The following is a 127,382-nucleotide window of genomic DNA, read 5'->3' as shown; positions in this document are numbered from 1 at the left end:
GGAATATTACTGCGCCATACCGGGAAAATTCATTTTTATAACAAATACAACAAAATCACCTGAAAAAAGGGACTATATGCAGATCGCTAGCGACGACACTATTGTTGATCTTCCCATAGACTAGGATCATGAGGAAGTAACAGAGAAGTACCTACGGCGAGAAATGCAATTGCCATCAAGTAGTAATATATCAACCATGCGTCATGGCCTTCTTGTAGCGAATAAGAGAAGACCGAAGCTGCAGATGCTGGGCCAATGATCTTTGCACCTGTTACAACCAGCTGGATAATTCCATTGGTTGCTCCAAGCGATGCGCGATTGGGAGCGGCGGCTCTGATAAACAATGTCAAGCATGCTACGACTTCTCAGTAAATCAAAAGATGCCAGAAGTGGTTGGTTGACATACGATAGCACATGACCAAACTAGTTAACAGAGAAAGTTGAACACCAACGGACAGCCACACCGTCCAACCCATACCATGGACCCGAGCGAGCCCATTGGTCACTGGGAATAAAATGGTGATAGGTACGCCGGAGACAACGCCAGCAATATTCATGGCTCTTGCGCCGAGGCGCTCGTGTAGCTGCGCATAGAAAAGTAGCTGGAATACGCCATGGGCAACACCTGATATCGCAAGTATAGCACCGATTTGGGGAGGGTCGAGCGAAAGACCACCTAGTTCGATCGGCGTCGAGAAAAAAATAGGTAGGACCAAATTAAATGCCGCATAGAATAATGACATAGTGACATAACTTGCTGTCACAGTCAGGACCTTTGGAGTCAGCAAGGCGCACAGTGGCAACGGCTTTGATGGTACTATTTCAGAGTTTGCAGAAATGGCCAAACCATTTCTTGATGGCGGAAAAGGTTTTGCGTATGATTTTCGCAGGAGCCATCCTTTAATCAGCTCCCAAAGTGGCGCCCTTGTTGAAACACTCTCGTTACCGTACTTAGTGTTATCCAGACATGGTCTTAAGAAAATCTTTCTCACCTCTTTGAAACGGGAATACGTGACCAACCAAGCCACCAGGGCAAATATAGCTGGAATAGCACATGGTAAGAGGTATGGGTAGATCTTCAGGAGTTTCGATCGCCCAAAAATCTCAGGGAACCTATCTGCGGGTCGGGAGAGCGATCCACCAATGAGTGGTCTAAGCTATTGTGAATCCCGTTTCAAAAGCAAAAAGTACTTTATATTCCTACCCAACTAAGGTTCCCAACATCCATGGGAGCGGCATATAGCCGTACGCCTTCGGCAAGTTGGTTGTGTCAGTGATGTCCATTACCATGCTTTTGATGACCCCATTGCTCCCATTGAAGGCCCCACAGAAAGCACGGCTGATCAGTAAGTCAGTACTTGACGATTATGGTGAATATTAAATACCCGAACCTGATCACCAGACCGACAAAATTTTTCGACAGCCCAAAGGAGAACAACGAAATTGATATCGCGAATAGAGCGGTCAGTATCACAGGCTTCCGCCCAATGTGATCAGATAATTGGCTCCAATGGAGGATAGTCAATGCTTGAGCCGTATAATACGATGATTGCTTGAAACGATATAAGGAAGGAACACATGACAACGAAGGATTGTGAGATGCTCACCAGGATGCCAACATAGTGTCCAACCCGGGATTCGTCTCCGTTTGTCACGCCGATGTCCCTGATCAGCTTGATAAAATTCCGGTTGTGGTTAGATTCAAGTCCAAAAAAAAGAGGGAATATACTCACTTGAGGGGCAAATGGGGCAAGGGTCTGAAAAACAAGCGAATCGGAAAACTGTAAGAATAATATGATCCAGAACTGATCCCAAGGCAGAGGGGAAGTTCGGGAAATCCTCTGGTCTGGCCGTTGGAGAAGAAGAGTCTCTTCATCTTGACGCGCTACCATGATGGTACGAGAGAAAGATGGACGATGGGCGCAGCCTATTAAATTCGTATATGAGCCGGCAATTAAAAGGCCCATCGATCAGTCGACCGATAAGTAGTCCAAGTGTAGCATCATCCATAAGGACATGCTTCTGGAATCTGGTGAAAGCCCACTTGGACGTAAAGGAAGTTGAACCTCCTAAGTACTATTATGGTCCGAAAGCACGGGCAGGTCTGCATTTGGTTAGGCCGGTACGTTACATACGTACCCAAGCTGCGGCGAAGTGCAAACATTTATATGAGGGCAATAATTTCAAGTAGGCATGACCGTCGAAAAGCAAAATGATTTGTAGAGCATGTTCTCTGTTATGAAACATGAGGAAGTCATGATGATTCCACAGCATAAGTCATGGCGCATACGATGAAAGTCGCGTGATGCTAGTTGGCCTCGTGGTTCCTCCACGATTTGAGGATATGCATGTTGGTACTGTACTCAACTGGTCAGTGCCGTAATTGCCTAGACTTGAGAGTTTTCGTGCAATCCGCATCCCTGTGTGGCAAATCGACAGCTGGCGGTCATTTTTGCAATGATGGGCCATCCAGAAAACACGACAAGATTCTTGATTACTGAGGTCTTATTCCGAGTCGCTGAGGAGAGCTGCTGCCATCAGGAATCGAAATAGCGTGGGAGGAACATGACGAATTACGTCCAAGTCTCCAACTTTCCTTCAAGGAAAGCGACCAGGGTCAAGAGCTCCCAGGAAGGAAGATATCTTCCTAGTGTAAATTGCAAATAATAAGGGATATATCCGGAAGATGCACCGACGTGGTTGTAGACAAATAACACGCGGTCATCGTGTTGTTGGCAGAACGCGGTAGTTTTGCCAACCGGTCTAGCGAAACTGGGACCAGCCTGGTTCATGGCAGAACTCACGCGAAGTAGAGTGCACATTATCTCGGTACAATACAATCAATCCATGCAATGGTGTAATCTCGGTCGACACATTTCAAACACTGCGCAAAAATTATGCAGACTTTCGGCTACACTGTGAGCACCATGAAAGCCACGGAGTTAAGAAGTTCACGCACCATGCTGCCATCGACATGCTCACATGCGGACTTGTGAAGAGGTTGGCAAATATTGCTCTCGAGACTGCACAGCATCCTTCGTGTGAACACCTCTCTCGACCAAGCCTCGTGATGCAGATGACGTTCTTACTATGTCTATATCTCGCCTGATGTCACTGAACTTGCAGCTCTCAAAGATTTGAGAAGGACTGAAAAAGTTCAGAGTATTAATGAAGTTGAAGTGCTCGAGGGAAATGAGTTTGATTTTGATGAGGTGGATCGGATCGAAGAAGGTACAACGCCACATGCTCAGGTTACCAGTCATGATTATGCAATCAAAGCTTAAACGATGATGCATGGTGGAAGGGACGAGGCAGCATTGACTGATGCATTCATTCATTCGGAATATTGTTGTACATATAACCTACATAGCCTAGAGTGTTGCCAGTCCAGTCCCTACGCTGGGTCATTCGCGATAGCGATCTTCCCATACACTAGGATCACGGGGAAGCAATAGAGCAGTACCCACTGCGAGAAATGCAATTGCGATCAAGAAGTAATATATCAACCACGCATCATGCCCTTCCTGCAATGAATAAGAGAAGACCGAAGCTGCAGACGCCGGGCTAAGCATTCTTGCTACTCCGACAACCATCTGGGTAATTCCATTGGTTGCTCCGATCGAGGCGCGATTGGGAGCAGCTGCTCTAACGAATAATGTTATGCAGGCTACAAGTTGTCCTCAGTTTAGCAGAATGCATGAAGTGCTGAATTGACATACGGTAGCACATGACCAGGCTAGTCGTTAGCATAAGCTGGACAGAAACGCACAGCCACACCGCCATACCTATCCCATAGGCTCGAGCTAGAGCATTGATCACTGGAAATAAAATGACGATGGGTATGCCGGAGCTAACGCCGGTGAAATGTATAGCTCCTGCGCCGAAGCGATCATATAAACGATCGAAGAAAAGTAGCTGAAATATGCCATGTACGGCGCCTTGTGCCGCAAGTAAAGCGCCGATGCGAGGAGGGTCGAGGGAAAGACCGCCAAGTTCAATCGATGTCGCATAGAAAACAGGTAGGACCGCAGTAAGCGCCATTTGAAGCAGGCCTGTAGTGGCATAACTTGCTGTTATGCTCAACACTTTCGGGGTCAGCAAGTCACGCAGCGGAAGCGGCTTTGCTTGGACTTCTCCGGAATCCGCTTCCCCAGGATCAACAATAATACTGTTCGATGTCTGGTGAGGTTTTGAATATGACTGTCGCAGGAATCTTCCTTTGATTAGCTCCCATAGCGGCGTCCTTGTAGAAGCGCTCTGGTGACCACGCTTAGTGTGATCCAGAGATGGGTTTACAGCATCACGCTCACCTCTTTGAGACAGAAATACGTGACTAGCCAAGCTATCAATATGAAAGAAGCCGAAATAGAGCACGGCAGAAGATATGGGTAGGTTTTGAGGAGTTCTGATCGCCCGAAGATGTCAGGGAATCTGTCCGCTGGTCGGGAGAGCGATCCCCCAATGAGTGGTCTAGATGCCGTCAACCTCAGTGCGCGAGAAAATGTACTGTATCCCTACCCAAGTGTGCTTGCGATCATCCACGGAATTGGCATATAATTGAATGCCTTGGGCATATTGGTTGCGTCGGTGATGTCGATAAGCACGCTCTTCATGACACTATTGCTAGCATCAAATGTTCCACAGATAACACGACTGGTCAAGAGTATCAGCAATCGATGGCCAATAACTACCATCTGATATTTGAATGAACACGCTCACCTAACAACCAGACCAAGGAATGTCTTCGACAGCCCAAACGAAAACATCGAAACAGATAGTGCTGACAATGCTATCAGCATTACAGGCTTCCGCCCAATATGATCAGACAGTTGGCTCAAATTAAAAACAGTTAGTGCGTGAGCTGCATAGTATGATGATTGCTTGAGATAATATCAGGAACGAATACAAGGGCAAGAACGATGAAGACATGCTCACAAGGATGCCGACATAGTGACCAACTTGGGATTCGTCTCCGTTCGTCACTCCAATATCTTTAATAAGCTTGGCAAAGTTCCAATTCAAGCTTTAGTCACATATAAGTCCAAGCAAAGGAAATGTACTCACTTGGGGAATAAACGGGGCAAGGGTATAAGAAGAAACAGGATCTGGCATGTCCAATAACAGTACGATCCAAAATTGATTCCAGGGCAGAGGTGTCTTGGTCGTTGGCTGCTCCGCTCGATGCAGAAAAGGTGTCTCCTCGTCATCCTGCGGCGCAATCATGGTGGTACGAGGGAACGACTTGAATGAAAGATGCACTTCATCATACTAATATGTGAACTCGTTCCGATAAGGCGGTTCCTGAGCGGCTTGTTGGCTAGTAGGATAAGGCATGAGGCTGCAATAAGCGCGCTTCTTCTGGTCAGTTGACTTGGCATGATTAAAGATCATACCGGCACATCCCATCAGGCTGTGACACCCCACCAGTATGGCCAGGCACTACACTGTAACCTAGCTGGCTAATTTGAACCCTCATGGCCTAAGGTCGGGACCCGTGCAAGGTGAGATTAGACATAGAAAGACGACGCTAGATGAGGATGGTGTTATAGACGCACATGAATTGGAATTCTACCCGGAAATGAAGTAGGATGCAACGGCTGTGCAGGGCGTGGCCTTACCAATACTTTACCACATAACTAACACCGGTGAGCTCAGGGACATGGCCAAAACGGCTAAAATAGCTGATATCGAGTAATCTTCAACGACACTCATCGCATGGTAAAAACATTACATGTTGTCGACTTGATACATTGCATTGGTCAAGTTGATCGCACTTTTGTCGAGAGCTAATTTAGCTCCATCACACCGATTTCAAAGATTCAACTTCGCAATAGTGTACAATGATATGTGGTAGGGCAGAATACGATTCGAAGCAGAGTTGAGTGAGATATTACAAAGTATGTATCCGAACCAGCGGTCGTACGAAGTCGTGATAGCCGATAGTAGCCTACAGTTTTGCCAGTTCCCTCCCTACGCTGGGTCATTCGCAATGATATGCTCGGTGATCTTCCCATACACTAGGATCACGGGGAAGCAATAGAGCAGCACCGACTGCGAGAAATGCGATTGCGATCAAGAAGTAATATATCAACCACGTATTATGCCCTTCCTGCAATGAATAAGAGAAGACCGAAGCTGCAGACGCCGGGCCAAAGATTTTGGCTAGTGCAGCAACTGTCTGGATAATTCCACTGGTAGCTCCGACCGAGGCGCGATTGGGTGCAGCTGTTCTGACGAATAATGCCAGACAAGCTTTGGGATGTTTTCAGTTCAGCAGAATGCAGGAAGTGCTGTATCGACATACAGTAGCACATGAACAGGCTAGTCTTCAGTATAAACTGGACGGCGACGCACAGCCACACCGCCATACCTATCCCATAGGCTCGAGCTAGAGCATTGATCACTGGAAATAAAATGACGATGGGTATGCCGAAGCTAACGCCGGTGAAATATACAGCTCCTGCGCCGAAGCGATCATGTAAACGGGTGAAGAAAAGTAGCTGACATATACCATGTGCGACGCTTTGTGCCGCAAGTAAAGCGCCGATGCGAGGAGGGTCGAGGGAAAGACCGCCAAGTTCAATCGATGTCGCAAAAAAAAGAGGTTGGACCAAAGCAAACGCTGCTTGAAGCAGGCCTGTAGTGGCGTAATTTGCTGTTATGCTCAACACTCTCGAGGTTAGCAAGTCACGCAGCGGAAGCGGCTTTGATTGAACTTCTCCGGAATTCGCTTCCCCAGGATCAACTATAATACTGCTCGATGTCCGGTGAGGCTTTGAATATGACTGTCGCAGGAATCTTCTTTTTATTAGCTTCCAAAGCGGCGTCCTTGTAGAAACGCTCTTGTGACCACGCTTAGTATGGTCCAGAGATGGGTTTACAGCATCACACTCACCTCCTTGAGGCAGAAATACGTGGCTAGCCAAGCTATCAGTGTGAAAAATGCCGAAACAGAGCATGGCAGAAGATATGGGTAGGTTTTCAGGAGTTCTGATCGCCCGAAGATGTCAGGAAATCTGTCTGCTGGTCGGGAGAGCGAGCCCCCAATGAGTGGTCTAAATGCCGTCAACCTCGGTGCGAGAGAACATGTACTGTATCCCTACCCAACTGCGTTTGCAGTCATCCACGTAAGTGGCATGTAGTTGTATGCGTTGGGCATATTGGTTGCGTCGGTAATGTCCATCAGCACGCTCTTGATGACACCAATGCTCGGATCAAATGCTCCACAGACAACACGACTAGTCAAGAATATCAGTAATCAATGGTCACAACTACCGTCTGATGAACACGCTCACCTAACCACCAGACCAAGGAATGTCTTCGACAACCCAAACGAAAACATCGAAACAGATAGTGCTGACAATGCTATCAGCATTACAGGCTTCCGCCCGATATGATCAGACAGCTGACTCCAATGGAAAACAGTCAGTGCGTGAGCTACATAGTATGATGATTGCTCGAGATGTTATCAGGAACGAATACAATGGCAAAAACGACGAAGACATGCTCACAAGGATGCCGACATAGTGACCAACTTGGGATTCGTCTCCGTTCGTCACTCCAATATCTCTAATGAGCTTGACAAAGTTCCAATTCAAATTTTGGTCACATATAATTCCAAGCAAAGGAAATGTACTCACTTGGGGAATAAACGGGGTAAGGGTATGAGAAGAAACAAGATCTGGCATTTCCAATAACAGTACGATCCAAAATTGATCCCAGGGCAGGGGTGTCTTGGTCGTTGGCTGCTCCGCTCGATGCAGAAAAGGTATCTCCTCGTCATCCTGCCGCGCAATCATGGTGGTATGAGGGAACGAGTTGAATGAAAGACGTAACACATAATACTACGTGAAATCCTGTTGATAAGGTGGCTTGTTGACTAGTAGGATAAGGCATGAGGCTACAATGAGAGCGCTTCTTCTGGTTGATTTGGTATTAAAGATCATACCAGCGCATCATTAGCTAAGGCTGTGGCACCCCGCCAGTATGGCGCCGCCCTGAGATAGGTACCACCACACTATAACCTAGCTGGCTAACTTGAACCCTCATGGCCTTAAGGTCTGAGCCCGGGCGAGGTGAGATTGAATAGACATAGAAAGACGACGCTAGATGAGGATGGTGTTACAGACGAATTCTACCCGGAAACCAAGTACGACGCAGCGGCTGTGCGGTTCTCTCTTACTACATGACTCTCAGACTTACACTCCGGCAAGTTCCGCCTTCCAATTCTTTTCTGCTACAAACACCGGTAAGCTCTGATGGGTCTAGATCCATGGCATCCGCATGCAATGACAGCAAGTTCGGCAGGGACTCTAAGGTGCTATGGTACTGTTTTACGTGTAGGAAGTTCACCCTCGTGATGAACTCTCGTTGGTCGTTGGGCTTCTTACCCGGGCCAGAGAACCTGATAAGGAGGAGATCCATGACACCTTGTGCCTGTGGCGAATGAGACTCAACACTTGCCGCCTTGCGTACGTGGATTCCTGCACTTTTGTGAACCCAAATGGGCCTGCATGGACGCAGACGCTCACACTGACACTCACCCCTGCATTGACAGTGACACGATGCTTGCACTTGTGCTCATGGGGATGCCTCGCGGCTCCTATGGGGATCTGACTTCGCTGCGTCGCATTTACTTTTACTAAGGTGGGAATCACAGCTCACCTTAGCTCACTTTTACACAGATTGGGTCACTATTTTTTCCTTCGTTCTCACTACTTACACAACTGCACAAGAGCGCCCACAAATTTACGTCTACGGAGACGAATGTCGACTATTTTCGTAGCGCCGCTGATGGGCCCCAGGTCTGAATTTTCCCTTTGCGTTTTTTTTGTCATTTTTCAACATTTGTTTGCACTCATGTCAAGACCTGCAGCATTTGTTCGAGGGGTCAACCCACCGCCCAGACTGCTCTGTGAAAACGTCTCGCTTGGCACTTCACTCTGACTGTGACACCAATTTTTCCAACTTGCATGGTTCCCGTCTGCCTGCTTTGTCGCTTTATGTCTCTTCCATGTGTGGATAGCGGAATTCTGTGGTTCATTCTTATGTAGTATTGATGTCCGGGCCCGCTACCCGCAAAGGATTTCTATTGACATGTTATCTCAGGCTATGGAACGTTCACCTGCACATACAGACGTACATGAAGTTGTATTCTATCCGGAAGCGAAGTAAGACGCAACCCTGGCGTGGCCTTTCTCCTTATACCACATAACTAGATACTCCGGCTCCGGTGCCTTCTTTCAGATTTTCTTTTTTGCTACACTACTACGGCTACCAACTGCCAGTCCCAAAAGTAGGTCCACGAAACATTGCATTACTGGCGGATAGTAGATACAGTATCATACTGGCAAGATTAATACGGTTTAGAAAATATCGATTTATCTAAATATGCGGAAGCCAGAGTATGAACGAGCGTTTTAGGTGTGGTTCCAATTTGCAGAGGAGTTGGTTCTGAATAGTCGAGACTGTTAATTGCTACTGGGGGCGGTTGGTGGAGAGAAACGCTGGAACTTTGGTATTTCCAGGGAAATCAGAAAGATCGTGTTGTAGATACTGGACAAGGATGCTACCCAATAATCAGTGACAAAGCGCAAGGTATGATAACAAGAAACCTACTTGCTATATGCTTTCTCATATGCTAGACCACCTGCTCCTTCGCAGCCTTACGAGCGCTTGCAAGTGAGGAGTCTACAAAATTCCAAAATCTTCCTGCTGTATAAAGGTCACACATAGGCTTTCCTTTTTCTGCACCAACCGAACCGTCCCCGTCAATGTCCCCTGGTATTTTTAAATAATTTAAGGTACAAAAAAGGCACTCGATGATTTGCTGATGAGGCTACCACAGTCGGTTCAAAAGAAGCGCTGCGCTACGCGTTGCTACAAGTCACTTGGCCCAGCAGTGGGTTTCCTGATGCGCAGACTGCATTTAGCAGATAAGTGAGAACTAGTAAGTGATGTCGTCAATCTCGGCGTTCAGACTTTTGTCTGAAGGTAGATGAACGAACGCAAAAAATTAAAAACGCTACAAGAGTATGAGAGCAATTACAGGCTTTATATGGACCTGCGAAAGTTCAAGAGTTCCGATATGTTACGCCGTACTGTCAACGGTATTGGCAGGGGTAGGTACTGGCTTTGTCGACTGGTAGTAAGATGAGTAAGTGAGTCATGGAACAGAACACGATATCACGCACAACGACACAGACAGCACAAGACACAATGATAGCGGCCCCGATAACTGACAGTAAAGACGGCACAACTCCGAAGATTAGGCGTTCAAGCACTACAGCAAAAATTATCTGGATATACACCCCAGTAGAACCGCGTGATACAGTTTCTCGCCGCAACCCCAATGTCAAGAGAGCCTGGAAAGGTAGTGAATTACATGCAGACAATGGAGGATCACTAGTGACTGACCTGTGCTAGGAAGCCAAAGACACCAATCATGAGCAAAAGAAGTGACCATCTCCATGATCTAGGATATACAACAGGAATCTCGAAGACGACCATCCTGTTACATGAGCGAATGATCAATGCAACAGTTAAATATGCATGGATGTATGTGCGAACCCCAAATATGCGATGATGGTGCACCACAAGGAAAAGAATGTCATTACATGCATCGGATGAGCTCGCTTCCCAATTGCGCGAATCGATGTATCTTTTAAAACCGTTTTAGTAGTCCTTACCATGACAAGGTCAATCACAATACATACATGCCCCAGTGGCTCCAACAACACCGATCATACCTGCGCTATAGAACATCGAATGGTAAAATGGGGGAACGGTGTACAAACAACAATATTCACCCAATGCCAGCAAGCCTTTGCACCGGAGTTGTATCCGAGAAGTAGGATCCGTCGGGATTAGCGCCTGGCACGAACTTGAATAGAAATGGGGGGCGAGCGATGAGGACAACACCAAGTAAGCTGAAAACTAGTAACATCTCTCTAAGTATCCATAGACAAGAGGAGTCAGAGCATAACTCTCACCTCCCGCGACAGCTTGAATGACGGAGTAGCCCTCCCTAAGGAGGAGGCACCCAGTGATCGCCGTTGTAAGAGGTGTCAAGAAAGTCAGGACTGTCGCATCTGCAACAGATAGATACTGAAGCGACATATACAGTCCACATAATCCAAAAAACCTGAGCAATGAAACGATCACCAAAAATTGAGGTTATGCGTGCAGATAAATGCCCACCCGGTGATCCCACGGATTATCAATAGCATTCGAACACCTCTGGGGCCAAAGATTGGATCAGGGACCTTTGTGACAACCCTTCATGTCGTCAATCGCAGGGTATTATTATCTGAAAAGCAACGACATACATGTATATCACACAGCACGTGAATGTGATACCCTGAGGACGAATCGATATTCAAATGAGAGCAGTGCATCAAAATACTTTGACGCACCATCCTGACTACAATAACCTGTTGTGTTGACATTCATTCCATTCGGGGAATAGAGATAAAGAAACAAAGCTAACTTCAAATGCGTGCACCGGAGGCTCCAAGCTGTTCAACATCTTCACCGACAGATTCATGAGAGCGAAAAAAAACTGGGAAGCTATAATGTATAGCATCCCGGCATTATTGGCGATGAACCCTTGGACCTTGAGTCGTCTATTGATTGCTCCATCATCTTGGGACGTGCTGGCAGAAGTGTATGGTGTAGAACCATAGTCATGAACTACAGTGGTGTGAACGAGAGGAGACTTGCTGTTGATCATTTTTGAGCTTCGTCTTCGCCGAGTTCAGCCTGTGAACGTCGCACTACTAGTAAATGTAATGCTTATATATGTGTAACCGCTCGAGTCAAGTGATATTAAAATCGTACCGGGATATTTGGCAACAAAAAGTTGGCAATCCAAATTTAGCTACCGGCCTTCCGAGCACTATTTTTAGTTCAAGGGACGGAGTAGAATCGGACCACCCTCGAATTTAGCACTAGACAGGAGTCCATCAACTCAGAAAACGGTATTCCTGGTGGTGCACATTCATGTTTTGTAAATTGCAGATAGTGAAACTTGAATGAGAAACATGACAATGGTCGTGGTATGTACAACTGCTGAAGTATTTTTTGAAGAGTGCAAGACATCAATGGTGGGCAAGGGCACACAAATTTATATTGCAGTATTGTCAGCGGCACTGTCTTGATGATGCTTCTGTTTTTTTTTTTCATCTGGTGGGTGAAATCTACATTAGCACAGAAATTTGATAACAACAAGCATAGTGACCACACCCACGATGACATAGAGAAGAAGACATGATGACAGCGGCACCAAGAACTGACAGTAAAAACGATATAACTCCGAAGAATAGGCGTTCGAGCACCACAGCAAAAACCAACTGAGCATACATTCCAGTGACACCACGTGACAAAGTTTCTCGCCGTAGTCCCATCGTCAAAAGAGTCTAAAATTACCAGTAAGCAAATGTAGCGTCGTTCAAGTTGGTATGCGCACCTGCGCTGCAAAGCCGAAGACATTAACCATGAGCAGAAGAGGCATCCACATTCATGATGTAGGATATACAACGGGAATATCGAAGACAACCATCCTGTTACAGATGATAAATTGACACGTAAAATGCAGCGATACATTGACACACCCCAAAGATGATATAATTGTGCACCATGATGAAAAGTATCTCATTACATGCATCGGGTGAGCGCGTTTCCCGAATCCCAATTGCACGAATCAAGGTATCTATCAAAACCATTAAAGCGGTCATTACCACGAGAGCTCAGAGACTTCATAACAATACGTACATGCTCCAGTAATTCCAAGCACGCAAACCATACGCGCTCTGCCGGAAATAGATAAATTGTAAGTTAAGCGGGACAGGATGGAGTGCCCACCCAACACCCGCCAGCCTTTGCGCAAATGCCACGTCTGGGAGTCCTTGAGGAATAGCATTCAGGGGGCCAAATAGGAATGCGGGCCTGCCTATGAGGACAACACCGAGTAGGCTGAAAATTAATCATAACCTATAAAAGGCAAATCATAACTCTCACCTCCCGTCACAGCTTGCTTGACGGAGTAGCTCTCCTTCAAAAATACAGATCCAGCCACCGCTGCCGTGAGAGGTGTTAAAAACACCAAGACCGTCGCATCTGCAACAGACAAGTACTAGAGTGACCAGTACATGCCAGCTAACCCGAAAAACCTGGGCACAGATCATTAACAAGTTCGAGGCCGTACAAGTATATCAGCACGCACCCAATGATACTACGAATGAAAAGCATCATTCGAACACCTTTAGGTCCAGCTAACGGATCAGGGATCGCCGCAACAATCCTTCATATCATCAGCTTTAAATCGTCGTCTGGAAAAGCAACTTGTCGCAGCATACAAAAGTGATGCTCTGAGACAAATCAATAAACATTCGAGTCGACGGCTGTGACGCACCATCCTGATCACAATAATCTGTTTACATTTGTTCCACTTCATATCTGAACACCAAAGGTAGAAAAGCTAACCTGAATGCATGCGTGTTGTTATGCTCGTACTAACACACATAGACCTTATTCGTATCACGTGCTCGTGCCTCGTACCTAATCCAATTGGTGACAGCCAGACGTGATTTTTGGCTCCATCACATCTCAACAAGGATCTCAATCATTCCTTGACTAATTTCAAAGATTCAACTTCGCAATAGTATATTACAAGTGTACAATGATATGTGGTAGACCGTAGAGCAGAATATGATTCGAAGCAGAGTTGAGCGAGATATTGCAAACTAAGTATCCGAACCAGCGGCCGTACGAAGTTGTGATAACCGATAGTAGCCTAGAGTTTTGCCAGTTCCCTCCCTACGCTGGGTCATTCGCGATAGCGATCTTCCCATACACTAGGATCACGGGGAATCAATAGAGCAGTACCCACTGCGAGAAATGCAATTGCGATCAAGAAGTAATATAACAACCACGCATCATGCCGTTCCTGCAATGAATAAGAGAAGACCGAAGCTGCAGACGCCGGGCCAAAGATTCTTGCTAGTGCGACAACCGTCTGGGTAATTCCATTGGTAGCTCCGACCGAGGCGCGATTGGGCGCAGCTGCTCTGATGAATAATGCCATACAAGCTTTGAGTTGCTTTCAGTTCAGCGGAATGCAAGAAGTGCTGGATCGACATACAGTAGCACATGAACAGGCTAGCCGTTAGCATAAGCTGGATGGCGACGCACAGCCACACCGCCATACCTATCCCATAGGCTCGAGCTAGAGCATTAATCACTGGAAATAAAATGACGATGGGTATGCCGAGGCTAACACCGGTTAAATGCACAGCTCCTGCGCCGAAGCGATGATGTAAACGGGCGAAGAAAAGTAGCTGACATATCCCATGTGCGACGCTTTGTACCGCAAGTAAAGCGCCGATGCGAGGAGGGTCGAGGGAAAGACCGCCAAGTTCAATCGATGTCGCAAAAAAAAGAGGTTGGACCAAAATAAACGATGTTTGAAGCAGGCCTGTAGTGGCATAACTTGCCGTTATGCTCAACACTCTCGAGGTCAGCAAGTCACGCAGCGGAAGCGGCTTTGCTTGGACTTCTCCGGAATTCGTTTCCCCAGGATCAACTATAATACTGCTCGATGTCTGATGAGGCTTTGAATATGACTGTCGCAGGAATCCTCCTTTGATTAGCTCCCAAAGCGGGGTCCTTGTAGAAACGCTCTTGGGACCACGCTTAGTGTGATCCAGAGATGGGTTTACAGATTCACGCTCACCTCTTTGAGACAGAAGTATGTGACTAGCCAAGCTATCAATATGAAAAAAGCCGAAATAGAGCATGGCAGAAGATATGGGTGGGTTTTCAGGAGCTCTGATCGCCCGAAGATGTCAGGGAATCTGTCCGCTGGTCGGGAGAGCGATCCCCCAATGAGTGGTCTAGATGCCGTCAACCTCAGTACGAGAGAAAATGTACTGTATCCCTACCCAACTGCGTTTGCGATCATCCACGAAAGTGGCACATAATTGTATGCGTTGGGCATATTGGTTGCGTCGGTAATGTCCATCAGCACGCTCTTGACGACACTCATGCTCGGATCAAATGCTCCACAGACAACACGACTGGTCAACAATATCAGTAATCAATGGTCACAACTACCATCTGATGAACACACTCACCTAACTACCAGACCAAGGAATGTCTTCGACAGCCCAAACGAAAACATCGAAACAGATAGTGCTGACAATGCTATCAGCATTACAGGCTTCCGCCCGATATGATCAGACAGTTGACTCCAATGAAAAACAGTCAGTGCGTGGGCTACATAGTATGATGATTGCTCGAGATAATATCAGGAACGAATACAATGGCAAGAACGATGAAGACATGCTCACAAGAATGCCGGCATAGTGACCAACCTGGGATTCGTCTCCGTTTGTCACTCCAATATCTCTAATGAGCTTGACAAAGTTCCAACTCAAATTTTAGTCACATATAATTCCAAGCAAAGGAAATGTACTCACTTGGGGAATAAACGGGGCAAGGGTATGAGAAGTAACAAGATCTGGCATTTCCAATAACAGTACGATCCAAAATTGATCCCAGGGCAGGGGTGTCTTGGTCGTTGGCTGCTCCGCTCGATGCAGGAGAGGTGTCTCCTCGTCATCCTGCCGCGCAATCATAGTGGTATGAGGGAACAAGTGGAATGAAAGACGCAACACATAATACTATGTGAAATCCTGTTGATAAGGTGGCTTGTTGGCTAGTAGGATAAGGCATGAGGCTACAATAAGAGCGCTTCTTCTGGTTGATTTGGCATAAAGATCATACCGGCGCATCTCGTTAGCTAAGGCTGTGGCACCCCGCCAGTATGGCGCCGCCCTGAGATAGGTACCACCATACTGTAACCTAGCTGGCTAACTTGAACCCTCATAGCCTTAAGGTCCGAGGTGAAATTGAATAGGCATCGAACGACGACACTAGATGAAGATGGTGTTACAGACGAATTCTACTCGGAAACCAAGTACGACGCAGCAGCTGTGGCGGCGGCACGTGGCTTCTCTCCTTACTAATACCGCATAATGTTCAGACTACACTCCGTCAAGTTCCGCCTTTCGGATTTCTTTTCTGCTACAAACACCGATGAGCTCTGATGGGTTTAGATTCATGCATCTGCATGCAATGACAGCAAGATCGGCAGGGAAGCTAGATAGCACTCTAAGGTGCTATGGCACTGTTTTACGTGTAGGAAGTTCACCGTTATGATGAACTTTTGTTGGGCTTCAGTCTTCTTACCAGAGAACCTGATAAGGGGGAGATCCACCATGACACCTTGTGCCTGTGGCGAACGAGAGTACTACCCTAACACTCACCGCCTTGCGTACGTGGACGCAGACGCTCACACTGACACTCACCCCTGCATTGACACGATTCAGATGCTCGCACTTGTGCTCATGGGGATGCGTTGCCTCGCGGCTCTTACAATTTGGGGATCTGACTTCGCTACGTCGCATTTACTTTTACTAATGTGGGAATCACAGCTCACCTCAGCTCACTTTTACACAGATTGGGTCACTATTTTTTCCCTTGTTCTCACTACTTACACAACTGCTCAAGAGCGCCCACAAATTTACGTCTACGGATGTGACTCATGTCGACTAATATTATCGTAGCGCTTCTGACGCCCCAGGTCTGAATGTTCCATTTGCATTTTTTTTGTCATTTTTTAACACTCGTTTGCACTCATGTCAAGACCTGCAGCATTTATTCGAGGGGTTAACCCACCGCCCAGACTGAAAGCCTCGCTTGTGCACTTCACTCTGACCGTGACACCAATTTTTCCAACTTGCATGGTTCCCGTCTGCCTGCTCTGTCACCTTATGTCTCTTCCATGTGTGGATAGCGAAATTCTGTGGTTCATTCTTATGTAGTCTTGATGTCCGAGCCCGCTGCCCACATAGCATTTCTATTAACATGTTATCTCAGCTATGGAACGTTTACTTGCACAAGGTTGTCCCGTTGTCTATTCTCGTTCTCTTACTAGTCCGCTAATGGATTGCAGTTTCACATTCGAGAACGTCTTTTGTTTCTATAGTCGGTCACCTCCCAAATCATCGTTGACTACTTCCAAGCGAAGACAGAATCACGGCAGAATAAAAGGAGCCCGCTATACATGTACATGTACAGTTTTGAAACCACATGACGGCCTGTTTCTTACAGATGGATTTGTAGAGAATCGGAACCCTCCTTAGTGAGTCGAGAATGTCCTACACATGTTCTACATAGCCTACAGTTTTGCCAGTACTGCCCTTTACACTAGATCATACGTAGTCATTTGCGATAACACTATCAGCGATCTTCCCATACACTAGGATCACGGGGAAGCAATAGAACCGCACCTACTGCGAGAAATGCAATTGCGAACAAGAAGTAGTAGATCAACCACGCATCATGCCCTTTCTGCGATGAATAAGAGAAAACCGAAGCTGCAGACGCCGGGCCAAAGATTCTTGCTACTGCGGCAACCATCTGGGTGAGTCCATTGGTTGCACCAAGCGAAGCGCGGTTGGGAGCAGCTGCTCTGACGAATAATGCCATACAAGCTGTGAGTTGTTCTCAGTTCAGCAGAATGCAGGAAGTGCTGGATCTACATACGGTAGCACATGACCAGGCTAGTCTTCAGCATAAGCTGGACGGCAACGCACAGCCATACCACCATACCTATCCCATAAGCTCGAGCCAGAGCATTACTTACCGGAAATAAAATGATGATAGGTATGCTAGAGCTAACACCGGTGAAATGTAGAGCTCCTGCACCGAAGCGATCGTGTAAACGAGCGTAGAACAGTAGTTGAAACATGCCGTGTGTGACACCTGATGCCGCAAGTAAAGCGCCGATGCGAGGAGGGTCGAGGGAAAGACCGCCAAGTTCAATCGACGTCGCATAGAAAATAGGTAGGATTGAACTCAACGCCATTTGAAGCAGGCCTGTGGTGGCATAACTTGCCGTTATGCTCAACACTCTCGAGGTCAGCAAGTCACGTAGCGGGAGTGGCTTTGATTGGGCTTCTCCAGGATTCACTTCCCCAGGATCAACTATAACATCGCTCGATGGCCGGCGAGGTTTTGAATATGACTGTCGCGATAATCTTCCTTTAATTAACTCCCAAATCGGCGTCCTTGTAGAAACGCTCTGGTGGCCACGCTTTAGTGTGATCCAGAAATGGATTTTCAGCATCACACTCACCTCTTTAAGACAGAAACACGCAACTAGCCAAGCTATCGATATAAAGAATGCCGAGGTAAAGCATGGCAGAAGATATGGGTGGGTTTTCAGGAATTCCGATCGCCCGAAGGTGTCAGGGAATCTGTCTGCTGGTCGGGAGAGCGATCCCCCAATGAGTGGTCTAGATGTCGTCAACCTCAGTGCGAGAGAAAATGTACTGTATACCTACCCGACTGTGCCTGCGATCATCAATGGAATTGGCATATAATTGTATGCGTTAGGCATATTGGTTGCATCGGTGATGTCCATCAGCAAGCTCTTGACGACACCAACGCTCGGATCAAATGCTCCGCAGACAACACGACTGATCAGGAATATCAGTAATCGATTGTCACAACTGCTATTTGATATTTGAATGAACACGCTCACCTAACCACCAGACCAAGGAAGGTCTTCGACAGCCCAAACCAAAATATCGAAACAATAAGTGCTAATAAAGCTGTCAGGATTACAGGCTTCCGCCCGATGTGGTCGGACAGTTGGCTCCAATGAAAGATAGTCAGTGCGTGAGCTGCATAGTATGATGATTCCTCCGGAGAATATCAGGAACGAATGAAGGGGAAGTGACGATTAAGACGTGCTTACAAGGATGCCGACATAGTGACCAACCTGGGATTCGTCTCCACGAGTCACTCCGATGTCTCTGATGAGCTTGATAAAGTTCCAGTTGCGGTCAGATATAAGTTCGAGCAACGGGAATATACGCACTTGGGGAATAAACGGGGCAAGGGTCCTAGAAGAAAGAAGATCTGGCATCTCCAACAACAGTACAATCCAAAACTGATCCCAGGGCAGAGGTGTCTTAGCGGTTAGCTGCTCTGGTCGTTGCAAAAGAAGTGTCTCTTCGTCATCCTGCAGCGCAATCATGACGGTAGTAGGAGCGAACAACTCGGATGAAAGATCCAGCTCATTGTGCTACGTCACGGTGAGCTCGTTCCGATGAGGCGGTTTCCGACCAGTAGGTGATCCAGAAGAGTTATCATCGGCAGGCGTGACGCTTTTGATGAGTCGAAAAAGGAATAACTATACCACATCATGAGTTTGAGGCTAGTAGCTGATCTCCCTCAGGCTTCGACTGGAGAGATATTTCGAATCCCGCTCGGTAACACTCAGCAGCACTCCGCAGGATTAGCGAGTCGTCTGAGCTCTGTGCAGCACACTCGTACCGCTCAAAAAGCATCGGCATCTCAACGAAGCCACGCCTTCGACAGCTTTACCTACTCCGACAGTCCCGATAATTTTCCATCGTCGTCCCAGATCGCACTAGTTTGACCGTCCTCGCCTGCCAAAACACACATCCTCCGCTTCTGGGCAGGTGATCAGCTCGTGACGGATCTAAGAAAGGAAAATACTTTCGCCCGCAAGTCCAACGAATCTAGATCTAGACCAGTGACCAGCCCGTCTATGTGTGAGGTATCGATAGACGGACTGCCAAGTTTAACTAGGTTCGAATCTGGATCAGAAATAATGCTCAACGCTACAAGATAAAACATCCACCCGAGTATTGATATCCCCTCCTACACACTAATTTTTCATACCTCTTTCTTTAACCTCTCCTTCATTTATTTACTTCATGTTTGTACTTCAAGTTAGTCGAAAGGAAATAGAATCATCGTGCAGCCCTAAACTGTTTTGCGAGTGCAATCCCATCAAGATCAAATAACATCAATGTTGTTTATGGGTATGACGTGGGGGAGTGATAAAGGAAATGCGGCGTGTAGAGTACAAGTGCAAGATCGTAAAAAGGAAATGAAAGGAATATACCTGCGCGTCTCAAAGCTCTTCGCATAAATGAGACACGTGGACTACTTCGAGTGTTTTCGTCTGAAGTCGTGGTCAGTGCGTAAAGGGATATGCTATCCTTACAACATCATGGCTATGCGCTGGAGTATCGCAAACCAGCTACCCGCTGGGGTAGCCCCGCCAAATAACCACCTTTGCAACCATGCGACAAGAGATCCTAAAATGATTATATCAATGGGCTGCTCAGCGCCTCAACCACATAAAAACATACCTTTGATTGGTCCCAATCGCCCAAAACCAATTGTGCGGAGGGCTGCGCCAAGAAGAAACCCCTGCGCAAATAGCGAACCAATCACCAAGCAAAAGAGGGTCCACGCAAGCTTGGGGTGCTGTTCGTAGAGGTCACCTGTATCATTCAATATTTAATCATGAACGTTTCAGAGTGATCCAATACTCGTGACGGACCAATGATCGCCAGAATACGTCGAACACCGGACATGAGAGAACTGGTGTGATTTTTCAGGACTTCCTCACTTGCTCCATACTTGACCGCAACCTGTAGAAAACTCTCCTCCGCGCGATCAAGAACTGTGTTGATTATGAGAGTACGATTCTCGTGACCGGGAGCCTCCTCGGGTGGCGGGAACAGCTCTTTAAGCTCTTCGAATAGGCCGTGCAAGGTACTTCGAAGTTCTTCTAATACTGAATCGAAAGGAATATTACGTTGTTCTGCGGCGTTTTTGACGACTTGGTGCAGCGATTTAGCTGTGCTGGAAACGCTATCCACAGACTCCTTGAACTCCAACATCTTTGAGGGATAGAATTCATTGGCGTGTAGGAGGAGTTCATCTACATTCCCTCGGATATTTGAACCGAGCTCCATGACTTTCCCCCAAGACTCCCCCGCACTTGGAAAGTGCAAACCATCATACAGCATGTGCGCTGAAGCAGACAAAGATTCAAGTGTTTCTGTGAGCCTGTCGGCGCCTTTATGATTGAAGCGATTAAATCGACCGCCCGACGTTTCTGCAGCGTGTAACGACTTGTCATTGTTGTCAAACAATGCTGCTGTTGATAATAATCGACATTAATAAATGATTGAAGAACAGTAGCTATGGGTGTATTCATATAGAACAAGAGGGTGACATACCTCCCTCAGTGGAGGCCTCTAATCTTTCATTGTCGTAGGAACGAATACCTTCTTCAACGTTGCTGGAAGCGACAGGTCGCAGCACTAACGCGATAAATGCTAGAGTAGAGAACCGCATTGCAGTAAGTAGTAAAACCAATTACATATGCCTAACGCTGGTTGAAACGTTGACCCACATGATTCACACGCCCACGCTCCCACGAGGCACGAATGTACCCGAAGATCCAATGTCGCAACCATGCAGCAATTCCACCTACAACATCCAAGTGACATGCTGCTCACCACTGCAATAATACACAAAAAACGTACCTTTGAATGACCCTTGTGGTCCAAATCCAAGCAAGCGGAGAAGTTGGGGAAGAGACTATCCGCCGATTTCAATCTGAAGTAAGAATAAGGAGTTAAACAACCGTGCCATCATAACGAGCGGAGCAGAACCGAACGAACGAAGTGCAAGATGGTGAACATAGATTGTGTAAAATCTGTAGGAAGTGAAGTCGATTAACAAAAGTACATGCCCAAAGTCCAACTGACAGATACAATCGCGAAGACAATTCAAGCTCCTACTATCCGCGACACTTGTGCCATGATGCGCCATGGGCGAGACGACTCAAGTCTAGCTCTCTGTCTCGGAGGTTGAGGATGGGGATGGGGCTAAGGTATTTTCGAAAAAGGAGGAGGCGGAATGAAGGGCATGAGTCAGGTCGGATGAAAAACATATTGTAGGTGCTTCAAATGTTTGATACTGCTGGATTAAATATTCCAGATCCCACACCCGGATCGTCTTGTCGGACGACCCAAACACGATGCGTTTGCTATCTTGCGAGATCGCGACAGACAACATGTCCGGTGTGCCCTCGAGAAGGGGGACCCACTGCCTGGCCAGTCTTCATATCCCACACCCGGCTGTTGTGAGCACACTTAGTGCGATCCAGAGATGGGTTTACAGCATCACGCTCACCTCCCTAGCTAAGCTATCAACACACAAGATTGCCGAAGTAGAGCATGGCGGAAGATATGGGTAGGTTTTCAGGACTCAGGAGCCCTGATCGCCCAAACATGCCAGGAATCTGTCTGCTGGTCGGGAAAGCAAATGAGCGGTCTAGATGCCGTCAACCTCAGTGCGAGAGAAAACGTTCTGTATCCCTACCCAACTGTGCATGCGATCATGAACGGAATTGGAGTATAACCGCATGCGTTGGGTATGTTGTCCATTAACATTCATGGTCTTGATTACACTATCGCAGGGATCAAATGCTCCGCAGACAATACGACTGGTCGAGAATATCAGTAATTGACGTATACAACTACTATTTGGTATGTAAATGAAGTTCGATGAACACACTGACCTAACCATCAGACCAAACAAAAACATCGAAACAGAAATTGTTAATAATACCTCGTGAACTCGTTCGAATGAGGTAGTCGCTGACCGGCTCGTTGGCTAGCTGACAGTGGATAAGAAGGACAGCGGTAGTCCTGCTTTTTCTGATCAGAAGTTTACTTGGAATGGTTCACGCGGTACCTCATCATGATTACGCCCGGGAATAGCCGCCTGTCAATGACGGGGTACGGTACCCGCACTGTCGCCTAGAGGATCTCAGACAAGTTCTCATCTTTGGAAGATCTGGAAGATATTATTATGCCTAAACCTCCCGCGTACGGTCTGCGCATGCGAGACTGGATGAAATTAGAGCAGACATAGCAAAATGTCAGACGTGAATCAGATAAATTATACGTGTTCCAGTTGCAGAGCTGAGCGCTGCATATTGAACGTGTAATGAAAAGTCCACTGCTACTTTGTGATATGACGACTCCACTCAACTGTTCTTTTGGGCACACACCTATACCCGACAACGTAGATTTCCGCCCACGATCGCTATCGTGGCACCAAGACACCATCCAAGTTCTGTGCCTTCAATACGCTTCCCAAGCTGCACCTCCCGATCATCACTAAACTCGTAGCCAAGGACCAGCAAGGCGTGCTGGAAACTGAGATCAAGGCACCACTCTGGTCGACCTTCGAGTTCCTCCATGATATCGGGATATGCACCCCAGTACTGTTCCCAGCTGGTAGGTCCTGCGCAGACCCGTTTAGCAAGCGTAGCGAATGTTGAGATTGACATGGGGGGTTGGGGGTGGTCTGGTGACGAGCCTGCTAAAAGCAATGGAGTGACCCGATCGAAGAAATACGAGAGAAGAAGGATTTTTCCGTTAGGGAAGGCGTCCAGGAGTGATGGCTGGTAAACACCGTTGAAAGAGCAAGGTTTGAGTTCACAAACGCTAGTATAAGCAATCAACAAACACGAAGGAGATCGATAGAAAATAAAAAGGACTTACTCATCCTTTGCCATGACAAGCTCCAAGACACGATTACAAGCCTCAAAACTGCCAATATCCGATCCCGTCATCGTCACTGTCATGGCATCGCCGTCCCCCGCAGGAAGCTTCACCTCTTTCACCGACCCCTGAGCCAAGCATGGATTGTGAATCATTTTTATCCGATCGTTACCGCCATTCTTGCTAGACCTCAGAGAATCCATGAATTGGACGACGCGATGTACGCTCTCTCGAGCGCTCTTGAGGCCATATCCAAGATACGAGTGCTGGTACAACACTCGCTTAGCCCCACCGAACTCAAGCTCATACTTGTGCTCGCCCTCCTTAAGACTCTCATCGCCTTTCTCATCGCCAAACTGGGGTTCGAACACAATCTGCGTGGAACCTCCACCCAAATCGAGTACAGCATAGGGCGGCTCGTCCTCGGGCGAATCACCTCTAATAGTATTGAGAAGATAGTTCGCAGTGATCCACGCATAAACGCCCTCGTCTTTGCCATCCATGATAACCACACCATCCTTATCGGGGAACGGGAAGGGATATTTGGAGAAGATGTGGTCATGCACTGCTTTGAGAATGTCTTCGCTTTGGCGGGCGCCGAGAAGTCGAAGCCCAGCGGTGGCTTTAACAGCGACGGGCGTGCAACCACGCAGGGATTCTGGTACCACGTTCATGGCTTCGTCAAGGAGAGGATCAAGACTTTCTGCCGCTACTGTTGGAAGTCCTGCATACGAAGAGAGCCCTGGTTGAGTCATGCGGAAAACCTCGTACTCAAATGTTGGCGAGGGCCCGCAGTTGTGGAATTTGTAGATGTGAATGCGCGAGCCAGTAGAACCAGCATCAATCATGAGGGCATACTGCACAAGAGGGAGGGAAGGAGAATGCGGGGAAGTACAGTGCACAGTTTTGAGGAGGTCTGGGTCTGTTTCAGGGGAGGTAGGGAAGGAGGTTTTGGAGGGTGGCGAGGTAGTAGTAGTCTTGTGAATGTCAATTTTATCCTCTGATGGATTCGAAGGAGCTGTTGTTGTCGGTATATGTGAAGCTGGGGGATAAGCATCGTCTATTCCGGGCATCGGCGAGTCTTTGTTTCATTATATGTAAATGCATTCCTTGACGACAACCATCGCAAGACGCACCAGGTATCAATTCTATGCTTGATCTCGGTCCAAAAAACCAGACCACGGAAATGAGCACTGCAGCGCCAATTGCGAACTTTTTCCATGCTAGCATCTTAGTCGTACGACCTGGACCAAAGCCGCCCTCAAGACGCTCATAGTTGCTGCTCGTTGACGTGGTAAACATATCAGTTGTCGAGAGCCTGCGAGCACGGGCCTCGTGCCTGAGGTCGACGGACGTAGAGTGACCTGAAGGATGTAATGGTGTAATGGCGAGTCGGCAGCCGAGTTGGTCTGGTGTAAGTATTTACTCAAACCTGACGGTAAGTAGTACTAGAATGACTCGTGGTTGTTCAATGACAAGATCACTTTGGTACAACTTTGGCATAGCCTCAATATTCACATGACGACGCAGAAACCGATACTTTTGATTTCATATGTAATCAACCTTAGGCACATAGGGGAACGTGAATACTACTAGATGGTGACGCGTAATGAAGATAAGAGGGTAAAAATCAAGAAAACGACGAAGGTGGGGTCAAATAGGATCAAGAGCGATCCTGAACATATGGGAAGGGGATACGACGATGCTCTTCGCCAGTGGATGGGGGATGGGAATGGGAATGATGAACATAATAAGAATACACAGAGCATCGAAGTCCAGAACTATCGGTATCAAAAGAACGACGAAGAGAATGACGAAGTGGTATTCATGGGTCTGGAAACTCGGGATACTCGACATTATGACTCCGCAGTAGGGCCTGGTAAGTCATGGCCCTCGATTTCCAGATCTCACTCTCACGCTTGTACTGCTCAATACTCTCCTCCAACTCGCGTTGGTACTCCAGTTTGCGCTTGCGACTTCGTCGTGCAGCGATTGTGTTTTGGCGCCTTTTTGCTTCAATCTGCTCCTGCTCAGTCATGGAAGGGACGATGCGCACATCCTCAGTGAGCTCGTCTTGCTCGTCACCGAAAGCGGTTACACGCGCCCGCTTCCGAGCGAAGACAGCAGGAACTTCCTTGCGAGAGGTCGCTGACGGGGTAAGGTATTTACGCTGCTGCGTGGGAGCGTCGATAGGGACAAGGGCCTCCGGCGTAAGGTTCTTGCGCGTGCCAGTGACAGACACCTTCCGCTGCGGTGGACGACGGTTGGCAGGCGAGTCGAGGGGTGATTCGAGTGGAGTGTTGAGCATTGGAGTGTCGGGGGACATTTGATACAATTCATCGAAATTGGGTTGGGGGATGTGATGGAATTCAGCGGGCTTGCATGGGGGATAAATAGTACTGAAATCATCAAAGAGAGATGGGAGTTCGCCGAACGAGTCACCACCGAAATCATCCAAAAGCGGACTCGTGAGGATGTCCGCATTGTTGTCCGCGGAGCCACATGCGGGCGTGGTGAGCAGCTCATCATCGAAGGGAGAGTCGATTAGGGGCGAAGTGAGAAACTCATTCAAGTCATTCGACATGGTGAGTTCCGGTGTGGCTAGGAGGGATTGTGTAAGCCACGTGAGTGTGGCGGAAGTGAATGACTTACCACTGAAGACATCCAAGAGTGTCTGGATGGCTTCTGCGTCAGACGGCGTAGCCGTCGAGTGCGCCATGTCCTCTAACTGGACACCGGTCGCGTCGTTGTCTGGGTTTTGTGACAACATCATCAGGTAATTCGAGCACAAATTGGTGAAATCGGGTGAGTTTGTAGATGGGAAATGTTCAACAGACAGTGTTGAAGATAATGGTTCTCCTGGTTCTTGTCTACTAGGAGTTGTACGAGGTGCACTGGGCAAAAATTGAGGTATCCCATAGTGGGCAGCAAGATCTGAAATGTTATTGAAGACCGGAGTGGACGTCGTTAGACGTGTTGAGTTACTGTTTATCGCGACATGGCGAGTGGACGAGGAACTTGAAAGTTGGGAACTTTCAAGGAAATTATGCGGGACATGGTAACCAGGTGAGTGCGATGGACCAGGTTGGTGCGAGAACGGCGAGCGATTTACAAGCTGAGGGTCGCGGACATGTTGACTAATGTAATGGGTCGATTTGTGTGAAATTGCGGGAAAGGGTAACGTGTTAAAGGTCAAGTCTGACGCAGGCGGCAACGTCGGCTGCCTGGAAGCTATGGACGATGATGCAATCAGTTTCCCGTTCATAATACGTTGTGTATTGTATTGAGGTAAGAGCGGTGAGTGTGCGTTGCATTGCGCTGACTCGTCTGACCCCAAAGGGTGCACTGAATATGTTCGTGAAGGCCCTGGGAGGGGCAATGTACGAGACAGATCAGGTGACCTCGAGGTCGATGGATGATTATACGTCGACATCGTTTAGCCACGCGCACCCTTGATTTCAATCGATTTGATAGAAATCGGTAATATGATCGTGGTGTGATTGCGGCGCAGCACAAAAGCACACGTAGAACACAATGGGATGAATCAGATAGGACTGAGTCACTCACTGGTAAATTTGACTACGTTAAGACTCTCTGGACACCTGAGCACTGCAAAAGCTGCTCGTGGATGTCACTTGGTGGTTTGAGGGGAAAGAGATCTGGGACGAAATTTGTGACTCGTGTGTGCTTATATGAGAGTTTTTTCACCGCTTTTCAATCTCAGAGCCGCGCATTTCCCAAATTAGTGTGACAGGTACAGCAAATCCGGTGATTCATAAGGCACCGATAAATATATTGTGGAAAAAAAAACAGAACATATGTTACTGGTATTCGGTGGACAACAACTGCCTTCACACTCCTTACAAGCCAGAAGAAATGGCGGTTTAAACATTGGAGAACATCCCAAAGCCGTGGTCAACTGCCTGAGTCAGTCCGGTAGCCTCGGGACTCCATTAATGGGTAAGCCGTTGTTACCGCATCCTGACTCACATTTAGGCGCCCCCACACAAAATAGGGCGTGGCATGCCAGGATGGCGGCCCGTTGACCATCACAAGTGCCAATCGGATAGCTGCCGTCCAACCAGTCGCATAGCCTTGCTGTATAGTAGACACATCACCGCCAGGAAAAACACGTCGCACAATGTGTTAGCGAGTAATGCGTGGGAGCCAAGGGACTGCGCGATCGCAGCTAGTACTGCGATACCTGCGAGCTTGCGTATACCTGTGCCGTCGGCGATTGCAAGAGCCACTGTCATTAATCCGCAGTCGAAGCCCAATAGTAGTTGCTTCTGGAACAATAACAGACACGGAAGAATCGACGTTCCGACATCGTTTGATGGCCGCAAGCTGGGGTGAATACCGAAGGCTTCTGGACGAGAGGTGATTGTTCTCCAAGAAAGTCGCAGACTTTTGTGCGCTTGATTAGGCGATTACCATCACCTTGATTACGACCAACTTAATCGAGGAACATGATCAACCTGTTTTTGAAGAAAATATCTGTTTTGTGACACGAAAAAGAATCTGAGGTGACGGAAAAATTTTAAGCCAGCGATTCCACCGGTACCTGGGATCCCAACTTGAAGCGAGCATGGCCAAGTGGTCTGAAACATGGTTAGTAAGCCATTCATCTTTGATGTGACAAAGCGTTGTGAAATCCTAGTCGGAACTTGCCTTGCGCCATGATTCTGCGGTCGCCGTAAATGCGGGGGCGGTGAAAATGGTTCGCATATTCGCTTCCTCGGCAATGCTTGTCTTGGAGGAGTCCCCTTTCACAAGCGAATAGTGCAGTGTACCAGGATTCGGGAGCAGTGTCTGCTTGGACTGCGGGGTGATATACGGCAAGGCGACGCCACAATTTTAGAGAGAATGTAATTCCCCCAAAGAAAGGTTGTAGACATGAGAGCAAGTGATTCGCAGGAAAAGTCAGGCAGAGATGACATTATATAGTCTCCCGTAGGCAGTCCAAATCCTAGACGGAAGATTGACTCGCATTGACGCAGTGGAATGGAACATGACTCAACTAAAATGTATTACGTAATTTTGTCGGATGCACTTATACCTTCCTAATGGGATAAGATAAGATCATGCTATGGTGTTGAGTTACGACGCATAGCCAAAAACATCAACAAGATCCCCAGAAATGTAGCACCTGTGCTAAAGTTGTCCAGCCAACGTAATGCAAACAGTATATAAGCACCTTATCTTCTGAGCATTAATCTTCACTCAATCACCTACACCGTGACCTATCATCATCTCATCACCATGCCTCACCATCATCATGATCACAACAGACACGAAGACCTTTCCAATGCATACGCACAGGTACTAGTTTATGCCACTTGTTCAATACACATCTCATCTAATCGTGAACATCGCAGGTCACTAATGCGCCCCACAAGGCGAAGCTCTCTCATGAGCTGATCGCTGCCGCAGCTTCTTACGAGGTGGGTCATCCTTCCTCCTGCTTATGATCGATCTTCTCAAAATATCATTGTAGGCAATGAAAGCTTACAACGAGCACTGCGAGAGGAACGGCAAGCCTGCAAGCCACGACAAGGCCAAGGAACTCATGTAAGTCTCTCGGTCGGGAGACATATATCGTGACTGACATCGACTACAGGGCTGGATTTGCCGGAGCCTTCATCGACCACATGGTTGAGACGAAGGGTGTACGTTTTATCTTACTCGATTATTAGTGCAACCCATAACGTGGATTACTTTTCTAGTTGGACCTCATGGACAGGCAAAGGGCCAAGCATCATGGTAAGCATTATAGATCTACTCCTGACGCTCGAATTAATTGTTCTGCAGCTAAGGAAACCGCCTACGAAAGGTCTGGTTATTAGTCGTCAGCAGCAACCTCATGCAACCCAATACCCACCAATGTCATCGTTGATAGCCATGTAACATGAAATAAGTGTGACGATAATATATACAACCATAAGGACTTTATGATATGGATATGCATCATCTGATATAAAAGACATATAAATACAATCCGTGAAAGCGAGCATGTCTAGGTTGCAGAAGTTATGGTCTGAGCACTGAACTTATAAGTGCAGGAAGCATACCAGATATGTACATATGAGTATCGACCAGCTGGTGAGATCAGAGATGAAAATATCCTATGCAGAAATATAGCTCCAGGCAGGGTTTAGGAATAAAGATCGTGGTCCATGAACTAGTCCGAGGTAATATCGTGCAGTGTAATCACTGTTCGAGGATATCTATAATCAATCTAGAGCGACGACACGAGTATCGCGCATCCCATTGCAAGCAGTGTCCACAAAAGTCCTTTGGGACGATATATCCCTTCCGCACTAGGTATTGCAAGACGTTAGCACGAACGGACATGCATCGTAACCGAGATAGAGACCCACCCGCTTGAACTACTACTACTACCGGGCTGGTTGACCATCTTAACGGTTAATATCGCCACTAATCCATCGATCGCATTTAGTCCATTGACAGCGACACTCTGGTAGTGGTTGATACCATCGCTAGTGTTCTGTAGCAGCCCAGAGACGTACGTTGCAGTGGTTGCATAGGTATAATTATTAAAGGAAGTTTGCCCAGAGTACGTTGACGTATCGGTCATGTTTGCTGTTGGAAGAATTGTCGATTGAGAAGTGGCATTCCCCACGAGCCAGTCGCGACCTAGGTTATAGCTGCGCGATATCAGTCAAAGGCAATTGAAAAACAAAATCACACCTACCCATTAACTATGATATTATGCGAGTCTGCGACACGGTCATTTAAAGTTTTGGTGAAAGTCACTTCCCGGACGCACCAGCGATTGGCATTTCATATGAAGTTGCCATAAATATTGCGCCTGAGTCGGCGCTTTGCCCATTTTGTATCCAATAGCGAAAGTGGTTCCCTCCTTCAACTGTCTCCTGACAAGTCCCAAGGTTGGCATCACCATAGTCCCACCGAATGACAGCAGTCTCGTTTACTGAAACACTCAGCTACGGGAAAAGCCAGTTTATGATTGCACAGAAAACTCACAGTAACCATTCCCGTCGCCGAGGTTAGCCATTTGCTCGCTACTGTCAGTCTGTCCCAAACACTCGGTCGAAAACCCGAATGATCTGCCTGCACGTAAGAACAACTCCACAAAAACAGACGACCGTGCTCACTGAAAATAATTGATAAGACCACCGTTGTCCAAAGTGTTCTGCAGCACCTGAGAATCAGAGTACGCAGAAATGATGACGTTTATGGGTTCTCCAAGGCCTGCCGGATAGGTATCTTGGACTTCCTACGGCGCTTATTTTTTACACCAACAAGACTTCCTTGTGACATAAAGGACTTACGGTAAGCATACTCCACCACCATCCATCGGGATGTAGTACCCATAATTTGTTGATCGTTTGTGCGGAGGAGGCGCAGGCGCTGGTGGGCTCGTTGATGGACCTCTAGCAGCAACCATTGCAGGCATCGGCGATGATGCAGTCAGAACGCTGAAGTATAATTGTGTGCGTGTGAGTACGAAGTTAATAAGTATAATTGAATCGTACGTCTTTCAAATTTTATGTGCCTGGACCTGAAGGTGGAGCCGTCTATCACGTTCTTGGGAGTAGAAGCCTAGGTGGGCCGGCCAACGATAGGGAAATATAGGAAAAAGAGTGTTGTGAAAGCCGAAAACGTGTTAGCCATGCATTTTGGTTACGATTTCCTTGAAAGCGGTTATTTGTGTTTACATAATCATTGATGTTCGGAACAATAAACTTCAACTCTCTTGTTTTCTGATGTTCCCCTGTACATCGCCGATTGAATCCTTGTCCCTTTTCTCAAGATAAAGTTTTCCTTACCTGCAGGTCCCAGGTGCAAATCTAGGTCTCATAACTAAACGCAGATTAACGTTCGGCGCCACTTCGTGAACGTTCTAAAGCTCCCGAATTCGCGGTGAACTCGTTTCCGCGCCTTGGCACTTGAGCTATATATGTTGTGGTTCACGATGAAATTAATCTCCTCCGCACCTAATACTACTTTTGCTAATCAAAAGTTTAAGGCAGGTTCATGCTGCACCATGTTCAGCTGTTGCAGAGAAGTTTGGGCTTTTACTTGCGGTCGTTCAATTCCCCCAGTCTGGTACAACCAAGATGCGCAGGTCCTGTAGTAATAAAACGCTCCCATTGGTGCTGGCGCGACGGCAGGAAGGGGCAGAGAGAATATCGAAAAAGCCTGTCGAGGACATAGACTATACCTCCCCGCGGACGGAGAGCAATGAATTAAATAACCAATTCAGGTGCGCAGCAACAACTGTACTCACCTTATGTCCCACTTAGCCGATTAGTAGCAAATTGGAACTGGTCTATATCTGGTCGCTATCACGGGCGTGTCCATCCATGGACGGGCAAGCTTCATTCATCACTTCCGAATGCAACATTTTTAAGGCATCGGCGCGCTAACTTTTCGCCACCGGGTTAGAAGTCTCAAGTTCAAGTTCTCAAATTCTCGAGTCCAACTTTGATCCGCATCGACGTCTCGAACTTTACCTTTACTAAATTTCCGCTTCGAGCCTCAGTCTAAATCTCGCTGTCACATAATTATATGTACCGCGCATTCGTTAGCCGGCTAAGCTTTTATTGTGAGTACATAAATACATACTGGATTATTACTTCAAGCTACCCACGCCTGGCTTTTTCTGGCACGTAGCTCGTCGCACGATATGACTGCCAAAGCCAGATATTTGGTAGAAGGTCTGTCGTTCACCAGCGTTCTGGCCATGAAGAACGCTGGGAGGCTTTGATCAATCAGGCTTGAACCAGCCGTTTTTGCGCGCTGGCAAGGACGCCTTTCAACCTCCACCTCTAAAAATGGCAGCAACCTACTGGTAACGAGTCTATTTTTTTCGATTGGAGAATATATGGATCTGTGAACCCATCAGGCAGTCGTTCCACCGGATACTGACAGATCTAGAGATGGACGTATGAACCCAAGAACAATTTGGTGATACCATGCGTCCCGATATCTCGATTTCGCCGCACTGCGTGTCAGATGCTGTGAGCGGTGCATCTACGTTTCATCATGATGATCTTTCGTGTCGTTGTTCCCTCTCTGTCGCCGTGCCGCATTCAGCCCCATTGCGGTACGTACCACGCGCTTTGCTACCAAGGCAACGCAGGGGGAGTTCCAAAAGGAGGGCTCTATGAGCTGTAGCTCTCTGTCCCTCCTGACTCAGCACGGACAAGTGCGATATACCACATCAGCATACTCAGTACTCGAAGCTGAGGCATAGCGGCGAAATGCGTGTCAGGTGTTGCAGACATGGCAACGCTTCTTTGTATCCGCTTAGAAGTCTAGGATGTTGACCACGCTGCTGCCACCCCAACATCACGTACTCCGAGATGACCGCTCAACCATCCAGACGAGATTTCGTCAGACCAAGGACGCAATACAGTAGTTTTACTCACCAGCTTCTGCCGTGTAATATTTGCAATTATTGCCAAAGTATGCATACCGAAAGCACGAAAGTCTTCAACGGTATATATAGGGGATGACTGACCACAGCCTCTGCAGTGCTGTCACCACCAATCACCCCTAATCCGCTAGTGTCAAGTAATTGATGCCGGAATCAAACAGTGCCCCGAGTAAAAATGGTGTACACACACTCAGGGAGGACGGGTACAAGTGATCACTTCCACATCGAAAATAATTTCTATTGATTTTTAGTAAGTTGCTCGATTCAGAGCGTGCTACCCACACGACCCGCCGATAGTGAAAGAATTTTTTCGAGTGTTTATTGAACCATATCATCCGCTACATTCCCTAAAAACTCTTCCTTCCCCAACCCAGTCGAACGGCCCCTCCAGCATATAAAAGACTCACCCCTGGTCGTCCTTGACGTCCTCTCACCAACCTCGTCTTGACGCAGTCCAATGGTTTCTGACTCTGCTCGTATAGCCGACCTGCCGCTTGAAGTATTAGAGCGCATCCTATTGATTTTGGACCCTCTTGATGTTGCGAGTACAGCGCAAGTGTGTCGGCTCTTCCGCGGGCTCGTCTACTCTGTCAGTGATGAGCATTTCTGGCGAGCTCTTTACTTGGCACAATCATTTGATGACCCCCGCGAGGCGGTGACCTACCTCGGCGATCGCCGGACCAATATCAAATGGAGGGAGGAACTACAGCGGATCATCCGCGCGAGGACAGTCGTAAAAGATGTTACTGTCTGTCGACCAGATGAAAGATGTCAAGTACTACGAACCTTGCTTGACATGGTGACGAACGTACCACCTCTGCCTTTCCCTGAGAGCGAGCCGACCTCCCGTAATGTGTTATGGATACAGACGCTCCTACAGGACGGCGCGTTCCTCGATCTGGAGAGTCAATCGCATGAAGAAGAACAGCTCCGCGCACGGTTGCACGCATGGTTCGGGTTGACTGATAGAGACGCATTGGCGACGCAGAGAGTAATATCCCGAGCATATGTTTACAGTCAGCGCAACTACCGGTCCTCGAACAGTTTTGGGCCTTTTATGCGAGATGGGAGTGGAGTAGTCAATTGGGTGCATATGCAGAAGCTCGCACATGTTTTTGCTAGCGCGTTGATGGAGAAGGATGAGGATGAAGGGTTTGGATTTGAAATTTGCTCCTTGAACCTGGCTTTTTGTCAAGCCGTCATACCGCCTCGCCTAGATCTGAACCGGGAGACTGATTGGGCTGGCGTCGAGGGCTTGTGGCGCATCTCTTATTGTTTCATGGATCATCGGGAGTTACTAAGTAAGTCAGAGATTGTCTTGTTTTTCGATTATCTCTGACGTGGCATATTGCTCCCGTCCAGTTTACAATGACCTCAATGTATGTTCTACCGCCCTTGTTACCTTATCCCATCTGACATAAATTTATAGTTACCAGAGGACGAGCCACTTGATCCCTCTATATTTGAAGAAGGAGAATTACAAGAGACGTTCTGCACAGTAGACATATTTTTCCGTGTGATCAATGTGGAGCCAGACCCGGATCACCCGACACGACCAAAAATCAACTACATAGGAGAGATGGATGGTAATTTCTCGGTGGTTGGCTACGTCAAACTCACGCCTGACGACCAGATACGATGGCACTTTGTAAGTTTTAACAAGTCAACTCAATCTTATTCTTGCTGACGCCAAGATTGCCGGGTACAGGTCGCTGGTAACGGAGATCAGCCAGTGTGGTGGTATGTGTTCCTCGCGCTTACATTGTTCATCATTTGGTAACCATATACTCCACGACAGGGGTGAAGCGATTGTTATGGGGAATATTCGTTCTCAATTTGGAGTTCTTGGGGCTTGGTCTACGACTTTGCATGACCCACAGGATCCCATTGGTGCGTGGAAATGTCCTTTGGTCGATTTCTCACATCAGTGATTAATGCCCGGCTTCAGGTCCATTCTGGATGCAGTGCCAGCATCCTATCGAAGACTAAGCTCTTCGCCCTTGATGATTATTCGTAATGACTACTGCAAATGCGGTCGCACATGCTGTACATATATATTCTTTTTTGGGACAATGGGGTCTGTAGTAGAGTCGACATGTAATTTGGACGTATTGATTGGGTTGCCGACCCGGAATTGATCATGAACGCCAAGGGTACAAGAGGAGCCTCCTGATTTGGTCAGAAAGACTGACTAGAAGATGATGAGTTCACTAGTGATATGAACCGTGTGAGCCTACTTCATAGGAATAACGCTTTGATAAGACTCTACTAGCCTGGTTAAGCTAACAAATGACAATCTCAGTCCTCGTCGTCTGTCTCGGCAACATCTGCCGCTCTCCTATGGGAGAAGCCGTTCTCCGCAACGAAGCCCTCAAGCGCGGCATCACCGATATCCACATCGACAGCGCTGGAACAGCTGCGGCACACATCGGGGAAGATCCCGACGAACGGCGAGTACAACCCTTCCCTCGCACCAGACTCGAGCTTATCATGCACCATAAGGACCATCGAAGTATGCAGCATGGTACAGTGTTCCCTTCCTCACCCAGCATCTTGATACCTACCAGGAGTACCACTGCAGAAAGGCGTTCCCATTTCCCACTCTGCGCGACAAGTCCGCGCATCAGATTTTACATCGTTCGACTATATACTCGCTGCTGATGTTTCTAACCTCCGCGCGCTGGAGAGACATGTGGGTCATAAGGAGGGATCGAAAGCGACGGTGAGGCTTTGGGGATCTTACTTGTCGGATAATAAGGCGATTCAGGACCCGTATTACGGGGGATTGGTGAGTCGGTTTTGTTGTTGCTGTTGGTGGGGAATGATCTTAGAGATGGCGTATGCGCAGGATGGGTTCACGAAGGTCTACGAGCAGTGCGTGAAGCTTTCAAATGCGTTTTTGGACGAGGTCGCTGGGAAGGAAAGTTAGTAGGGGGGTGTAGTCAGAACACACAAGATGGAAGATACCCTCATAATACCTGTACTTTTGGTTGGAATATCTATGTAGCGCTTCACCGACTTCATCGGTTTCGGTCAGACAATATTATGCGATTGAAGGCTTCCGGTCTTCATCAATCGGGATTGCGATCTTCAAGTCTGGAAGGCCCTACTAGTACTTATTGGTGATACTTGCAATTTAGATTTCCAGCCGCATGACAATGCAAGTCAGCCTATCCACCAGTAGTATACACTGGTGCTAACCTTCAACGGAACGTACCTTTGATAACCGCGAGGAAGATCGAATTCGGATCTGCTATCATTCAGGACCATTTATCGTCGAGTCAGACGCGCAGCGCCGCTAGATTGAGAATGCTATTCGAAATTACATGTCCTCTGTATGTGTACAAGCACCCGAAGTGCAGTGCAGATCTGAACAGGAATCGTGTCGTAAAGATGAAAATAAAAAAGGGGACATGAAAATGGATCTAGCGCGGCCTTTCCACCGAAGGAAAGTTAAGATAGTGATACATACAGAGTCCAGGAACGATCATAGCTGAACGGTGAACTTGAGTCTGCCGTCCGCACAAGGCTCGCATTTTACTTTCTCCATGTTGTCCACTACAAAGTGGGCGCCAACGTGCTCGATCTGCTTCCTCTCATGGCTGGTGCACACAGCGATGACAGTGGCACCGCTAGCCACACCTGCGCGGATCCCACTTGGGGAATCCTCGAACACAACACAGTTTTTCGCAGAAAAACCGAGTTCGCTAGCAGCAAGGAGAAATGGGTCTGGGGCAGGTTTGCCAGCCTTGAGACGCTTGTCGTCTGCTGTGATGGTCACCTTGGGCGGGGTAATGCCAACGCGAGTCATGCAACCATATGCTGTAACGATAATAAGGATTATCCTTTATCGCAAATAGAAATCTGCATACCATATGTTTTTGCACCTGAAGTGGCGACAGCGTAACGACCTTCAGGAATGGAACTCATCATCCTCTTGACACCGGGCAAAATCCGCACTGAACGATCAACACTCGCGGCTTCCTGTTGCCAAGCCTCAAGGACGTGTTTCTTCTGATTTGCCTCGAACATGATGATGTCCTGTTGATCTTCCTCCATGATAGAGTCTTCGAATTGGGGACCCTGACCGTAAACAGAAGCTTCGGGTACGACCGACATAGTCAGCATGTTATTCAGCTTGCTGGCAAATGATGGCCGACGAGGCGAGACGAATGAAGATGCACGAGAAGAAGGGGCAGAATTGCTTGGCGAGAAGGAAAGATCAGGGGTTGCATAACCGGAGCTAAGAGGGGAATTCAAGGAAGGGGAGCTCGCAGGTGAGTTGAGCTGCGAGCCAGGTCCGTGCATGTTATACGCGTCGGCGAAGAAGAGAATGCTCTTCTCGAAATTTTCTACCTCATCGTCCATCTCATGTGCCTTGATATGGGGCTTAAATTGAGCGAGGTTGTCGACGGCGCGCTTGCCGTGGGTTGCAGCGATAACGTAAGCGGGATCTTGACCGATGTCTTTGGCGACTTTACCCCAGGCTGCCTCGACAGCTGCAATAGAGTCTGTGAGGGTACCGTCCTGTAACGCACTGGCAGAGTTAGATTTGGAATACCAATGAAAGAAAATACACACCATGTCGAACAGGACAGCGTCGACGAAGAATGTGTGGACGTTTTGAGACGACATGATTATTTCGTTCAAGATTGTGGTGAGGGTAGATGTGAAAGGGTGGGTTAGATACGAAAGGCTGCTGGAGCTAAGAGAGGCTGAAGATGCTAGTGAACAGACGTTTGGTGACCCATCTTATATACTCTCGCGTCTAACAGACCTCCTTGTTTTGTGAGTGACGTCAAGGGACCAAAAAAATTGCTATGATAGAAGATGCCGCTGCCAGTGGAGTTGCCTTGACAGGGAACAATTAATTTCGCACCAGGTGGTGCCCGTTTGATCACGGTAGCGTCCTGGTAAATATGATAGGTTGACTGACAGTTGCCGAACCCCGGACATCTAGTGAGGACTTAACAGGAGGGCTTTGGGCTACCGGGGCAAGCGAGATCAGCGGTTTCGAAAGGAACGTTGATGTTAAGAGTTGCCTAATACGTGAGCGCACCGTCGGCACAATGGGTATGTAAAATTTTTGCCTCTTTGCCGGGTCCTTTTCGACCAAATTAGGGATGACTAAGAGTCCAAGCATCACGCATCACAAGTCTGAGACACGTCAATATGAACGGGCACGGACACGGTAGTTATCGTTACCGTAAGTTTCGAACACATATTCTCATATGGGAGTCTAAGCCGCGTAATTGCACTCTTCCTGGGCTCAAAGCAACGCCTTTTCGCGAAGTTTATCACACTTATTTCCGTGTTGACCGTGCTGACAATGTGAGAGACTCATCTGTTATCACTCCTCACTGACGCCCTCACCAGCGCCTCTAGATAATAGGTGGCCAATGGCAGATAAGCTCGCTCCAATTAAAGCCAATTTGGTCAGCGTCCCCTAACAAGTTCAGACTTTGTCCTACATACAGTATCACCACATTCGCCATCTCGTTGTTCGCGAGAACCTGATGCTGTTCTGATATGTCATTTCAAGACCATGTGGTTCGATAGGCCCCCACCTCGCACACCCCCTCATTCAGAAGTTTTACAACCTCTTTCTTCGTGCCTGATAGCACAAACGTTCCTATCTATTCGCGCACGGTCAGGGGGAACTATTCATCGAATATGTATTTCTGCTTTGTATCAGACGCACCTAGTTAGCTTCGCTCTTCTCAGCAAGCACTTCGCTTTAACTGTTTCGCGAAGGTCCATTCTGACCCTGATGCCACAGATATGTAGAACTTTATCTATCCAACTAGAAGTGTTCGTTCATATCCAGCGACTCGGTTTCGCCATTCATTCATGTATCATGAGCTGTGGCGTTTCCTTTGTTGTCTTCCCTCTCTCTTCGAAGTGGGAACGCCGTCGACGTCATGGGAATCTATTTAGGACCCTTGGAGCTCATGCATAAGCGACAGTGGCAGTGACGTGATAAGTACTGACCTTGTCATACAACCAGTCACACATATGCTCGACCCAAAAACAAACAGACTTGACCAACTGCGGACGTCACCGATAAGCCATCGACCGGGTCTTTCAGCCAGCCGCAAAAACGCGCTCTCCGTCCATGAATCGGTCAAACCTTCCATCGGCTTCGAAGGTAACGATAAGCAAATTTTTCGTCTTCCAACCTGGACCACCCAGTTCCAAAAGAAGTCAATTTTCCAGTCAACTTCGTGTATCAGTGATAAGCATCTATATGAACTTCCAAGCTAGACCAGCCAGTTGAAAGAAAAAAAAACACGCTCTCATGCATCAGTGATAAGTATCACCTTCCAACCTAGACCAAGCAGTTGAAAAAAAAACGCGCTCTCACCCGTACAACGCCGTGCGTCGGCAATCGCATTAAAACCGAGTCGCTGGGGTCATGAGTGCTTTTAACACCATATCTGTAGGAAGTGGAATCCAATTGCAAGCTTCAACTAGGGCAGCGAACAGATAATCAGCCGCACAACCAGAACTGGTGTTCACCGAGCCCTGAAAAACCAACAAGCTGACTGAGAACATCAAATAATTTCTGCCGTTTCTGATCGACATTTTTTTTTCACTCTTCTTTCCGTCCCATAACCGATCGTAGAGGTAGGTTCTACGCCCCGAAAATTTGGGATAGGAGAGCGATGCACGTTTGCTTGCGAATGCGGTGTATGATTTGGTATTTGAGGATATTTAATATATGCGTAACTTGCAAGTCTCAATACCAGCCGCTTTGTCGGCGGTGGATCGTCGGACAAGGCGTTTGGAAGCACTTCTTCGAGAGCGAACTGAGTTAGCCTCGACACCGGCCCACTTTGTCGGCTCGGGGAAACGGTTGTGGATGCCATCGTTGGACAAGGCAGAGAGAGCATTTCGCACTCAAACTCCGCTTACCACCTTATTGGGCAATTGCAGCATTGGAGGATCAAACACAGAATCACTCTGCAAACGAACAAGTTCCAGTATCGAATTACACGACGGAAATGCTGCATACATATACATGTACAAAACACATGTATAATAGAAACTATAAATCTTATGCCTGCACTGTTGAAACTTTGCAAAATTTGTCCTGGTGAGGTTGACCTGGCGGCACGGCGAAACGCGCCGAGGAAACACTCAATTGCAAGGCACTCGAGGCAGCAGTTGAATCCTCGAGGAAAATGGTGTTGTGCTTGATGTTGGTGGCCGATATTAGTTGGTGAGACGGAAAGGATTGCTGTGGTTGGTTGATTCTTTAACAACTTTAATGTAAATAGGTCAGGTATGTACACACATTTCATGAAGCATACCCGACCACAATTCGCAAGGCCGAGGGCGCAAAGCTGAAATGCATTGCAGTCTGCTCGGAAGTCCTGGAACGGTACTTTACGAGTTACATGAGCAGGTGACAATTCAAGTTACAAGAGTGATCAAACTCACCGAGAACGAAGGGATATTGTTGCAGGCAAGTTCCGCATCCGGCCCCGAGGTCATAATAGTATCCCCGGAAATTGCGATATCAAAGACACACATGTTTCGGGACGCTGTGTTATCAAATTCTGCATTTAGTCGGCACCTTCGTGGAGTGTAAGTAGATGAAACGCACTATGTTGGTCTATGGTGGGGTACGTTCCACCAAGACTATGACGGTATTGGAATGTAGGATTATGGGTCAACTTTCTTTCTGAGATAACGTGGGTTTGCTCTGCTGCCGAGCAACAAAGAGCTTTTTTTTGGTTTCTTATGTGGAAGGAGGCAGTACTCAAGAGCCTAAACTTAACGATCAGCACGATGTGTCGCATGTTATGAGAATCGCGTACTAGTTCTCACACATACCTGATTAAGACAAAGTCAGATATTTATACTCTGTTCGTTCAGCACCAAGTGTTATGATTGGCAGTTGCCTTTCACTGACACACCGTCTCATCGGCATGTAAGGCGGCCAGTCACGAGTCCACGCCACTTGTGCGTAACTGTCATTAGTAGCAAGGGAACTGCGGAGTTAAAGCACGAGGTCTTGAACCATAAGCGTTCCCAAAAATATACTTAGTGGTGCGCTTTATGTCTGGTATCCGGGCGTTGAGAAGGACGGACGACAGAAACGATATCATTAGATTAGGGGATCGCCGAGGAGCAACTGAACATGGAAAAGCCCCAACGGCCACTATACATAGCTGAGCGCTGAACCACCGAGGAGACATATGTTTGATAATAGATATTTGTTGTATTCCGACCTATTACAGAAGTTCAGCGTGATCTCGCATCAGATGTATTAATACTTTGAATTATGGAGCGACGGCGGTAACTTCAAGTTCAATGTCCTCGTCGAATGCAATTTTTTCATGACGCTAACCAGTTGACTGCTCGTGGTCCGATCACCGTTAAATCACTAGACACGATATATCAGCATGTAGTCGCAAGACTTGCAGCCCACTGGCACCTAATACCTACCACGAATAGACAGGGGCGAAGGAACTCTTTCTGCTGAGTTTCAGGATTGGCTGTGATTTGAGATATGATGATGTGTAGTGTAAGGCTGGCCTGCTCGCCGATCGACGAAGCATACTAAATAAATTTTGATGTCGTTGCAGTGTAAGTTTGGTGCAAGTGTATAAGAAGTCGATCTAGCGGAGTTTGAAATGTTACTGTGCTAGCTTGACCAGACATAATGTGCACTGTACCGTCTCAGCATCGGAAGCACTTCGTAGCATTTAGAATAACTTTGCCAACTCACAATATGCAGCAATTAGCCAATCAGGATAAAATTAGGAAAGCTCTACGATAATCTTCGAGAATACCAGTAGTGTTTCGACGGAAGACCTATCATATTCGTGCGTAGTATACTCGTACCCGAGGGCATAAATACCTACGTGCGGTGTAAGACACATGTTATAACAAGACAAGATAGACAAACAACGAGAAGAGAGAAGAGAGAGCAGACAAAAAAACAATCGGAGAGCCAGCCGGGGCAAGAGATGGGATGAAGAATAAAGTTAATGAGAGGATGGATCGGGCAATGCTCGCCGAAAGAGTCCGTGTAGTCGAGATGAATGCCGTGGATATAATGCACAAATGGCAGAAAAGAGAAGAAAAAGGCAAATTACAACTCGGATTTCTTTCCCAGTCATTAGTGTATAGTCACCAACAATCGTCAATTGGACTTACTTTGGAGAGAGGCTGGGGAAACACACGCACAGCGACCCTAAGATCGCTATGAAAACACCTCAGTCACAGTCCGTCGCCTCTCCCGCCTTTGCGAAGGTATAGTGACGGTGCGTGACTGAGAACTGCCATTGTCACCTTCCCTTTCGTCACGAATGCTGTCCAATGACATACGAGCAGCCCGTACACCAAACGTTCGCCGGCGAGTATCTCGCTCCGTCTCTGAGCCGGAAAGTGGAGAACGGACTTGAGCAGGCGAAGGTGCCCGAGGAACGTTTGCGTCTTCTTCAGTGTTGGCAGAGGACATAATGGCCTTCCTGCGTGCCTCGTCTCGTATATGCTGTTGTTGCAGCGCAGATAGTGATACTTCAGAAGGACGTGAGAATGTTACAGACGAACGAACGGAGTCTTTGGAGTCAACGCGTGATAGAGGAAATGTTGAGTTTTCAGGGGAATTGGATACCGTATGGGTAGTTACAGCGGTTGTCGGATTGGCAAGTGGCAGGGGCATACCTCGGATGGTAGCAGCAGATGTGGTAGATGATTTGCGATAGTTGCTTTTGTCTAGTGAATTGCTCGTCAACTTGCTCATAAGCGATTCAGAAGGTAAGGTAGGAAGAGGAGGGGGGACGGCAAGAGATGGAAGTGGTTTTTGGCGGCCCGCAGGCACACCCCGAGCGGCAGGTGTCGGTGAAGGCTCATACTCTAGAGAAAGATCAACAATATCGGACGAGGAATTATGAGAAGCGAGTGCATTTGACGTCATTTGACGATCACGGTGTTCTCGTGGTGTGAAAAGCCTACGTGTGGCAGAAAGCGGCAGCGGGGGAAGAGGAAGGGATTTGCGAAACAAAGGCTGATCTTCTGGATCACGGTCTCTTGACGAAGGCGGACGTACAACAACTCCTTCATCATGGCCACTTAGCCTTCTGGACAAGTCAGCAGTGGGAGCAGAAGGCTCCCAACTCCGTCTTGACTCCACACTCCTCCTTCCATCCTGTCGACTTCTATTACTGCTCCTATCTATTTCGGGTGTTCGACGGGAAACGTCATCATCAAGGCCGCTTCTGGAGTGCTGTGGTCCGGGTTCATTCAAAGCACCAGCGGATGCCTCCTTTACAATTCTGCCGATTCCAAGCAAAAATCCTGTGATCGTTCGGACGACTTCATCGCTCACACGCAGGCTCTCGCGGTACTCCCCTCCGACCCTCCTCCAAATTTCACCCGTGGGTATCGTACCCGATGTTTCATCATCCATCTCAGCGTCAATCTGCTGTTCCAGCGCTCGATTTGTACCCGTTCTCAACAACGCATTCAACTTCTCAGAAGCAAGAACGATAGTCTCTGCGCTGCGGAACAGATCTGGTGCAGACGCAGACTGATTTGGCAGACGGGACAAGACATTCTCGAACATCTTCAAAGACTCTAGCATGAGCTTGGTATGCTCCGCGCTCTGTTGGTGACTGGAGACCGACCCATTCCCAAGAGGTGTCATTGTTGTATGACGTCGAGTGAGTGCGACGCTACGTGATCTGTCTGGTGGTGTTGGTGCTGCTGGGGCTTGTTGAGGAGGAAGCGGACGGATACCAGGCGATGCTCCCGAATGTTGTCGCTCAATACCCGAGTATTGCCGCCTGGAGCGGAGCAAAGATGCCGCTCCCCTTCCAGAATTTTCATCCTCCTCGTGATAGAACTCTGCCATCGAGGTTGCTGGCCTTGAGGAAGCTGTGCGCGCCCCTCTCAAGTCTCGTTCAACCAAAAGTGAAGATGAAGCTCTGCTCGGATCTGACGACAGATGTGGCCTTGTGGAGGGACCTACACCTTCACTGAGTCGCGTGCCACTCGAGCCGCTTGCCCTACTCCTGTCATCTGCAACTCTGTGTTCGTCCTCCCACTCAACGTTTCGACGGGTGCCAGAGGCAGCCGTCCGTGCGCGACGTAAAGACACGTGCGAGCCATTGCTATGTGCAAAGACGTCATCGTTGGTCTGGGTCCCGTTCCGCATACCTATGCCAGCAGCACGCAAGCCTTCACCAACCAGACGTCCTCCAACTCCCAGGGTGCTTTCGGCGCTGCCGCCGCGTTGTGTTTGTTTGCGACTAGAATCTGGAAGGTTGGAGATATCGTCCGATAGCCAGCGCGTTTGGTGACGGCGCGTCAGTTCGCGAACGGTTGACGGAAGGTTAGCCCGAGTGCCGCGTGGTGAATATTGAGGATTGGGATTTGTGTATGAAGAGGTTCTGTGAGAGGTGTTGGCATTAGAAGTGTAGCTATCCTGACGCGAGTTATGATGTGGTGTCATAGGCTCGATGGAAGTCTGAAGTCCGTCTGTCAGCGGAAGTCGAGAAAACTAGAATAAGGCGTCTTACCCTGCTATCCAAAGTACGGACTCGATCACCGTCTCTGAATTCCCTTGGAAGCGGCTGTCGCGAACGCCGGTTAACGCTACCTGTACCTGTTGGACTCCGTCGTGAAGATGCTACGGCGGCTAGTGCGGCACTCGTCACATCGTACGCTGCGTTATCTCTAGGGACAGATAGTGCACTGGCGATAGATACTCGTTTCCGAGGAGTGTGCGAAGGGGCAGGAGAAGGCCGTCGAGATCTAGCCGGTGAAGCGGGAGCAGATATGCGGCGTTCTCTTGTACTAGTGCTTGGAGGAGACGTTGATGGACGTTCTGGAGATGAGGAACCATATGAGCGAGAGTTGGAATGTGAATTAGAGTACGAGGGAGTTGGAGCACGCTGACTCTCGCGTTCTGTCTCAGAGCCAGAAAGTGCACTATCATATTGCAGTGCTCCATCATACTGTCTTGTCACGATGTTAGAACGCGAGTGGGAGGAAATCCGGGAGGCTGCAGAAGAGGAAGATGAGGAAGTGGATGCATGGATAGGAGGGAGCGGGGATCGAGATGCGCGGGAGTTTGCAGGAGAGGGAGTACGGGAAAAGGAAGAAAGTTTGTTCAGGGCCTGTGTTAGAATGAACCAAATGTAACAGAGTTAGATGGTATAATTTCATGTAGGAAAAGCGTAGAGCCGCCGGAACAAAAGTGAAATTAGAGTTGTTGCAATTCACAATAACATAAGACACGTGCAAGTTACCAAGGGCAGGCTCCAATTAGAATGAGAGTCAACGAGCCAAAGAACACGTACCATGCGGTTGCGCTCAGCAAGGCTTTTAACTCGTTGCAAAGCCATGAGGTTTTCGTTTGGACTCTTTATTGCATGACTGCGGTCAAGGCGAGCGGTGTCGTCTTCTTCATTTGAATAATCGTTTTCGTCGTCGTCATCGTCGTCAATATTTCTGGAAGATTTTTCGGGTGTGCTGGGTGTGTCATAATTACGGTGGGGCATGTTTACGCTACCGGCATACGAGGCAGGTCGCTGGCGTAGACTGCTTGGAGTCGGACTCTTGTTATCACCTGTTGATCCGCTTCCTGTTGAATTGGTTGCGGGTGGTGAAGGAAGACCAGATGAACTCGATATTGCACTTGGGCTTTCTGGAGGCTCAGGAAAGTTAGGAATGACCTGCTCCTTGGGTGGTAACGATCCTAGGAAGATGGCGGATACAGGACGCCTCGAAGAAGAAATGAGTGGGCGCGGCGTCATCACAGCCAGAAAGGCTAATCATCAACCCGCAAGGAGAAAATAAAAGAGACCTGACAGCGTTCTCACTGTTGAGAACAGCGAGCAGAAATTAGTGATAGGGCGACTTCGACACCTTGGGCAGTGACTACAAAGCAGACGGTCCAAGGGAAACATTCGTGGGAATTTCAGGGACGTACTTATGATAACGCCGACGGGAGCAGCCGGAAGCTGGTAGTAAATTATAATTAATACCAACTCTATCATTTCAGTTGTCACAGCTGACGAGTCTAAGACGACGAAGTGAACATGTATCTGATCATATCTCATTACATTCAATATGCTCAGATATACGTTCACTTCTGCAGGCAGCATAAAGCACTTCTGTTACATGTACAACCATTATATTTCACACATTTCTGCTACGGCTTGCATACATGCTACATTCTCATGCATACCTCCAAGTTATTGTACAAGCTTCGCACATTTCGTGATATCACACATGTGTGTTACTCCTTGCATATATGCTGCAATTTCACGCATACGTTATACCACTCTGTTCGGGGTTTGTAAGCAGTAACCGGCCGTACACTCCAACGTCTTTGTTGTTCAAGTTGATGTATCTCTGAGATGGCCAACACCGAAGATGATGTTACAGTAAGTGGCCGTCATCTCAATCGCTTGAAACCGATAACAATGTCTCGTCAGTCACATCAAGACCATACTGCCATTGGAGATGAGCTGTATGGACTGTCTAGAGATCAGGGTGATCTGCAAGACCTCCAGCTAGCTATCAGTCATTACAACACAGCCCTTACTGAAGATGCCCTTGATTCCCAATGCAGCAGAAGCGACCAACTTTTGAAGTTGGGCACTGCTCTATCCCGGCGTTTCGATCTCGTTGGCGATACTGCTGACTTGGACGTTGCCATCCATTGCCAAGTGTGGCCATTGACCTTCAAACGCCAGACAGTCCTGATGTCCTAATCATGCACGCCAAGCATGCTCAAATGCTCATGAAACGCTTTGAGCTCCACATGAATCAATCAGACCTTGATCTCGCAATTGAGCAATACGCATGCATCTCCGATGAAACCGATCCTACACACAAAACATGGCTGATTGCCCTCGCCGATGCCCTGGTCACTCGTTTTTCCCATCGGGGAAATGTCAGAGACCTTAGCCAAGCTATCTACCTATACGAGTCTGTAGTCAACTTCTATGCCTCCAATGCACCCACTTTTATTCTCGGTAATCTATCCCTCGCGCATTTCTTTCGCTACCAACAGGAAGGTGATGCTTCAGATCTCACATCATCCATCGCCTATTCTACAGAAGCTCTCGATAAGATATCTTCCGAAGATCAAAACCGTTCCGTCCTGCTCAATAACCTTGCAAATGGCTTGCTTTTGCGCTTCAAAAAGCTTGCGGGCGCTGATGACTTGGAGCAAGCCGTCAAGTTTTATGGTTGTGTTATTGAACTATGTCCAGCGGGGCACAAAGGGCGTCTCCATGCTCTTAGTAATCTCGCGAGTGCAATCATGATCCGTTACGAACTACAAGCGTCTCCGGCAGACCTTGAAATCTCCTTGGGTTACTTCCACGAAGCGCTCGAAATCTGCCCCAGAAACCAGCCAGATCGCTTCATATTACTCGATAACTATGCAACTACCCTTCGCAAGCGTTTTCAACACACCGGTGACATGATTGACTTGGAAACAGCCATCAAAAATCATTATGAAGTGCTACATGTCTTGTCACCGTCTCATCCCCATCACTCTGACACATTATGCTCGCTTGGGAACGCCCTCCAGTCCCGATTCGCGTGTCAGGGGGATCCTGATGACCTTGTTGCAGCTGTAGACCACTACAGCGAGGCTCTCCGCCTGCGACCTCCATCACATCCAGAACGCGCTGATTTATTAAGCAACCTTGCCAACGCATCTTGCAAACTGTTCAACGAACAGAGAAACCCTCGTCTTCTTGACCAATGCATCGAGTATCACTCTGAAGCGCTCCAGTTTAGCCCAGAAGGGTTTCGCCGGCCGTTGTTGCTTCACAATCTCGCTTCATCTCTTACTACGCGTTTCCTGTACCACAATGACGCCAAGGACCTGGACCGGGCATTGGAGCTAGGTACTTCTGCATTGAAACTACGTGAAGAGGGCAATGAATACAGATTGTCCACTCACGTCATGCTAGCAAACGCAAAGGGTCTTAAATACGGGCTTGAAGGGGATCATGCCATGCTTCAAGCTGCATTCCAACATCTCGACGAGGCATGCGGTATGTGCACTCCTGGTCACCCATATCTTCTCGACGTTTGGGAAGAGTATACCCGTATCCACCTTCATGCCTACTCCAAGGCACCGCAATCCACAGACCACTTGGAGCAAGCATTTCAGTACTTTAGAGCTGCGTCAACTCATATATCTGGAGGCTCGCTGCCAAAATTCCGCGTTGCGTTACGATGGGTTAAAGAAGCGGAGGCACACAAGCACCCGTCAGCATTGGATGCCCACCAGATTGTTTTGAGCATATTCGACCACCATTTCACGACAAAGCCATCCGTTGAATCACGACATCGCATAGTCCGTGAATACGCAGCCTCTTTGGCCGTAGACGCCGCATCGTGTGCTCTCAGACATGGGCTGGTCACACTCGCCGTGGAGATGCTGGAGCACGGACGAGGTATTTTATGGACATACCTCGCGCGTTTCAGGATGCCACTGGATGACTTGCAGAGCGCCGGTGAACATGGCTGTCAACTAGCCTCTGAGTTTCTAAGGCTGGGTTCCCTTCTTGAAGCCGCCGCGTGTGGTGCTGTGACTGAAGAGGGGTTACAACACTACCGATGTCTCCTCCAGGAATGGGACATCGTGGTAGATCAGATTCGGCTCATAGACGGGTTCGGCGACTTTCTTCTTGCACCGAGCTTCGCTAAGCTTAAGGAAGCTGCAAAGAATGGGCCAGTGATCATCACGAATGCCAGTCAATACTCCTGTGATGCAGTAATCGTCCATCACAAGCACGATCCAATCCACATCCCCCTGCCAGACATCAATACACCTGATATCCTTCGATTGTCTGACCAGTTCAGGTACTTTGCTACCAGTCCCGGCAGAGGACGCTCCATGGAAAGGGCGCTTACTGAGTCATTACGTCAAATATGGGACACCGTTGTCTTTCCTGTAGTCGAAAGATTAGAATCTTCTCTTCACCTTCCCAAAGGTTCGAGGATATGGTGGTGTCCCACCGGTCGTTTCAATAGCATTCCGCTCCATGCGGCAGCGTCGTTGCGGAAAGGCGAGAAAGGTCTACCCAATCTCTATGTTTCATCGTACACACCGACCCTTTCTGCCCTCCTGCGGTGCCAGAAATCACGTCACGTTCTCAACGACAAGACACCGCCACGGGTCTTAGCTATAGGACAGGCAGCACCCACGGGTGGTTTTTCAAAGCTCGGGACGGTTGATGAAGAACTCGATTCACTTCAAAGCATCTTAGCGCCCGCTATTCCGATGACACGAATGACTGGCGAAAGCGCAACATGTTCAGAGTCCCTCCGCGCTATTCATTCAAGCCCTTGGGTTCACCTTGCCTGCCATGGGAAGCAAGATGTGACTCGCCCTCTCAAGTCATGCTTTGCCATGAGCGATGGACCTCTGACGCTCTTGGACATTGTTCGCGCACCATCCAATTCCGTGCGGTGTTCAGAATTTGCATTCTTGTCGGCGTGCCACACCGCCGCTGGGGATCATAAAGCCCCAGACGAAGTTGTGCATCTTGCTGCTGCGATGCAGTTTGCAGGCTTTAGGGGAGTTGTTGGAACCATGTGGGCTGTGGATGACTCCGTCGTGGTCAATATGGTCTCGGCGTTTTACGAAGCCCTCCTCGAAAAATCACCAGAGCGACTGGACTCTGAGCATGCAGCAGTGGCTTTGAATGTAGCTGCAAAAAGAGTGGATAAAAGTGTTGTCCCACTGCAACAAAGGATCTTATTCATCCATGTCGGAATATGACTAGAGAGATACTTAGGGAAAACGTACATACCAGCTGAAAGACTAGATGCAGATACACTGTATTATTTACGACTTCTAGAGGCGACACGTTTGCTTTTTCCTGGCCTCTTACTACCTCCTGTTCCCCCTCGTCCTGCCTTCGATCCATGCCCTCCTCTTTTCCCTGGTGCAGAATCAAAGTTGTCCGTGGAAGCTTTGGTGTTTTGTTTTGACCTCCGGCCTTGACTACCAAAGCCGAATTTTTGATCGCGCGCATTACGCGTCATCTTCTTCCCACCAGGGCCTTTGGCATGCTTAGCAGGTCTGTCAGCGATGGCATCTTCAACTGCGATATCAAATGCATCGCCATCCGCGCCATCAGCCTCAGCATTTTCTAAGGCACCTTTTCGTTCTACGAGGACATTGGTGAGTTGATTGTCTCAGTAGAAATCAAGACGTACTTCTTTTGAGCCCCTTAAGTCGCTCCTCCATCTCCTTCTTGCTACGTTCTCTTTCCTTGAGCTTCTCCATCTGTACCTGCTTGCCAAACTTCTTCCCCTCCCTCTCTCTTCTCTTTTCTTCGGATTTCTTGATACCGGCACGTTCATCGAGTAACCGTGAACGAAGACGCTCCATGTGCGCGTCGGACTTGACCATCTCTGCAAAATAATCTGATGGACGCGTAAAAGGCAGAGAATGAGAGGCAGCAAGCGTGCGGGCAGTATTGGCGGCATGTAGCGCTTGTTTATAGCTAGATGCAAAATGAGTTTTTCTTAACGAAGCAAAATGGAAAAGTGCACTGACAACGCAAGCTCGCGATTGAGGTCGTCATCTACATCGGCCTCTATCACTTCTGGATACGATATAACGAGGGTATCTGTCCATGGTAATGACGGGTCGAGTCGAATTGTCTCTCTTATGCGACGAAGAGCAACCTGGAAAGTCGTGAGTTTCGCATGTCGCTCGACCAATGGATGGACACATACGGTGTTGTCGATTTCGACTTTTTGTTTTGGAACCACATCTTCGTCAATATGACCATCTTCGAGATCATCGAGTGCCACCACCTCTTCTTCATATTCTGAATTATCTGAGCCCGCTTCACTCCCATCCTCAGAGTTTTCTTCGTCTTCAACCTCCTCAACCTCCTCCTCACTGTCACCGGCTGAGCCCTCGTCCAAAGGTGAATGTGCAAGATACGGCCGGTCTGGATGCATGCCTGGGGACTTCAATGTCTGAGTCTAGGATCAGGTGGAGTTATTCAGTCGAACCTTAATTCCTAATTGGGTACTAGGTCTATACCTTGTAAAATTTCAGGTCGCGCGGGCACATTAATTACACGACGTAGACCATCACGAAACATGTATTCATAAGATATATCATAGTAGGGCGGCATCAAGGAAACATGATTTGCTACAGAGTGCCCTGTAGCACAATCCATCCCACTGATCTAGTAGGACATAAACCTAACTCCCGGGCCCATCCTACAGGCGAAGTGCGCAATCTTTCTGGTCTATGCCGATCCGCCAGCTGACCATGGTTATGAAACTGACCCGGACGATGCAAGTATTACTTCCGCAAAAGTTGCACTGCAAGTTGGGGGATATAATATGAAGGTAGTAGAGTCGGTCATCGCCATCCAATCCAAGCCTAGAAAAAGATGTTCCTAAGCGTCATACTAAATGCTTCGGGCGCTCAAAGAGTTCACACACTGTTGCCTTCCTCCATCATGAATGCTTTGGAGATAAGAAGAAATATCAAACGCTTCCGAATACTCATTATTGGAAGAGCGAACGCAGGAAAAACCACCATCCTCCGGAGGGTTTGTAAGACACGGGAGAACCCAGAAGTATACAACAGCGCCGGGAAAAAGGTGCGGTCCATGATACCAGTAGTATTACTAGAATGATCTTAGATTAACCGATGGACATTGGAGTTCAGATAGATCCTGCCGTGTTGATGGCATCTAGAGAGGTAGGGTGTATTCTGTGTTGTTAGTAACATCACTTGACCAGTTTTCAGCGCGGAATGCACGACATCGAGAATGAAATGGTGTTTCGAAACAACCCAGGCTTCGTCTTCCACGATTCACGTGGGTTTGAGGCAGGAGGACAGTCCGAATTCGATAAGGTGAAGGCTTTTATCGCAAGTCGTTCTAAGAAGCCACATTTGTGCGATCGAATCCATGTCATATGGTAATTGAATAATTTTTTGGCGTGCGCTATCTCACATCTGTGGTATAGGTACTGCATTCCGATGGACGAGGATGGCAGGTCTTTCACGGAAGGGGAAGTCAAGTTTTTTTCTCAGTGTGATACTGGAAGCAGTAAGACTTTGTATCTGCTGTTGTGTATCATCGACTCATTTCCAATTGTCAGTCGCAGTAATAGTGTTATTCACTAAATTCGACGCTCTCTACGATGATGAGTTTGCAGAGCTAATAAGCAAGGGAGTATCGAGAAAAGATGCTGAAGCGCTGGCCCCGCAGCATGCCAAAGATGCATTCGTCAATGGGCCACAACTAAAGCTTTTGTACAACTCCAAGGGCAACCATCGTCCTCCAAGATGTCACATATGCCTGCCTGGTAAGTCGACTAATTCTTGAGCTGCTAATAATCAATTCACGGCTTATCTTTGCTCTCCGACATCTAGATATGGACAAGGATGATGCAGACTGCGGGCCACTTATTGAACGCACGGCTGAAACTTTGGATGATGATACACTCAAACAGATGTTTGTCTCGACTCAGCGGACCAACTTGGAGGTGTGCATGAGATATGCAGTCAAATGGTAACTCCTCGAACCTTTCTTATCTGCGACAGAAGATCACTCACCGTGTATTGAGGCCACTTGCACAGCACCTAAACTTCTCTCAGAAAATCTCATCGTGCATATCTGGGAAATCCGACCGCCAGATTGTAAACGAGTTGGGTTTGTGGTTTCCATATACCTCAGTGAGATTGTAGGAATATTTCAAAACTTAGGTTTATATCGGACACTTACTTTTACTAGTAGTGTCTGATCATCTCTGCCAGCATGCTGACTTAAGGCATTCTTGATCCCTTAACAGGATGTGAGTTTGTTGACCCTCTTGAGCTTGAGCCTTGCTGACTGAACACATCCCTGATTTCTTGACAGGCTGTGAGTCTGTTGATCCTCTTGAGCTTGAGCCTCGCTGACCGAACATATCCCTTATCCCTTGACAGGCTGTGAGTCTGTTGGTCATCTGTCAAGCTCTAGCATCGCTGGCTGAATACATCGCTGATCCCTTGACAGGCTGTAAGTGTGTTGATCCTCTGTCGGACTCGAGCCTCGCTGAACAAACATGTCACTGAATCCCTGATAGTCTGTGAGTCTGTTGACCCTCTGTCGAGCTAGAGCCTCGCTGACAGAATGTATCGCCAATCCATTGACAGTCTGTGAGTGTGTTGATCTTCTGTCGAGCTCGAGCCTCGCTGATTGAATCCATCACCGATCTATTGACAGGCTGTGAGTGTCTTGATCCTCTTTCAAGCTCTAGCCTCGCTGGCTGAATGCATCGCTGATCCCTTGACAGGTTGTGAGTGTGTTGATCCTCTGTCGAGCTCGAGTCTCACTGACAGAACACGTCTCTGGCCCCCTGACAGTATGTAAGTGTGTTCCTCCGTCGAGCTTGAGCGTCGCTGGCCGAATGCATTGCCGATCCCTTGACAGTTTGTGAGTATTATCGAGCTTTAGCCTTGCTGGCTGGATGCATTGCTGATATCTTGACAGAATGTGAGTGTATTGATCTTCTGCTGAGCTCGAGCCTCGCTAGCCGAATGCATCGTTGATCCCTTGACAGGGTGTGAGTCTGTTTGTTCTTTGTCGGGCTTGGGCCTCGCTGACCGAACATGTGACTGATTCCTCGACAGTACGTGAGTGTGTTTATCCTCTGTCGAGCTCATGTCTCGCTGACTGAACACGTCGCTGATCCCTTGACAGGATGTGAGTGTGTTGATCCTCTATGAAGCTTGAGCTTCGTTGAATGAGCACATCCCTGATCCCTTGACAGTCTGTGAGTGTTTTAATCCGATGTCGAGCTCGAGCACTGATGTATTGATAATGACAGTATGCAAGTAGATTTATCCTCAGTCATTTCTGCCTTTTGATCAAACTTTAACAGTATTGCTACCGGCCTGAAGATTATGAGATGTGGTCCACGTTACGATCCTCGGCATGTCCCATTGCTCACAGCTCGTTCACATAATTCTCATCTCAAAGGCACACTAGCTCTCTGGGTCATCAACATTGGAGAAAATCATGCAGCTTGGTTCTGGTGAGATTTTGCGCCACATTGCAATGAAACTGCTGATGATTGATCATAAGCTGCTGTTATTGTCTTCGAAAATGCTTTTTATCTTTTGGAACAGCAACGCTTTAGATTGAGACGGGAGACCGTTTCCGTTTTCCCTGTTCGTATTGCCCTTCAGCAGTACATGGCGTCTCCCAATGCAGCTGCTGTGAGGAAAGCCGTAAGCTCTGCCGTCCACGCATATGAAGCAAACCCCTCTCGGTGGATAGCAGGGTCATCCAAACGCTCTCAGAAGAAGGATTTGATCGAGACTATCACTGAAGTTGTTTTACAGCACCGCCTGCGTATGTGATATCTAGTGCAATTGTCACAGTCCCGCTGATATATTCGTATCCAGCAAGACCTGAAGTCTAAGCAACATGACGATCTTATCGAGAACATTGGGCTCAGTGAATTGCGGTTTCCTGACGGGCAGAGGGCATGTTCACCAAGGTGGTTAAGGATATGGAATTGTATGAAATGTATGACCAAGCAATGTGCGGTTTTTTATATCATGGTGGACGCATGTGTGATGGAAAATGTGCTACTGATTTCGTACGATGTTGTGACATTCTTAAAAAGATCTGTATACTTCCATACAAGTTGGCTTGATCTGCGGAGGCATAGGCAACTCGCCAAGGCTGCCATTGTGGTTAGTCGAAGGTGGTGACCGAGAGGATGTAGTTCGAGAGCTAGATTGTGGCTCTCAATTGTGCGGTGCAAATCAGCCATGTCTCCGCATTGTCGAAATCAGATTAACTGTGCATTTCGTATATGATCCTTCCGAATGGACGCAAGCAGTTTGATAGTGGCCAATGGTGAGACCAAGGTCAAATGAATCACCCTGATGTTTGAAATGTGCGAGCAAAATGCCAGCGAGGTTGTTACGTAAATGCAAGGGCATGGCGGGGATGTTCTTGGAAACACATCTCGAGTACAGCTTGATAGTACCTTCTGGCTGTCTCAAAATCAACCACGCCTCCTTTCTGATGAAAACGCTGGAAAAAGTCACTCGCAAGTGTGGAGAATTTGTGATCGGTCAAGGCGATATGTTGTAAGAAGATGAAGCGCTATTAAATGGACCCTCAATAACTTCGCCAATGCCCTTCACTTCTATTTCCACCTGTTTCATGAGCTAGACCACCTCGATTTGGAGCCAAAAGTTCGTGAGGAGATGGTAAGTCGACGATTGTTTGATATTGCTCGATTGCATACTGCATCTTCAGTATTTCTGCAATACTTGAAGCGCGAAAGAAGAGCGCTCGCGTATTTCACCATGCGAGCACATCTGGCTGGGTGCCCGAAAGTACAGGGAGATAGTGCACCAGCGAAGTTATCAAATGACAAGGTGGATGTCATCGAGCATGCCGTCTTCTTTGAAACGAATGAGAAAAGCTGTGGCAAAGTTTACAAGGGTGATCACTCGCATTGGATGTCCAATTGGGCAAAGAGCCAATCCCGCACGGTGACATTCCATGACGCATGCATACCCTGCACGACTGCCCTATTATTGAAAACGCAAGACCAGGGCATTTGCGAGAACGTCCAGTAATTGATTACAACTATCAGAGGACAGATTCGAGATCATGCCCAGCGGCAGTGTGCGATGGCGAAAACTAGGTCTGAGGGGTTAGCTTGCAGAGCCTTCACCCAAAGATTGTGAGCTCGCATCAGCAGCTGAAAGTATCAGTTGACAACATGGTATGGCACTAAAAGATATAGTCGGAGTGTACCTCATTAATCCCCTATGGCGCAGGATCTCCAGATATAGGAAGTTTTGACATCGGTGCAGTGAACAGTCGCCGATGATTGTAACTAGCAAGTGGTAAATCATGATACAAAGGTTAGCATGGAAAATTCACCTCACCACTGCCGTCAGCGGAGTGTAACCGCAAGCGGATTATCTCAACTGACAATGTGAGTTTTGTCTGTCTCACAACATACTACACATGCCATATCGGTGACAGCTTTCGATTTGAAATGGCTGAATCTTCCCAATATCAAGAGCGCATTTCACACACTAGTTGCTCGGGAGTCAGGATCGCTACCATCTTTTCGGGACTGGAAAATGCGTAATTTCTGGCATCCTGACGGAGCGTGTCCAGGGGTTTCTGAGTGCTCCTGAGTCTGAACCTAGCCGTCAAGGAACCAGTCCCACTTTGTATACGGAGGTGCCACAGACTGGCATGATGAGTCACCGTGACTCGTTTCAGACGTAATTTAAATGGCTGCAGAACTGGCAAGACAATATAATATCATCAGCCAAGTAGTCTTGTACACACCGAATGAAGCTCATTAACTTGAACGTTGTCCATACAGGCGTCACTAGCGAGAAGACCAGATAAAAGACATGCTTCCTTCCATAGGAAATAACACGGTAATATGCCTGCAGTATGGAGAATTAGAACGCACCTGTATACTCGGTTGGTTGGTCATCTACTGCGCCAGCTTGAATGATTGTCCCGGCCAAGAGACCACTTGGTCACTCTAATTCTTTCTGACTTTGCTCTGCATTCCGGTCGCCATTCAGGTCAATTCGACGAGTTCCGTACCTTTTTTTCCCATTTCCGTTCGATGGCAGTGCCATCACCACAACATTTGTTCAGATTGCCCATAGGCACCCGTGTTTAAATTTCGTAGCAGCATCATTTGGCCGGATGGAGGCACATTGTCTCAGAAGAAGGTAATATTCAGCGAGAAAAGTAGATGGTACTAGTAGTGGTAGGACAGCGTCGGATCGGATTACATAATGAGGGTCGCGCGGAATGTCGTACTAGTTAAGCGGTTGTCATCTTTCACCAGTCACCTCTGGCAGCTCTGCGGCACGCGACTGCTGAAGTATATATTGTTATTATACTGGCTCAAGTTGACAGTCATTACCATGGTTAGTACCACCACCATTGTCTTCACGATCGACTGTACTGATTCCTCATAGTGACGCAAGTTCAGCGTTACTCGGCATGCTTTTACCAACAGCATTCTATCAAGAATGGAGTTCTTGTCACTCGACCCTTTCAAGTTGTACACACAGGAGGGGTGATCCAGGCGGATCATCAACCAGGGTTCGAACATGGTCATATATGCTTATGCCAGACCGCCATCTGTGAGTGCATTCTTTTGTGCAAGTGCTGGCATGTGACATGACACACTTCGTAATCACTGCGAAGTGGCTCACGATGCCCCCACAGATACCATACATTCGTAGCACTCTGTCAGTCGGCTAGTTTGCGTAGCCCTGTACGTTTTCACCGTTGTCAAGAAATGTCATGAGTATTATGTCTGATAGTCAAATAATATAGGAGGCACACGCAAAGGGTCTTCTTGCGTCACCTATATAACTAATCTTCAACATTTGCATGTCAACCTAAAGATCATCCTTACCCGTTATCTGATAATGACTTCCTGGCAACAACCAGGTGAGTGGAAGCTATGTAGCCAGCATGTTGCATAGTTTTGTTCATCATCTTTTGAAAAGTCCCCAAGTCGATATCGATATCTCATGTTATCGCCATTCTCTGTACCATCTTTAGGCTTGTCTACAGAGGTTGGACGCGTCACTTGTGGTGGGAGGATGCGTGGGCAGCATTTGCACTGATCTCAGACGGTAGAAATTTCGTTATGTGCTGATGATTACATAACCAACTGCCGTGTCCCCAGTTATTTGCCTGCTATGCATCTGGATCCATACCTCGACAAGTTGTGAGTATTTGACTTCACGCTCCAATATCTACCTTACTTTTATGTCAGTCCCGGGATGGACCTTCTCTGTGGCTTTCACCTCCGTCGTATGGTGAGCATCGTAGCTCACTCGGTTATCTTTCTAATCCACTAGTCCAGGGCTGCGCGCATGAGCATCATTTTCTCAATCATCCGAATCGCCAATTCTTCAGGTTACAAGTACCAGAAATGGATCATCTATCTCATCACAGTATCCTTCGCGGGTATGTGGGCTGCGGTATTGATAGATAAGAACGAAACGTGCGTCTTCGTGTGCCAGAATACCAAGCCAGTAGCGCTCTTGCAAATGATTAGTTGGTTCCTCTTTCTGCTTTCTATGCTTGTGGACCTCAAATTATGTTCCTGCAGCGGATGTTGTCGCGGATATTTCCCTCATTATTGCGCCGCTGTTGTTCTGGAAAAATACAGGGCTCTCACGCAACCACAAAATATTGATCCTCTCCCCATTCAGCGCGTCGCTTCTTATCACTGTCATTACAATCCCCCACTCCATAATGCTCCTTCGATCTGCCTCAGGAAAGACGCTCATCATGGCGCATGTCAAGGTATGCATGCACTTACTCGCGTTCCTCTGCAACATCTGACGGAGGTTAGGCCGCCCTCAGTCTCATCATCTGCAACCTCCTGGTGATCGTTACTGCGGCATACCGCGTATGCCGGAAGGGAACACTTGATCCAGACCAAACATTTGGATCTCCCGTAATCTTCACGAGCATTCTCGTGGCAGAAACCCTCGCCAACACGATTCCCATGCAGGACACAACTCGAGAATTGACGACAGGCGCTGACTAGGGAAATAGAAGATGAAAGACGTAAACGTATTTTGCCAAAGAGCGCACTAGCACGGAAGGATTGAAAGCAACATGCGCAAGCACTTTGTCCACCTTACGATGCGAGGCTTTTTTTATATAAGTGGGTTTTGATGTATTATTTAGTTTACCTTTTTCCCGGCCGTTGTGTGCAGCGCGAAATCATATGGTTTTTTTGGGTCATCATCATCAAGTGCCTCGTTCTTCAGTTTCCCTGCCAGGCAATTTCTCCAGGTGCAATCCCATTGCGATATCGCCTTGTCCATGCCACAGCTGAATATGAAACAAACGTCCATTCATCGTACTGCGCAATCATGACGCATTACATGAACGCCGCACATGACCTGCTCCCACAGCACCATGCAAAAGAAAAAGACAACCGGGGCATAAAATGGTCCTATACAGCCTCATAACCAAGCGCATGTCAAGGCACTTCCTCCACTGTACCAAAAACAGATCATCTGATTTCACAAGATGCAAATACAGCACGAGCGAGGATCATCGTACATACATCATAGCACAACGATTATCGTCCAGAAGCAGCAACATATGAATCCAACGGTGCTGCACGCTTCTGTCAGGACAAAAAACTTTCGTCAATGGACAAACGACCGCTCTGCACCCCTAATGTTCCCAGCAGACTCATGTAAGAGCAGCACAAATACGCCGGTGATGGCATATACGACGACGCTCGTCCACACTGGGATCCCGCGGTTCAAGACTAGAAGTACACCACCGAGCAGAGGAGCAATCATTCCGCCTCTGAGATCGATGAATATAAGTTAGGTTTTGTTGTGGTAACAATCAGACGACGATACATACATTCGTGATAGCGCGGATGCAATGCCACATGCTGTTCCCCGGACCTTGGTGCCGAATATTTCTGGTGTCCAACTAGAAAGCGTCAGTACTATGCACTCATATCGGGAAACTACTGGGTCGTACCCATATAATACAGCATACATGGTCTGTATCAACTCTGTAAGAACAAGGAACAGACATTCCAAGAAGAGTCACCCACCGTCGCACTAAGACTGATCCCCACCGAACTCACGCGCACCAAAAGCGCGCTTCTGACAAGCACGAATACGACACAGAAGAACGCCGTAACAAACGTGGTCACAGCCAGCGAGCCCCGCCGACCAAGAGGACTTTCAACCATATAGGCTCCAAGCTGCAGTCGACCGTCAAGCATCAACACATTATGTGAACAAAGCAATGGAAGACATACGATGGCACCGGGACATCCTCCCAGCGTAAATATTAAAACATCCCACAAGCTATGTTCTAGAGACTTGGTCGAAGTATCATCACTCGACCCAGTTTCGAGCAGCTTGGGGAGGTAGACATTAAACATCGTGTAAGCTAGGACTCAACATGAGATGCTGATGCTCCACATGGTCATAGAAAACTCACCTAATGACATAAAGAACCACACGCCCCACATGAGTACCGTCGTCCGGAACCACTCGGGGGCCAAGACCATGCCGACACGGTCTAGCCATGCAAGCAGTGGTCGACGCGCCCATCTAGGCAACACGCTCCCAACACGCTGTTTCATCTCAAAAGACATTACAGATGACGGCCGTGAGTGTATAATTTTTTGGCCAGACCGCGGGCGCGCTTCGGGAGTGGACAAAAGGACTTTTGGTTCGGACACTGAGTCTCGAGAGGAAGAGTGAGAGTGATGCCCGCGCGCAAGGCTTTGTCCGCGGGCAGGGACCTCGCCAACGGGAGTTATGAACAAATGTCCATCTAATGCATCGTGAGTAGCTTCGTCCATCGACTGGTAGACTTTTGTCGCGTTCTGATCGCTCGAAGTGCTGCTGCTATCTGCACATGCATCGAAACAACGTCTCGCTATTTGTGTGAGGATCTTGGGAGTTGGAGTTAGGGAGGAATGGTACGCGCTCCCCTGCAGACGCGTGTGCTTCGGAGATGGGTGGAGGCCTGTCATCGACGTCTTGTAGCTCTATTGGTAACTCGGAGCCATTGAACCTGGAAATGAGCTGGAGACTTTCTAGTGCTTCTTGGTGACGACCAGCGTGTACGAGGTACCGCGGAGACTCGTGCAATCGGAAGAAGACCATGCGTGCGAGAAACATCGAAAGTGTCTGTGATGATCAAGGTCGGAGACAGTTACAAATTATCTGAGGAGGACATACGATGACACCAAGGGATACGAGCATGAATTTCCAGCCTGTATTCTGAGTAACGACATCGCAGGGCTTGTTAGGGGGACATGAACGAGAAGGGATGACTATTAATGCAACGCCCGCGGATAGAACGGAGCCGAGTGAGAAAAATACGGAAAGAGCCGTGACGAGATATTGCTTCCCGTTAGGCATATGTTCGAGAAGAAGGGTGCCATCAGTTGGCATTGAACCCTAAATCGTAGACGCCCAATAATAAGTCAAGGAGGCCATCAAGATGGAATATGAAATATTAACGTACACCAACTGCGCTACCAAGGAAGAATAGGAGGATACACAATGACGAAAACGACCATGCAAACGACGAGAGGATACCGAATAACGCGGTGAAAAAGAGTGTCGCGTTAAATGCAGCACTGCGCCCTAGGAGGTCGGAGCAGGTTCCCCAGCCCACAGCACCGAACATCATGCCGGCGAACATGGACGATGAAAGAGTCCCGATGTAGTTGTCAGGAACTAGGCGAGGGTTATATGATAACCCACTGTGGGCATGAAGGGAATTTACCTGAATAATGTTGTTGTACTCTAGGGAGAATTATTGCAACAGCTTGAATCCACATCTGAGCGATATGTCAGAAAAGTAGGGGATGGTTCCGTGAGCTACTCACATTATCTGCCATCCATCCTGGTGGAACGTATCATGATTAGTTATGATTGACAGGAATATTGTCGAATGACGAGAAGTGGTACTCACCGAACCCGCATAATGACAGCAACGTCCATTGATAACTCCCTGCTCGATGTCAGTACCATTTCAGAAACGCGAGAGCGCTGGGACGCACCCATCCCAATCCTATCAATAGTCTTGTCCAACGGTGTCCGTTTATCATACTCAACATCCTCGAAGTCATCGATACCCTGTTCCGTGTCCTCAAAATAGGTCATCCTGAGATCCGATGCGCGATGGGTGACAGAAGCCATTTTTAGCTGCAGGTGTGAGGGCTTATATATTTAGGACTGATTACGCGAGTAAGACGCTGGCAAGTTACGAAGAGTTGTTGCTATATTCGATAGCAGTGTTCACTGCACTCTCGATGGATGAGATGACGGATGAAAGATGTAGAGCGAGTTGAACAGTGCAGATAATATATACCATTCAAAACTTGATTTCATTTCAAACTGGAACAAGCCAGAAATCGACAGACTTTTATCATGCCTGTAACTACGTTCCATAGCAGTCCATCCATCTAGGGTAGTACTGGACTGACAGTCCGAGAAATGCACTAGTACATTCAGGCTGCACTGTACGCCGGCAATTCTTCCTCATCTCCAACATCATCTCCAAGTTTCCTCACCTGTCTATCCACCCTCCACCTCCACTCATTTCCTTCCAGCCACTTGAAAGACGTACCACCAAAATTTACAGAGACGTCACACTCCCCAGACACACCCACAGCAGCATACACGTCGATCCCACTACGGTTCTGCAAATATATACCCGTAAACGCATCCGGCAGGCGTTGACCGTCGATAGTGAAGAACATTGTACCTGTACAGAAAGAATACCCGCATCCGATTGTGTGGCCAACGACAGACGTAATGGGTGGAGAGTCTGGGAAGCAGGGACGCCCGCCCTCTGGGTCCTCGAAGAATTTGTGGAAGTCGTCAAGGTGAAGGCCCGCGCTCAATCGATTCCAGCCTGGGAGCCTCCATGTTGGGTACGGTCTGCAAGCGGTTCCTGACGGACAAAAAATGAGGTGAGGCGGAAGAAGCGAAAATATGCATACCAATTGCGATTACGCCACCTTTGGATGGGTCTGTCATTTTGTTTACAGTGATCTCGAAGTACACTCCACCATCATTCGGAAAGTGATATTGACCAGCGACGATTGGCAGGTTGCTGAGGAGACATGTATCTGGGCAGCCTACTCTAGAGCGTATCTGCGAGAGTCCGCCCTTCCCGTCTGAGTTATAGGCTACGGCGATAGGGGAAGAGTCGTGAGCCTGGATTCGCCATTCTAAGCACCCATTGCTGTCGATGTCCGCGAGGGTCCGAGAGGGTATAATTATTGACGATTCAACAGGATGTCTTTCACAGAACTCGAGGGCTTTTTCGTAACTTTCATCTGAGGCTTCGTTCAGAAGACCGTATGTAAATGATCGTTCTATTGCAGGTGCCCATTCAGGAGGAGCACCTGGCGGACCCTCTGGGTGCTGGCGAGCACGTCGCTGATGGTGTTGTTTGAACCAGTCCATGCAGTTTAGAGTTGCGGATGTACGTACAATAGGAGTTCTTGTATCGCAATCTGAACAATCGTGACGGAGTTTGAAAACGGATGGTTGGACTATAATCACAAGAGAGACTCGGTGGCGATTCTGGAACAGGGCAATTCAATATCCGTAGTAGTGCCAATTGTAAAGCAACGATTTTGAATTGCATTTGCCGAGGGAGACGATGCTGTACTGGGTCACCAGGAGTAAGGCCTGTCTAATAGAAATCGAATGCGATGAAAATGTAATAAAATGGTGTGCGTTAGGCTCGGAGCTGCAATCGAGAAGAGGAGATTATGTAAGTCATGCTTTCACGTTCAGCTCTGCATCCGACTCGTCGGTTACTCTATTCTCGCATGCACAGACCGTGGGGGTAGCCACAGGGAGTAGCTGAGGTATTACTCATACCATGTGAGGCAACGTGCGTAGTAGGAGGTGCGTGCTTTTACGTTTGAGCCTATGCTTCGGAACTGTCAGAAACCTAATTTGTTCAAGTTCACTGGCAGTGTAGACTGTGATCATTGCTAGCTCATCGACAAGAAGAGTACCGCTGACGTGGTGGGGCGACTTGTAATAAGGCCGAATCTATGTTGCGTTAGTTTCAGTTGTGTGCAGTGTAGTACCACGGTGACTATGACCACTCTAAACGAATACGGCTTACCACATTCGTCAACAGCTACCCGCGCGCGCGAATCGCGATAGGCATGGTCACCAGATACAGTCTGATACAGCTAATAATAATTTCGCAGTCATCCGTAGACGTATTAGAAGGCGACTTTCATCACATGCACTGTGTGCCTCGTGCTGTATTACAGTGACCGTCTCAACTAATGTCGACGTCTGGTTTCACCTTGCGTGTGGGTGCAGACACAGACAGTTAGCCTAAAGTTAGCTAGCCAATGATAAAGCTGATCAATGTCCTCTAAGCCGCCATACCGGGTGTTCATGTTAGCTTTAAAGGAGGTGCCACGTGGGATAGTCAGTTCCTGTGAACTGCCCTTAGCAGCTAGTCAAGTGGCGATGATCGAACGCCTCATTATCGGAATAACTTCACTATCATAATGAACTGCACTTTCATCCAAGTCGTTCCCTCGTTCCACCATGATTCCACGGCAGGATGATGAGGAGACTCCTCTTCTGCAACGACCAGAGCCATCAACAGCCTCTAGAACACCTCTACCATGGGATCAGTTTTCGATCGTACTGTTCTTGGAGATGTTAGATCCTCTCTCTTCTGGTACCCTTTCCCCGTTTATTCCCGAAGTGAGTATATTCCATTTACTGGCATTTATATCTGATCACAACCTGCAATTTTGTCAAGCTCATTAGACACATCGGGGTGACTCACGGAAACGAGTCCCAGGTTGGTCACTATGTCGGCATCCTTGTAAGCATGTCTTCATTGTTACTGCCCCTTCATTCGTTTCTGATACCCCCCGAGCAATCATCATACTATGTAGCTCATGCACTGACTATCTTTCATTGGAGTCAACTGTCCGACCACATCGGGCGGAAACCCGTGATACTCATAGCTCTATTAGCAATTTCTCTTTCGATGTTTTCGTTTGGGATCTCGAAAACCTTTCTTGATCTGGTGGTCAGGTCAGCGTGTTCAATCAAATATAAAATAGTTATTGTGATCATCGATTACTGATATTCTTGACCAGTCGTGTTATCTGTGGAGCATTCGATGCAAGCAATGGTATCCTCAAAACCATGGTGATGGACATCACTGACGCAACTAATATGCCTGAGGCATATGGCTATGTACCAATTCCGTGGATGATCGCAAACACAGTTGGGTAAGCATACATCACATTTTTTGTCACAGAGGTTCACAGCATCTAGACCAATCATCGGAGGATCGCTCTCCCGACCGGCAGATAGATTCCCTGACATCTTTGGGCGATCAGAACTCCTGAAAACCTACCCATATCTCCTGCCATGCTCTATTTCGGCATTTGTTTCATCAATAGCTTGGCTAGTCACGTATTTTCGTCTTAAAGAGGTGAGCGTGATACTGAAAACCCATCTCTGGATCACACTAAGTGTGGTTACAAGAGCATTTCTATCAAGGCACCACTTTGGGAACTGATTAAAGGAGGATTTTCCCGACAGCCATCGAGCGATGTTATAGTCAATCCTGGAGAAACTCAACCAAAGCCTCTTCCGCTGCGTGCCTTGCTGACCTCGAAAGTTTCGAGCGTAACAGTGAGCTATGGCACCACAGCCCTGCTTCACATGTCGTTCATGTCCGTCCTACCTGTTTTCTATGCGACACCGATCGAACTTGGCGGTCTCTCCCTCGAACCTCCTCGCATCGGCGTTTTACTTGCGGCACAAAGTGTCGCACATGGCGTATTTCAGCTACTTTTCTTCGCTCGTTTACATGATCACTTCGGTGCAAGAGCTATCCATGTCACCGGCGTTAGCTCCGGCATACCTATCGTCCTTCTATTTCCAGCGATCAATGCTCTAGCTCGAGCCTATGGGATAGGTATGGCGGTTTGGCTGTGTGTCGCCCTCCAGCTTATGCTGACGATCAGCCTGATCATGTGCTACCGTATGTCATTCCGACACTTCAGACGTCTTACTTTACTGAGAAGTCATAGCTTGCATGACATTGTTTGTCAGAGCCGCCGCTCCCAGTCGCGCTTCATTTGGAGCAACCAATGGAATCGCCCAGTTGGCTGTCTCAGCAGCAAGGATCATTGGCTCGGCGTCTGCAGCTTCGGTCTTCTCTTATTCATTACAGGAAGGGCATGATGCGTGGTTGATATACTACTTCTTGATCATAATTGTATGTCTCGCAGTTGGTACCGCGCTATTACTTCCCCGTAATCCTGCTGTATGGGAAGATTACGAATGATATTATCGATGGCTATAGCAGGGTTACGTAGGATATTGTCAAGTTCTCCCGACTATAGTAGAATTAACGGTAAATAGACTACGCACAACGAGCATTCCACAGTCACGTAGGGGAACAGGAACCCGACTCGGAGACGACATACGGGTAACAAAGGGAGCAGAGTGGTGTTTTCCTTCTGGTAGCGCAAGCCCACAAGCAAACAGCGATTTGAAACAAATGAACGAGCGTCAGTTGACAGTTGAAGGTCACGCACGGGGTCTGCTGAGAGTATATGCGAATCATCGCACCATCTGTATCGTACAACATACATTGAAGTATCATCATAATCAGGGACTACTAACTCCTTTACTGCTGACCGATTTCTCAAGCATCTCGCTGGCTACAGTCCTCAACTCTTTCACAGCAACAGCGAGACCCTCTCCCTGCTCTGAATATCGCCTCTCCAGCAATCCGAGAACATAATCCACTTTTGTAATCAAATACTGGAGTCCATAAGCAATATGCATATACTTCTTCGTGCCTTCCACAAGGACGGGGAGGAACTCGAAAAAGCGTGCATCGTCGATTCTCATGATAGAGCTAGTACCGGACCATGCATCGCTGATAATGTTCCACCACTGTCCTGTGATGAAATCGAGCGATGTAACTGACAACTGTTCAGGTGCAATTCGGAGGAGGATGCCAGCCAGGTAAAATGCATGTGGCCCGAAGCGGCAATGTGCGATAATGCCAATGCATCGATCTATATGGTGATCCCTAAACAAATGGGGGTGCCACTTGGAATTCCTCGCGAGGGCAAAGAGCAGTTCGAGATAGCACAAGTCGCGGTCATAATGAAAGAAGGGGTCAGGACCATCATCGGAGAGTGTTGCATCATCTGGTTGGGGACAAGCCGCAATCAGGATAGCGGGGGAGAGCTTCGTCAAGATCATATCTCGCAACTCCACATCATGAATGGCATCAATTGAGGCAATTTCTTCTCGAGCATTGCGAGCCGCGCGGAGAGCGACATGGCGTGAATGGTGAGGCATGTAACTGCCCATGCAGGGAATGAGGGTCTTGAAGAACTGATGATATTTAGCAGGGCTGCAGCGCACTTTCATGACATCCAACAACAAAAGGATGTCAAATGCCGTTTCCTCGTAGCCAAAATAAATGTACTCGAGATAGTCCATCAGCCAGTCAAGGTCTTCTGGCGAACGGGAGTCGCCTGTTTCTGAATAATGGCCATACCACAAGTGGGCAGGGTCCCGAGATACTTTGGCAGCAATGAGCGTGAAGCGCAGTGCATTTTGCAGAACTTTCGACAATTTCCAGGAAGCATATGGTCCGGATGACCCGAGTCGTAAATAAATCTTCTTGCACACGTCCAGGTTCCGCATGGCGTTGGATGAAGGACCACCACGATAGTGATCTTTGGCAGGTTCAAGCACAAGACAAATGATATTGAGGAGTTTCCATGCCCTGCGTGTGACTTCGTCGAGATCGCCTCCATTTCATTCCCAGAGAACCATTTGGAACTTCTCCAAAAGGGCATCTACGAATCGAGGCAAGCCAGAACTACACAATCTTTTTGTTAGCCACAGCAGAAGAAGTACCAAATGATTCAATGGCACCTTTTATCGATACGAACTATGTCCTTGTCAAACTGAACCCCGACCATGACGCAAGCAAGAAGAGTGCAATTAGCCACGATTTGATTCGACGGGAAGAATGGAGAGGATAGCAGTTTTGATATCACATTTATGGCGAAATCTTCTGTAGTCCGATCCACTCGCCTAGTGACAAAGTGGTAAGAAAGGGAATGCGACAGCCACTCCGTGACAGAGTTTGGATAATCATACGACTCGGAATACCCAAAACGTTCACTGTCATCGTCATTTCCTGGAATGCAAAGATTCATAGTCATGGTAAGCGCCAGGTCGTTGGCTTCACTTATGTCACCCAGTTTCATCCTGGAGAACGCATCGTGATCTGTTCTCCCGCGACCAAGAAATTCGACACGGTCAGGATATGCTTGAAGAACCCGGTTATAATATAGCTGGATCATAGCCATTATACAAGCTGAGGCCTTCTCCTCCAATGACGGCATAATGTTCCCATGGAAGCCGACGCAGTTTGTGAAAGTATCATACAGCTGATGCAGCGTGTCTGAGACGTCAAGATCCAGGGGCCACTCGACCTGCGGAACAAGGCTGGCAGCGGCGAGAAACACTTCGGGATCCGTAGAGGTCTCGAGCAGCCACTTGATGCTAGGTGCTTCGAGATTGCTGGCGGGTATGTCAGGGAGGGTGAGGGCGTATTTATTCTCTAACGAAACATAAAAACTCTGGTTGAGCGCTTGTGCTTCTAAGTCCAAGACCTTTGTCGAAAAGCGCGAAACAACAGAACGCAGCCAGTTATGAAGCGTGGTAATTGACTGCTGAAGAGATCGTCGTGCGAATGTGCCAGCTGCATGGACAGGGCCTAGAAAGTTAAATAAGCACTGAGTATCTTTGTAATAGTAGATTAGGTCGTCACCTATGAACACTTCAGACAATTGGACCCATCCTGATCTGATGATATCAAACAATAGCCCCAGCACACCTGATATGAAACGGGTCAAAACCTGTGCACATGAAAAAAGACATGACTCACCGTGCAGTGAGATCATGAGCTGCCAGGAATAACTGGAGAGTCTTTTGAACACCGGGCGTACAACCTCTGCAATGCTGATTCAGACAGGAAACCACCACCAGAATTCAGTAAAATGATCTTACTGTCGACGTGAATCATGCGCAACATCGTCGATATCGGCGTCTGAAATGGACAGGCAGGAGATATCAAACATGCCATCAGGGTCAGGGAATAAAACAGAAATCCAAAGATTGTCGTTGCAATGATGACCCGGGCGACACTCGGCTGCTCGTACCAGATGTTGGCGCCGAGGGGGATCCCAAAAAGAAGAAGTGAGATTTGAAGTAAGACCGGGAAGGATTGCACAACAGCATCAAAATACCATGTGACGAGGCCGTCGAACTTCTCTTGCCTGGGCTTGCCCCGCTCCTCCTGAGAGCCCCGGCCGTATCTGTTCGACTTGTAGTACCCGAGCCACTGCTTGCCCAGTACGGCCCCGAAGGCAGCGAGCAAGCTCATGGACAAGCTTGCGTATGCGATTGTTTGGATCCACAGGGTGGGCGCGTTCGGCGACCATGTAGATCCTGGGTCTGCGGGCTTGGAACCCGCTGCAGCGAGATTGCCCAGACCGATTTGAACAAGTTCCTTCAAAAGGGCATTCGTGGTATCGCTGGGGTCGGGACTGAGATTAGACTCCATGGCGACAATGAAAGATGTGCTGACAGCAGAGAAAAGACCAGACTAATCCAACATCAGTCTCAAAACGCATCAAAGATAAGCATGCTAAACTTACAAAGATCAAGACAATGTCCACGTTAGTAGTGTATCGCTCGAGGAACTCGCTGTCGTGTTCCTCGCGACTCGTTTGTATACCCCCCAGAAACGAGACCGATTGTCCTTGCCACTCTTCAACGCAATTGTCGAGTCCTTGAGAACATCCAATACTTGTTTCATGACATCTGCTCTGCGTGTAGGATGTGGTCAGTTGTAATTGCTCTGCTCGTTTTTCACTCACAATTCGCTTAGCGTGGGCTCGTCCTTCGCTGCCTCGCTGAGACAATTGAGAAGCATGTTTTGATAAAGATGAGAACTTACGGAGGTAAATCGCCAACTGGTGCAACATTGGGAGTGTTTTCCCGTACCTGAGGTCCCGGCGACTGTAAAGATCCAGTATTGGAGCTACAGTTCCGGTGAGGAGCGAAACAGCAGCATCAGGGCAGAAATACTCACATTACTGATGGCAGCTCCACCGAAGGCTCATAATTTTTCTCCCTGTCTTGTTGTCAGATGGCAAGCGGACTTCTAGATAACACGGCTTACATTTCTTTAGGTCCTACATCATCGTTCTTTGGAGAAGGCTCAGCCGAGTCGTTGTGAGTGTGCTGATTCTCGGCACCGTTGATGGATTGTGACATTAGACTAGGCAACTATATTGGATCCCAAGGAAAGGGTCTGAGGCGAGTGGACAGAGCAGAGTGGTGATACACAGCCTTACACATGTCAGAAATTCCTAATCTAGCTTTCAATGCATTACAAAGCATTGAAATTTTTAAATACAAACTGCTGCTTGAAATAGATTTTAATGATAGAGTGCGCCTTGTAATGGGCATTGCAACCGTCATTGCAATGCCAATTGTAATGGTAATTGAAATAGGTTTAAATCAATATTAGTCATTGTAATGGACTGTTTGTACAGCAATCGGTCGTAATGATGCCCCCATGTCACCACTTCTTGGAATACTGGACCTTATCTTACAAGCCCCTTTTTCTATCTTTATTAGGTCCTGTTATGTTATATTAGTTAGTTTACTATCTTATCTGGTTTGTGTTAATGCTTACCTTGTCTATTATATAGTCTGTACTTGGCAGGTTTCGAATGCTTGACGTGTAGTAGTTATTAGCTTAAGCTTAAGGTCACATGATACTTAGGACTTACCACGACAAAACCATTAGGCTAAAGGGTCTTTTTATATAGGGTAACTTGATTGTATTTGAACCATCATTTTTGGCTAATACCTAAGGCAATAGCAAGTAGCATAGACTAATAAGATTGGGTGCGCGCGAAAGGCAAATCAAAGATGTAACATTACAAATGAATGAAATGAAAAAAGACTAGTATATCTACTAATAGTATCCTAAGCAGCACGAGCACTGCGTCGAACACCTGTAGCTGCAGGCTTCTTTGCCCTAGCCCTTCCTCTCCCTCTCCCTCGAGCTGGTGGCTGTTCCACATCTGCATCCTGTACTACAACTGTATTAGTAGCTGCTGGAACTGCCGCATCACCCTGAACAGTAGCTCGGAAAGTAGCACTGAGAGTGGAGGTGGTACTAAGTGACGAAATAGTGCTGAGAGCGGCGGGAGGCTGTGCCACCTTGACAGTGTTGGAATGAAAGGCAGTGGTACTCTGGACTGCGGAAGATGTTGGAGTAGGTTCAGATATATCTGACTTGGTGTCGCTATCAATATCGAGTGCGTTCATTGCGTGAATGACTTCGCTGGAGTGATCTTCTTGAGTGGCTGCAGGAGTAGAAGATTTTGCAGAGCCGAAAACTGCTCGGTCGATGTTTTGCACAATGGTCTGGATGCGGCAGCTGTCCCACTTGGTGAGCGAGAGTTTCTTGTAGTGAAAGAAAAGGTCCTTGTAGTTGATGCCAGAGGACTTTCCTGTGCCCGACTTCTGAAATTCAGTATCGGGTGATAGCAAAAAGATTGCCTGTAATAGTATCGACTGAGTGAGAACATTCGACATAGCATAGATGACTTACAATGACAGCAGCCCACGCAATAGATCTTGGCGTAACATGTTCAAGGTTCCACTTTCGGGTGTTGGTCTTTGGTCCACCAGTGGTCTCTTGATGAAGCGAAGTAACACCGCGAAGTGCAGCCTTCAGAATCTATTCAGAGATATATCAATGTCACAAATTGGAAGAAAAAAACACATACCTTAGCCAAAAGTTCCCAGTTTCCGAACACAGTCTTCAAGGTAGGGTCCTCTTGCATTCCAAGGAACAGGACCAGCGGAAATGTCTTGTACTTCGGATTTGTCGCTGACACTCCAAGCATTTTCTGTATGTCTGCGACGTCGGCTCTGCAGTACTGGGTATTGCTGAAGTATACTCCCGGAAGGTCAAATATACTGCCCGCAATGCTACATAGTTTGTTGATTTCTGATGAGCGAGCCTCGGAGATGGACTTCATTACCTGGAGGATGATTGTTAGTTCAACAGTTAGTAGCAAAACATGTAATACGTACGAGATCGCTGAAATACGAGCTTTCCATAACACTGTGTAAGCGACTAGGGAAGTGTTGATATAGCTCGTCCAAAAACGCCGATTCCTGGGTCATTGCTGTCAAGTATCGGTCTCAGCTGTTGAATGGTGTTGGGTTCTCGGGACATTGCATGCTGAAAAGGTCGGTGTTGGGGAACATTTCAACAGTCATACCGTATTTACGAGCATAGAGTGTGATTGTTTGTTCGTGGGCCAGGAGTTCGTCGGGAGCTTCTGTGCGACATTTGTGTTTAGGCTTCTTGGCAACGAGAACCTTGTTCTCCTTGCGAAGAGTGCAATTTTCCTTAATGAGCTTCTGAACCTGGATTTGCAGCGCCTTGAGTGCCTGGAGTGAGAGGAGAGTTAGATAGGTAAATCAAGTAGTTTAACATCTAAAACTTACGTCCATGAAGTCTCCCTTCGAGGTGTTTGGCCTCGGAATTGCAACAGATTCAACATTGGACTCTGCATCCCATTCACCGTCTGAGTCAGACGTGTTTTGAGAGAAATGAGACATGATGCTAACTAGATGCAAGGAGATGAGAAAACAGTCAGCATGACAGCGCAGTATATAAGGTAAATCATCATGCCTCGTGCTTGATGCAGCCGAAGTTGTAGCAATGTATCAGCAGTGCCAAGAAAAAATGTGCCTACTCTTTGACTATCAATTATGAAGGAAAGCGTGATAGCCTGGAAGTGACCTTTGATACAACAAATGAAATCAGCACTGCAAAGTAATAATCAGCGTGTCATGTCTAAATCATAGGCTGGGATATTATGTCTTGAGCTCCTCGTTGATGGGATATGCACCAGGATCTAGTACAAGAGTAGGATAGCCTGCCACGATGCTCAGAATGGAGTAGGCGAGACGTTGTCTGAGTGGGCTCACCTGAAGCGGAAGATCTGTAGATGCTGCAGCCAGCACAAGATTGCCAAGAACCTCGTGAAGCCAGCCATCGGATCAGAATGAATGCAGTGCCGGCTCTTCAAGAAGGTCAGTCTGAATCACCAATGAGGCAACTCACCTTGAGATCCTTGACTTCCTCAGAATCATTTTTGTCATCTTCATCATTGACATTGACGACCACATCATCTCCACTCCTCTTCCTTGCGCTCATGACAATCTTCCTCAAGCCAGTGCATCACTTTTGCTTCCAATACACCCTCAACCCTCCATTCACATGTGCCCTCCAACCAGGTGAGCCCATCAACAACAGTTGACAAGGAAACGGCACAGCGCACAAGTCGGCTCCATCTCTTGCTTGTCTCCCCACACAAACTCTCCCTGTGGGAGTAACCATCCTCTTCGTTATCTTCATCTTCGATGATCCCATCAGTTAGCTGACTGCCTTCTTCCATATCCAGAATCTCCACCTCCACCCGCCTTTCTTCTCCACTCTTCCAGTATCCACACTCAAAGACTTTGCAACTGATCCACTCCATCCCACGAAGGCACCAGTCCTCGGAGAGAGGCGGGGCATAACCACTTGTCAGCATCGCCCACCACTCACTGCCAGTAGCTGGGATATCCAATCCCTGCGCAGCAAAGATATCGTGGGGAATGGTGGCAAAAAAGCGGGCAAGATCATGCCAAGGTATCGAACGTTCCATTATAGAAAGTGTCTCTGCATGTTTTGTGATGGTAGCCAAGAAGGTGAGTAGAACTGTGAGATAAGGATTGAGAGTTGAGCGAGAAAAATGTGTGGCTTTTCGCATCGGATTGCGGAGAACAAATGAGAGCATTGAAAATGCAAGTTCCAACGCTAGTTTGAATGCCACTGGCAGCTCCACAGGCATGTTTGTGTCTGATAGAGCTGGAGATGCTTGTGAGGTGTGGAGTGCATGGGTCCAGAGATGAATGATGATATTGTACTTGGTTTGGATTGCCCGGTGCGAGGGAGATGATTATGCATCATCTCAGCGAGTCTGTACCTATTCAATCAATGATAAGTATGGTGAAAACCAGAGAATGACTTGCTGTTTAAGGTCTGAGATCAGCTTTGTCCATTTGTGCTGCTGGAGATCTTCGTCGCTAACTTCGTGTCCTCGTCCTTGGAGAATGATGTGACCTTCATCTATGAGATCATTGGGGTCTTCACCTAATATCTTTGTTTCTAGGGTGGATATGCTGTGGTACGGCCTGGACCTTGAAAGCTGAACCTGATCGCAAAGGCTGGTTTGCATGGGGTGCCATAATTGAGGAAGGGGGAGCTGAGCTGCTAGTATAATCAGTGTTCTGTGACATATTGATAAAAGTTAATAAGACGTACCTTATAATCTGGTAATGAAATATCTGGTAGGAGCGACAAAAGGATTGGTCAGATTAAGTAGCAGTCGAGAACTCAAGGTGTCCATGATGGCGGCCAATGAAGCAAAAAGGTTCTCATTAAGACAAATGATCAAACACGCACAATGTGCCCTGCCTCCAGATGCATCATCTTTAGGCAAAGAAACATGTCAGTATCTGCAGTATCGACTACGAAATAATCAGAGGGTCCATCTGGTACCAGAAGGGCCCCACGTATGAATGATCTAACAGAAAAAAACTGTGCCTGTGCTCAGTGGTCTTGCGCGAACTCTGAAAAGGTTGAGATCCTTGTCCTTTTGAGTGCGCAAACCAGTAGGAATGTCAAAAGGGTGAACAAGAGCCAAGGGAAACATATTATTCCCAACCAGACATTTAAAACAGAAGATCAGACGGCCTGAGAATGACTTTATTCTCTGTCAACCGGATGAAGACGCAGTCGAAGCGTGGCGAACCAAAGAAATGGGGGTTGCAACGAAGGTAATCTGTATGTTGACACCAATCAACCATTGATTCACAGTTGATGCGTATGAAGCGGTGCTCTGTAATTTGTGTGTAGTATGTCAGCAGCAGCAAAAAATGAACTAAGACAAACATACATACCTCATCAGTTCCTCAGAGATGAATGTGTTTGCCTTCAGGCAATGGTATGCTTGACGAGGGCAAAAGAACATTTAGAAAATCGTTGAGCTTGACACGGAAGTTACTGAAGGCCTGGTCTGCTTGATGAGCCATCTGAATTGCATCAAAGGTCAGTGGAGGTTGCTTTGATCCCAGTTTCACATGAAGGTAGTTGCATGTTGAGATAGGGCGATCAACGACAGTGGCAATGAAGTCTTCTTCATCCAATTGGCGTTGATGATCGTCAAATTCAAATAAGCAGTGGCGTATATGATCTGCAGCCACCTGCCACGTATTAATACGGAGAATCTGTCAAAGTTGAATCAAGTTGTGGTATTATAATAGATCATTTTCTTAAAATTGAAACACACCTGTTCTGCTACGTCACGAAAGTTTGTGCGCAGAAAATATGAGTCCTTTAGCGAGCCATGCATCTTCTCGTTCGGCTTGGTATTGTAGTTTTGTGTTGCTCCTTTTGCCTCGACATCGTCAAAAATGTGTGAGCTCATGTGCAACTTCGGAAAATTCCAGTTCTTCTCACTCTCAACTGTTTTGTTTATATATTGCTAATAGAAATTAGTTGCCTATTGAAAGAAGTAAATAGTAAATGAGACATACCCGCAAAAGAGCTGCAAATGCAAGGTGTGTGTGTCGGCCACTGCTTATAGTCTCCGTCGTGTGAACCTCGAGCGAGGCATACATATTGAGTTCGAGGTAAAGTCGGACACAACGAAGGAGCAGGTAACCGAGAGGACAGTCTGCCTCTGTCAATATATTGTGGGTCGCATATACTATCATCTAGTAGTGATATGTGAATACTAGATGCGAGGTAGAGCGGAAAAAAATTACAAACCTTCGAAATGTCTTCATGTGTGGAGTTGTTGGTAAATGAGATGTTCATGACCTGATTTGGATGCTTTTGGTCTCGCCAGCAGGGAAATGCTTCATAGCTATGTAAATTCATGTGAGTTCAAGTCAAAATGAATCATAAACGACTTACCTCTTGTCTACTTGAGATGTTTTCTCTCGTCTGAGACCGTTTATACACTTCTGAAGCTCGACCCATAAGTGATCAGACCATAGACCACCAGAGTGAAAGTGCAATTTGTCCCAAGACAATGCACGATGTACATCCGTTGAGGACACTGTCAAAAACGAATTCTAAGACAACGTTAAAACAATATAGCACGAGAGTAAAGATAAATTTACCTGGACATCACGAAGTCCGTATTCTTTCAGTACTTCCTCCTGCTCTTCTGCAGTCTCCCTTTCTCGTGCAGTTGCTAGGATAGCTTGTGATTCATGAGATGTGCGACGTGGATAGCAGTGCGACATATCCGAAAGTTTATCATGGGGAACAAGACAGATTGGGCATGGCCATAAGGCCCTAACACCATGAGTAAGCACCATTGTTGACCTTAAAACATGTAAGTTAGTGAGACGTCAATCACAAAGTCCGAAGCTCACTGTTCCTCAAAATCGGAAGATAAAATGAGTATCAGTGGAAAAAACCACCGCTGAACAACATCTAGACACTCCAACCATTGACCAGTGTTTGATTTTGCAGCGAGTGAAGACAGTATCCTTTCAAAGGATTTGTGCCATACTGTGGCCTTGAAGTTAGCCCATGCCAGCAAGCCGGCATGGGCTTTATCTTCCTTCACCTATGAATAGAATCAGTATGAAGTAATGCACATAACATATATATTGTAATACCACAGGAAGCCACCCAACAATATAACTGCCACCCATTCCTTGACTGTTGCGAATGTGGGTGGGTAAGTTCGCCAATCGTGCAACGACGGGATAACCTTTTGCAGTACCGAAACTAGATAACTTCGTTTTGTCAGCATACAATATGAAGGCGAGGGGCTTAGCGCTATGTGGCAGCTGCGACTATGAATTACATTGAGATGCCATCAAAATTACTGTACAACATACTGTAGAGATACACACTTACCTTCAACGTCATCCAGGTGTGACCAAACGTGTCTTAGCTTCGAAGATTTGAAGATGGGTGTGACCTGTGACACCTCAGAAATAGCTTCGTCTCCACCATGACTGAGCCGCTGTCAGTGCCTGCAGCAACAGGCTCTCGTTTTCTCGATGATCCTCAAGGAGCACTTCGTATTCAGCTATCTGGTGACATGTCAAGCTTCAGGCTTCTCTGTGTATGCATGTACTGTCATACTATCAACACAGATCCTCCAATTTTCGGTAAGAAATAAGTCAGCTCTCAGGATGATTAACTCTGAAACCCACAAAGCCCTTCTGTACCATGGCCAGTTTGCACCTCCTATGTGTTCCTTCGAAGTTTCAGGCTATTGTTCCTTCCCGCACTCTCTCAGTGACTCAACTGCTCATCTTCAAGTTCCCCTGCGAGTCTCGAAACCAATCCATCATGCACCAGTATTGTTCTTTCTCAAGAGCCCCCCAAGGTCCAGCTCCCTGCAGACTTCATTTCGCAGTCAGTTCCTGCATTTTCAACAGCCATGGCACTCCGTGATCACGCTACCAGTGCATGGCAAGACGGAGATCAATCAATCATGCATCCATCATTCCCCAATGATCCACTTCCTTTGTGGGTCTTATCATACTGGGTGTCCATGTCTCATGCACTTGAGCATCAACGTGATTGGCGTGCATCACACACCTGGATCTTAGACCGACTGGACACTGTTTTGGGTGACTGTGATGAGTTGGAAACCATCGACGACATTTTAGATGTGATAGAGCGTCTTCCATGGGATGTTCCGCTCAAGGGAGTTGGCACTCAGACTGACCTATCTACTAGTGGGCTACGGCTGCTGTTGGCATCAGGCCCAATTGGTGGTTGCCTCATGGATACTATGATTGCTGTGGTAGTTGAACACATGCAAGCATCTCAAAATGCAGACCTTCGGACCATCTGTGTCGAATCCCTTGTCCTTATGGATACACTTCATCTCGGCAAGAAGCGGTGGGCAAACTATGAGACTGAGAAGGCGTTCACTCACCTTTGTGCCATAGGCTCTGCATTACACGAAGGAAGACTTCAGCGTGTCCTCTTTCCTGTCAATATTTGCGACATCCATTGGGCTGCTATCGAGGTCAATGTGATCAACCAAACCATCTCATATGCAGATTCTCTTGGGTGGGATTGGCCCGCTCATGACATTGACACCATTCGTCATTGGCTGGGCTATCACGGCCTCTCTGGATTTAGTAACACAAGTGCACTACAGTGCGGTCAACAGCTGGATTCGTTTTCATGCGGAATTGCAGCCATCAATACTATCAAGCATGCTGTGTTTCGTGATCCCTTGTTCAACAATAACGAAGCATTCTCCCTCCGCATGGAAGAGTTTTTGGATCTTGCTTATGATCATCTTGAGGTATGCGCATCTCGTGCTAACTGATGTATCGTTGTTGATTGAATATTGATTTTTTAGCACTCAGTTCCTGGCGACAGCACAGATGTGGATGATGGCAGTGACTTCGAGCCAGAAGAGACTCCGTCAGATACAGAGAGCGAACACGAGACTCAGCCATCTATCTCCACCCCGCCATCATCCACGCAAACTAACAAAACAAAACTCGACCTCCGTTCAACTGACGCAGACCAAAACAAAGGTCTGTTCAGGTTCTTCCCAAAAGTATCACGCGAGGAGCATCTACAATGTGCTTGGAAGCCTTTCACTTGGGAGCTCAAAGATCAGGAGCGGGACCATTATCAGCAAGAATTCAATAAGTTTGAGAAGGCTACTCGCAAGCGTGAAAGAGCCGCTGAGCGAAAGAGAAAACAGCGAGCACGTGAAAAACATGAAAAAGCTGCTATGGAGGTGAGCATGTGCCTTTGCGCTCTGGGTCATCCTAATGGTTAATGTGTTCTGTCGTCAGAAACCCACCATTGATTCCATTCTTCATGATAGCAATCCTCAGCCACCAGCTGTCACTATCGCAGAGGCATCACATCCATATCGTCAACTACAAAGGCAAGCTCGTAGCAAGCGCACACACAATCTAGGCTGGAAGTGCAAGCGGGGGGACACAGATGCTTTGCGTGTCAATTGGCAAAGCCCCCTGCTATGGCCGACCATTGAAATGGCTGCTCTCTATGTTGGCTATGGGATGTCACCAGTGCAGATTGAGCGTGAGCTTAAACGAATTGACCCCACTCGTTTTGCTGGTATCCATGCTCAAGTTATAGGAAGCTGGATAGACCATAGCGGGACACAACCAGCATGGCATGCGAATGTGCTTGCCCGTGTTCGAAAGGGCAATCTTCCATTAACAAAGGCAACACCGCCTGGTATTCTCTCGAAGTATCCTAATGTTGTCAAGACCATTGTGGAAGACCTGCGCGCTCTGCGCACTGTTGGTGTAGCTTTAGACACCATGCATTGTCGTGGTGTAATCATCGCCCGCCTCACTGTCTCTTGCCCTGAGGTCTTTGAGGCTGTTGCGAAGGACGGCTCACACTTTCAATGCACAGAGTCTTGGGTAAAGAAGTTCGTAGCCGCAAATCTCAATTGGTCATTTCGTCGCGCAACTTGTGCCGCACAGAAAACCCCTTCCAACACCGATCAACTTTGTCTGGACCAATTCCTTCGTTTAACTTTGACCATTCGCAACTGCGCAATTTTTCATGCTTGTTTCTACGTCAACATTGATCAGACAAATATTGTGTATCAACCCGCAAACACGGCTACATACGAAGAAGTCAGTTCCAAGCAAGTCACAGTCATCGGACAGGAGGAGAAGCGAGCATTCACTGTTGTGGTTGGCATATCTGCCTCCGGTGATGCTCTCCCATTTCAGGTCATCTACTGCGGCAAAACTACATGCTCCCTCCCCACGAAAAACATGCCACAATTCAAGGAAGCACAGCGCTTAGGCTTCAAGCTGTGTTTTTCGAACACTGACACGTACTGGTCAACGTTTGAGCTCATGTGCGACTATATTCGTGATATCCTCATTTCTTACTGGACAAGACAGAAGGAGCTCGTTGGTGCACCCGATGATCAAGAATGTATCTTACACCTGGATGTTTGGTCAGTCCACAAGTCCATCCAGTTTCGCACTTGGCTTGATCAACATTACCCATGGATCAAGTATCGCTTCGTCCCTGGCGGTTGCACTGGTATTGCCCAACCATGTGATGTTGGTGTCCAGCACCCACTCAAGCTTGCTGTCAAACAATCTCAGCATGCTGACATCGTTGACGAGTCTTTGTCATTGCTGAAGAAAAATGATGCCGCTGCCGCCATCATTCAACTTGACACAATGTTGCCCACACTGCGTGATAGATCGTTGCACTGGCTTATCAATGGCTATCACGCCATTAACAAGCCAGACATTGTTAAACAAGTAAGTACGCCATCCTTGTATCCCTCACCAATGGCACTGACACATTCAGGCATTTTTTCAATGCAAGGCCGGCACTTCATTCAACCTCTCCTTTGAGAGTCTTACCAGCCGTGAAGCGCTTCAAATGCTGCGTGATGTAGAGAAGAACAATGTCGAGACATGGGACCGAATCAAGACAGCTCAATACAAGGTTGAAAAACCTCAATCCGAGTCGGCACTAGATGAGGTTGAGCCACCATTTGCGCAAGCTGCAGACGTTGAGCTTGATCCGTGTGATATTCCTGTTGATGCAGTTCTACTTCACATCACATCAGGGGGGTCAGTCCCTCGAGGCTATGGTACTGATGTTTCTGGCAACCTGCTGGCATGCAACAAGGCAGAAGGATATGATCAAGAGCTTGCAGCTTCCGCCACCGAGGGTGACGAAGAAAACTTTGGTCGTGGGAAGCGTAGACGCATGGAAAATACACAATACAGAAAATTTTGGAAACATTGACCTTAGTTTACGCGTTTTTTTCATGTTTTACCAGTATGTCACAATTTACCTTCAACGCATTCAACTTTGTGTGACAGTCACATGAAATAGCTTTGATTCGAAGGATGTGTGACACTGTGATGAAGGTAAGTGCATATCTCTACAGTATATGGATAGTACATACTTGAGCGTCCCAGAAGTCTTGAGCAGTAAAGGGTTCGTCTACAAATCGTTCGAAAGACTGGCCATTGAACTTCGACAAGCGCTGGGCATCAAAATGAAAATAAGGAAACAGATGAGGATCATGGAGGAGGTCAGTAGCCCACTCCCAAAGATCGCGATAGTAGACGTCAAAGTCCCATGATTTATCTGCGAAGGGTATCGAAATCACGTCCTTTGTAAACTAAGCTCAAACATTAGTCCAATAAGAATCATACAACAATGGGCTATACAACCCCTGTTAAGCGCTGAGAAACTGCGTCCCACTTAGTGCGAATGTACCTTGTGGTTCTTGAAAGTTAGTTTCTCTGACTTCTGTGTGCAGTGGCGGCATATGTCAAGGAGATGGTCCGTCTGTTCATTATTGAGGGCCGCTTCGAGGGCGATCTCAGCAACATTGAACTCCAAACGAGACCTGAAAGGACGCCAAGGCTGTGCGTCAGGTTCTGGAGCAGACCATGAGGAATGATGGGCAGGGCGACACGTGAAATCATTGAAAGCAAAGACTTTGGTCGGGATCCCACTCCCCGGGTGGTGCTCGACCTTGATGTCATCAAGCTGAAATTCACGATACTGAAGGTCCCTGTCGTCATCAGGGATAGCTGGCTGCTCTTCTAAAGTCCATGTTAATTATATCCAACAAAACAGCCAAAGAAATAATCAAACTCACCAAAAGTAGGGCCTGAATTATCATCATGGAAACTCGTTGATGCTGAAGGGTCGCGCTGAACTGTTGATGCTCAAATAAGTAAAATAAATGACACAATAGATTGATAGAATGATAAACTGGTAAGACTTACCCTGTAGTCTCAAGTGGATTCAGACTGTAACCCGCCACCGCATTGACAGCAGTCCCACCAACAAGACCTGCTGCAGTTAGTCCAGGCACAGAATTAAAATGGAGTATTCAAGAATGCACCTTTTCGCCGCCTGATTGAGTCTGCAATGCGCTGATCTTGGGCTTGTTTTTGAGTGTTCTTCTCACAGGCTTTTCGGTGAGTGGACCAGCCACATGGTTTGATATTCTGGTCGCACAGATCGCAGAGTTTGGCCCTGTCAGAGCCCATGATGTCGACAGATATATACGGGGTATCTACAGAATTGATATGAGCGAGGAAACAAAGAAATACAGATGGTGAGAGCACGAATACAGGTAAGTACACATTGCAAGCACCTTGCAATCACGTTGCGATACATTGAAACTCAGCAATCAATCTATAAAGTAAGGGAGAACGGTTGCGGGAAGGGACGGACGCTCGCGTGGTTTCCGCTTGCACCGCGTAGATATGCTTAGATACACTTAGATACACTTAGATTCGCTAAGATTTGCTAAACGCCATGTGGGTTCGCTTACCTCACTTAATCCTTACTTTGGAAATCTCGCGTGGTTTTCTCGCTTGAGTTTGCTAATGGTGACTACAAAAAAATCTCAATTCAGAATTTCGAGAGGTAAATTTCCACAGTGTCCAAAAATGCTGCCAAACGCGATATAGTGGACAGTGTTCCGCACACCTACTGCGCCGCACCCATAATACGGACAAACAACTCACTTTTCCTACTATAAGGGAGCGAGCATCGAGAATAGCAAAAGCATAACAGATTTTGGTGACACAATTTGTTACATAATTTGGTGACACACATCATTACACAATTTGTTACACAGTTTGGTAACACAAATCATTACACAATTGGCTGCTGCTTTTGTATAGAATTCTCGAATTAAATTGCCCTCCCCCGCAGCCAAGTGTAACAAAGTGTGATACACTTTTTGTGGGTTTTGATTATTGTCAACAAAGATATAAATGACTTATTGATGGGCTCAGGCTACTCAAATTTTACACTTGCTAAACAACCGTTTAAATATCAAACATGGACAGAAATATGCCCATTCTGTGAGTTGCTGACTATATATTGCTACCTGCAAGGTGCATGATGCTAATGTCTGCACATGCTATTTAGAAATCAAGAATGTATTACCCGGAGCACGAGCGTCACTCCCAACGTGAACGCGATAGAGTCAATCAACTCCAGATGACGTCCCCTACCAGGCGCAATCGTCGACATGCTGCTCACAATAGGCCTGCGCCTCATGTACCACAGCCAAATTTCATGCCAGCTAATGAACCTCAAGCAGGGCCTGTTCCGCGACCTTTTGCATGGCAGCCTCCTGCTCACTTTCCATATGAACCGCTACCAGTTGGTCAATATCCTGGCTTGCCAAGGAATGCAATTGCACATGTGCAATGTGCTCATCAGCACCCTCCTGTTGATTATAATGCATGTTTGAATGAGCAGATGAATGCAGCTCATAATGATAGACACTGTCAACGGAATCGTCGTCGGCAACAGGACAGAGAGGAGATAAGAGAGCAGGCACAGGCAGAGTTAATGGCAGCTGGGTTACAGCCCATGCAGGTACCTCAGGTGCATAATGAACCCGCTCAACCTGCTCCTGCTCCTCCTGTATATGGTGCCATTCATTATGAGGGCGCAGTTGGTCCTCACAACTTTGACAATCCTTTTCATTACTTTGCGCCTAATCCTGCACCACCTTTGGATGGACTGCCTGAACCTGATTATCATCAGTTTAATATTCAATTTCAGCAGCATCTACAGGTAGAACAATTGGAACAAGAGCACATTAGAAATGACTTGCTTCAAAGGCAAGCACAGGAGGAATTTCGACAACATCAAATTCAGCTACAATTGCGACAACAAGAAGCTGAGAGGATCAATAGAGAGGCTCAATGGCGGCATGAGGAGGCACTTCACCTGCAGCAACAAGAAGCTGAGAGGATCCAAAGACAGGCTCAATTGCAGTATCAAGAGGCTCTCCTGCCTGCAGCAGCAAGAAGCCGAGAGGATTCAAAGACAGGCTCAATTGCTGCAGCAGGAGGATCTTCATTTGCAGCAAGAAGAAGCTGAGAGGATCCAAAGACAGGCTCAATTGCTGCAGCAAGAAGAAGCTGAGAGAATCCAAAGACAGGCTCAATTGCAGCAGCAGGAGGATCTTCATTTGAAGCAAGCAGAAGCTGAGAGGATCCAGAGACAGGCTCATTTGCAGCAGCAGGAAGAGGAGCAGCAGAATAGGCTGGCTCAGGATCGTGTGCAAGCAGGTCGACAGGAAGAGGAGCAGCACAATAGATGAACTCAGGATCGTATGCGAGCAGGTCAAGAGGAAGAGGAGATCCAACGCCAGAGGCAACGAAGGATTTGTGAGCAAGCAGAGCATCTAGAAGAGGCGCTGCATGAATATAATGATCCTGCTTCTCAAGAAAATCACGCTGCTGATGAAGAAAGAAGAAGAGCTCAAGAGCTTCAACAGCGTGAGGAGTGTGAGGCAGAGGTTCAAGAAGTTATCAACCACATTTTTCCTATCCCTGATGGAGCTCGACCATACAGGGAGCCTATAAACATTCATAATCTTGGTCCTCTTAATGTAGAGTGCACCAAGTGCCATGCATTGCACTTTGCATCCGAAAGACTCTCAAAATCATCCCTACAGAATCCAAAATTCGGTACATGCTGCTTGGAGGGTAAAGTCGTCCTCCCACCCTTTCCACCATGGCTGCCAGAACTGCAGCGTGCTTATACTGACAGGACATTTGTCTCCAAGATTCGGCAGTACAACAGCGCTCTTGCATTCACGTCGGTCGGTGTTGATATCGAGGATAGAGCCCTCCAAGGCTCTGGCCCCAATGCTTTTCGTATTCATGGATCTCTGCATCACCTCATGGGTAGTCTCATACCTCCAGAAGGCATTCAGCCTTCATATGCGCAACTTTATATCTACTGATCCCGAGGAAGCCACCAATGTTCGCACCACCCGACCTGGAAATGAAGGTCTTGATCGCGGCATTCTCAGGGAGCTCCATGACATGCTGTATCGAATCAATCCCTATGCCACTCTTTACAAGCAGGCCTATCAGGTCATGCGAGAGAAGCCTCCAGAGCAGCACACAGATGTTCGTGCATGCATTCACTTCCAGCAAGGCACAGATGGTCGAAGATATAATGTTCCCACTGCCGATGAAATTGCTGTGATCATTCCTGGAGATGGATCTGAGCAGGTATCCGAAAAACAGGACATTGTCTTGCGGCTTCAAGGAGGTCGACTCCAGCGTATAAGTCAGCTCAGCCATGCATACTCCCCACTTCACTATGTCCTTCTCTTTCCATCTGGAGAGGAGGGCTGGCACCTTGGAATACCTCTGATTCTCCCGCCAAATACCCGCACGGTCGCAAAGAATGTCACTCAGCTGTTGTACTATACCTATCGACTTCATCCACGCCCTGTTCCCATCTATCACAACAATATCTTTCGCGGTGGAAGATTGTTCCAGCAGTATATTGTCGACGCTTGGGCCTCCATTGAACAGAGCAATTTGAACTGGATCAGGAGCAACCAAGAGCGGCTGAGGGCAGACTGCTATCAAGGCTTAGCAGATAATGTTTGCAACGAGGGCGTAGATGATCTGGCTCAGACAGGTCGCTCCATTATTCTTCCCTCCTCTCACACAGGGAGCCCTCGATATATGCACCAGCTGCTTCAAGATTCTTTAGCCATTTGCTGTGCCTGCAAAAAGCCGGATCTCTTCCTGACAATGACCGCCAATGGAAGTTGGCCTGAAATCACAGAGAATCTCCTTCCTGGTAATGATTCTTATTTGATGTGTTGTGTATGACTTTGTGCTGAGAATTTCTTATATAGGTCAGAGCGCTGTGGACCGCCCAGACTTGGTGGCTCAGGTTTTCTACCAGAAGCAGCAAGCGCTGCTGAAGAAGGTTCGCAATGGCTACTATGGGAAGGTTGCTGGATTGGTGTACACCATCAAATATCAAAAGCGGGGCCTGCCTCACATGCACCTTCTCATCTTCCTGGAGCCAGATTATAAGATCTGTACCACTGAGCAAATCGACTCCTTCATCTCCGCTCAGATTCCTGACAGGAACATCCATCCTCAGCTCTATCAGGTTGTGGAAAAATACATGCTGCATGGCCCTTGCAGTCCACAGCATTGCATAGAGAATTCACGGTGCAAAAAGCACTTTCCAAAAACATTCTGTCCCCAGACCCTGATGAAGGATGATGGCTATCCCGAGTATGCGAGACCTGACAATGGTCGCACCATCCAAAAGAACGACATCATCTTCACCAACAAGGATGTTGTTCCACATCCCCCCGAACTGCTGGTGGAATTCAACTGCCACATCAATCTCGAGGTCTGCGCCTCTATCAAATCTGTCAAGTACATCCACAAATACATTTATAAGGGAAACGACCGCGCTACAGTTGGAGATGAGAGGAGCAGGTGGATGAGGTCAAATCATATCTGGACTCGAGATATATCAGCTCTACTGAGGCTGCATGGCGCATCTTCAAATTTTTGATGCATCTCGAATGGCCCTCTGTCTACCGTTTGCCGGTCCATCTCAAAAATGAACAGATGGTGTTCTATGACCCCGAGGATGATGCTGAGGAAGTCCTTGAGCGCGCAGAAGTGAAAGATACTTGCCTCACTGGATGGTTCAAAGCCAATGCCAATGAGAACTTGGTGGCAGCTGGAGCCCACGACAGCCTCTATCAGGATTTCCCCTCAAAATTCATTTGGAGCAAAGGTGCATGGAAGATACAGGAGCGAGGAATGGCGATTGGAAGAATGTACGCTGCTGCGCCCAGCTCTGGAGAGCGCTTCTATCTGAGATTGCTTTTGACTGTAGTGAAAGGTATGATGTCTAAGACAATTTTTATCAATCAAGCTCACCATAATTTCAAGGGGCTACCTCCTTCGAACACCTTTGGACACATGATGGGACTCTCTATGAGACTTTCAAGGAAGCGTGTCAGCACAGGGGTCTGCTTGATGATGATTACGAATGGATCCAGTGCTTGCGGGATGCCTCTCATATGTACACAGGAAATCGCATGCGCAATCTCTTTGCCATCATCCTGCTGCACTGCAACCCTACCAGCCCTGATGATCTTTGGAACTGCTTCAAGGAAAATCTCTGCGATGATCTGCGTCACCGCCTCACTCACGCACCGTTCAACATGCCTGACCCCACGGAGGAACAGGTACACGACTATGGTCTTCATCTCATTGATGGCGTGCTCCGCAAAAATGGCAAGTCTTTGGAAGCAATTCCTCAAATGCCAGTAGCTCGAATGGCAGAAAGATGGGGGGCCATGGAGGGCAACCAGCTCATCAGCTGAGCAGCATCAGTATGACCCTGCAGGAGCTTCAGCAGATAGTGGATGAAGGAGTCCCTTTGCTTAATGTCGAGCAGAGGGTGGTCTATAATGCTGTGGTCGAGGATGCAATGAATTGTAATCAGCAAAGACCCGGACAGCGCATACTTTGTCCATAGCGCAGGGGGATGCGGCAAGACATATCTCTGCAAACTCATCACTTCAAAACTCCGTGCTGAAGGAAAGATTGTCCTCTGTGTGGCCTCCTCTGGAATTGCTTCCCTCCTCCTACCAGGCGGACGTATGGCTCATTCACGATTCAAAATCCCCATTCCCATTAACGAGGACAGCTCATGCAACATTAAAAAAGGAGATGTCGTCCATGAGCTTCTCAAGGAGACCTCCCTCATCATCTGCGATGAAATTCCAATGCTCCATCGTCATATTCTGGAGTGCCTTGACCTGCACATTGCGTGATCTTCTAAACAAAGAGGCTGATTTTGGGGGAATAACCGTGCTCTTCGGCGGAAACTTTAGACAGACCCTGCCGGTGGTGACCCATGGATCCAGGGAGCAGATAGTGGGCACTACCCTTTGCAGATCTCAACTCTGGCAAAAGCTTCGTATCTTCCACCTCGAGAGAAATATGCGGCTTGGTCAAGACCCTGCCTCTGATGAATTTGCAAGGTGGCTCCTTGAGATTGGAGCTGGCGAGGGCACAAATGAAGACAGAACTGTGACCCTCCCTATTCATATGCGCTGCCCCAACAATGATGTCCAGTCTCTCATCAATGCCATATACTCTCCAGTTCTGCTCCCTGGGCAGCCTGCAGTGGATGATTCCTTCTTCCTGGAACGCACCATCCTCTCCGCAAAGAACACTGATGTGGATGAGATCAACACCACCATTCTTGAATCATTCCCTGGAGATAAAGCAGTCTTCACCAGCGCAGACTCGGTCTCTGAGAGGGAATACAATTACATCCCCACAGAGTTCCTTCATACCCTCACCCCATCAGGCTTCCCTTTGCACAAATTGGAGGTCAAAAAAGGTGTTCCCCTGATGCTGTTGCGCAACTTGAACCCCTCCGAGGGCCTCTATAATGGAACTCACATGATCCTGCTGTCTTGGACCGTTCGTGTCCTCAAGTGTCGCATTCTTAGAGATGGAGTCAATGAAGCTCGCCAAGATGATCGGGACACGGTCCTAATCCCTCGCATGACCCTGGATGCCACATCTGAAGATAACCCCATTCCTCTCAAGCGTCACCAATTCCCCGTTCGTGTCGCATTTGCTATGACCATCAACAAGGCGCAAGGTCAAGCGTCAAGTGGGTTGGGCTTAATTTGCGGACTCCCGTGTTCAGCCATGGACAGCTCTATGTTGCATTATCTCGCTGCACTCACCCAGATAGAGTGTTTGCTATCTTTCCTGAGAGTGAAGAGGGCTCAAAGACGACGAATGTAGTGTATACAGAAGTGCTTAGAAGAATTATGATTCCTGTTGGATGATTGATGTACATATGATGTACTTTTATATAGAGAACAGACTCGGATGTGATGTATCATGTAGTTTTAGTTGTGTTGAAATGCTGCTCAAAAATGTAATTGTTTTCAAAATGCACTATGATCATTAGTAAGGCAAAGTGCCGCAGGCACCTCGCAAAGGAGCGCTTAGCGCTCCTTTGCCTTGCTGTGCCTTAGGCACAGCAAGTATTCAAGGTCAAGACTTAAGACACCCAAAGTAGGATGAAGCCGAAGGCCAGGAAGCCAAAAAAGAGCGCGAAGCGCTCTTTTTTTGCTTCCTGTGCCGAAGGCACAACGGGTGTGTGCTAGTCTTACATGATCATGACAATAGGGATTTCAACGTCATCTCAACAACGGAGCATTGTAATAGGTTTCGCAAATTTCCGACAACAGCAAGTCATTTGGGCGCCTGCGACCATGGCAAACACATGCTTGCGAGCGTTGCCTATTTTTCGTGGTCCCACTGCGATTATGACTAGTGTGGAGAAAGTTGCGTTCTGAATCACAACGGGCCGCAGGGAACTTCACCAGTAAGTTGTTTGGGCGGCTGCGACCATGACGAACAAGTGCTTGCGAGCGTTGACGCCAAGAGCTGTTTGCAGAATATTGCACGCAAAAAGCCAAACCTCGATCATCTACTGCCGCATGTGCGCGTCTCATCTTCTCATGACACCACTCACCCCTAACATCGCCTAGTCTGATGCAACTCGTTGTGCTCCAGCTGGGCACCGCAAACCACCAATATACGCCATGCCTACAGTGCAGAGACCTCCGCTTACAGATGACTCCCAGCAACTCTCTTTCCTTTGACTCAGCAAACTCCTTCGCTTCCCTCGCGCGAATGCGGTCCCTGTTCGTCACATCCAACCTCGTGATCCTCTAGATGTATGTCATGACTCTCATATCTCGGTTCTTCGACAGCTGACTGCATGATGGCACAACAGGTCCCCACTACATTGCCCCTACCATCCTCTCTCAGCCCGCAACTCGATTTGATCATGTCAGTCTTCAATTTTCATACTAAATTGCATAACTGAGTGTGTATCCAGTTCGAAATAGACTCTCCACCTCCCCCCTCGAGCGGAGTCGCGCAATCCCTGCATCAGCATCTTTCTTTCCTCATGCCTAGACACAGCCATGGGCCTCCGGTCGTTGAAGTCGCACCAGGCCGCAAATTCACCGTAACGTTCATTTTCCCATTTCTCAGTGCCTTTTTCTGATTTGTGCACCATAGCGACTTGCTGCTGCCAAACTGCCGGAATACAAGAAAGTAGACGACACTCGACATCCGTCTAGCCAACAGGATGCCGTGCAGCAGGAAAACGATACAGCTGACGTCGATTCGCTCCCAGATGTGCATTGGTGCAAGGCTTTCCTCTGCTATTATTCCTGTCTGTCGCATGGTAGACTGAGGATGCCTCGATGGCGCTTGGCCGGAAGAGGACAAGTCACCTTCGCCCGCGCTGTTGAAGCATCGCGTCCGTGGCCCGTTTTTTCTCATCTCCCGCAGAGTATCCCCCAGTCCAACCTCGAGCTTGTCCATCAGTAGTGCAGCCACCTCTGCGGCGCCCATTACTTTCAGCTCCATCCAATATGTGATTTTTTGACCACATCCACCAATCGGTCGCTATGCTATATCCACTTAGGCACAAGTTGATCTCTTGGAGCTTTCGCGTCGAATACATCCAATGTTTATACCTTGAAGAAAATCCTGGCGATCGAGTGCATTCAGCAACTGGTCAGGCTCATTTAATTCATTGTAAAAATGATTGCATTACAGAATAATAAATATTGTTTGAGGCGACATGAAAAAATCGGCCGCTATCCGAGAGATGATGCTCCTGTTCAACGTTCAAGCGTGGTTTTGTTTACTGCTAGGGTATTACTAGTCAGCACGACCGACGGGCCCTGTACTACATAGTACAGGCCAATACGATACAAATCATGGCACTGGTTTCTCTCCGAATCAGATCTGTGAAGTCAAGTTGCGTGCTCCACAATCGGCAGTTCGTTCATGAATGCAACTACAATGCATCCTTGATGTATCCATTACCTTGAAAGCGGAAGGATCTGCGTTACCGGTAGTAAACACTTTTGTTCAGAGTCAAAGTTACATGCCAATCGAGAGTCTGAGACAGAAAGGTCAATTCTGATATGTTCTAATAGTAATGTACATTGCAACTGGATCTATTGGTGAGGAGGATGTCGATGACGAGGAAATGAGAGCAATCATTAGACCAGTATCACACTGCATGGCGCTCGAGCTCGGCCATTCTTGCTCGCATTCGGTTCAGTTCAGCCTCAAACTCCTTCCTCTCTTCGTCTGCTTTCCTCTCCGCTCCCTCCCTTTGCCTCCTCTCTTCGTCTGCTCTCCTCTTCTCTTCGTCTGCTCTCCTCTCCGCTTCCTCTCGTTGCCTCCTCTCTATGTCAACCTCTTGTTGACATTGAGCCCGTCCCTCCATCAAACCTTCCATCCTCAACTGTAAAAACAAATAAGTAAACAGCCCAACCAATCCCAAAAAAGAACACTCACCCGGTGCACCTCCTCCTCCTTCGCCCTCCTGCTGTCCTCCGCCGCATTCTCAAGACACGCCCACTCGGCGCGATACAGCTCACATACCGCCTCGACACTCTCCGCCTTCCTAATCTCCTGCCCGCAAAAGCGAGAGCGCCCCTCGCTCAGCGTCCTCTCCCGGTACGCAGGGAAAAGCCTCTTGAGCGCCTCCCAAACAGTGTAGGCGTACCAGTAACACTGGTATTGCCACAGATGATAGTTTGGGGAATGCTTGCGGAGCACGCACAACAGCACGGATACTTGCATCGCCGAAGGACGAGCGGAAGCGGAAAAGTCGAGGTTACAAAGGCACTTATACTGGCCATATCGTTTAGTGAGGTATGATTCGATGGCAGAGCCGTTGTTGGGGGTGGTGAAGATGGAATCGTGGGCGGGGGTTGCAGATGCCGAGGGGGAGACTACGGTTGATTGGCCAATGCTAACTGATCTCGATGAGCCATTGCCATTATGATTTTCTGTGGAATCCGGACGCAATGTCCTGTCCAACACTAGGATAGCGACAGCGTGGTGTTGCGTTGGATGACGGAAATGGAGGAGCAAGAATTCATGTTCGACGCTGGTGGTGCATTTGCAGCAGACCATGCGTTCGAGCTCACACTGCGAAGAAAGCTCGTTGTTCAAGAGCAGCGTGTGCCAATCTCTTACGTCGTTGTAGCTATCGTTCGAGGTGAACACCCCAGGGGCGTCGGTTGGGGATGTCATGAATGGGTGCAGGATCGCTGCGAGGAAACCGCGAACGCTGAAACGCTTGACGCTTTTGCTTTTGAAGGCCATTTCATTGCCTTGGGTACAAGGGTTGGGACACGAGGCAGAGAGGGTGAAACTTTGAAGGTGAGTGGCTCAACATGTGTTCGGGAGAAGCAGCGTGGTCACCTAGGCTACTAGTACTGTCAATCAACATCCAACTTCTTGCTCCTTATGGCCCCCCATCATATCAATGTTTTATTTACTATGGCTTTTCCTTGAGCTTGATCAGTGAGTCATGCCATTTTGCCTGGTGCTGGCGTTGATACCGAGAAGTAGGTCACGAAACCATTAAGTTGTATGCAGCCGGTGCCTTGCACAGGCACTCATCTGGACTCCAAAGTTCAAACAGTCAGTAGGTTGTCTGCTTTGTTGTCTGAAGTTTCTCTAACTCTCCACTAAGTTGTGCAGCTGCCCTTGCAGTCAGATTTTTTGTTTTTCTCTGCAAGTTGCGGAGCAACATCAAAACATCGCTAGACCACACTATTTGCTAGCGGCCGCAGCTGCACACAGGGATGGAAGTTGCAAAGCACAAGTGCGACTCGGAATGGGGTGCGTTATGTTGTGTTCTAGGTGGACGGACATCTTCTGTTTGGTCGCGGCTGGGACCTGAAAATATCACAGTGCGAAATACTAGAAGAGGCGCTCAGAGCAGTACGCGGTGATCGTTTGGCCGGGAAACTAAGGAGTAAGGTGACTCGATTGTTTATCATCGGTCCACGCGCAAACTCGCCATCAGGCCGGACTGTATCGGAAGAGACAGAAGGTGCTTGACCTAAACCCATGTTAATGTTTATGCTGATCTTAAATCAAGGGTATCAGGATAAACCGCTTTTTTGATGCTCAGCGATTCAATGTATGCTCAAACACTCCTAGTCGAATATTACTTGATGTAGATCATGCTTCGTCTCAGATGAGATGAAAACCATAGACTTGCATACATGTAGTACAGAATTGACTTTTCTCCTACGATGCATATACATATCGAGTATGATATTGTTTTGGTCGTGATACCTATCCCAGGTGAAACATGCAAGTACCACCATAATCAAGGACTAATAACTACGTTACCGCTGACCAGCTTCTCAAGCATATCCCTGGCTACAGTCCTCAACTCTTTCATAGCAATGACGACGCCTTCTCCCTCTCCCTGCTCTGAATTTTCGCTCTCCAGTAATCCGAGAACATAACCCACATTGCCCAGTTCATATTTCGAAGCAATCTGCATATACTGCTTCGTGCCTTCCACAAAGATGGGAAGGAACTCGAAAAGGCTTGCATCGTCAATTCTTATGATAATCCTAATATGGGACCATGCACGGCTGATAATGTCCCACCACTGTTGCTCTGTGATAGAATCGAGCGATGTAACCGACAACTGTTCAGGTGCGATTCGGAGGAAGATGCCAGCTAGGTAAAATGCATGTGGCCCGAAGTGTGCGATAATGCCAATGCATCGATCTATATGGTGATCCCTAAACAAATGGGGGTGCCAATTCGAATTCCTCGCGAGCGCAAAGAGCAGTTGAAGATAGCACATGTCGCGGTCATAATGGAAGAAGCGATCAGGATCATTATGGGAGAATGTTCCACCTGGATGCGGACAAACCGCAATCAGGATAGCGGGGGAGAGCTCTGTCAAGATCATGTCTCGCAACTCCACATCATGAATGGCATCAATTGAGGCAATTTCTTCTCGAGCATTGCGAGCCGCGTGGAGAGCGACATGGCGTAAATGTTGAGGCATGTGACTGCCCATGCAGAATGTGAGGGTATTGAAGAACTGATGTCGTTTAGCAGGGCTGCAGCGCACTTTCATGACATTCAGTAACAAAAGGATGTCAAATGCCGTGCCCTCGTCATCGGAATAAATGTACTCGAGGTAGTCCACCAGCCAGTCAAAGTCTTCTGGCGAACGGGAGTCACCTGTCTCTAAATAATGGCCATACCACAAGTGGGCAGGATCCCGAGATGCTTTGGCAGCAGTGAGCGTGAAGCACAGTGCATTTTGCAGAACTTCCGACAGTTCCCAGGGTTCGGATGACTTGAATCGTGAATAGATCTTCCTGCACACGTCCAAGTTCCGCATAGCGTGGGATGAAGGACCACTATTATAGTGATCTTTGGCAGGCTCAAGGATGAGACAAATGACCTCGAGAAGTTTCCATGCCCTGCGTGCTGTCTTTGTCGAGATCGCCTCCATCCCATTCCCAGAGAACCATTTGGAACTTCGCTAAAAGGGCATCCATGAATCGAGGCAAGGCAGAACTATACAATCTCTGTCAGTCATAGCAGAAGTACCAAATAAGTCAATTGCACCTTTTATCAATGCGAACTATGTCCTTGTTGTCACATTGAACCCCGATCATGACGCAAGCAAGAAGAGCGCAGTTGGCTAGGATTTGACTCGACGGAGAGGATGAAGAGGATAGCAATTCTGATATCACCTCTATGGCGAAGTCTTCTATACCCCTATTCACTCGCCCCACGACAAAGTGGTAAGGAAGAGAATGCGACAGCCACTCCGTGACGGAGTCGGAATATTCCTCCGGTAAATACCACGGAGATCCACGATTATCCTCTGGAAGACAAAGATTCATAGTCGTCATAAGCACCGTGTAGTTGGTATTACTCGTGCCAAGCAGGACCATACTGGACAGTGCATCGTGATATGTTCTCCCGCGAACAAGAACTTCGACACGGTCAGGATATGCTTGAAGAACCCGGCTATGATATAGCTGACTCATAGCCATTATACAAGCTGAGGCTTTCTCCTCCAATGACGGCATAATGTTCCCATTGAAGCCGACGCAGCTTCTGTAAACATCATACAGCTGAGGCAGCATGTCTGAGAGGTCAAGATCCAGGGGCCATTCGACTTGCGGAACGAGGCTGGCAGCGGCGAGAAACACTTCAGGATCCGTAGAGGTCTCGAGCAGCCACTTGATGCTAGGTGCTTCGAGATTGCTGGTGGGTATGTCAGGGAGGGTGAGGGCGTATTCATTCTCTGACAAAACATCAAGATTCTGGTCGAGCGCTTGTGCTTCCAAGTCCAAGACCTTTGCCGAAAAGCGCGAAACAACAGAACGCATCCAGTTATGAAGCGTGGTGATTGCCTGCTGAAGAAATCGTCGTGCGAATGTGCCAGCTGCATGGGCAGGGCCTAGAGAGTTAAATAAGCACTGAGTATCTTTGTAATAGTAGATTAGGTCGTCACCTATGAATACTTCAGACAATTGGGCCCATCCTGATCTGATGATACCAAACAATAGCCCCAGCATGCCTGACATGAAACGGGTCAAAACATTTGCACATGAAAGACGACATAACTCACCATGCAGTGACGTCGTGAGCCGCCGGAAATAACTGGAGACTCGTTTGAACACCGGGCGTAAAACCTCTGCAATGTTGATTCAGACGGAGAATGACCACCAGAATTTAGTAAAATGATCTTACTGTCAATGTGAAACATGCGCAACATTGTCGATATCGGCGTCTGGAATGGACAAGCGGGAGATATCAAGCATGCCATCACGGTCAGGGAATAAAACAGAAATCCGAAGATCGTCGTTGCAATGATGACCCAGGCGAGGCTCGGCTGCTCGTACCAGATATTGGCGCTGAGGGCGATTCCAAAGAGAAGAAGTGAGATTTGAAGTAAGACCGGAAAGGATTGCACAACAGCATCAAAATACCATGTGACGAGGCCGTCGAACTTCTCTTGCCTGCGCTTGCCTCGCTCCTCCTGAGAGCCCCGGCCGTATCTGTTCGACTTGTAGTACCCGAGCCACTGCTTGCCTAGTACGGCCCCAAACGCAGCGAGCAAGCTCATGGACAAACTTGCGTATGCGATTGTTTGGATCCACAGGGTGGGCGCGTTCGGCGACCACGTAGATCCTGGGTCTGCGGGCTTGGAACCCGCCGCAACGAGATTGCCCGAACCGATTTGAACGAGTTGCTTCAGAAGGGCATTCGTGGTATCGCTGGGGTCGGGACTTAGGTTGGACTCCATCGCGACAATGAAAGACGTGCTGACAGCGGAGAAAAGACCAGACTAATCCAACATCAGTCTCAAAACGCGTCAAAGATGAGCGCGTCAAACTTACGAAGATCAAGACGATGTCCATGTCCGTAGTGTATCGCTCGAGGAACTCGCTGTCGTGTTCCTCCGCGACTCATTTGTATACCCCCCAGAAGCGAGATCGGTTGTCCTTGCCACTCTTCAACGCAATCGTCGAGTCCTTGAGAACATCCAATACTTGTTTCATGACATCTGCTCTGCGTGTAGGATGTGGTCAGTTGTGATCGCTTTGCTCGTTTTTCACTCACAATTCGCTTAGCGTAGGCTCGCCTCACTGAGACAATTGAGAAGCATGTTTCGATATGATAATTGATGAGAACTTACAGAGCTGAATCGCCAACCGGTGCAACATTGGGAGTGTTTTCCCGTACCTGAGGTCCCGATGACTGTGAAGGTCCAGCATTGGAGCTGCAGTTCTGGTGAGGGGCGAAACAGAAGTATCAGGGCAAAGACACTCACATTGCCAATGGCAGCTCCGCTGAAGGCTCACAATTTTTCACTCTGTCTCGTTGTCAGATACCAGGCAGACTCCAGAATACCACAACTTACGTTTCTGTAGGTCCTATACTGTTGTTCTCTAGAGAAAACCACTCAGCCAAGTCTTTGTGCCAGTCGGCGTGCTGGTCCTCGATGCCGTCGGTGCCCGATCCTTCAAGTTGTGACATGAGGAAGTTACACCTATGTTACTATGTTGGATCCCAAGCAAAGCTAGTGAAGGGGTCTGAGGTCAGCGGACAGAGCAAAGTGGTGATACACAGCAAGTCGTTTGGGCGGCTACGAACACGTGCTTGCGAGCATTGACGCCAAGAACTGTTTGCAGTGGACTGTGATAATAGGCTACCATGGTTAGTGTAGTCAGACCGAACCCAAGACAGAAAGTTGCCGCCTCAAGAGTCAAGACATAGTTCTGAGTCGGAGCTGGCGTTACCGTGACTGACTTCACCCGAGTCGCGTGAAAGCCTCGAGAACTTGCTGGTGTTGTGTCGTTGAGAGGGCACTCATAAAGTCCGTTGGGAGATTCTCAATTGTATCTCGAGCAGCGAGCGATAAAGGTCGTACAGAACTCAGTACTCGTTGTTGAAACTTAACATACCGTAATACCGTAATCTGAGCGAGAGCACGCATAAAAGTTGTGCTACTATCGGTTACCACAACTTCGGACAACCACTCGTTCGGACACTTTGCAATATCTCACTCAACTCGACTTCAAATAATATTCTGGTTGGCCACATATCATTGTACACTTGTAATACACCATTGCGAAGTTGAATCTTTGAAATTGGTCAAGAAATGATTGAGATCTTTGTTGAGGTGTGACAGAGCCAAAAATCACGTCTGCCTGTCACCAAGCCGAGTCTGCCGTAGCGGAGTTTCATTTCTGCCGAACCGCTTAGTCATCCAGCGTCGTCGTCACTCCCCACACCATCTTTTGGCTTCAGCTCATCATTGCCTGTCTCACAGCCACCTACTGCGCTGGGACATATGTGGCACACTCCTCCTCCCCCGTCAAGCTTATATCAATCACACTCGTCAGCTAGCATATCCCATGGATCTTACACAACACCTACTTATTCATTTGTACCATATGCAAGTCATCTAAACAGTACCTACGGCCCCTCATAATTTCGTACCAGTTGATAATGCACATTCAATAAATCGCTTTTAATTGCTTTTCATCACAAAAATGAATGCTACAAAGCCACGACGCTGCATGTAAACGCTACCTGGGCCAGCTACTCGATGCCGAGCGGAGCTTGTTTTCGGCGGATGTGACGTTGTGTTACTACTCTGTTACATTGTGTGACTGTCCGAACGAGTGGTTGTCCGAAGTTGTGGTAACCGATAGTATATGATCAGAACTACCTCCGGCAGGGCTCAGGTATTTTGCCGCACCCTGCCGCAACTTGCCGCACCACTAACGCATCATTACTGCCGCACCCGCACCAAATCAGCACATTTCACTCTTAGTTTCGATAATCACTGTTGACGTGCACAATATAATTGGTTTACCATCAAACTCATCAATTATGTGCCTCATGGTCATGCTTTTGAGAGTCTGAATCCCGAGAACAAGTTGAGTACTATGCTGCGGCATGGATGCGGTAGTGGGTGTAGTGGCTTCTTGACGGTGAGTCTTGATATCATTACTGTATGTACTATGTACTGCATGAGACATTGACATTCATACTGTCACTAGATCACCCTCCTTGCAATGGCCTGTCTCGCTTATGCACCCTCTGGCTACTACTGGCACATAGTACTAATTGCATGAGACACGCACCATACTCTATCGCACAACCACTAATAACAATGTTCTTTTTTTGCAGATGCTAACATATTTTTTGCATGAATGCTGTTCAAGTTGTTGGTGTGATACCTGGCTTGACCTCCAACGTCCTTGATGGATATAGACATCAACTTGGAGTGTCTTGATATACTAGAACAACGAATGTTTGAGCTCTCATTGGCTGCAGGTGCTGCTGGGAATGAATGATGGGTAAAAGATGCCGATGCTCACCAAGACTGATGGAATCCATACGAGGGCCTCCTGAGTACTGGAATCATGGTGATGGAGATCCATATGCACCCTGAATTTGAAGGAGAAGTGGACATGAGTTGTTGTCATATTGTAGCATGGATTGCTCTGAAACACTTTACATAGTAGTGCAGGCCAAACTTTAGTGAAGGAAGTGAGCTTGAAGTCATTCCTAAAAATGAGAGACAGACCCAAAAGCCGAAACCGCGGCCACGACCAAGGAAGGCACATAAGGTGTCTTAAGTTGACAGTAGTCCATAGAACTTGTGTACTGTGAAAGTAATGAGTCTTGTCTAAAGGCCATATACCCATCACATATGACACACATACCTTAGACCCTAATATCTGTTCTCACAGGGGCCACAGAATCATGTTTGAGGCCCAAAGATGTGCTGTAGTGAAGTTGTCAAGGCATGTTATTGGCATCTGATTCTGCTGAGTCCGAAGATACTGAAGCCGGAGAGGAACGGGAGGAGGAGTAGAGGGTAAAGAAGGAATGGAGAAGGAGCTGTTGACATCAGGACCGATAGGTCCAAGTTAAAATTTTACCTGCCTAATTATCGAAAACACTTACCATATAAATAGTAGCACCCAATTGGCACGAGTGTCTCAGTTCTTTTCAGAGACTGAGACGTGAGTCTATACCTTTATCGTTAGCCCACATATAACTGACTTAGTGTAGCGTTTTCTTACCTGTTAGGTATACACTTCGTCAATAAAGAGTTCTTTTCAGAGACTGAGACCATTTTCTTACCTGTTAGATCTTTTCTATCCCGCTCTACCTCTAATCTCTAGACATGTCACCAATGAAGACATATCTTGAACAATAGGCATTGAGGCGTTGAACTGTGTGAGGAGTTTGTTTAGTAGTTTAACCAAGTTTCGGGTGAGGTGCTGCAAGTGTAGTGCGTGCGTTGGTGTGGGTTGCGGTAGTGCATAGCCACTGCCGCACCCATCAAGTATACTATCACTGTTGTATCAGTGTAATTCTAACTCAAAAACATATACTATGATATTTTTGCGTCGATAATCATATTCATGGCCTTTATGGACGACATAGACATATTATACAGGGATATAAGACACGTAGGGTGCGGCACCGATGCGGCAGGATGCGGTACGATGCGGCAAAATCCCAAGGCCCCCTCCGGCACGACCGGCACCTATCAAATTTCAAACTCTTCGCTCCGCCCTGCCACGCCACTCCGAGATTGACCAGCCTCGCTACACCACTCGTTCATCCATGGTAGTATACGCCAGGCTGGTCACGAGCCTACATTCCTTCGGAGTCGCAACAACGGCAGTTCTTCAAGCTCTTTGCAACAAATATTGCTGTACGATTCCTCGCGATTATTACATGGAAATACGCCATCCTTTTGCATTCCTAAGTAGTTCAATTGGATTGAGGTATGTTTCATGTCTCTAGATTGCATGCCAGCTTTGTCTTGCTTTAATTAGTCTCTAGATTCCTTGGGTATTATCAATCTAATAACTTTTCTTTCAAAAGTGGCGTACACGATGTCCTGTATGATCTACATTACCACTGTCTCTGCAACCTTCCACTTTCAGTTCTCGTCACTGTCGATGTTTCAGGGTTCAGGACTAGCTGTCGTTCATCTGCAATGTTGCAACGATACGTCCTCATTGACAATGTTTTATTTACTATGGCTTTTCCTTGAGCTTGATCAGTGAGTCACGCCATTTTGCCCGGTGCTGGCGGTAATACCGAGAAGTAGGTCACAAGGCCATTGTTGTATGCAGTCGGTGCCTTGCACAGGCACTCATCTGGACTACAAAGTACAAACAGTCAGTAGGTTGTCTGCTTTGTTGTCTGAAGTTTCTCTAACTCTCCACTAAGCATACCCAATTGTGCAGCTGCCCTTGCAGTCGGATTTTTTGTGTTGCTCTGCAAGTTACGTAGCAACATCAAAAATACAGCGCGAGAGGCGACAAGCACGCGCTTGGGTTACGTCGAGAGCCTCTCAAGACTTTGAAGGTCGCAAGCAGGCTATCGAATCCATCGCTACGTTTCAGATGGTCAGAGAATAGCGACCGGGTTTTGGTATACGACAATGCCTATATGCAGGTTGCAGGCACCGTTCTCGCATCTGCATCGGGAGACCATACTATTCGCTTGCGGCAGTTGCACACGGGGACGGAAGTTGCAAAGCGCAAGTGCTTGAATGGGGTGCGTTATGTTGCATTCAAGTTCTCGGTGGACGGACATCTTCTGTTTGGCCGCAGCTGGGACCTGAAAAGATCACAGTGCGAAATACCAGAAGAAGTGCTTAGAGCAGTACACTGTGATGGTTTGGCCGGGAAACTAAGGAATAAGGTGACTCGATTGTTTATCATTGGTACACGCACAAGTTCGCGTGCACCCTCATCAGGCCGGACCTTATCGGAACAGATAGAAGGTGCTTGACCTAACCCCATGTCAATGTTTATACTGATCTTAAATCAAGGGTATCAGGATATATGCTCAAACACTCCTAGTCGGATATTACTGGCCAACGCCACTATAAGGTGCATAGGCACCCCGACAAGTCTACTTCACAGGCTACTTTCTCCTCAATGCTACAGGTTGATACAGAATCTACTTCGCCTTCTTTCTTCCGGGATATCAGGAACTTTTTTAACAACATTCGGCCGTTGTCTGACAGGAACGTAAAGCAAAGTGAGCATTGATCGAAACCGGAGGCTTCGGAAGTTATCAATGTCCCTCATTGATAAAAGACTTTTCCGAATTCCATTTGGGTTGTGCGATCCGATTGACCTTTGCTGAGGTGATGTTGGTGTCGATGAAGGAATTCGACTATCTTCACTCTTCTTTTGTTTCAGCTCGTTCCAGAAAAAAAGCTACCACCAGTTTATGACGTCGACCTTGTGAATGATGAATACGAGGGAGACATTCTCGATGTTCGCTTACCTACTGTCAGGTATCGCGAGTCTGTTCGCTCTTACTCGATGGGTTCTCTGATATGTTTTGATTTGTAGCCTAGATCCAATTCGTCCAGCAGGAGATTGAACTGACGTCAACGCTAGCTTTTGGAAACAGGCCCGTGTCTCGCACTGCAGTCACTGAAGAACGCAGTTTAGTCTTAGTCAGACCTTGAGAAAAGGAAGACAGTCGTTCCTCTTTTTCAGGGATGAATAATTACCCTGACCACTTTATTAAGTATGCTTGTAGGCTGTGTCTCTATGGACTTCGATGTTAACGTCAATGTGTTTTCACTTTGTCGTAAGTAAATATGCAGTTGCCTAGAGCGTGAGAAACATAAGGTTTTGATTGCCTCGTGTCAAGTGAACGCGGCCAAACATGCTGCGCTGTCGTAGTCCGCTGCCACCATCTCCATACACTAATCTACCAACAAAACATGAGTGAAACGCCGCCGAAACCAAAGCCAGGCTCGCTGCGCGACAGGATCGCCGCGTTCGAGAATGCTAACAAGAGTGCAGCTCCTGCCCCCGCCGGGCCTGCACCTCGCCCAAAGCCCTCGACCCTCCAATCATGGAAACCAAAGGTACCTTCACCACCTCAGTCACCAGAATCTGAGCGTAAGACTGCGGGGATGTCTGCATCAGACGCGATGGAGAGCATCGGCAGAGGCGGAAGTCTCAAAGAGCGCATGGCTGCTCTCCAAGGAAAGGTCGCATTTGGCGGCGGCACCCCGCCCCCGATCCTCCCCAAACCTGCAGACAAACCAAGGATGGAAACCACCGCCGCCCGTATTGACTCCTGCAGATGAGGCTGTCTCTCAAGATGGGGCGATTGATCCTCAAGGGTCTTCTCCCCCTGCTACGGGTGATCCTGATTCTGATCCTACCGACTTAAAAGGCGAACACGAGGCCCAGCAAGATGCCGCTGAGATTGAACAAGATCCGGAGGAAGAGGAGAGGCAGCGCCGTGCCGCGATCGCTGCTCGCATGGCTCGTCTTGGTGGTGCACGTGTTGGCATGGGCCCGCCTCTGTTTGCCAAGCCATCTCCCAAGAAACCAGCGACCCCTCCACCTCAGCCTAAGCAGGATGAGGAGGCAACCTTACCAGACTCAGAGGGTATGCAATTCCTTCAGTTTATGGTATAAAATAACACGTATCTTAGTGACTTCACCTCCTGCGGAAACTATAAGCCCTCCCGCTGACGTTAGGGAAGAGGTGCAGACTGATCCAGGTCATTGTTATGATTTCTGCTCTCAAGTCAGTATTAATGAAGTTCTACAGGTCACTTCCCTGCCCCTACACACAAAGACTCCGACTCTTCCTCGCTCTCCCTCGCAGATTCCTCATCTAATGCATCAACTACCCGCTCGATGCCAGTACCCGCCGGTCCACGTCGCGCAGCTCCCCCGCGCAAGAAAGCCTACAAGTCTCCTCCCGTGTCTCAGCTCTCAGAGGTCCCTGTAGTTCATGTGGCACCAGATGTTTCTGAAGAGGCCCCAGACGCTGAACCCGCAGAAGAACCCGCAGCTAGTATTGAACTGGAACCTGAACTTGAACCAGAGGCCAGACCGTCTGTTGCAACGGTGACGTCACAAGAAGTAGTCCAAAGTCCAGAACATGTCCCGGTCACATCCGCAGAGCAGATTCTCGCCGTCAGCGACGTACAGAAAGAGATTGGTGAAGTAGGCGTGAGTATCGAGCTTGATACAGCCGAGGTAGACCCCACCGACAAGCTCGAGGAGGAAAATTACCGTGTCGATGCCGATGAACCTGCGCCTGAGCAACAAGACCGGGAGAAGGAAGAGCAGGAACAGGAACAGGAACAGGAAGAGCAGGAACAGGAAGGGCGTGAGCAGGAACAGGAAGAAGAAGAAGCGCGTAGGCAACGTGTGGCTGCTAAGCTTGCCCAGATGGGTGCATTTAATCCATTTGCGGGACCTCCGCCTGTACTCCACCAGGATTCCATATCATCACCTACTGCTAGACGTGATTCAATCACTGTCCAGCCTGTTTCTGTAGAAGAACCTCTCGATATCGGTGAAGCAACTCCCTCTCCCCCTGCCCACAGTCCGCCCCGGTCTCACGTCGAGGAGGAACTAGAACAAGCCAAAGAAGTAAGAGAAGTAGACGAGCCCGCTTCCTGTGCTGGTGAATTCTAATTTTACCACTTGTACTCATGTTGTAGTGTATTAATCGATTTTTGGTTGCTTTTTTTGTACCAGCCGAGTTCGACCATGGATCTCAGCCTGACTTGGGGGCAACTCACCGCGTGCTATATCACGATGAGATGGGCGAACAAGATGGTTCGGGATCGGCTTTTGAATGAGCCTGGAACTTGGGAGCCTGCATCACAGCCATACACTCTAGATACTCCTCTACGAGAATACGAGCCCAGCCAGGGTGATCCAAATCAACCAGGACACAAGTGCCCAGGATGAGGAAGCCGTATTTACAGACTTCCGTCAATTCGGTACCACTAGATAACGCACCCGACGCACCCGAGTCTCCTTGCACCGGATTTAACCCCAGACCAACACCAGGACGACGACGACGAGATGGCCCCTGCACGTATCACACGTCCAATCCCGCCCCCACCTGTCAATTTAGTATCGAAGCCTTCGATTACACCATCATCATCACCACCACCACCACCACCCAAACCGTTGTATGCGCTCCAGGCTGATGAGGAAAGGCCCGAGTCGCCTGCACCGCGACCTGTGCCTCCCCCTGTGAAGAGTGGTACGTGATCATTGTACGTGTGTGAAGTTCCACTGGCGCTGATCTTATGGTTTGTCAGCGAAAGCGGCTGAGGGGCCACCTGCCCCACCCCCTCGCGTCGCTCGGCGTGCGAGTGCACGTGTCAGGTCCGCGGATTTGGAGGAGCCAGCTTCCCCACCTCCCCCACCTCCCCGAATTGCTCGGCGTACGAGTGCAAGCGTCAGGTCTGCGGATTTGGAGGAGCCACCTTCCCCACCTCCCCGAATTGCTCGGCGTACGAGTGCAAGCGTCAGGTCTGCAGATATGGAGGAGCCTCCTTCTCCACCTCCCCGCCTCGTTCGGCGTACGAGTGCAAGTGTCAAGTCTGTGGATATGGAGGAACCATCTTCCTCACCCCCTCGCATTGCTCGGCGTACGAGTGCAAGTGTGAAGTCTATAGATATTGAGGCTCCACCTACGCCACCACCTGTTCCGATCTCTCCTCGCGCTTCGGTGCGCAGACCAACTTCTCCACCGATAATCACCGCACTTCCGCTTGTTGTCTCTGTGACGACGAACGAGAAGGTTACTGAACAAGGTGTGTTGTTGTCGGGCTAATATCGTGGAAAATTCTGATGGAAGTATCCGTTGGCAGAGTTCTCAGATGGTGAGACACCCTCTCAGCCTCAGCGAGTTCAGGAGCCTGAAGAAGAGGATGAGGATTCTGTGCGCAAACGGACCATCGCAGAGCGCATGGCGCGTTTGGGCGGGATCAGGTTTGGTGCACCACCAGTCCCCACGCCAACCACTCGACCTACTTTTCCTCGTGCACCTCCCCCGACATCTATCCCTCCTGATGAGTCAGAAGTTGATGCTAAGGAATCGGAGGAGAGAGATGAGACAGTAGAAGACGAAGCTGCGAGGAAGCAGCGGATCGCTGCAAAACTTGCAGGTATGGGTGGCATGCGATTTGGGATGTTGCCGCCTGGTGCGGGCGTAGCACCTGCGACTGCTCGACGACTTGCACCGAAGCAGGACGACAGTGAGAATGAAGACGCGGCGCTTCCTGTTCCTGCACCCGCGCGTCGACCACTGCCACCTGTTGAAGTCGAGTTGGAGCAAGAATACCACCAGACATGGTCGGAAGACAGCGTACGTACTGAAATGGAGGAGAGCGAAGTTGAGGAGGCGTATTATTCAGATGCGGATGCTCAAGAGCCGGTTGAGGAAGATGGCCCACCCTTGCCTCCGCCCCGACGGTCGTCTTTGACGCTGAGGTCTGCGGAGGTACTTCCGACTCCTCCTCCTCGTCTGCCCCCTTCTATTGGAAGACATCCAATTTCATCCATCTCTGCGGCTCTGCTTAACCGTCGCTCTAGTGTTGCGACGGGATCGTCCTCTAGGAAGTCTTCGGCAGACTACTCCAGCACGGCTGAAACCCCCGTACAGAAGCAGCGAATACATATGGCCCCACCCTTGGAAACAGCCTCATCAGATTCTGGTACTCAATCAGAGTACGTGATGGTAGAGCCTGAACCAGAGGCCGAGGAACAGCCCCTTGCGCCTCCACCTCGCCGCTCAAGTCGTGCGCCCCCTCGCTCCTTCCCACCGCCTCCGCCTCCATCCGCCATCGACCCTCCTGAACAGATTGCTAGCACTACTCAGTGGGAACTCCCGTCGATCCCCCAGGATACATCTGAATTTGGCGATGAAGCGGACCTAGCTTCATCCAGACTCTCAGAAGACTCGACGTTCCATGGATCCACGTCACCAATGCGTAAACTCGACTCTCGCCGCACCTCAGGGCAGACTGCTCGTCCCGTTGACCAGCAGATCAGCGCGGACGACCTCATGGCGCTCTGGGGCAAAGTTGGGGTGCAGGTGGTGGAGTCTGCGATGGGGCTGTTTGAAAAATCTAAACGCTCGCTTGTTGGCGACGGTTCGTACGCGGGATTTGTGAAGGATGTTTTAGCACAAGTTCCTGATGCACAACGTGTCTCAGGGGAGGGTGAGGACTGGGGGTATTTGATCTACGTGCAAACTGCCGGCTCGGTGCAGCGCCGCGTTGCTGATATCCTGCCGGGTGATGTAATCGCCTTTTGGGACGCAAAGCTCAAAGGCCACAAGGGGCTTCACACGTATAGCCAAACGATCGGCACAGGGGAGAACGGTCCGCTTGTAGGTGTGGTGAGTGAGATGGAGAGTAAAAAGAGCAAAGTTCGCGTATGGCAAGCGAACCAGCATGTCGGTCAGCAGGTGAGTTTGCTACGAAGATGGGGGTGGAGGGCGAACGGCGCGCTGATACCGAAGGCTACGCAGACTGTGGAGAATGTGAGTTACAGGTTGGAGGATTTGAAAAGTGGGGTTGTTAAGGTGCGACATCTTCTCTTTTGGGGTTAACTGTTTCGCTGATCCGCTATGTGTGTTACGATGCTTAGGTGTTTCGTGTCATGGCCCAAGTATGAGCAATTTTGTGTGTACGGATTTCGTAGGGTGGATCGTGTAATACTTTGGTTTTCATTTATATTCGGAACTGTATAATTCCATGTGGACTCTTATCTAGGTATTCAGGCGCTACAAGTTGTTGCATGAGTCAGACTTCAGTACTCTTCTGCTAACTACATACAATGACATCATGATCGACATTGCTTATTAGTGTGTCATAAGCCTGACTCGGTTACGCCCTATGATACTCCGAATTCACGTCGGTTCTTCTCCACCAGCTACTACTACGGACCTTTTCAACACAGCAGTATGTCATCGTTACACAGGCTGGGGCCTCTTTTTTGCATCAGTTTGGAGTCACAGACACAGACCATATGGAAGCTAGACAATGATCATGTCTTGTCATTCGCCTCTTTGCCTTCGTGCGTAGTATCCTCGGTTTCTTACCAAGGGATGGTATAACTCTAACCGATTAAGTAGTAGGCACAGCGGGAAACGAGGGATAACTCCGAAGGGCGCTTTTCCTCCAGAATTATTCATGCCAGCGCTTCACCCGCTGTCCTTCAACCATGGCGACTTGGAACGTCGTGGGCGAGATTGCGAATGTCGGTGGTGTTGCTTCCATAGTTCAACTATCTCTGCAAGTCATCCTTGCAGTCAATAGCTATGCCTCATCCGTTGCAGGGGCAGAGGCTGCACGTATAAGCCTTTGTAACGAACTCCTCTCCCTCAATAAAACTCTCAACCACATATATTTCCTCCTTCAGCAGTCGAACAATGCATTATCAACACAGGAAAATGACTTATCCCCTTTGGAGAGCGCATTAAAGGAGTGCGAGAAAGTCTTGCAAGGTCTTCGTGAGCGGATACCAGAGAACAAGCGCCGGACATGGATCGGTTCAAGACTAGCGTGGCCATTCCAGCAAGCCGATATAATGAAGGCCGTGGATACATTGGAGCGTTGCAAAAGTACCCTTTCATTGACGATCTCTAGTGGTCTCTTGTACGTGCTTTTTATTTGGATTCTAGGCCCTGATGCACAATTAATGTCAATCGTTATTATAGGTCACATGTGGCAGAGATAACGGCTACAACCAAAGAAATTCAGCTGGACATAAAGGATGAGACAGAAAATATCAAGCAGGAAATTAGTAGGAGAACCAATGAGGTCAAGTGGAAGATTGGAGATAACGCTTTAGCGATTAGAGAGGAAGTCACGGCTGCGAAACTGGCAATCACTGTGCGTATATTTGACTGAATTTCAATGCATGCTGACTCCAATTGATGACTAGGATAGGTTCGATTACGGCATCGCCTACATCACGTCCGCACAGGAAATGGCCATGAAAAGACACGAGGAACAGAAGATGGAAAAGATGGCTATGCATGCACAGGGTATGTCTATGCAGCCACTAGCAATCACTTCACATTGTTTATAAGTGCAATCACCCAGACCAAGAACGAAAGGATTTCTTGCGGTGGTTGGGAGGGTTCGACTGCACAATTAGGCACGAAGAGGTTTCCGCTCAACGGGAAGAAAACACGTGCACCTGGGTGTTCGGAATGAAAGTTTTTCGACAATGGAAGACACCGCCAACAGTGCGGCATGGTAAATTCCTATGGATTAATGGCAAACGTTAGTACTTCTATGAGTCTTAATTATGATTATCTGACTCATTATATCTCAGCCGGAGCGGGGAAAACTGTCATTGTGTGAGCACTCATCTTCGATACCAACATACGAACGCTAACATATACAGTTCTGCAATCATAAACGAGCTGGTGGCTTGTGGCGAAACCCCAGTGTATTTCTACTGTGACTTCCGCCAAGAAAGAACCACAGATGGAGCTATCATTTTACGTTCCCTTCTTGTTCAGCTACTGAGACAAGCACGTATCGATTGGAGCTCGGAATTTACCGATCTCTTTCGTAGGAAATCAGAAGGGGCTGAAGCTCCTGTTGACATCGCAGTCCTATGTGACCTCATCTGCCGCTCTCTGAAATTCCTGCGACAACCCGTCGCAATAATCGATGCCCTCGATGAATGCAAGCATATTAGGACATTCCTCCCACGGCTGGTTCGCATAGTGAACGAGGGCGAATTGCGACTTCTCATCACCAGTAGGATGGAACCAGCCATTTCCAGTACTCTATCCGGCTTACCATCATTATCGTTAAGCGATTATGCCCGCTTAATCGATAACGACATGCAACTTCATATTGACAGAGAACTGGAGGCTCGTTCGAGGCTCGCATCTCTCGCCCCGGATCTGAAAGATGAAATACGAAGATCGCTCTCGCAGCAGGCGGACGGCATGTCAGTGAACGCCTACCATTATATGTCATGACTAATACTTTGATCATCAGGTTCCGTTGGGTGGAATGCCAACTGGATGCTATCAGTGCTTGCCGATCTGTTAAAGGGATATCAGACTCGCTCAAGAGTCTCCCGAAAGGCCTTTACGAGACGTATGACAGAATTTTACAGGCAATCGAAGAAGCCGGACCGGATCGTAGGTCTATCGTAGAGCGTACGTTGATGTGGCTGGTCGCTTCTCTGGAGCCACTCAACCTGTGTCAGCTTGTTGAGGCCTTGAGTATAGACATTGGAAGTACAACACTCAACCAAAGGCTCACCGTCATTTCTCCGACCGATCTCTTGGAGATATGCAGTTTTCTGGTGAGCTTCGACGAGAGGACCTCCATTGTGACTTTGTCGCATTACAGTGTGCGGGTAAGGTGTGCTCGTTTTCCGACAAGATGGACTCTCATGCACGGTACTCTAGGAATATTTAATGGCAGGCGAAAATGCACGCAAGTATCGCCATTTACTCGAAGAAGCCCACCGACATATTGTCCAGTATTGCGCGCATTATCTGGTCAGCGATGATGTCCTTAATTCCAGCAACACCCGTCCTATGCTGCGTTATGCCCTTGATCTTGGGCTTGGGGCGCATATATCCTCAATCATCAACGAGGAAGACTCTGTGCTTTCTTGTCTAGAGGATCTCCCGGGACAGATATGCATTCGACATCCTTGGAATGACCAAGCAGCACTTGTCAATCCCTGGCAGATTTGGCTTGCTGATCCCAAAAGCATATGTGACGTTCTGATCCGTTTCGGACCTGAGTGGATGGTTCAACGGTATCTGCGAAAGCATCGGGAGCATTGGAATAATGCGCTGCAATTCGCAATCTTGGAGGGAAATACACAACTCGCCAATGCTGTGTTGGATCTCGAAAGAGACCCCAATTTACCCATCACGATTGGCTCAAAGACTACAAGCCCCACGATGTTTGCCATCCGGTACAGTCCACAAGATCTCATCGAATGCTTCCTTCGTAAAGGTGCTCATCTCCCAGTCGACGCTATCCATACTGCACTTGAGGAACGGCAGGATCTTGACTCAGGCATCCTTTCATTGCTCATTCGTTATGGGGCAAATGTCCATGCAACACACGTCCATTTTAAAGATAGTCCTCTTCACACTCTCCTTCGCATAGATACTCGGAGCCAGGAAGTGTACTTGGAGGCTTCACGTGTTCTTGTTGATGCAGGGTGCGAATTCGATACTCGGGACCAAGAGGGATGGAAACCTCTTGACATTGCCATCATGAAATCGTTCCATGTAGTTGCGGATTACCTCCTCCAAAAGGGTGCTGTCGCCTCGGCGGATGTTATTTGCAGACACCTTGAGAAAGAGAGCTTTGACTTTGACCTCATGTCTACGCTCTTACGGCACGGCATGGATGTGAACGTGCAAAGCAGCGGATCTAATCCCCTCCATATTCTCTTTGGTTATGAAGAATGGACCGACGACTGGCTCGAGTTAGCAGACCTACTGATCGAAGCAGGATGCCCAATCGATGTTGAAGATTATGAAGGATATACGCCTCTGCACCTGGCCATCAGACATGGATCGTCCAACTTATTGATGCATCTTATTGCAAGCGGTGCTCGTATCCCTTTGGACGCAATCCATGATCATCTGGAGGATTATTGGGTTGATCGCTCAGTCATTTATACCCTTATCCAACATGGAGCGGATGTGAACGCGGTACGCAATGGAGCCTATGTCCTTCATGCCCTGGTGGCCCACGAGAATTGGAGAGATGACTGGCTCAGGACGGCACAGTTACTTATTGAAGCAGGATGCTCAATTGATGCTGAAGACGTAGAAGGTTGTACGCCTCTCCACCTGGCCATTAGATGTGGATCATTGCCATTAGTGAACTATCTCGTCAAAAAAGGCGCCCGCATATCGGCATGCGCGATCCATGATTACCTTGAGAATGATTGGATCGATCATGCCATCATCTCTATACTCGTTCAGCACGGTGCTGATATGAATGCGCAACGCAATGAACGCAATTCCCTCCATTCTCTGCTTCATCATCAGCACTGGAAAGAAGAATGGTTCAAAGCAGCATATATCCTCGTTGAAGCAGGAGTTTCGTTGGAAGCCGTAGATGAAGCAGGTTATACACCAATCCAGCTGGCCATCATGCAAGGCTCGGCTACCTTAGTGAAATACTTGATGGGAAGAGGTGCTTGTGTTCATGTGGACGCTATTTATGACAACCTCAAGAAGGGCTGGATCGACGCTGCCATGGCTTCTGTACTTGTCCAGCATGGGGAAGATGTCGTGTACGACGGTGGCAACTTCCTCCATGCTCTAACTAAATGTCTGGATATGCGACATGACTGCCTCGAGATAGCAAAAATCCTGATCGATGTGGGGTGCTCGTTGGACGCCACTGACAATGCCGGAAATACTCCCCTTCATCTTGCCATTAAACAGCAATCAGCGTCTTTCATGCAGTATCTAATAGAAAGCGGTGCCCATGTTCCTACGGATGCTATCCATGTTGCACTTCAATCCACTCAAATTAACTTGGATATCATCTCGGTGCTCGTCCAGCATGGCGCACACATCAATGACATGCATTTGGGTGCTAGCCCTCTCCACACTCTCCTCACTCATTGGAATTGGAGAAGTGATTGTTTTGAGACAATGTCAATCCTCGTCGAAGCGGGGTGCAGCTTGGACGCCACAGATTGGAAAGGGAATACCCCCCTCCACCTTGCCATCAGACTTCAGTCGCCCCCTTTAGTCGGGTATCTTATCGACAGAGGGGCTTGTATTCCAGCAGATGCCATGCACGATGCGGTTCATTCCACTCACAATTCTGGGGTCGACTTGAATCCTGACGTTACTTCTGCTCTTATTGCCCGTGGCGCAGATGTGAATGCATTACGCCATGGTGCCAACCCACTCCATACGTTGCTTTATCGCCCCCAAAGAGGCGACTATCCTACAATAGCTCGCCTCCTCGTCGATGCAGGATGTGAGTTTGACAGATGCGACTTGACTGGGTATACACCGCTTTGCCTTGCTATAATCCACGAAATGCCCTTGGTGATTGAATACCTCCTCCTGAAAGGTGCTTCCCTGCACATGGACTCTATTGGCATTGTCATCAAAGATAACGATGTGGGTCCCGATATCATTCGAAATCTTCTTCAGCACGTTGCAGACTTGGATGCGGATCTGTCCTCTCAGTTGCTTATGCTATCATTGGGCCATCGTTCATCGTCCCAGCTGTTACATGATATGCATGATAGCAATTGCCTAGAAATCGCCAGAGTCCTCGTTGATGCCGGATGCGAACGAGACAATGTTAAATATTCACCCCTCATAGATCTTGCCATCAGCCAGTCGCTCCCACGTGTCACGCAGTACTTCCTTCAAGTGGGCAGCCCCATCCTCATAAATCATCCGGTCCACGTCGCACTCAATAGCGTCGTTTCTGATAATCCTGAACAGGATCAGTGGGTCGATCAGCTGCACGCATGGCAAACAGACTGCCGATTCCAGACCGCGCAGGTCCTCATCGAAGCTGGACATGATGCCAAAAGTCGAGACTCGGCGGGACAAACACCCCTTAACATCGCTATCCAGAAGCGGATCCCATCTGCAGTCAATTATCTCCTCAAAGAACTCGCATGTGGACAGCTTGATTTCTTCTGTGGAAATGGTCTAGAGGAACACAATGCGGCGGTAATTGCGACACTGCTTCAGAGCAGCACCCCACTCCACAGTTTTGATCCGCAGCGTATTTACAGATCCTGTTAGCATTCACTGACTTCTGTTTTTCGAGCAACGGGATGCACGGTCCTTTCTGCGAACGAGACTGTGGGGAGATGCTGCTTATTCTCATTGACGAGGGCTTTTCGGTCAACACTATAGATTCATCAGGAGACACGCCCCTCCGTGTTGCCATTCAACGCCGACTCTTCCTCATTGTTGAATATCTTCTTCGACGTGATCCAATATGCAACGTCGACGATGTTATTGCCGCTTTCGGCACCCAGCCGTATGCGTGGCAGCACCTTCTTCACAGATACATATTGAACATGGACCCTTTGCATACCCTGATCTCACGGATGCACTCGAGCCACAATAACGTGGACGAAAATATTTACCTAGCACTTACAAAAGGCCTCGTACAAGCTGGCTGTGATGTCAATGCGCGGGACAGCAGTGGGATGACTCCACTCCAGCATATGAATAAACTCGAAGTCGATCGAGGATACCCTGCAATCAAATATTTTCTATGCCAGGAAGGGGCACTGTAATGTAATGGGGTGTTGCGACAGTCTAGCTATTCGAGGTTTCTCTGATGATGTTGATACTGTATTGTTTAATGATCAATGGTAACTTGTCTCGCTAGCCTTACAACGCACAGCAAGACCCCCTCCCTCCGCATGCAACGCAATGGGGTGTTGGAACTTACTAAGGCTCACAGGGCACCCTTCAACAGATAGAAACAATTATACGATTAAAAAATTCGGTGCACGACCACGTCCGTTCGGTCGCATTGTATGGTCAAATAAACCATTAACTTTGCCAGTACTAGTGAGTTCAAGACTGCAAGGTGAAGGCGCACATTAAGGATATCATGGGGGCGCATTGATCGCTGGCTGGCTTCAAGTCCGTGTCATTAGTACTTTGTATGATACGTGGGGGAGCGCGGACAATCAAACTATGGGACTCACTATTGGGATATAAGAGAATGCATTATTATCGACAGAGTATCCTTTCACATAGTGAGCTACAAGTCGTTTACAGAAAACACGTACTCACATAAAGAGGGACCGTCCACCTTGACTTTCTTTGTAGGCTTTCCTTGGGCGACTGTAGAAGCGGTATCAGGTTGCTGACGCTTTCCGCGTTTTCTCTGGCAATCAAGAGCGTACGAGTCAGGCTATCAAATGTAGGACAAATCACGCATGATACTGACAAATCTGTCATCGAATTGCTTCTTCCTGCACATAGACACGAATATGATGAGGTTTCAAGCGGTACAAAAAAACGATCAAACTTGCCTCGCGAGTGCCTCCTGAGCTTTCCGTTTATCCTCTTCATCCTACTCAGACATCCGAGCACATCAGCAAATTGTCTAGGCAGAAGATAGAGGATATCTACGGGAGCCCACCTTTCTGCTTCTCTGGAACCTTTCCAGGAACGAGCCATCGTTTGAGAATACGTTGACCGGTTTCGGTTTCGGCGGGACCTTGGACGAGGTGCCAGGAGAAGTTGGCGACAAAGTAGCCGTGATCGGAAAAGCGTATCCCGGATAAGACTGAGGTAATGCACTGGTCATTGGTATTGTATGATTTGGCACTAGATGGATTTCTACGGGCTCTGGGACTGGATCAACGAATGGAAAGTGGAAGTTCCGGAAGCCGCATACTTTGTAATCTTATTTATTTGTAGTCTATTTATTTGTAGCTGTTGACTTCAAGTTCCAGGACATTCGTGCATCTTCTCATCGACGTTAACTAGACTCTGTGGCAACTCTGATACTGGTGACTAGCAGGACCTCGCCGGCTCTGCTAAGTGCTTCCAACGGCGTGAGCATGCAAATTTGCTCTAGAAAATGTGGTTTGGAATCATATTCTGACCCCAGACCGCTCCCACTTTCGCGTGTTCAAGTTATTCTCCCTCACACCGGATCAGTGACATTCACATACCACAGCCCCCGTTCCCAGACGATATAAACATCCGGATAACAAGCATACTGGCAGGACTCGAGTGTGAATTAATTTGTCACGAATCACACAAGAAAGAGTCTGGATCTTTTGCAAATTTCTTCACTCGTGTTTCCAGGCGATCGCTTCACATACAGCCATATTTTTTTCTCTGAGCCGGTCGGGATTATCATGTTATTTGGATGAAACACAGGACATTGCTTGAGCATGCTCAACCCAAAGACCACAATATCAACATGCGACAGGATCATCAAGTAACCGCAATGCAACAATACCGCTGAGTTCACATAAACTTCTGTGGACACTCTTCTGAGCAGAACTCAGAGCTTAGTTTGCAAACGTACTGGCGCGAAAGAGCTGCTGTATGCTTGATTGTTCACGCGTTCTTGTATCTGCCAACAAGAGCACTGAACTTGCTGATGGATGATCAAGCACTTCGATTCTTGCACTGGGCGTATACGTGAACATTTGAGCACCAATTGTAGATAACCGTGCGTATGGTCTATGACAATGAACATCCCTTCATGCAATTGTGCTGGGTCACCTTGTAAGTACCAACCTATTCCCTCGCACGCCCCCGTTTGCCTCCAATGTTACTCACTTGCCGCAGAGAACGAAATGAAAATAGCGACATCGGTCATGCCCCTGCGTGTGAAACGCTCCAAAGATGCATCTCAGAAGATTGAAACAAAATCATCTAGAGAGAAACTATTCAATCTTCGCATCGGTCAATGATGCGGAGATTGTTCATCTCACCTTCTTCGCACAAGCCTCTCATATTGAAGCTAATTTGCCGGCTCAATTGGTGCGTGCATGCGATCCGTTCCTGGGCTCTCCTGAGTTCCCCGTCGCAGCTTCTCCACATATATGAAGGTCAGCACTACCAGATCCACCATATGTTCGACTGGCGAAAAGACCTCTAGGTATGCTTCATGTCCTGGCCTGTTGAAACCGATATCCACTGGGTGATGCCGTGCCACTTCCGTGTCGCCGAGCATGAGCTGACAGTCATACACCGCGTTATAAATTTTTGATTGAAAATAATCGCAGCTGACTTACGATGCATTCGCGTGGGCCGATCTTCCACTTGTATAACAGTCCGTCAGGACCTCGAAAAACACGCCGCCTGCGAGATAAATTTAAGTGTTAAAGCAACTGAACGGATCATACGTATTAGGCTCTCACCGTCCAAGAATCCCCTTAGTGGGAATGAACTGAGACGTGACTAAATTCATCCCGTTATACTTGATGACAGATGAAGCAAATGTGTGCCACTCGATCTCTGCGAGGATTTCTGACGATTCCACTTTGCCAATATTGAATTCGTTTGGGACGTGCTTCTTGACGACTGTCACACGAGTATCGAATGAGAAGGAGGTCGAAGTGGAGTATAGAACATGGCCCTGTTCATTTGTCATGACCATGTTACGCACATGAGGGGGTTTGAAGGTGAGTTTCATCTCCAGTGTCTGCGGGGATCAAGCTCCCGGTGAAGTCTGGTTGTGAGAGAAGTCATCGCATGCGTACTAGAAGTGGGTTTCCATTTTAGTTACATGCTTGTTTATCATATGGACCTGGCTCACACGATATCGTGCATGCAACGTTTTACATGACGGAGTTGTAACTTCGCGAAGCTTAAGCTTAGTAAGGAAGGGTTCTTGACTCGGCATAATCCGGCGGAGAATATCGGCCTTTGCTTTTACTGTAGGTCTCTGTCCTGCTGCTGACTTGGTAATTCTTACAGTTCGCTGGCGAGGGGGGCTCTGACCTCTCAATCAACAGCACATTTCCAAGGTCTGTGCACTCCTCCCCTGTCCTCGGCGAATGTGATGTCGCCCGAGGCAGATTTATTCTCACCAGAGTCACCACCACCGGTGCAAGTCCCACAGAAATCGACATCTATGTTACTGGCTATGCACGGAACAAATCTATCTGCGAAAGATGGCTTTATAGGATTTCCGAATGATACAACACATTTCACGAGTCACCGTCCGTCATGTTTTCGAGCGACTGTCCATGTTTCAGAGCTGTTTTTGTACTGCTTTTATGCCCCCGTTACAATAGTACATAATATTAATCGAGCATATGTGCGCACATATAACTTAATGTAATGTGCGGATTCGCTCGATGTTCTCTGAGGTGACAAGATTACTTATCGTCACAACTCGATCAAGGATACTCCCTAGGTTCTTATCGTCAAGTTGTGGCCTAATATCATCGTGTTCGTGAGAGGGCCTGTCAAGATATTTTAAACCTCGAGTCTTGCAAGCGCTGATAATTTCATGAACTCAATTGAGAGGGGCGTGACGTCATACATAAGAGATCCCTATAAGATTGGTAGACCACTGATATTTGTGTTTTTGAGCAAGAGACTCGCCTCGACGAAGATTGTCCACCGGGATTGTTGAACTGTACAAACTTGAGCGCGCATTCGACAAATATATCTGTAGCGTACATGAGGTCCAGGCCGTTACCGAAATAGCTTCAAGCTGAAACATCAATATTGGACATATATACCTGCCAATCTAACGGAATAATCTAATGATAATGATCCTTTGTTATCACTGCTAACAAGAGCTGCGTCGGTTGCGGATCCTGAATCGGAAGAACTGGGTGACAGGCCTAGAACCCTGCATGAGGCTAGAATCTTGATGTTGAATGCTTTAACGGCGGTCGAACAAGAGGCAGAGATAGTATCCTGACTCACCGAAGGAAGCAGCTGGGTCTGGTAGCGGATGATTCAGGCGATCTGATGGGTAAACCTATTACCCCTTGAGTCGGAACGGCAACTTCGATCGGCTATTATTTCAAGTTTTATGACAAAAAACAAGGGCTGCAGCCTGCAGGGCGTTCGGTTATTGTCGGACCATGCGGGCTGCGGCAGGCAGGGTGTGATGCCTACAAACATTAGATCGCCGACGAGTGGGTCTCGACACGTTTGCCAACAGGACAAGTACACGCATTTCAGGTGCGTTATGGATGCGATCATCCTTGATATGTACTGCCGACACCGGTTTCCACAGTCATCGTCATGGATGAATCGATGACGACGAGGAGCTATGCATGCATACACAGCTAGGGCACAAATTTTAGATGCGGTCACATTATCACAGAAGGTAATCTCGCATCCTTTAGTTGACATCATTTGGCACGTGTTGCCGGTTCTACCGCATAATGTGGGACCAGGGGTACCATATAAGGCCCTCACAATTACATCTGAACCAGCCCTTTGATTTCTCTCCCGAATTTTATCCATCACCCGCAACATCACACTTACCATCGACATGGAGTCCACCGCTAAAGCTACTGTCAACCAGCCCCAGGCTGCCATGCAAATGAGTACGTTTTCTGTGCGACTAATAAAACATATCATTTATGGCAGCTGCGGCTCAATTTGAATAGGCGTCGTGAACCCTGCTCCTGCCAACAACAGTCAAAACCACCAGGAGCACCACGCTAAGCGTATTCGTGGAGGAGGAGCTGCTAAAGTACAGTCTCTCCAATGTTGAAAGTCGAGAATCGTGGTTGATTTTTGTTCGCTTCACCTAGGACTGCTTCCTTGGTGCACTCGAATGTTTCCTGTGCTTCGGTGAGTTCAGACCCTGAATCGCATCTTTCAATTGTAGACTAAAACTCCCCATATAGAATGCTGCAAGGTGATTGGTGGACATAACGAATCTGTCGGATTTAATCTAACTGCGACCATTTCAGGACTGTTGCGAATGCTGCGCAGATATCATCTGTATGTCTTATGTCCTTTTTCTACTAGTTGGGCGGCGCTGACTTCAAACATTAAGGCTGCCCTTGCGAGATGTGCTGTTAAATGCCCTCCCGCCTTTGAAGTCTGTTCATCTTTCATTTTACGACCATGACTTTTGTAACACTGCCTGTTCGATTAATGTTTGTACTGCGATGAATCAGTCGGTGTAGAGATCAGACACGCTGGCATATCACTTTTTGATACAACTGACAAGCGTATTATTATTTTCGGTTCTTCGTTCCGGCAATCAAGTTACGTTCCGTCAGACTGCGGATAGTGAACGTTCGAAAACGCTACACATGATAGGGGTTCAAACGTTCAAACAATCTCCTTCACTTCCTAGATGGAACGGACTTGTTATATTGGATTTACCCTACCACGTGGGTCATAGCGTCAAGGTAGTAACAGCAATCCAGCAAAGGCCTACAACAACTAGTGTTGCTAGATTTGTCGAGTGGAAAACAGAAATGCTAGAGCAGTAACGAAGCAAAACATTGTGCGCAGACGTGAATAAACCTTGAACGTTGAACGATGCTATGCAGAGATATTGCTTACACCCACATCAAGCATGCATATGGAAGGCTGTACATGACCAGCGCTTCAACGTCCGATGATGTATGAACCATTCAAGCCATGAACGATGCCTTGAAGGTCAAATGAGCGTCACACCCTTCAGCATGCAATGGAGTCTGACCCATCCGCGGCTCTCGACAACGAGAAGCATAGATACCACCAAGGAACTGACGGAGCATATTGTCGACAGATAAACGGCCACAGCTGCTGCGCTGATGCCCCCAGGAACGACCAGAAACCTAATGTCAACTGCCAACACCACAGTGGACTAGCCAAAAAGGTTGATCACAGCAAGTAACCAACTGAGGAACCCGCTTACAAAGATAGTAACATTGCTAGTCGCCACTGGATCTGCTGATGTGCTTGTACCACTTTGGATAGTTCAAAGCATTTTCTACCCATGTGTTTTGCAGGATTTGTACCGTGCAACCGGGTGCCCAGAGGAAGACGTTCGCAAGCCCAAGTTAGAATGCGTCTTTCGTCTACGCCGGCATGCCCATAGAAGTTCAAGAATTTTGAACGAAAGCTGAAGGGTCGGTCAGTGACCATGCCCATTGTCCCGTACGGTATCTATGCTCACCGAACAACCCCACACGAGGCGAGCTTCCAATGTATGAGTGGAAGAATCGGCAGCCTGGTTACCTTCGCATGCCATTGCTCAAAGCTATTTCGTATTCGTTTCCCCTAGGATATGACAGAGCTCGATGGTGAAAGACTTGCTATCTGGCGTCCCACATGCAGTCCACCTGCAGGTAGACGCGGGTTCATCCCCCGTCAATTCAAAAGTATTGCTGGTCGTACGAATCAGGTGCAGGGTCGATTCCTCGGAGCTGCCAGGGGTGTATACACAAGTCGGGGCACTCACAGATACACGTCGTAGCCTAAGTAGCTGTACATTTTAGCTTCCTACGTTCATGTTGTGTCAGTCATATAGCAATATTCGAAACCGAAACATTTCTGCAATAGCTGAAGAGGGTAAAAATCCAATAAGAATAAAGTAAAATGATACAGTACGCAGCTGAAACTTAGACTACACTTTCTCTATCCATCCGCCGGCGTTTACGCTCTTGCTCCTCCATGATAAGCCGTTCTGCAGCTGACATCGGCGCAGACCGTTTCCTATCATTCCCTCCACCACTCTCTGAGCTCTCAGATTTGACAGGAGCAGCAGATTTGAACACGTTAGGCCGCTTCAATGGATTAGCTTTCAGAGGATTAACTCCGGGCTTTACGGAAGTCAGTTTCAGCCCTATCGGAGCAACTTTGGCCGTTGTATCCGACATGGTCACTGGCTTTGCGGATAATGATAGAACAACCTTTTCTGCGCCTTCTTCTCTCTTGAGACCCTCTTCAACAGGTGGGCTCGCACTTCCTTCACCATTCTCCTCTTTCTCCAACTTTGCTCTCTCAATCTGCTCTGCAATGAGAGTGCGCTCCCGCTGTTCATCATCCCGCGTAGCTCGATCCTTTTTGATAGAGGCTTCTTGCTTTGCGAGAGCTTTCGGGCTGCTGTCGATCCATGCGATAAACCACCCTTTTTCTGTCTCGTCCACGCGCGCAATACCTGAGCGCCCCAAATGTTTGGCAAACTCGGTAAGAGTCACCCAGCGGGTGGCGTTCATGTGAAGGTGGTTCTTGTCTTGAATAAATTCTTGGTAGACTTGATTGACGCGCACACGTTTCGTATTATACCTAGCGAGTAACAAACAGAGTTCTAGATTAGTGATGCCAGATTGGAACAGAGCGACGCACCGTCTGCTTAGAAGTTGGACGAAATCATGCTGGAACTGGCTTGAGAAATCAGCGATATGACGCCCGGCATTCTCGCCGACGACAAGCATCTGACGAAGATGGGCCTCGGATTGAGCATGGCACTTGAAACCGTTCTCATCTCGGCACTGCTTCTCGCAGACTTGGCAGTACCACCGCAGGCGCTGTAGGCCCTTGGATTTCATCTTATTGGCGAGATACTTTGGAGTTCCGACTGTACGTTAAACGTTAGCGTAATTCGTTCTTGTCAGTATTAGTCTGACTGACCTTCTGCGCGCGGCATGTTGGGCAATAAACAGGAGGTCCTGGTAAGATGATTGGGGTAGAAGTCGTAAGTATCTTGAAGAGAGCTTAGTCATCTTGAGTGACTGACTTGTACTCACGTGACTCATGGCTGTGCAGTAATGACAGCACTAACTCGAAGCGTTTAGTTGCTTTCAGATTGCACGAAGGGCTACGCAAGCACAGGGACTATGCTCAGTGAGAAGGCCAAAGGGAAGCAGCGTGCAATCGAACCGCCCCTTGAACGGCCCTCTTCCTCGACACCACCAGACGATTCGAGAGAACTAACAATCCGGTTTACGGAGGGTATTCCCGACTTTAAACTCACAGTCCGTCTGAAGGACACAGTCAGGGATGTTAAAGCTAATGTGCGTGGTTGAAAGTATGATTGTTACTACGTGTCTGATGTGCAGTCAAACGCAGATAGTTCAAGGTCTTCCCCAACTGAAAGACCGTCGGCTTCGTCTCATACATGCTGGGCGCCTGCTAACGGATGGAACGTTCCTTCACGAATGGCTGGCAACCCTCGAGGAACGACAGGTCCGTGCATCCGCACGTTCACAAGAGGTTTCAAAGGAGGATCAATTGGTGACATGGTTACATTGTTCTGTTGGCCCCGTGATCGAGCCTGGAGAGAGTGAAGAGGAGAAACCACAGGTGCGTGGCTCATGGATATAATGAGTCGTGTTCACTTATCACTTTCGTGATAGGTCGCTCAACTGCAACCACTGAGGGGATTCGATAGGCTTGCTGCTGCAGGGTTCTCTGAAGATGACATCGCAAATTTCAGGCGACAGTTTCATAGTCAATCGTCATCGAATTATCTTGACATTGAGTTTGAGAACGAGGAAGACTGTACGTCCTCTTAAATACACCAGAAAATATACTTATTATATACCAGATGACGAACACGCGCGAGCTCTTGAAGAACAATGGATAGACTCCATGGACAACGTCAACACAGCCTCCATTTCTTCGGCTTCCTCACAGAGTCTCATTCTCCGCGGGATTGTCATTGGATTTTTCTTCCCGATCATACCATTTTTCTTCCTGCGTGAAACGAAGCCCGCAGTTTTCTGGGAAGAGGGTGACCACGAGAGTGGGGAGAGTGTCATATTTTCGTCAGTCTCTTCTATTTATGAATTCCTGTGGCCATCTACTGATCGGTACCCTAGACGGCGCACACAAGTAGGAATCGTTTTTGGATTCTTGGTGAATTTGCTCTTCGGGATGTGGAGATATTTGCTGGACACGTCGTAGGTGCACATGGAATTCTTATCATCGGAACTTGCAGAGGGCCCTCGAAGACATCTACATCGATCAGAATCCACTTATATGGACCTTCTTCAGAGTTAAGTTGCATGTACACTGCAAACATGGTACAACATTCCTATCGATATCATAATTTATCTGTGGATTATTGTCAAGCGGTTACCACACGTTGAGTGACGACCCGATTTCCTCAACTCACCCAACATAATATCTGGCTCCGAGAATGAAGAAGTGAATTTCTTACAGTGGAACAACGTTGATACTATAATTCATAGTTAAGGTTGGCTTGTGAAGGGCGTATTTTTGGTGCCCACAAGTCTAGTGGGGATCAGGCTTTGACATGGCGGTGCGTGACTGATTTCGAAAGTCTTTCTGGCTCTTACAAAGCCCATGCAGATATGGATCTTGGAGTATGTGGGTAGGTTCCACGAGTGATGCCCCCCGAATCATACATACGAATATCGATGTGTGATGCGCAATATGCTCAAGTCACCCCTCTGGGATTTAGTGTCACGGAGTCAATCAATCTGGCACAATATCGTGTGTCAGAACGATGTTTATGCACCTGTCATGCGCATCTGACTAGAGAGATGCACTCCTGAACAGTTTGGTAACATCTCTGCTCTCCCCTAGCCTTGAAACGATATACCCTTACAATTTCCTTTCCATTTAACATGTTTCTAGATCCCGAAGCGTGACTTATTCCATCTATTGGTGATTTATTGTATGTAGGCTGACCACATTCTTCTCTAGGGTCGTGCTGTTGGTATGGATGGTAAAACACGAACGATGTTCCTCGTATGCAATTGGACGGAGAACGTTCGATACCTACCTTAGTGAGTGGCAATGTCGTAGTTGTCCCCTACGAGTCGGAGTCTAGCCTTTCTACGAGCAGCATCGACGCCGAGAAGTAGGTCACGAGGCCACTTCCAAGCCCATATATTGCTATATGCAGTTTGTTTCGGTCACCCCCATGCTGTCTCATTTCGCAAAAGGAGTAATCACCTACGTATGCTTCTCGATAGCCGAAGATAGGTCGTGCGCATTCACCGGTCATCCATTGGAGTCCCTTCTGTCTTGCGTTGCACCAGTTCTACCCCGTGGGACATCCAGAAGTCCTTTGGACGCTTGAAGGCAAAGGTTGATGGCGGGATGGTCGAAACAGGACGATGTAGGGAGCTGGCCCGCAGACTTTGCTGCTTCTTGTCAAGGACATGTACGTTGGCCGTAATCTCTGCACAGGTACGGTCTCGGATCTACGCTATAACGGAAGCGAGGATACGGAACTGATCCACTGCCAAAGTTCCCGTTGTCGATTTACCGGAATACCTTTTTGGCGATGAATTCAGATCGAAGGCGGGTGAGAAGGCCAAGACAGCTTTTCGGCATGCCTACATCAAATTTTCGCATTGGGTGCCCATGGAAGATTTCATCTTGCCGAAAGATTCCAAGCTAATTAATGTTGAGTCGTCGAGGTAAGCTTCTACTCATTGTCGAACAATATCATCTCTTAGATACCGCACAGTGCCAGATGCGACTCCAAAAAGTGGACTTTGCGCGGTGCAATGTTACCCGCTTATCGGAGCTTCCCTGCATCGCTCTCCTTCTTGGACCCGTTTCCTAAGAGGAGGTCAAAGAATTCTAAATCGACCAATATCTGCGTATCTAACCTTCCCACATTTCCATTTTACGTAATGTCGTGGAATCGCTACGTCACGGGGTTTCAGCCATCGCAGACTACTCGGCAAATTTGGAAGTACTGGTATTATACGTTACGCCACGCACAAGATGGAAGGAGTTTCGCACCACGTAGTACCCCGATATGCGGATATCATTCGTGGCCGGGAAACCCGATCTTGAACTCCTCCAAGGCCTAGGAACTCAGTTGCTGTTATTGAGACGGGTATATGACGCGACCCTCGGAATATGATCTTTGCGAAACAACTATGACCCGTTCTAGGGTGAGTTATCTATTTTCTATCACGGTACCTAGGATACTGATACTACTAGTGTCTATTAGGTAGTACATATTTTAGTCCAGGCTGATAAGGACCAGCGCCTGACATCCAGCTGTTACAATATCAGACGCGCGTTCGCGCGTCAATACTGCATGCTGAGCGCTAGCACTGATTAGTGGCTCTTTGAAATAATCCATCACAGCGTTTTTACAAAACTGAATACTCTGATTATGTGGAAGCTAGAGCAGTTCGCTGCATGAAATGATGCTGATAGTTGTTGTACAAGCGAAAAGAGTGATGTAATCTTATCGTGATCAATTAGGTCAACAACTCAACGCGTTGCCGCGTGTTTGATCCCAATATTTTTCTGCCAAAGCTCTAGTGCAGCCTTTGTAAACGACCTTCACGACCATTTAGTATCCTTTGTCTCTTTCTCTCCATAATATATCTGCCAGAGGTCTGTATTTTATCGCTATAGATGAATTTCAACGTCGAAAACGCTAATCTGATCATTATGGATGATGCCGCGCAGATGGATCTTCAATCACTCGCAAATTTGTTCGCGACAACTTACAATCCTGATCCTAATGTACAGAAGACCGGCGAGCTCCAAATACGCAAGGTAATGTCCTGGTTAATCACACTTGCAATCATCGCGCTAATCGTCCCTGCAGATCGGCGCACAGGAGGGCATGCTTACTGCCCTTCTGCAGATCATCGCATCTGAGGGCGTTGAATTGTATGTCTACTTTCAACTTTCACGATACTCACTATAATAATTTCACGACAGAGCCACTCGTCAGGCTTGTAGTGTTTACCTCAAGAATCGCGTCCATACTTCCTATATCCTTCCATCAAATCCGCGCCCGGACCACGTTCCAATTGCTCAGTCAGACCGCGATGCACTAAAAGCTAACATTCTTCCCCTTCTTTCTGCCAGTCCAAGCCGCTCCGTCACCGTCCAGGTCGCAGCGACTCTCAAAGACCTTGTGGCGCATGACTTCCCCGATCGCTGGCCATCTCTTTTGGATGACGTAAAAAGGCTCTTGGGAAGCGGAGATGTGAGAGAAGTAGGAGCTGGTGTCGTAGCCGCACTTGAGTGCGTCAGAGCGTTCAGGTATGTGTTTCATTGTGTCAAATTTCAGATTTACCTAATAGACGCGTAGATTCCGCCAAAAAGCTGACGTCCTGCCAGGCGTTATCGCCAGCCTTTTTCCTACACTCGTCACCATCGCTGATGGCATGCTCAATACATCCCCGTCCCAACCCGCATCCCAGGAGATCCCTGCCATGCTGCACCTCATTCTCAAGACGTACAAAACTGCAATCATCGTCAACCTTTCTCCACACCAGCAGAGCCCTGAATCACTCGTCCCCTGGGGAAGACTCTTGTTTCGCGTCGTGGAGATGATTGTCCCTGTGGAAGGCGTTCCAACCGACGAGGAAGATCGGGAGAGATGTGAATGGTGGAAGGCCAAGAAGTGGGCGTATGGAATCCTCGGTCGACTGTTCCACCGGTGTGTGGTTTATCCAGATGTCACATATGTTTCTAATGGTATTGTAGCTTCGGTAATCCCTCTCAACTCCCATCACCAATGCAGAAGGAGTATGGCGTATTTGCACAGCATTTCGTGACTACCTTCGCTCCGGAAATTTTCAAAGTGTACCTTCACCAAGTCGAGCTATACGTTTCGGGGCAGTCGTGGCTGGGCAAGAAATGTCAATACCAAATCTTCCAGTTTTTCACAGAATGGCTCGTATCCACCCTCGATTCCTCGGATTATGCTGACGCGTTTACCTACAGTATCAAGCCGAAGTCGACGTGGATACTCCTGAAGCCCCATGTCGACAGCCTCGTGGCTAACTTTGCATTCCCCCAGCTCGCTTTCAACGCGTCCAAACAAGCTATGTGGGAGGCAGATCCCGTAGAATACGTCCGTGCTAGTGTTGGTGAGTTCATTTGGTCTCTCTCTCCTGTTTTCCGTATCAGTATCTCACATGGTAAAGACGAGTACGAGAACTTCTCGTCCCCCGTGAGTGGCGCCACCTCGTTCCTCCTCTCCCTCGCAAGCAACCGCACAAAAACGTCCTTCCTCCCGATGCTCCAGTTCATCAACACTGTATTGCGCTCGTGAGTCCCTGTCACTTCTACTACATCCATCAACTCACAAGGATACGATATAGAAATCCAACACCAGCTCAGCGCTTCGGCGCCCTTACAATGATGTCTGTCCTCGGCCCCTTCATCGTCCGCCATCCCGATGTCAAGGGAAGCATCGAGCAGTTCATGGTACAGTACGTCCTGCCCGAGTTTACCTCGCAGGAGCCGTACTTACGGAGTGTCGTATGTCTATTTATTTCCCTCAACCTTCTTGAACTGATGCCGTTCAGGCATGTGAGGTGCTTGGCGTAGTGACCAAGGCTGGTATCACATGGGTTTCTGAAGAGGTAGGCATCTCTACTATAAGTGTTCTCGTTACTAACATCGATCTTGCATAGAACTTGAACAACCACTCCCGTGCTGTGGCGTTGTCTCTGGATGATTGCGAACTCCCAGTACGTGTGCAAGCTGCGCTGGCCATCACCGAGCTGGTTGTCATCCACGACTCTGGTACGTTAAAATTTTTCTTCTTCCGCTTGTCCTGTGTCCAATCTAAATTGGATTCTTTAGTCAGAGATGCTGTCTCTCCCCAAGTAGGCAAGGTCGTGCAAGGTGTGTCTCGTGTCCAAACCTGCTGATACATTCATTGATTTTGATGGTGGCTGTTGCAGATCTTCTCAAGCTCTCCGATGAGACGGACCTCGATATCCTCAATCACAGCATGGAAGCTATGGTTGACCGGTTCCAAAACGAGCTCATGCCCGTGGCTTCGCAGCTCACCGCACGCCTGGTGGGTGCCTTGTCTTCTAGTTACTACTATGATACGCTAACGGCATGTATGTAGTGCGAATCCTACTTACGCCTTGCAAGAGAGGGTCTGGCACAGCAGAACGAAGCGATCCCGGACAGCATCGACGTGGAATCACTCGTTTCGGATGCCGATGACGATAAAGTATACGGCGCTATGGGAGTCGCCAAAACTATCGGGACTGTGCGCGTACTCTTACCATTATGTTTGTTCAACCCGTCTGATAAAGCTGCGCAGGTTGTTTCGTGCATTGACTCGTCGCCCGAGATTCTGTCGCAGGTGCAGGAAGTGATTATACCCATCATCCGGTTCACCCTTGAGAATAAGTTGATCGGTGCGTCTGTTCTTTTTTCCCTCGAAGAACATCGCTGATATTAGCGTTTGTAGATTTGTTTGATAATATGTATG

At 48.0% G+C, this 127,382-nt stretch overlaps 47 protein-coding genes across 47 annotated transcripts; 16 read left to right on the top strand and 31 right to left on the bottom strand.

Moving 5' to 3' along the window:
- Positions 1–98: 98 nt before the first annotated feature.
- EDB93DRAFT_1253316 (major facilitator superfamily domain-containing protein) lies at positions 99–1,892 on the bottom strand (the record flags this gene model as incomplete). The annotated part of the gene is made up of 6 exons (XM_041453436.1): positions 99–355; positions 407–1,152; positions 1,205–1,339; positions 1,392–1,552; positions 1,608–1,673; positions 1,734–1,892. 6 exons carry the CDS (start codon positions 1,890–1,892, stop codon positions 99–101), a joined length of 1,524 nt encoding a protein of 507 aa, XP_041304730.1.
- A 1,512-nt stretch (positions 1,893–3,404) lies between these two features.
- Positions 3,405–5,223, bottom strand: EDB93DRAFT_1253315 (major facilitator superfamily domain-containing protein; the record flags this gene model as incomplete). Its single annotated transcript, XM_041453435.1, has 7 exons — positions 3,405–3,667; positions 3,720–4,257; positions 4,311–4,470; positions 4,519–4,653; positions 4,720–4,880; positions 4,936–5,001; positions 5,065–5,223. 7 exons carry the CDS (start codon positions 5,221–5,223, stop codon positions 3,405–3,407), a joined length of 1,482 nt encoding a protein of 493 aa, XP_041304729.1.
- A 422-nt stretch (positions 5,224–5,645) lies between these two features.
- On the bottom strand, positions 5,646–7,990 carry EDB93DRAFT_718758 (major facilitator superfamily domain-containing protein). The gene is made up of 6 exons (XM_041457204.1): positions 7,512–7,990; positions 7,296–7,456; positions 7,104–7,238; positions 6,896–7,055; positions 6,305–6,842; positions 5,646–6,252 (listed from the first exon to the last, which is right to left on the bottom strand). The coding sequence occupies exons 1-6, from the start codon at positions 7,797–7,799 to the stop codon at positions 5,981–5,983; spliced, it is 1,554 nt and encodes a 517-aa protein (XP_041304728.1). The 5' UTR covers positions 7,800–7,990; the 3' UTR covers positions 5,646–5,980.
- Positions 7,991–9,741: 1,751 nt separating this feature from the next.
- On the bottom strand, positions 9,742–11,857 carry EDB93DRAFT_1165014 (integral membrane protein DUF6). Its single transcript, XM_041450160.1, has 12 exons — positions 11,817–11,857; positions 11,489–11,780; positions 11,415–11,432; positions 11,328–11,359; positions 11,200–11,277; positions 10,992–11,143; positions 10,809–10,935; positions 10,716–10,753; positions 10,570–10,660; positions 10,417–10,510; positions 10,194–10,364; positions 9,742–10,141 (listed from the first exon to the last, which is right to left on the bottom strand). Exons 2-12 carry the CDS (start codon positions 11,729–11,731, stop codon positions 10,091–10,093), a joined length of 1,095 nt encoding a protein of 364 aa, XP_041304727.1. The 5' UTR covers positions 11,732–11,780; positions 11,817–11,857; the 3' UTR covers positions 9,742–10,090.
- Positions 11,858–11,991: 134 nt separating this feature from the next.
- EDB93DRAFT_1165001 (uncharacterized protein) lies at positions 11,992–12,483 on the bottom strand (the record flags this gene model as incomplete). The annotated part of the gene is made up of 3 exons (XM_041450159.1): positions 12,467–12,483; positions 12,245–12,416; positions 11,992–12,180 (listed from the first exon to the last, which is right to left on the bottom strand). Coding segments are annotated over exons 2-3 (200 nt in total), but the record flags the coding sequence as incomplete, so codon positions are not given.
- A 1,342-nt stretch (positions 12,484–13,825) lies between these two features.
- EDB93DRAFT_1253312 (major facilitator superfamily domain-containing protein) lies at positions 13,826–15,635 on the bottom strand (the record flags this gene model as incomplete). Its single annotated transcript, XM_041453434.1, has 7 exons — positions 13,826–14,088; positions 14,141–14,678; positions 14,732–14,891; positions 14,940–15,074; positions 15,132–15,292; positions 15,348–15,413; positions 15,477–15,635. 7 exons carry the CDS (start codon positions 15,633–15,635, stop codon positions 13,826–13,828), a joined length of 1,482 nt encoding a protein of 493 aa, XP_041304725.1.
- Positions 15,636–17,252: 1,617 nt separating this feature from the next.
- Positions 17,253–19,307, bottom strand: EDB93DRAFT_718460 (major facilitator superfamily domain-containing protein). Its single transcript, XM_041457203.1, has 6 exons — positions 18,824–19,307; positions 18,608–18,768; positions 18,408–18,542; positions 18,200–18,359; positions 17,608–18,145; positions 17,253–17,555 (listed from the first exon to the last, which is right to left on the bottom strand). Exons 1-6 carry the CDS (start codon positions 19,103–19,105, stop codon positions 17,302–17,304), a joined length of 1,530 nt encoding a protein of 509 aa, XP_041304724.1. The 5' UTR covers positions 19,106–19,307; the 3' UTR covers positions 17,253–17,301.
- Positions 19,308–19,915: 608 nt separating this feature from the next.
- EDB93DRAFT_717882 (uncharacterized protein) lies at positions 19,916–21,011 on the bottom strand. Its single transcript, XM_041457201.1, has 3 exons — positions 20,447–21,011; positions 20,253–20,387; positions 19,916–20,198 (listed from the first exon to the last, which is right to left on the bottom strand). The coding sequence occupies exons 1-3, from the start codon at positions 20,916–20,918 to the stop codon at positions 20,101–20,103; spliced, it is 705 nt and encodes a 234-aa protein (XP_041304723.1). The 5' UTR covers positions 20,919–21,011; the 3' UTR covers positions 19,916–20,100.
- Positions 21,012–22,135: 1,124 nt separating this feature from the next.
- Positions 22,136–22,635, bottom strand: EDB93DRAFT_718137 (uncharacterized protein). Its single transcript, XM_041457202.1, has 3 exons — positions 22,481–22,635; positions 22,282–22,405; positions 22,136–22,233 (listed from the first exon to the last, which is right to left on the bottom strand). The coding sequence occupies exons 1-3, from the start codon at positions 22,504–22,506 to the stop codon at positions 22,168–22,170; spliced, it is 216 nt and encodes a 71-aa protein (XP_041304722.1). The 5' UTR covers positions 22,507–22,635; the 3' UTR covers positions 22,136–22,167.
- Positions 22,623–24,967, bottom strand: EDB93DRAFT_1230792 (nucleoside phosphatase family-domain-containing protein). The gene is made up of 3 exons (XM_041451282.1): positions 24,608–24,967; positions 23,472–24,552; positions 22,623–23,414 (listed from the first exon to the last, which is right to left on the bottom strand). Exons 1-3 carry the CDS (start codon positions 24,771–24,773, stop codon positions 22,976–22,978), a joined length of 1,686 nt encoding a protein of 561 aa, XP_041304721.1. The 5' UTR covers positions 24,774–24,967; the 3' UTR covers positions 22,623–22,975.
- A 329-nt stretch (positions 24,968–25,296) lies between these two features.
- On the bottom strand, positions 25,297–26,241 carry EDB93DRAFT_1242082 (uncharacterized protein; the record flags this gene model as incomplete). Its single annotated transcript, XM_041451966.1, has 2 exons — positions 25,297–26,072; positions 26,124–26,241. 2 exons carry the CDS (start codon positions 26,239–26,241, stop codon positions 25,297–25,299), a joined length of 894 nt encoding a protein of 297 aa, XP_041304720.1.
- Positions 26,242–28,574: 2,333 nt separating this feature from the next.
- Positions 28,575–29,505, top strand: EDB93DRAFT_1164962 (uncharacterized protein). Its single transcript, XM_041450158.1, has 6 exons — positions 28,575–28,793; positions 28,850–28,915; positions 28,969–29,042; positions 29,092–29,140; positions 29,198–29,234; positions 29,283–29,505. Exons 1-6 carry the CDS (start codon positions 28,734–28,736, stop codon positions 29,315–29,317), a joined length of 321 nt encoding a protein of 106 aa, XP_041304719.1. The 5' UTR covers positions 28,575–28,733; the 3' UTR covers positions 29,318–29,505.
- EDB93DRAFT_1322318 (uncharacterized protein) lies at positions 29,506–30,912 on the bottom strand (the record flags this gene model as incomplete). The annotated part of the gene is made up of 7 exons (XM_041454953.1): positions 29,506–29,791; positions 29,852–30,139; positions 30,187–30,211; positions 30,262–30,426; positions 30,480–30,562; positions 30,611–30,732; positions 30,799–30,912. 7 exons carry the CDS (start codon positions 30,910–30,912, stop codon positions 29,710–29,712), a joined length of 879 nt encoding a protein of 292 aa, XP_041304718.1. The 3' UTR covers positions 29,506–29,709.
- Positions 30,913–33,355: 2,443 nt separating this feature from the next.
- EDB93DRAFT_1090563 (uncharacterized protein) lies at positions 33,356–34,829 on the top strand (the record flags this gene model as incomplete). The annotated part of the gene is made up of 5 exons (XM_041446281.1): positions 33,356–34,199; positions 34,261–34,277; positions 34,328–34,546; positions 34,607–34,638; positions 34,697–34,829. 5 exons carry the CDS (start codon positions 33,356–33,358, stop codon positions 34,827–34,829), a joined length of 1,245 nt encoding a protein of 414 aa, XP_041304717.1.
- A 358-nt stretch (positions 34,830–35,187) lies between these two features.
- On the top strand, positions 35,188–35,827 carry EDB93DRAFT_1090649 (phosphotyrosine protein phosphatase; the record flags this gene model as incomplete). Its single annotated transcript, XM_041446290.1, has 3 exons — positions 35,188–35,352; positions 35,480–35,686; positions 35,747–35,827. The coding sequence occupies 3 exons, from the start codon at positions 35,188–35,190 to the stop codon at positions 35,825–35,827; spliced, it is 453 nt and encodes a 150-aa protein (XP_041304716.1).
- Positions 35,828–36,167: 340 nt separating this feature from the next.
- Positions 36,168–37,988, bottom strand: EDB93DRAFT_1164941 (HAD-like domain-containing protein). Its single transcript, XM_041450157.1, has 3 exons — positions 37,480–37,988; positions 36,771–37,425; positions 36,168–36,720 (listed from the first exon to the last, which is right to left on the bottom strand). Exons 1-3 carry the CDS (start codon positions 37,531–37,533, stop codon positions 36,386–36,388), a joined length of 1,044 nt encoding a protein of 347 aa, XP_041304715.1. The 5' UTR covers positions 37,534–37,988; the 3' UTR covers positions 36,168–36,385.
- A 76-nt stretch (positions 37,989–38,064) lies between these two features.
- Positions 38,065–39,784, top strand: EDB93DRAFT_1164934 (uncharacterized protein). The gene is made up of 5 exons (XM_041450156.1): positions 38,065–38,104; positions 38,174–38,229; positions 38,284–38,839; positions 38,890–39,077; positions 39,263–39,784. The coding sequence occupies exons 3-5, from the start codon at positions 38,444–38,446 to the stop codon at positions 39,315–39,317; spliced, it is 639 nt and encodes a 212-aa protein (XP_041304714.1). The 5' UTR covers positions 38,065–38,104; positions 38,174–38,229; positions 38,284–38,443; the 3' UTR covers positions 39,318–39,784.
- A 2,328-nt stretch (positions 39,785–42,112) lies between these two features.
- EDB93DRAFT_1253304 (uncharacterized protein) lies at positions 42,113–45,671 on the bottom strand (the record flags this gene model as incomplete). Its single annotated transcript, XM_041453433.1, has 3 exons — positions 42,113–44,380; positions 44,433–45,032; positions 45,216–45,671. 3 exons carry the CDS (start codon positions 45,669–45,671, stop codon positions 42,113–42,115), a joined length of 3,324 nt encoding a protein of 1,107 aa, XP_041304713.1.
- A 234-nt stretch (positions 45,672–45,905) lies between these two features.
- On the top strand, positions 45,906–49,669 carry EDB93DRAFT_1299561 (CHAT domain-containing protein; the record flags this gene model as incomplete). Its single annotated transcript, XM_041454666.1, has 3 exons — positions 45,906–46,304; positions 46,356–46,589; positions 46,649–49,669. The coding sequence occupies exons 1-3, from the start codon at positions 46,278–46,280 to the stop codon at positions 49,667–49,669; spliced, it is 3,282 nt and encodes a 1,093-aa protein (XP_041304712.1). The 5' UTR covers positions 45,906–46,277.
- Positions 49,670–49,731: 62 nt separating this feature from the next.
- Positions 49,732–50,865, bottom strand: EDB93DRAFT_1090638 (eukaryotic rRNA processing; the record flags this gene model as incomplete). The annotated part of the gene is made up of 4 exons (XM_041446288.1): positions 49,732–50,060; positions 50,110–50,399; positions 50,453–50,583; positions 50,635–50,865. The coding sequence occupies 4 exons, from the start codon at positions 50,863–50,865 to the stop codon at positions 49,732–49,734; spliced, it is 981 nt and encodes a 326-aa protein (XP_041304711.1).
- Positions 50,866–51,199: 334 nt separating this feature from the next.
- On the top strand, positions 51,200–52,715 carry EDB93DRAFT_717020 (uncharacterized protein). The gene is made up of 8 exons (XM_041457200.1): positions 51,200–51,521; positions 51,590–51,622; positions 51,671–51,843; positions 51,892–51,974; positions 52,027–52,233; positions 52,301–52,439; positions 52,495–52,611; positions 52,665–52,715. Exons 1-8 carry the CDS (start codon positions 51,309–51,311, stop codon positions 52,669–52,671), a joined length of 972 nt encoding a protein of 323 aa, XP_041304710.1. The 5' UTR covers positions 51,200–51,308; the 3' UTR covers positions 52,672–52,715.
- Positions 52,716–56,752: 4,037 nt separating this feature from the next.
- On the top strand, positions 56,753–58,491 carry EDB93DRAFT_1230764 (uncharacterized protein; the record flags this gene model as incomplete). Its single annotated transcript, XM_041451281.1, has 9 exons — positions 56,753–56,845; positions 56,897–57,064; positions 57,150–57,198; positions 57,248–57,377; positions 57,437–57,565; positions 57,619–57,751; positions 57,799–57,992; positions 58,048–58,244; positions 58,294–58,491. Exons 2-9 carry the CDS (start codon positions 56,922–56,924, stop codon positions 58,489–58,491), a joined length of 1,173 nt encoding a protein of 390 aa, XP_041304709.1. The 5' UTR covers positions 56,753–56,845; positions 56,897–56,921.
- A 613-nt stretch (positions 58,492–59,104) lies between these two features.
- On the bottom strand, positions 59,105–61,642 carry EDB93DRAFT_1253299 (MFS general substrate transporter; the record flags this gene model as incomplete). The annotated part of the gene is made up of 13 exons (XM_041453432.1): positions 59,105–59,270; positions 59,331–59,402; positions 59,454–59,476; positions 59,530–59,682; positions 59,740–59,873; positions 59,925–60,384; positions 60,416–60,622; positions 60,674–60,895; positions 60,963–61,177; positions 61,227–61,281; positions 61,330–61,346; positions 61,416–61,454; positions 61,504–61,642. The coding sequence occupies 13 exons, from the start codon at positions 61,640–61,642 to the stop codon at positions 59,105–59,107; spliced, it is 1,902 nt and encodes a 633-aa protein (XP_041304708.1).
- A 161-nt stretch (positions 61,643–61,803) lies between these two features.
- Positions 61,804–62,957, bottom strand: EDB93DRAFT_1164860 (uncharacterized protein). The gene is made up of 2 exons (XM_041450155.1): positions 62,449–62,957; positions 61,804–62,399 (listed from the first exon to the last, which is right to left on the bottom strand). Exons 1-2 carry the CDS (start codon positions 62,915–62,917, stop codon positions 61,954–61,956), a joined length of 915 nt encoding a protein of 304 aa, XP_041304707.1. The 5' UTR covers positions 62,918–62,957; the 3' UTR covers positions 61,804–61,953.
- Positions 62,958–64,033: 1,076 nt separating this feature from the next.
- EDB93DRAFT_1299533 (major facilitator superfamily domain-containing protein) lies at positions 64,034–65,771 on the top strand (the record flags this gene model as incomplete). The annotated part of the gene is made up of 7 exons (XM_041454665.1): positions 64,034–64,195; positions 64,254–64,319; positions 64,374–64,534; positions 64,600–64,734; positions 64,781–64,940; positions 64,994–65,495; positions 65,545–65,771. Coding segments are annotated over 7 exons (1,413 nt in total), but the record flags the coding sequence as incomplete, so codon positions are not given.
- Positions 65,772–66,046: 275 nt separating this feature from the next.
- On the bottom strand, positions 66,047–67,422 carry EDB93DRAFT_716599 (uncharacterized protein). Its single transcript, XM_041457199.1, has 2 exons — positions 67,418–67,422; positions 66,047–67,361 (listed from the first exon to the last, which is right to left on the bottom strand). Exon 2 carries the CDS (start codon positions 67,181–67,183, stop codon positions 66,128–66,130), a length of 1,056 nt encoding a protein of 351 aa, XP_041304705.1. The 5' UTR covers positions 67,184–67,361; positions 67,418–67,422; the 3' UTR covers positions 66,047–66,127.
- Positions 67,423–68,450: 1,028 nt separating this feature from the next.
- Positions 68,451–69,540, bottom strand: EDB93DRAFT_1090550 (uncharacterized protein; the record flags this gene model as incomplete). The annotated part of the gene is made up of 2 exons (XM_041446280.1): positions 68,451–69,158; positions 69,211–69,540. 2 exons carry the CDS (start codon positions 69,538–69,540, stop codon positions 68,451–68,453), a joined length of 1,038 nt encoding a protein of 345 aa, XP_041304704.1.
- Positions 69,541–70,552: 1,012 nt separating this feature from the next.
- On the bottom strand, positions 70,553–72,205 carry EDB93DRAFT_1253295 (uncharacterized protein; the record flags this gene model as incomplete). The annotated part of the gene is made up of 6 exons (XM_041453431.1): positions 70,553–71,131; positions 71,184–71,312; positions 71,362–71,619; positions 71,672–71,766; positions 71,863–72,034; positions 72,092–72,205. 6 exons carry the CDS (start codon positions 72,203–72,205, stop codon positions 70,553–70,555), a joined length of 1,347 nt encoding a protein of 448 aa, XP_041304703.1.
- A 572-nt stretch (positions 72,206–72,777) lies between these two features.
- On the bottom strand, positions 72,778–73,510 carry EDB93DRAFT_1299525 (uncharacterized protein; the record flags this gene model as incomplete). Its single annotated transcript, XM_041454664.1, has 1 exon — positions 72,778–73,510. Exon 1 carries the CDS (start codon positions 73,483–73,485, stop codon positions 72,778–72,780), a length of 708 nt encoding a protein of 235 aa, XP_041304702.1. The 5' UTR covers positions 73,486–73,510.
- A 1,098-nt stretch (positions 73,511–74,608) lies between these two features.
- Positions 74,609–76,586, bottom strand: EDB93DRAFT_1253293 (uncharacterized protein; the record flags this gene model as incomplete). The annotated part of the gene is made up of 9 exons (XM_041453430.1): positions 74,609–74,923; positions 74,986–75,180; positions 75,233–75,412; positions 75,468–75,564; positions 75,615–75,775; positions 75,824–76,031; positions 76,082–76,278; positions 76,331–76,510; positions 76,575–76,586. 9 exons carry the CDS (start codon positions 76,584–76,586, stop codon positions 74,609–74,611), a joined length of 1,545 nt encoding a protein of 514 aa, XP_041304701.1.
- A 520-nt stretch (positions 76,587–77,106) lies between these two features.
- EDB93DRAFT_1299523 (uncharacterized protein) lies at positions 77,107–80,523 on the top strand (the record flags this gene model as incomplete). Its single annotated transcript, XM_041454663.1, has 4 exons — positions 77,107–77,988; positions 78,046–78,435; positions 78,494–79,963; positions 80,031–80,523. The coding sequence occupies 4 exons, from the start codon at positions 77,107–77,109 to the stop codon at positions 80,457–80,459; spliced, it is 3,171 nt and encodes a 1,056-aa protein (XP_041304700.1). The 3' UTR covers positions 80,460–80,523.
- Positions 80,520–81,724, bottom strand: EDB93DRAFT_1253291 (uncharacterized protein; the record flags this gene model as incomplete). Its single annotated transcript, XM_041453429.1, has 5 exons — positions 80,520–80,573; positions 80,623–80,841; positions 80,940–81,271; positions 81,328–81,387; positions 81,577–81,724. 5 exons carry the CDS (start codon positions 81,722–81,724, stop codon positions 80,520–80,522), a joined length of 813 nt encoding a protein of 270 aa, XP_041304699.1.
- A 1,049-nt stretch (positions 81,725–82,773) lies between these two features.
- On the bottom strand, positions 82,774–83,562 carry EDB93DRAFT_1106310 (uncharacterized protein; the record flags this gene model as incomplete). The annotated part of the gene is made up of 4 exons (XM_041447604.1): positions 82,774–83,164; positions 83,187–83,229; positions 83,310–83,357; positions 83,430–83,562. The coding sequence occupies 4 exons, from the start codon at positions 83,560–83,562 to the stop codon at positions 82,774–82,776; spliced, it is 615 nt and encodes a 204-aa protein (XP_041304698.1).
- Positions 83,563–88,998: 5,436 nt separating this feature from the next.
- EDB93DRAFT_1164822 (uncharacterized protein) lies at positions 88,999–90,188 on the bottom strand. The gene is made up of 4 exons (XM_041450154.1): positions 89,609–90,188; positions 89,424–89,555; positions 89,319–89,374; positions 88,999–89,259 (listed from the first exon to the last, which is right to left on the bottom strand). Exons 1-4 carry the CDS (start codon positions 89,960–89,962, stop codon positions 89,232–89,234), a joined length of 570 nt encoding a protein of 189 aa, XP_041304697.1. The 5' UTR covers positions 89,963–90,188; the 3' UTR covers positions 88,999–89,231.
- A 310-nt stretch (positions 90,189–90,498) lies between these two features.
- On the bottom strand, positions 90,499–92,044 carry EDB93DRAFT_1164817 (uncharacterized protein). The gene is made up of 4 exons (XM_041450153.1): positions 91,970–92,044; positions 91,835–91,924; positions 90,909–91,780; positions 90,499–90,855 (listed from the first exon to the last, which is right to left on the bottom strand). Exons 3-4 carry the CDS (start codon positions 91,721–91,723, stop codon positions 90,618–90,620), a joined length of 1,053 nt encoding a protein of 350 aa, XP_041304696.1. The 5' UTR covers positions 91,724–91,780; positions 91,835–91,924; positions 91,970–92,044; the 3' UTR covers positions 90,499–90,617.
- A 1,581-nt stretch (positions 92,045–93,625) lies between these two features.
- Positions 93,626–93,871, bottom strand: EDB93DRAFT_1164810 (uncharacterized protein; the record flags this gene model as incomplete). The annotated part of the gene is made up of 1 exon (XM_041450152.1): positions 93,626–93,871. A coding segment is annotated over one exon (246 nt), but the record flags the coding sequence as incomplete, so codon positions are not given.
- Positions 93,872–94,991: 1,120 nt separating this feature from the next.
- EDB93DRAFT_1090530 (uncharacterized protein) lies at positions 94,992–95,868 on the bottom strand (the record flags this gene model as incomplete). The annotated part of the gene is made up of 2 exons (XM_041446279.1): positions 94,992–95,747; positions 95,800–95,868. Coding segments are annotated over 2 exons (825 nt in total), but the record flags the coding sequence as incomplete, so codon positions are not given.
- Positions 95,869–99,498: 3,630 nt separating this feature from the next.
- EDB93DRAFT_1164790 (uncharacterized protein) lies at positions 99,499–100,526 on the top strand. Its single transcript, XM_041450151.1, has 4 exons — positions 99,499–99,717; positions 99,776–99,998; positions 100,047–100,116; positions 100,186–100,526. The coding sequence occupies exons 2-4, from the start codon at positions 99,829–99,831 to the stop codon at positions 100,357–100,359; spliced, it is 414 nt and encodes a 137-aa protein (XP_041304693.1). The 5' UTR covers positions 99,499–99,717; positions 99,776–99,828; the 3' UTR covers positions 100,360–100,526.
- Positions 100,527–101,592: 1,066 nt separating this feature from the next.
- EDB93DRAFT_1164777 (uncharacterized protein) lies at positions 101,593–104,208 on the top strand. The gene is made up of 7 exons (XM_041450150.1): positions 101,593–101,960; positions 102,010–102,367; positions 102,414–102,482; positions 102,533–103,399; positions 103,474–103,520; positions 103,552–103,676; positions 103,755–104,208. Exons 1-7 carry the CDS (start codon positions 101,688–101,690, stop codon positions 103,996–103,998), a joined length of 1,983 nt encoding a protein of 660 aa, XP_041304692.1. The 5' UTR covers positions 101,593–101,687; the 3' UTR covers positions 103,999–104,208.
- A 342-nt stretch (positions 104,209–104,550) lies between these two features.
- On the top strand, positions 104,551–106,644 carry EDB93DRAFT_715970 (uncharacterized protein). The gene is made up of 2 exons (XM_041457198.1): positions 104,551–106,321; positions 106,387–106,644. Exons 1-2 carry the CDS (start codon positions 104,702–104,704, stop codon positions 106,411–106,413), a joined length of 1,647 nt encoding a protein of 548 aa, XP_041304691.1. The 5' UTR covers positions 104,551–104,701; the 3' UTR covers positions 106,414–106,644.
- A 1,018-nt stretch (positions 106,645–107,662) lies between these two features.
- On the top strand, positions 107,663–113,026 carry EDB93DRAFT_715943 (ankyrin repeat-containing domain protein). The gene is made up of 6 exons (XM_041457197.1): positions 107,663–107,788; positions 107,847–108,029; positions 108,082–108,106; positions 108,154–108,711; positions 108,762–109,128; positions 109,181–113,026. Exons 1-6 carry the CDS (start codon positions 107,731–107,733, stop codon positions 112,529–112,531), a joined length of 4,542 nt encoding a protein of 1,513 aa, XP_041304690.1. The 5' UTR covers positions 107,663–107,730; the 3' UTR covers positions 112,532–113,026.
- Positions 113,027–113,460: 434 nt separating this feature from the next.
- Positions 113,461–114,141, bottom strand: EDB93DRAFT_1330417 (uncharacterized protein). Its single transcript, XM_041455170.1, has 5 exons — positions 113,895–114,141; positions 113,785–113,825; positions 113,700–113,724; positions 113,543–113,636; positions 113,461–113,495 (listed from the first exon to the last, which is right to left on the bottom strand). Coding segments are annotated over exons 1-5 (330 nt in total). The 5' UTR covers positions 114,063–114,141; the 3' UTR covers positions 113,461–113,493.
- Positions 114,142–115,235: 1,094 nt separating this feature from the next.
- Positions 115,236–115,910, bottom strand: EDB93DRAFT_1090626 (uncharacterized protein; the record flags this gene model as incomplete). The annotated part of the gene is made up of 3 exons (XM_041446287.1): positions 115,236–115,451; positions 115,510–115,576; positions 115,636–115,910. The coding sequence occupies 3 exons, from the start codon at positions 115,908–115,910 to the stop codon at positions 115,236–115,238; spliced, it is 558 nt and encodes a 185-aa protein (XP_041304688.1).
- Positions 115,911–117,734: 1,824 nt separating this feature from the next.
- EDB93DRAFT_1242069 (uncharacterized protein) lies at positions 117,735–118,273 on the top strand (the record flags this gene model as incomplete). The annotated part of the gene is made up of 4 exons (XM_041451965.1): positions 117,735–117,789; positions 117,853–117,938; positions 118,000–118,039; positions 118,248–118,273. 4 exons carry the CDS (start codon positions 117,735–117,737, stop codon positions 118,271–118,273), a joined length of 207 nt encoding a protein of 68 aa, XP_041304687.1.
- Positions 118,274–119,808: 1,535 nt separating this feature from the next.
- On the bottom strand, positions 119,809–120,836 carry EDB93DRAFT_1253281 (domain of Kin17 curved DNA-binding protein-domain-containing protein; the record flags this gene model as incomplete). Its single annotated transcript, XM_041453428.1, has 3 exons — positions 119,809–120,475; positions 120,536–120,767; positions 120,821–120,836. 3 exons carry the CDS (start codon positions 120,834–120,836, stop codon positions 119,809–119,811), a joined length of 915 nt encoding a protein of 304 aa, XP_041304686.1.
- A 158-nt stretch (positions 120,837–120,994) lies between these two features.
- On the top strand, positions 120,995–122,299 carry EDB93DRAFT_1164740 (DUF2407 C-terminal domain-containing protein). The gene is made up of 5 exons (XM_041450149.1): positions 120,995–121,203; positions 121,259–121,492; positions 121,546–121,690; positions 121,737–121,956; positions 122,011–122,299. Exons 1-5 carry the CDS (start codon positions 121,027–121,029, stop codon positions 122,093–122,095), a joined length of 861 nt encoding a protein of 286 aa, XP_041304685.1. The 5' UTR covers positions 120,995–121,026; the 3' UTR covers positions 122,096–122,299.
- Positions 122,300–124,597: 2,298 nt separating this feature from the next.
- Positions 124,598–127,382, top strand: EDB93DRAFT_1299510 (armadillo-type protein; the record flags this gene model as incomplete). Its single annotated transcript, XM_041454662.1, has 14 exons — positions 124,598–124,687; positions 124,740–124,804; positions 124,856–125,182; positions 125,232–125,582; positions 125,630–126,015; positions 126,073–126,196; positions 126,250–126,409; positions 126,457–126,513; positions 126,565–126,676; positions 126,737–126,778; positions 126,838–126,956; positions 127,011–127,157; positions 127,212–127,308; positions 127,362–127,382. Coding segments are annotated over 14 exons (2,098 nt in total), but the record flags the coding sequence as incomplete, so codon positions are not given.

Source organism: Suillus bovinus (assembly GCF_016758785.1).
Source record: "Suillus bovinus strain UH-Sbo-P2 chromosome Unknown EDB93scaffold_57, whole genome shotgun sequence".
NCBI classification, from domain to species: Eukaryota; Fungi; Basidiomycota; class Agaricomycetes; order Boletales; family Suillaceae; genus Suillus; species Suillus bovinus.
The sequence above is the reverse complement of the archived record's forward strand: the minus strand, read 5'-3'. Positions and strand labels throughout refer to the sequence as shown.

Excerpts from the sequence above, each read along its gene's own strand:
- EDB93DRAFT_718758 (XM_041457204.1), bottom strand. The coding sequence starts at position 7,799 with ATGATTGCGCGGCAGGATGACGAGGAGATACCTTTTCTGCATCGAGCG. Across the intron at positions 7,056-7,103 it reads ATGACTGCAAACGCAGTTGG|ACCACTCATTGGGGGCTCGC; the intron begins GTAGGGATACAG and ends GACGGCATTTAG. Across the intron at positions 6,843-6,895 it reads CGTATTTCTGCCTCAAGGAG|AGCGTTTCTACAAGGACGCC; the intron begins GTGAGTGTGATG and ends CGTGGTCACAAG.
- EDB93DRAFT_1165014 (XM_041450160.1), bottom strand. The coding sequence starts at position 11,731 with ATGATCAACAGCAAGTCTCCTCTCGTTCACACCACTGTAGTTCATGAC. Across the intron at positions 10,511-10,569 it reads ACCATCATCGCATATTTGGG|GATGGTCGTCTTCGAGATTC; the intron begins GTTCGCACATAC and ends CTCATGTAACAG. Across the intron at positions 10,142-10,193 it reads CTTGTGCTGTCTGTGTCGTT|TCGACAAAGCCAGTACCTAC; the intron begins GTGCGTGATATC and ends TCTTACTACCAG.
- EDB93DRAFT_718460 (XM_041457203.1), bottom strand. The coding sequence starts at position 19,105 with ATGATTGCGCTGCAGGATGACGAAGAGACACTTCTTTTGCAACGACCA. Across the intron at positions 18,769-18,823 it reads GTCACTATGTCGGCATCCTT|GAATCATCATACTATGCAGC; the intron begins GTAAGCACGTCT and ends TATTCTCCGGAG. Across the intron at positions 17,556-17,607 it reads TAGCCTGGTCATGTGCTACC|CTTGTATGGCATTATTCGTC; the intron begins GTATGTAGATCC and ends AACAACTCACAG.
- EDB93DRAFT_717882 (XM_041457201.1), bottom strand. The coding sequence starts at position 20,918 with ATGCTGTATGATGGTTTGCACTTTCCAAGTGCGGGGGAGTCTTGGGGG. Across the intron at positions 20,388-20,446 it reads ACGTATTCTGGCGATCATTG|GTGACCTCTACGAACAGCAC; the intron begins GTCCGTCACGAG and ends TGAATGATACAG. Across the intron at positions 20,199-20,252 it reads GCGATTGGGACCAATCAAAG|GATCTCTTGTCGCATGGTTG; the intron begins GTATGTTTTTAT and ends TAATCATTTTAG.
- EDB93DRAFT_718137 (XM_041457202.1), bottom strand. The coding sequence starts at position 22,506 with ATGTTTTTGTTTGGTCTGATGGTTAG. Across the intron at positions 22,406-22,480 it reads TTGTTTGGTCTGATGGTTAG|TCGTATTGTCTGCGGAGCAT; the intron begins GTCAGTGTGTTC and ends ATTCTCGACCAG. Across the intron at positions 22,234-22,281 it reads ATGATCGCATGCACAGTTGG|ACCGCTCATTTGCTTTCCCG; the intron begins GTAGGGATACAG and ends GACGGCATCTAG.
- EDB93DRAFT_1230792 (XM_041451282.1), bottom strand. The coding sequence starts at position 24,773 with ATGTTTACCACGTCAACGAGCAGCAACTATGAGCGTCTTGAGGGCGGC. Across the intron at positions 24,553-24,607 it reads AAGCATAGAATTGATACCTG|ACTCGCCGATGCCCGGAATA; the intron begins GTGCGTCTTGCG and ends AATGAAACAAAG. Across the intron at positions 23,415-23,471 it reads CTTGTCATGGCAAAGGATGA|CGTTTGTGAACTCAAACCTT; the intron begins GTAAGTCCTTTT and ends TGCTTATACTAG.
- EDB93DRAFT_1164962 (XM_041450158.1), top strand. The coding sequence starts at position 28,734 with ATGCCTCACCATCATCATGATCACAACAGACACGAAGACCTTTCCAAT. Across the intron at positions 28,794-28,849 it reads TTTCCAATGCATACGCACAG|GTCACTAATGCGCCCCACAA; the intron begins GTACTAGTTTAT and ends TGAACATCGCAG. Across the intron at positions 29,043-29,091 it reads GACAAGGCCAAGGAACTCAT|GGCTGGATTTGCCGGAGCCT; the intron begins GTAAGTCTCTCG and ends CATCGACTACAG.
- EDB93DRAFT_1164941 (XM_041450157.1), bottom strand. The coding sequence starts at position 37,533 with ATGTCGTCTCAAAACGTCCACACATTCTTCGTCGACGCTGTCCTGTTC. Across the intron at positions 37,426-37,479 it reads ACGCTGTCCTGTTCGACATG|GACGGTACCCTCACAGACTC; the intron begins GTGTGTATTTTC and ends AGTGCGTTACAG. Across the intron at positions 36,721-36,770 it reads TTCAGGTGCAAAAACATATG|CATATGGTTGCATGACTCGC; the intron begins GTATGCAGATTT and ends TTATCGTTACAG.
- EDB93DRAFT_1164934 (XM_041450156.1), top strand. The coding sequence starts at position 38,444 with ATGTGGTTCGATAGGCCCCCACCTCGCACACCCCCTCATTCAGAAGTT. Across the intron at positions 38,840-38,889 it reads ATGGGAATCTATTTAGGACC|CTTGTCATACAACCAGTCAC; the intron begins CTTGGAGCTCAT and ends ATAAGTACTGAC. Across the intron at positions 39,078-39,262 it reads CAAATTTTTCGTCTTCCAAC|CCGTACAACGCCGTGCGTCG; the intron begins CTGGACCACCCA and ends ACGCGCTCTCAC.
- EDB93DRAFT_717020 (XM_041457200.1), top strand. The coding sequence starts at position 51,309 with ATGTTCCTAAGCGTCATACTAAATGCTTCGGGCGCTCAAAGAGTTCAC. Across the intron at positions 51,844-51,891 it reads GATCGAATCCATGTCATATG|GTACTGCATTCCGATGGACG; the intron begins GTAATTGAATAA and ends TCTGTGGTATAG. Across the intron at positions 52,440-52,494 it reads ATGAGATATGCAGTCAAATG|GCCACTTGCACAGCACCTAA; the intron begins GTAACTCCTCGA and ends CCGTGTATTGAG.
- EDB93DRAFT_1164860 (XM_041450155.1), bottom strand. The coding sequence starts at position 62,917 with ATGGACTGGTTCAAACAACACCATCAGCGACGTGCTCGCCAGCACCCA. Across the intron at positions 62,400-62,448 it reads AGGTGGCGTAATCGCAATTG|GAACCGCTTGCAGACCGTAC; the intron begins GTATGCATATTT and ends TTTGTCCGTCAG.
- EDB93DRAFT_716599 (XM_041457199.1), bottom strand. The coding sequence starts at position 67,183 with ATGCGGAACCTGGACGTGTGCAAGAAGATTTATTTACGACTCGGGTCA.
- EDB93DRAFT_1164822 (XM_041450154.1), bottom strand. The coding sequence starts at position 89,962 with ATGGAGCTGAAAGTAATGGGCGCCGCAGAGGTGGCTGCACTACTGATG. Across the intron at positions 89,375-89,423 it reads GGTGGAGAGTCTATTTCGAA|ATGATCAAATCGAGTTGCGG; the intron begins CTGGATACACAC and ends TTGAAGACTGAC. Across the intron at positions 89,260-89,318 it reads AGGGGCAATGTAGTGGGGAC|ATCTAGAGGATCACGAGGTT; the intron begins CTGTTGTGCCAT and ends GTCATGACATAC.
- EDB93DRAFT_1164817 (XM_041450153.1), bottom strand. The coding sequence starts at position 91,723 with ATGGCCTTCAAAAGCAAAAGCGTCAAGCGTTTCAGCGTTCGCGGTTTC. Across the intron at positions 90,856-90,908 it reads AAGGAGGAGGAGGTGCACCG|GTTGAGGATGGAAGGTTTGA; the intron begins GGTGAGTGTTCT and ends TTTGTTTTTACA.
- EDB93DRAFT_1164790 (XM_041450151.1), top strand. The coding sequence starts at position 99,829 with ATGTCCTGTATGATCTACATTACCACTGTCTCTGCAACCTTCCACTTT. Across the intron at positions 99,999-100,046 it reads CTTTTCCTTGAGCTTGATCA|GTCACAAGGCCATTGTTGTA; the intron begins GTGAGTCACGCC and ends ACCGAGAAGTAG. Across the intron at positions 100,117-100,185 it reads TGGACTACAAAGTACAAACA|CTGCCCTTGCAGTCGGATTT; the intron begins GTCAGTAGGTTG and ends CCAATTGTGCAG.
- EDB93DRAFT_1164777 (XM_041450150.1), top strand. The coding sequence starts at position 101,688 with ATGAGTGAAACGCCGCCGAAACCAAAGCCAGGCTCGCTGCGCGACAGG. Across the intron at positions 101,961-102,009 it reads TGGCTGCTCTCCAAGGAAAG|ACAAACCAAGGATGGAAACC; the intron begins GTCGCATTTGGC and ends CCAAACCTGCAG. Across the intron at positions 102,368-102,413 it reads AACCTTACCAGACTCAGAGG|TGACTTCACCTCCTGCGGAA; the intron begins GTATGCAATTCC and ends CACGTATCTTAG.
- EDB93DRAFT_715970 (XM_041457198.1), top strand. The coding sequence starts at position 104,702 with ATGGCGCGTTTGGGCGGGATCAGGTTTGGTGCACCACCAGTCCCCACG. Across the intron at positions 106,322-106,386 it reads TGAAAAGTGGGGTTGTTAAG|GTGTTTCGTGTCATGGCCCA; the intron begins GTGCGACATCTT and ends TACGATGCTTAG.
- EDB93DRAFT_715943 (XM_041457197.1), top strand. The coding sequence starts at position 107,731 with ATGGCCATGAAAAGACACGAGGAACAGAAGATGGAAAAGATGGCTATG. Across the intron at positions 108,107-108,153 it reads GCGGGGAAAACTGTCATTGT|TTCTGCAATCATAAACGAGC; the intron begins GTGAGCACTCAT and ends TAACATATACAG. Across the intron at positions 108,712-108,761 it reads TCGCAGCAGGCGGACGGCAT|GTTCCGTTGGGTGGAATGCC; the intron begins GTCAGTGAACGC and ends TTTGATCATCAG.
- EDB93DRAFT_1330417 (XM_041455170.1), bottom strand. The coding sequence starts at position 114,062 with ATGACCAGTGCATTACCTCAGTCTTATCCGGGATACGCTTTTCCGATC. Across the intron at positions 113,826-113,894 it reads GGTTCCAGAGAAGCAGAAAG|GATGAAGAGGATAAACGGAA; the intron begins GTGGGCTCCCGT and ends ATGTCTGAGTAG. Across the intron at positions 113,725-113,784 it reads GCTCAGGAGGCACTCGCGAG|GAAGAAGCAATTCGATGACA; the intron begins GCAAGTTTGATC and ends GTCTATGTGCAG.
- EDB93DRAFT_1164740 (XM_041450149.1), top strand. The coding sequence starts at position 121,027 with ATGCTCAGTGAGAAGGCCAAAGGGAAGCAGCGTGCAATCGAACCGCCC. Across the intron at positions 121,204-121,258 it reads TCAGGGATGTTAAAGCTAAT|ATAGTTCAAGGTCTTCCCCA; the intron begins GTGCGTGGTTGA and ends AGTCAAACGCAG. Across the intron at positions 121,691-121,736 it reads GTTTGAGAACGAGGAAGACT|ATGACGAACACGCGCGAGCT; the intron begins GTACGTCCTCTT and ends ATTATATACCAG.